The 134,753-nt window shown below is 41.6% G+C and overlaps 1 protein-coding gene across 1 annotated transcript; it reads right to left on the bottom strand.

The window, feature by feature from the left end:
• Nucleotides 1-13,100: 13,100 nt before the first annotated feature.
• LAMB4 (laminin subunit beta 4) lies at nt 13,101-122,620 on the bottom strand. The gene is given in 43 exon segments (XM_029234020.1): nt 13,101-13,240; nt 20,550-20,594; nt 20,597-20,699; nt 22,012-22,179; nt 24,731-24,869; nt 27,815-28,023; nt 29,833-29,836; nt 30,325-30,464; nt 33,466-33,560; nt 33,563-33,623; nt 34,603-34,768; nt 34,770-34,806; nt 37,667-37,827; nt 41,614-41,989; nt 47,045-47,165; nt 51,629-51,923; nt 52,707-52,836; nt 52,839-52,924; nt 54,363-54,515; nt 54,955-55,002; nt 55,004-55,134; nt 55,137-55,174; nt 56,604-56,747; nt 58,259-58,436; nt 64,039-64,162; nt 64,956-65,065; nt 65,330-65,335; nt 67,862-68,050; nt 78,540-78,710; nt 79,627-79,705; nt 82,056-82,164; nt 84,779-84,850; nt 84,853-84,945; nt 104,485-104,673; nt 105,979-106,099; nt 107,430-107,515; nt 107,518-107,643; nt 107,822-107,885; nt 109,197-109,385; nt 111,081-111,154; nt 113,697-113,832; nt 116,928-117,082; nt 122,587-122,620. Coding segments are annotated over 43 exon segments (5,295 nt in total).
• Between the last annotated feature and the right edge of the window lie 12,133 nt (nt 122,621-134,753).

The following is a 134,753-nucleotide window of genomic DNA, read 5'->3' as shown; positions in this document are numbered from 1 at the left end:
TTCAGCAAAATTTTAGCACACCGAATCTGACGACCCATAAAAAAGATCCTAGACCACGACCAAGTGGGATTCATCCCGAGTTCACAAGGATGCTTCAACATAGGCAAAATCAATGTGATACATCACATAAGCAAAAGAAAAGACAAAAACCACATGATCATCTCAATAGATGCAGAAAAAGTATTTGACAAAATGCAACATTGATTCATGAAAAAAAAAAAAAACAAAAAAAAAAAACAACTCTTACCAAAGTGGGTATAGAGGGAACATATCTCAACATAATAAATGCTATTTATCACAAACCCACAGCCAATATAATACTCAATGGGGAGAAGCTGACAGCCCTCCTGCTAAAATCTGGAACAAGACAAGGATGCCCACTCTCACCTCTCCTATTCAACATAGTATTGGAAGTCCTAGTCACAGCAATCAGAGAAGAAAAAGAAATAAAAGCTATCCAAACTGGAAGTGAAGAGGTAAAATTGTCATTATATGCAGATGACATGATTCTGTATATAGCAATCCTAAAACTCCACACAAAAACTACTAGAACCGATCACCGAATTCAGCAAGGTAGCAGAATACAGGATTAACACACAGAAATCATTTGCATTTCTTTACACCAACAATGAAGTATCAGAAAGGTAATGTTAAAAATACAATATCTTTCAAAATCACACCTCCCAAAATAAAATACTAAGGAATAAACCTGACCAAGGAGGTGAAAGACTTATACACTGAGAACTACAAAACATTAATAAAGGAAACTGAAGATGATTCAAAGAAATGGAAAGCTATCCCATGCTCTTGGATTGGAAGAATTAATATCGTTACAATGGCCATACTACCCAAAGCAATCTACAGATTTAATGTAATCCCTACCAAATCACCCATGACATTTTTCACAGAACTAGAACAAATAATCCTAAAATTTATATGGAAGCATAAAAGAACCAGAATTGCCAAAGCAATCCTGAAGAAAAAGAACAAAGCAGGAGGCATAACCCTCCTAGACTTCAGACAACACTACAAAGCCACAGTAACCAAAACAGTGTGGTACTGGCACAAAAACAGACATATGGATCAACAGGACAGAAAAGAGAGCCTATGAATAAACCCACACCCCTACAGTCAATTAATCTCCGACAAAGGAGGCAAGAATATACAATGGGAAAATAACAGTCTCTTCAGCAAGCGGTGTTGGGACAGTTGGACAGCTTCATGTAAATCAATGAAGTTAGAACACACCCTCTCACCGTACAAAACAAATGAAATCACGATGGCTTAAAGACTTAAGACATGACACCATAAAACTCTTAGAAGAAAACATAGGCAAAACATTCTCTGACATAAATCATACCAATGTTTTCTTAGGTCAGTCTCCCGAGGCTATAGAAATAAAAACAAAAATAAACAAATGGGACCTAATCAAACTTACAAGCTTTTGCACAGCAAAGGAAACCATAAACAAAACGAGAAGACAGCCAACAGATTGAGAGAAACTATATGGAAACAATGTGACCGACACGGCTTTAATTTCCAAAATACACAACAAGCTCATACAACTTAACAACAAAACAACCCAACTGAAAAATGGGCACAAGACCTAAATAGACATTTCTCCGAAGAAGACATACACAGGGCCAGTAGGCACGTGAAAAGATGCTCAAGGAACTTCCCTGGTGGCGCAGTGGTTAAGAATCCACCTGCCAACGCAGGGGACATGGGTTTGATCCCTGGTCCGGGAAGATCCCACATACCGCAGAGCAACTAAGCCCATGTGCCACAACTACTGAGTCTGCGCTCTAGAGCCTGTGAGCCATAACTACTGAGCCCATGTGCCACAACTACTGAAGCCCATGTGCCTAGAGCCTGTGCTCTGCAACAAGAGAAGCCACCACAATAAGAAGCCTGCACTGCAACAAAGAGTAGCCCCACTAGCCACAACTAGAGAAAGCCTGCACGCAGCAATGAAGACCCAACGCAGCCATCAATCAATCAATCAATCAATGTATTTAAAAAAAGACAAGATACTCAACATCACTCATTAGAGAAATGCAAATCAAAATTACAATGAGGTACCACCTCACACCAGTCAGAACGGCCATCATTAAAAACTCTACAAATAACAAATGCTGGAGAGGGTGTGGAGAAAGGGGAACCCTCCTACACTGCTGGTGGGAATGTAAGTTGGTACAGTCATTACGGAAAACAGTACAGAGATTCCTCAGAAAACTAAAAATAGAGTTGCCATATGATCCAGCAATCCCACCCCTGGGCATATATCCAGACAAAACCATAATTTGAAAAGATACATGCACCCCTATGCTCATACAACACTATTCACAATAGCCAAGACATGCAAACAACCTAAATGTCCATTGACAGAGGAAAAGATAAATAAGATATGGTACATATACACAGTGGAATACTACTCAGCCATAAAAAAGAATAAAATAATGCCATTTACAGCAACATAGATAGACATGATCATACTAAGTGAAGTAAATCAGAAAGAGAAAGCCAAATACTGTATGATATCACTTACATGTGCAATCTAACATATGACACAAATGAACCTATCTATGAAACAGAAACACGGACATAGGGAACAGACTGGTAGTTGCCAACAGAGAGGGGGTTGGGGGAGGGATAGATTGGGAGGTTGGGGTGAGCAGATATAAGTTTTTATATACAAAATGGATAAACAACAAGGTCCTACTGTATAGCACAGGGAACTACATTCAATATCCTATGATAAACCATAATGGAAAAAATAAAAGTATATATATGTATAACTCAATCACTTTGCTGTACAGCAGTAATTAACAATTATATATCAACTATACTTTAAGGAAAAAAAACGTGCACTAGTCTGGATATGCACTTTCACAGAAGTAATAATCTGGATGGCTGTTTAGTTATTACAGAGTCCTAGAAATTTTTATATCGTATAGAACTAATGCTCCCAAACAAGTAGTTCTTTTAGTAGTTAGGTTTATTTTCTTTTCCTACATGATCAAATGAATTTCTTAAATATATATTGTAATAAATTTTAGATAAAGCTTCATACCTAAAATTTGGCCTATCTTGTACTTATGTTACATTGTAGTCTTTTTTTTTTTAAACTACATGAAGAGTTTTGAGGACTGAAAATAATTCAGTTGAATGTGTTTAATAACTACAATGTATGCTCATGGAGTTGGATATTCTCTCAAAAGACATACTAGTTTGAAAAGAGTATACTTTTTTGTTCATACATTAAGGATAAAGTATTTCTATTTGGTTAGCTACTTTGACCTTTTTTTCCCAAGCAGAAAGAAAGACTTTCTGTGAAATATTAACGTTAAAAATATTTAACTTTTAAGACAAACCACTTATGTAAAGAAATGGGTTACTCAACTTTTAAGAAAATGGTTTTGCTGGACTTGATGGCCCATTAAGTAGAGCCTAAGACCGGTTAAAAGAGCAAGTGGTCTTGAAAGAGAGGGCGAGAGAAAGGGGTGTATTTCCTATCACACCTTCCTTGGCCTTTCTGCCGACTAGCTGTGTGACCCTGGCTAAATTAACGTCGGTGCTCTACACACAATGAGGGGATGGGACTAGGCAACTGTTTAGATCTCTTGCATTTGGGATTTCTTAAACCTCTTTCCTGAGCAAGAGGCAGGGTCAGGGAGCATGTTACGTGTGAGAGCTCCGGAGATGCCTGCATCTAGTGTCTAAGGGTTTGCCCAGCTGCATCTAGTACTTCTGATAGTCATTTTCTGTCTTTTCCCTTGAGAGGTAACCTCTGCCACTGGTGGATTTTATTATTTGGGTTTTTTGTTTGGTTTTTTACACTACTGGCAACGTTTTGTGGGCTAAATATTTCAGTCTTCACTGCAGGAAAGTAGCAGTACTATTAAGATTAGATTTTAATTCTTGGTGCCACGTTGGGATGACTAGAGAGAGCTCTGAAATGCAGTATCCTTTAACTATGACTACCTAGTGAATGTAAGATAAAATGCAACCAACCATCTAACCCTAGCCTCTGGTGCTTGTCATCAACAGGGCTATGGTTGCATGTGGAACTATGTCATATATCACTGTAAATCAAACACTTGAGTGTTTAAAAAAAAACAAAAAACACAAATTCCATGACAGTAAAGAAGACACTTTGTGTCTCTGTTCAAAAACCCTGTATGTTCTGATTAATGTTTAATATAGATCGTAGTAAGCTTGCTTGGTGTTAACAAAGTTCGTTCAGGTGGCAGGCTGAATCAGAGACATGTAGGTAGAGCAGGAGAAGCCTTCTGCCATGGCACCCAGAATTTGATGAGTAAAGTTAAAGATTATATGTAGGTTCGAATGAACTTACAAAACAGAAATAGACTCGCAGACACTGAAGACAAACTTCTGGTTACGAAAGGGCAAAGGCGGGCAGGGACAGATCAGCAATTTGGGATTAACACATACATGCTACTACACATAAAATAGGCCAACAACAAGGACCTACTATATAGCACAGGGAACTGTATTCAATATGCTGTAATAATCTGTAAGGGAAAAGAATCTGAAAAAGAATACATATATACATATAACTGAATCACTTGGCTGTATACCTGAAACTTTGTAAAATCAACTATACTTCAACTAAAAAAAAGATTATATGTACGTTCAAGTTATTCCCCAGAAGAGACAAAGCTAGGTGCTGACGGATGAGGTGTTAAGAGAAGGTCTGCTTTGGCTGCTTTATGTTGGAGAGGGAAAAACATATCCTCCTTCTGCCACTCTCACAAGAGAAGAAGCAGAGGGCTGAGGACACGGAACATGAAAGAAGAAACAGGGGACTCCTTGTGAGAAATTGTAAGCAGGCAGCTCGTTACTAAAAGCTTATAATGGAAAAAGGCAGTGAGAACTTCGATCCACGTTTCAAAACTGTTCCCTTTTCTGAAGCACGAGAATCAGGGCTGGGAAAGAACTTTTAGTTACAAGCATAAAGTGAGTCAAAAAAAAAAAAACCAAGAAAGTTCTACTCAAGCTTGCTTGGGGAGGGGTGTGGCATGTTTGTGAGGGGTGGGCGAGGTTGGGGGAAAGGGGTAGTGAGGGCAGCACGAGGGTTCCTGCACAGGAGGGTTTGATTAAACTGATTTGTTTAATGACTAAGGGTTACTGAGAAGCCTACCGATTCTAGTTGCATTTATATAAATTTTGCATATATCTTGACGTGTATACATAACTATATAAACCTTTATATATCTAATATTTATAAAAGTAGGTTTTCAAACGTGTCCTTTAGCGTCGTATGCTTAGTCACTTAAGCGCAGTCACTTTTTCTAGACAAAGGCTGACTGAGTGAAGAGGAAAGGCTGCGCTTCCCCCTGGCTCAGTGGGCTCTGCCTGGGAAGTGCGCTGTCACCTGTCGGTGAGGCCACGACCTTGGCTGGGGAGTGACTCACCCTCGTTTATGCTGTGTGACTTGGAAAACGTCAACGGTCCTGTAAACACACATACGTGGTGGGGGAAAAGCAAGCGCGAGCAAGGGCAAAGCTAAGACGCTAGATCTCAGAAGCAGAGGCGGCCACACAAGAGAGTGAAGAGCTTGGCCTGGGGGGAGTTCTTAGCGGGGGCGGAGTTTCCAGAGAGACAGAGAGAGAGGGGACAGGATTTGCAATAGCTGCTCCGGAGCGGTTAGTCACCCAGGGGGACAGAGATGCGGAAGAGGATTTCTTTTGTCTTACGTATTCTCCCCAAGTGGCATTGTTTCCTCCAAATATGGAAGAAGAGGCTTGAATGATTCTCGAATACGGGTTGAGAGAGTTGACCCATAGGGTAAGCTGGGTTCATATTACAGCGAAGAACGTCTAATTCAGCAGTGGTCCAGAGTATGCCCGACCTCCAACACGTTGGAGTCCATTTACAGAACTAATGCGTAAGTGAACAAATACTGAGCGTGTTCTGCATTGTGCCGAGTTCTAACAGGGACACTGATATGGCCGAAGACATTGTGTCTTCAGGGAACTTACCCTCTGGTTAGACGGGTAAGGTTTATCAGCCACTTGGCAACAGGAGAGAGAGCTTCAGAGAAAGGGCTTTGAAGCAGGCCAGAGAGAGGGGACTGCAGGGTAAAGTGAGCTTTCCCTTAAGGAAAGGGCAGGTTTGGAGGAGCGATAACAATTGGGGTTTCAAGGAGGACAGCACTACAAGAGCGACCGCGGAAGGGAAATACAGATGTACCACATACAACGGGATAGTAATTATGTCTTAAAGGATTTCAGTAACACGTCACTCTGCTCAAGCCCTTTCACTCGAATTGGCTCTGTGATCCTGGTGGGGAGGCCAGGTCTATTTACTGGCATGTTACAGCTGAAGGAAATGAGGACTTCAGATTCAGAGAGACTGTGAATCACCTGAGATCGTGGAGGGAACGAACCAGGATTTGCGCTTATCACCTGACCCTTGGTGCCCTGTCCCCCTAATACGGGGCAGAGAGGGGGCTGCTGTAGCAGTCTGGAGAGGGTTTAGAGTCCCCTTAGCACCGCAAAGATACTGATGAGAACGTTGGTTCAGCTGCTTTGACACAGCCCAAAATCATAGTGACATAAATAGGAGGGGTTTGCTTTTCTACCTTATACAAGTTCAGACTGGCAGGTAGTCCAGGGGAGTCAGGCGCAGACAGCTTTACTCCACAAGGTCACTGCACCTCTGCATATCGATGTGCCCCCGCGCCCCCTGCACCCGGAGGCGGAGCTACTTGGACACAGCAACCCAGTTCCTTGGTTCAGCTAATGGGAAGTACTAGGAAGACATTAGACTTGGGGAGGGGGAGCAAGACCGCAGGGTGTTTATGCCCCAAGACTCTCTGCAGGGTGGTCAGAGTTGGCTGCATCCCTCAACCAGCGATTACAGGTTGCTGTTTTTTTTTGGCCGTCCCCTCGGTTTGCAGTATCTTAGTTCCCCGACCAAGGATTGAACCCGGACCACCGTAGTGAAAGCACCAAGTCCTAAGCACTGCACCACCAGGGAAGTCCCTACAGGTCCTGTTGAATGCCCCTTCTACGCATTCCATCTTTAGTCTGCTGTTTTCACCCTCTCTCCACACCCCTGTCCAACGGTGGCAAGAGCCCCCCGCCTGGTGCTGGATCTGGGGTGCTGTCCTTTATGGCTTTCCTTCTCCCTGTCCACATCTTTGTCAACAGTTCCTTATTAAACTGTCCAGCTCATGCCCTTGTCTCCTGCCGGAACCCTCACCGGTACAGTCCTCCAGGGACCCGTACTGCTTTTACCTTGTTTCACCAGTGTTATCCCCCTCTACATGGTTACATCGGACTCACCATATTGTGGCCCAGCTGAAGGGCGAAAAAACAAATGGAAGGTGTATTCGTCTCCTATAGCTGCTGTAACTAATCACCGCAAACACAGGCCTTAAAACAACATGACTTTACCTTACAGTTCTGTGGGTTCAACGTCTGACACGGGTCTCCCGGGGCTGAAGTCAAGGTGTCCCATGGCTGTCCTCTCTGTCTGGAACCAGCGGAGGAGAATCCTTTTCCTTGCTTCTTCCAGCTTCAAAATCACCAGCGGCCGCCAAGCCCTTCCCAGCCTGGCGTCTCTCTCTGCCGCCTCCTTCCTCGTTTATAAACCTTTATAATTACATTGGGCCCACCTGGGTAGTCCAGGCTGCTCGCCCTGGTCAAGGTCAGCTGATTAGATCAGCACCATAATTCCACCTGTAATCCTAATTTCTCTTTACATGTAACAGAACCTCTTCTTACAGGTTACAGAGATGACAAAGACACCTTTTGGAGGCCATTATTCTGCCTACAACAGAGGGCAAACAGCTTCCCTTTTCTTTTTTTTTAATTGACGTACAGTTGATTTACAATGTTGTGTTAATTTCAGGTGTACAGCACAGTGATTCAGTTATACATATATGTATACATATACTCTTTTTCAGATTCTTTTCCATTATAGGTTATTACAAGACACTGGGTACAGTTCCCTGTGCTATACAGTAGGTCCTTGTTGTTTACCTATTTTCTATATAGTAGTTTGCATGTGTTAATCCTAAACTCCTGACTTATCCCTCCCCCTCCTCCCTTTTCCCCGTGGTAACCGTAAGTTTGTTTTCTGTGTCTGAGTCTATTTCTAAACAGGTTCCTTTTAAGGTTGTGCCCTTGTAGTTACACTCAACACTCCCACGACCATCCTGTTGGTCAGAATTTAGTCCCGTGGTCATACTGAACCGCAAGGGAGGTTGAGAAATATAGTCTAAGTAGGCAGCCGTGTGTCTGGTTAAACCACGGAGGAGTTCTATTTACAAAAGAAAGAAGAGGGATATCGAACAGCACTTTCTAGCCTGTGCCCCATCAGGCTCCTTTGCTCTTGCTGGGATCTACTTTCTGTTTCCCTTCACTTCATTTTGCCCCCTTGGGGCTTTGGCTAATTGCACTCACCTCCTGCCCCTGAGCCGCCCTTCACCTGGGACTGGTCTCTAATTTAGGAGAAGACATAGAATTGTTTCCTAAATGGACCACACCCGCTACCTCATCATCAGTTGTCCCCCGATATTCATAATTTCTCTAATGATCACCCCGACCTTCACAGTGAACTCAGGGGTGAGTTGCAAATGTTTCTAGCTGGTCTCTGGTAACAGGGTTTCCTCGCACTTACTGGCCCGCACACCTGCTGTGTGGCCTACCCAGCCCGAGGTCCACCATCTTGCTCTGCCTTCCACATGCAGTGTCTTAGGTCCTATCTGCCCACCTCCACTATCGAATCTTCCAGTCTCAGTCTCTACCAGCCTGGTCACTACTCCCAGGGACCTTGGCTCCTGGCCCCTACCCTTCCCTCAACCCCTGCTCTGGGATGTCAGAATTCTGTCTAACCTTCTCTGTGTTGGTCTCTCATGTCTAGGCAGACCTCCCAGTGCTGGGTAGTTGATGTAGTTTGCACTCAACTAAAATTTAGGAAACTATTAGAATAATTATAATAGAGGCAAAGGAAATGGATGCATGTTGATGCGTGTAATATTTATAGGAAGAATTAAAATTATCTTCTAATCACATTATTTGTTGACTATCATATATAGGTGCTTTACATACTCTAATTCATTTCATTCTTCTTCGTTTTTAGCTACTTACATCAAATTATCTTCCTTAGATGGGAGGCAGAGCCATGCCTTCTACCAGGAAAGTTGATGAAGCACCGTATAGGCAGAATACATGGATCTAAAATGAAGGGTGGAAATATGTGTGAGGCTGCTCACACTTACATCCAAATGACTCACAGGCAAAATGTTACTTCCTGCACCTATGCCTTTGGGCTCTTGTCTCTAAGGAAGTCTCTTGTCACCTGACAACACAACAGTTGTTCCACTGACTGGAATACATACCATTTCCCAGTTTTTCAGGCTTCTCATGCTAAAGGATAAACAAGACAAAATAATGGGGGGGGCAATTATAATTTTGACTGGGGTAATTGATCTCGATTTTTAAAGGGAAATAGAGCTGCTGGTGCACAGTGGCTAGAATCTGGACAGTCTGCTCTTGCCATGTCCCAGGGAAAAATATAAGAGCAATCTCCTCCATTTGTGCAGGACCTTCCAAAGCTCAGAATCCTCAGGAAAGAACGTTTGGGTCTCTCTACCTGGCAAAGAGATGCTTGCTGAAGACAGAATATAAAGATCAGAAATCCAGACTACAGCTTCTTGAGTAGTTACAGACGTCTGTGACCTCAATCTGTGTTTCTCAATATGTGATATTTTATAGGTACTTATAGTTTTATTATGAAATAGAAAATATACTTAACTTTTTAATCCCTTTCCCCACTGCTATTCTGTACTTAGCATATGTTGGTAGTGAACTTTACCATTTTGATTTATGAATTCAGTACATCAAGACAGACTTGTAACACAGGTAGAAAAGGAACAGAGTTCAGCTGGAGACACTGCCTGAGAGCTGGATGCACTGAGTGAGTGATGGGATCTTAGGTTGGCTCCCCTGAAGACCGGGGATATGCTTTCAGATGGCTGAGTGAATGCAACACTGTGTTTGGTGGAAACATTTGTTTTTGTTTTAGAAGAAAAGATGGAATGAAGAATGTATTATGATATTAGGAAGTCAAAAAGGTGGGCTAGAATGGAAATTTGTAATTCATTGATGCCTGGAAGCAAAATCCTTCCTACCTTGGAAGAGTCCAAATTAGGTGGAGGCAAAATTCCCCTCCCACTACCAGAGCCCAAGCGGGCAGACATTCTCTCTTCTCACTCCCTGGCAGCCAGGGCACATGAGAAGGCTCAGCCCACTGGGCACTTCTACTAGGGATGTTGAGTCATGAGAAAGTGACACAAGAGGGACTTCCCTGGTGGCTCAGTGGTTAAGAATCTGCCTGCCAATGCAGGGGACACGGGTTCGATCCCTGGCCCGGGAAGACCCCACATGCCACAGAGCAAGTAAGCCCATGTGCCACAACTACTGAGCATGCGCTCTGGAGCCCGCGAGCCACAACTACTGAGCCCCCGCACCACAACTACTGAAACCCGTGCGCCCTAGGACCCATGCTCCGCAATGAGAAGCCACCACAATAAGCCCACACACTGCAACGAAGAGTAGCTCGCGCTCGCAGCAGCTAGAGAAAGCCCGCATAGCAACGAAGATCCAACACAGCCAATAAATAAATTAATCAAAAAAAAGTGACACTAGCAGCAGGGACGGCTGGAAATTAACAGGATGGTGGAGAGTGTCTATCAGGGCCCGCGTGAGCATCCTTACCTGAGTGTCCCTGAGGTGTGATCTTGAATATATGCCCAGATGCATAATTGTCCCTGGTTACATTTTCGCCAGCCATTTCTTCAATTTTATGTGCTTTCAGATATCCTTCTTGTAAATTCCCTTCCTGCTTGATAAACTCTCCTTGGTTTTCCGTGTTTGTAATCAAGAGCTCCGACTGGGAAAACCATAATATTTAGTTGTTTTTTTATGTTTAGTTATTTGGATTCTTTTCATTTTACCATAAGTAGTGTGGCAATGAATTATCCCCAAAGCTCCTCCCCCCAGCCCCCCGTGTTTAAGATTTTTTTCTTCATGTACAGGTTTAACTGGTCTCAGGATAGATCATGCTATACATTGTCAAATTACTTCACAGTGAATAGGAGATACTGTTTTCACTGAATCTTTGTCTTGGTCACATCAAACTGATACAGCAAGTAATAGAAGTTAAGATGATTTATCTGACATAACCGAGGAATGAGATTTTCCACCTATGTACATTTTAAAAAAGATAACCAAAGCTTACTATTTTCAACACCAAATTTTAGAAACCATAATCCCTTTTTAGTTACAGTCTTTCCAAAGTACATCACATATTTCCAACCTCATCAAACTGCAATCCCTGGAGGCCCACAGAGATGATGGGTTTACCTTTGCCCTTGCACTTGATTCCCCAGATCACTGTGCTTTCCTCATGACTGGGGAATTTTCGGTCTCTCTGGAACTCAACAGCCTCCCCAGATAGAGGACAGAAACTCTTCCCTCTTTAACCCTTTCCTCACTCTCTGGCCTATTACTTGTAGAGTCTGCCCACTGTAAAGGTAGAACAACTGAACGTAGCTATTTCAAACAGATCACCATGCTTGCAAAACTAAGTCTATCATTTGTACCAAGTTGAAAGTCATCATCCTAGTGGGAAAGTTGGAGTGTGTTCCACTCTCTACATTGGCGTAAACAATCATGTTTGTGATAGTCGTGTTCTTCGTCTGGTTCATTCTGTGGGCTGTTCGTTGGTGGAAGTTTCCAAAAGTCCAAGTGCTGGATGCATGGAGGATTACAACCATGTATTTCAAGAGACACTTCTGGGGTGGTCCTTCCCGTAGAAAAGTTTCATCCTATTCTTCAGAATCACCAGGGAAACTGCGATTTTCCTTAGTAACCTACATCTAAAGAAATTCCATACTTATATGGAATCCTAAAGCTCCATTGTTGCATTTTTAAATCCATCTGTTATGATTCAGTCCTTAATGGAAATGGTTCCAGCTGCTTTTTCTCTTTTATACATCAGTGTTGATGTATATGATTTCTCATTCACAAATGTGAATTGAAACGCTCAAATTCCCTTAAAATAATCCCTCCAAAGGACAGTGTTCACAGTGTGCTCTGTCATACAACATACATGCAAGAAAAGTTAATATGAAATCATAGATCCATTCTGAAATGAAACAATCTGATCTTTTATACTAAACAATAGCAACATGATTGCTAGTCTTTTAAAAATGAGCAGTAGATCTTACAGCAAAAATGCTTGCAGACAGATTATGAAAAGTAGCTCAATATTTATCTTCTTGTATATTGTTCTAGTGCCATTTGGGAAAAACAGAATCCTTTGGTTGAGAGAATGAATATGTAGGAGAGTGGGTGTAAAAATGAGTTATATTTTGAACTGTATGCATTCTATTCAGAACAGAATAAGAGTTTTACAGACAAAGCAAATCCAGAGAGAAACTACAGAACAGTCTAGTATATCCCATCCATATTTATGCCATCCTAGTATTAGAAATATTGATTTAAATTTGTTTAAATTTATTTTATTGTGGTAAGAACATTTAATGAGATTTACACTCAACACTTAAGTGTACATTATCATTGACTATATGTATAACATAAGGCAGATCTCTAGAACTTACTCATCTTGCTTAACTGAAACTTTACTCCCATTGATGAGAACTCCCTACTCCCCCCACCCCAGCTGCTAGCAACTTATTTAACACTTAGGTTCACTGGACTGAAATGAGTTTGAATACATACTTATTTGTAGATTTGTACTTGTTATATGTACATATGTCTATATCTATTGTATGTCATATTTAGGCTATGAAAGGAAAGGAAGGCAAAAGGAAAGGTTTCTGAAACCAGAGATGATCCCTTTACTACTCCCTTTCTATTCCATATAAAGTGGCATTGCCTTGGCCAAGCTTCACTCCCCAGCTACACTGGGCAAGGAGAGGGCTCAGGGACAGAGGCAGAAGAGGCTGACCATTTGTGCGTCCCAACTTCAGCACTGCACCTCAGGTTTGCTCATGAGAAGCCAGAAACGAAGGCACAGGTGATTTTGCACTTTAACTCCGCCTAACTGTAGCAGGTAGCATATTTATTTTCTTGCTCAATAATTTCTTTTTTAATGGCAATGACTTGACCTTCCAACTGTTTCAGCTGATCAGCTTTTTCTTGTCTACTTAGTTTCAAAACTTGGATCTTTGTTTCTAAATCTTAAAGAAGAAAATGGAGTAAATGTTTAATTAGGTCCCATTTGTTTATTTTTATTTTCATTACTCTAGGAGGTGGATCAAAAGAGATCCTGCTGCGATTTATGTCAGAGTGTTCTGCCTATGTTTTCCTCTAAGAGTTTTATAGTATTCAGTCTTACATTTAGGTCTTTAATCCATTTTGAGTTTACTTTTGTGTATGGTGTTAGAGAATGTTCTAATTTCATTCTTTTACATGTAGCTGTCCAGTTTTCCCAGCACCACTTATTGAAGAGACTCTCTTTTCTCCATTGTATATTCTTGCCTCCTTTGCCACAAATTAGGTGACCATAGATGCGTGGGTTTATCTCTGGAGTTTCTATCCTGTTCCACTGATCTATATTTCTGGTTTTGTACCAGTACCATATTGTTTTGATTACTGTAGCTTTATAGTATAGTCTGAAGTCAGGGAACCTGATTCCTCCAGCTCCATTTCTCTTCCTCAAGATAGCTTTGGCTATTTGGGGTCTTCTGTGTGTCCATACAAATTAAAAATAGAGCTACCATATGATCCAGCAATCCCACTCCCAGGCATATATCCAGAGAAAACCATAATTTGAAAAGATACATGTACCCCAATATTCATTGCAGCACTATTTACAATAGCCAGGACATGGAAGCAACCTTAATGTCAATTGATGGACGAATAGATAAAGAAGATGTGGTACATATATATAATGGAATATTATTCAGCCGTAAAAAGAACAAAATAATGCCATTTGCAGCAACGTGGATGGACCTAGAGATTGTCATGCTGAGTCAAGTAAGTCAGACAGAGAAAGACAAATAACATATGACATTGCTTATATGTGGAACTAAAAAATGGTACAAATTAACTTATTTACAAAACAGAAATAGAGTCACAGATGTAGAAAACAAACTTACGGTTACCAAGGGGGGAAGGGGAGAAGGGATACACTGGGAGATTGGGATGGACATACACACAGTACTAGGTATAAAATAGATAACTAATAAGGACCTACTGTACAGCACAGGAAACTCTACTCAATACTTTGTAATGACTTACAAGGGAAAAGAACCTACAAAAGAATGGTATATGTATATGTGTAACTGATTCACTTTGCTATACAGCAGAAACTAACATAACATTGTAAATCAACTGTACTCCAATAAAAATTAATTAAAAAAAGAAAGTGGAGTAAATGATATCTATTTGATAGAATCCTCCTGGATACCCATGTTATACCAAACACAGGGATTTATATGTCAATTAAGGACATATTTAGTTTTCTGTTTTGATTCAATGGATAAAGCACTTATTTTCACCAGATTTCTCAAGGTTTTCACCTAAATCAGCAAATTGATATTTTTGTCTAAAGCTAGTTAGAATTCATTAGAAATGAAAAGACAGAGGACAAGCCTTGATTGGATTTGGTGAAGTGCTGTATTTTCAAAGGTTTGTTCTTCCTATATTCACTTTTTTTTAAACATCTTTATTGGAGTATAATTGCTTTACAATGGTGTGTTAGTTTCTGCTTTATAACAAAGTGAATCAGTTATACATACACATATGTTCCCATATCTCTTCCCTCTTGCATCTCCCTCCCTCCCACCCTCCCTATCCCACCCCTCTAGGTGGTCACAAAGCACCAAGCTGATCTCCCTGTGCCATGCGGCTGCTTCCCACTAGCTATCTATTTTACGTTTGGTAGTGTATATATGTCCATGCCACTCTCTCACTTTGTCACAGCTTACTCTTCCCCCTCCCCATATCCTCAAGTCCATTCTCTAGTAGGTCTGTGTCTTTATTCCCGTCTTGCCCCTAGGTTTTTTATGACCATTTCTTTTCTTAGATTCCATATATATGTGTTAGCATACAGTATTTGTTTTACTTTTTCTGACTTACTTCACTCTGTATGACAGACTCTGGGTCCATCCACCTCACTACAAATATCTCAATTTTGTTTCTTTTTTTGGCTGAAAAATATTCCATTGTATATATGTGCCACATCTTCTTTATCCATTCATCTGACGATGGACACTTAGGTTGCTTCCACGTCCTGGCTATTGTAAATAGAGCTGCAATGAACATTTTGGTACATGAGTCTTTTTGAATTATGGTTTTCTCAGGGTATATGCCCAGTAGTGGGACTGCTGGGTCGGATGGTACTTCTATTTTTAGTTTTTTAAAGAACCTCCATACTGTTCCCCATAGTGGCTGTATCAATTTACATTCCCACCGACAGTGCAAGAGCGTTCCCTTTTCTCCACACCCCCTCCAGCATTTATTGTTTCTAGATTTTTTGATGATGGCCATTCTGACTGGTGTGAGATGATACCTCATTGTAGTTTTGGTTTGCATTTCTCTAATGATTAATGATGTTGAGCATCCTTTCATGTGTTTGTTGGCAGTCTGTATATCTTCTTTGGAGAAATGTCTATTTAGATCTTCTGCCCATTTTTATATTGGGTTGTTTGTTATTTTGTTATTGAGCTGCTTGTAAATCTTGGAGATTAATCCTTTGTCAGTTGCTTCATTTGCAAATATTTTTTCCCATTCTGAGGGTTGCTTTTCATCTTGTTTGTGGTCTCCTTTGCTGTGCAAAAGCTTTGAAGTTTCATTAGGTCCCATTTGTTTATTTTTGTTTTTATTTCCATTTCTCTCGGAGGTGGATCAAAAAGGATCTTGCGGTGATTTATGTCATAGAGTGTTCTGCCTATGTTCTCCTCTAATAGTTTGATAGTGTCTGGCCTTACATTTAGGTCTTTAATCCATTTTGAGCTTATTTTTGTGTATGGTGTTAGGGAGTGTTCTAACTTCATACTTTTACACGTACCTGTCCAGTTTTCCCAGCACCACTTATTGAAGAGGCTGTCTTTTCTCCACTGTATATTCTTGCCTCCTTTATCAAAGATAAGGTGACCATATGTGCATGGGTTTATCTCTGGGCTTTCTATCCTGTAAGGGTTCATCACTTTAGGGCTTCCCAATCTTTCAGGAAACAGACTGAAGACATTTTTTTAAAAGACATGTTCATTTCTTCATTCTTCTCTGCTGATATGGAAGTCCCTGAACAATAAAAGCAAAGTGATGCTTTTCACTCTTATCCATCCATGCATCCATCTATGATTCCATCCATGCATCTATCCATGAATCCATCCATGCATACATCCATGTGTCCATCCATGCATCCATGCGTGCATGCATCCATGCATGCATGCATCCATGCATCCACTCACTTATCCATTCTTCATCCAACAAATACCTGAGAATTACAGTAAACCCTAACCAGGAGCCCACAGAGTAGTGGATGGAAGAGGCACAGAGAGCTATAGTTAAGAGTGTGAAGTGGCCTTTAGAAAAGAAACTGACCTTAGGTTGAAGTGGAACTTCTAAAGGAAGGAAGGTTAATGTTCCTCTTCACTTGGTCATATCACACCTGGATACTCAGTTGGTTTGGGGTAACTGTCAAACTAGCATGTAGCATGTGTTTAGAGAAACAAGCTAGATTGCTGGAGAAATATGAAATTGTCTTGTGAACAAAAGTTGAATTAACTTTTATGTTTACGTTTCATACAGAGAAAGAAGATTCAGGGCGTGTGCTATAGCTATTTTCAAGTATTTGTGGCCAGAAAAGCAGAGTAAATGTGTTTTTGGTCATCCTGAGGACACAGAATGAAACGAGCAGGTGAAAGCTCCATGAAGGAAGATTTTTGTCTGAATATAGAGAACTTTCTAGTAGTCACAGCAGTTCAAAGACTATGGAGCTGCTTTTGGAAGGTGGTGAGCATTCTATCGCCAGAAACTTTCAAATACGGGCCATTTGGGATTGAACAGGGGAGTCAGCATTGGAAGGGTATTTGTACGAAAAGAAAAATAGATCCTTGGGTTTCTACCGAGGAAGTTAACAAGATCGTGCTGGATACTTTTCATTTGCCCCACCAGATCCTTGACCCATCCTGCTCTGTGTCTTGGAAAGAAAGGCAGCCTCCACAGATGACATCACCTGGCTCCCTGGACCTCTGGCTTTCGTTCACACTTGGCCACTGGCCAGTCCTGAGAAGTGATCAGAGGGTGGCAAGAGCGAGCAGAATGCACCCTTGGTGAGCAGCAGGGTTCTGGCAGTCCTGCCCTCTCTCAAGTCCAGCTCCTGCAGGGTGGCCTCCTCCCTTCTGTCCTCGTGCTCACAGCGCTGCTTCCCAGCACGCACACTCCTCCTTCCCGTGGCTCATTCAGGTCCAGGGATGCTAATGGCTTCTCTGCTGGTCACCCAGGGCCTCCACACCCTTGGTTGATTCCCTTAATTCCTGTGTTTTTTTTTTTTTTTCTAGTTCCTTCCACCAAGAAATAGAGTCTATTTACCCTCTCTCCCCAAACCAGGTCCAGCTTTGCAAGTTGTTTTGACCAATAGAAAGTGGAAGAAATGATGTTGCTGGACCTCAATCAAGAGCCTCGCGCCTTCTGCCCATTCTTACGGAACCCTGTGACCACCAGGCTCTAAAGCAGCCTGGAATGAAAGACCCTGTGGAGAGAGGCCCAGCATCTCAGCCAAGCCTGGGCCCTGGCAGACCTGCCAGCTGACCCAAAAGACAATGCAGCTGCTTGAGTAACAGCCCAGGAGAGACCTGCACCACCCGGACAACCCACACACACACAGAGCACGCTTGTTGTTCTAAGCCATTACATTGGGGGAACAGTTTGTGATGATGCAGTAAATAGATAAGTGAGACAACTCTGCTTATAAACACACAATCCAGAATTACATCCAGGTGTGCTTTTTGTTTCTTGCTGGGATGCTGACTGACACAAAGCTCCACGGAGGGACCCTGGCTGCAGACTGGGGCCCACTCCCCACTCTCTCTGCTTTGACCTCGTCAAGTTAAGTCGGGACTCCTTTCTGGAATCCCATGGGCATCTCTTCCTAACCGATAGGAATAGAGCACAGACCTTGTGGTTCAGCCTCTTCTCAAGTGGCAGAGTTGGGAAGATGGCCAAACCACTGTCTTAGTTTCCTATCTTGTTGAGTTGTGAAAACAGCCTTATGGTGAGAAGAAAACAAAAGTACTAGAATGCATTACTTTTGACCTGAGAAGTCACCTGACTCAAACTTCTCTTCCAACCTGATTTTAAGAACTGTGAAAGTTTTAGTCTATGGGGAAAAGTGGAAACAATGTAGACCCTGACATAAAATATAAGACAGAAAAGGTCCTCCCGGTGTTTTTGTTCTCACAGGAAGGACCAAGGTCTGGGAATAATAGAAACTGATTTTTCATGGTATCGCCTATGGAGTGCAAGGTAAAAACATTTGTCTTTTTGAATCTTTCCTAGTATTTCCTTTTTAAAATTATTAAGAAGATACTGAAAGTGAAAAAAACTCACTACTTTTTACAACAATTCTGTAAATGTAAAAAGTAGTGTTTTCCTCTTCACGCTCCCTGCCCCCACAGATATCTAATGGTAACAGTTTGGTATGTATTTTTCCTGACTTTGGCCCACACTAATGTTGCATTCTCATTTTTTTCATTTCATAACAATGATATAAACAGTTGTAGGGCCAACGACTCATTTTATAATAAAGTAGCATTTGTAAGTGAGAGTTGGTTTTTTTGTTTTTTTTTTTTGGCCCCGTCCTGTGGCATGTGGGATCTTAGTTCCCCTACCAGGGATCGAACCCGTGCCCTCTGCATTGGGAGTGCAGAGTCTTAACTGCTGGACTGCCAGGCAAGTCCCTGGGCTATTTTAGTATTTTGACAGTTACTTATATTCGAAATGAATATGGTTAATTTTAAAGTTGTGGGAGACAATAAATACAACTAGAAGTAAAACTAGACCACTTATCATTCAATATTTCTTGATGATTTAGAGGTGGTTTGGGACATGATGATTGCCCAGAACAATCATGAATATCAGCTGTGGAAAAAACACTCTGATTACCTTTCTGATTGTATGTGTTCTATGTTTGCTATACTTTTAGTGCATCAAAATTTCTATTTTTTTCAAGAGTATGTTTCCTTTCTGGATTGCTACCTACAGACCCATGATAAATGACTTAGCACCCTAGAGTCTAGATCGTAACTCCAAAAAAGTAACTTGCAGGAGAGGAGAAAATGAGCATCACAGCTTAGGACAGGGTTTCCCAACCTCGGCACTATTGATACTTTGGGCAGAATAATTGTTCATTATCAGGGGGATGTCCTGTGCATTACAGGACATTTAGCAACATCCCTGGCCTCCGTCCACTAGAATGTTAGTTGCACCACTAGTTGTGACACGCAGAAATGTATTCAGACATTTTTATCCCCAGGGGAGGGGATAAAATCACCCCTGGTTGAGAAGTACCAAGTTAGGACAAGGGCATTTCAAAGTGACCATAGGCAATCTCAGTGTGTTCCAATTAATGCAGACAGAGCTCATCAATACTTGTTGACATAAAGTCAGGCACGAGGCATATTCCATTACAGTCACAAACCCACCTCCTACTTCTCTCTCCTCGGTGGATGCAGAAGTGGTTAAACTGTGTCAATGATAAATTGAAATTGGTATATGTTCTACCAGAAAGGTGGAGTATTATGATGTTACTGTCAAACTGGGGGAGTGGGTAAAAGGATAGAGAGAACTACCACATGGTCCAGGAATCCCGGATTTGTGTATATATCTGAGAAAACCAAATCTGTATCTCAAAGAGATATCTGTACCCCTGTGTTCACTGTAGCACTATTCACAATAGCCAAGACATGGAAACAACCTGAGCGTCTGTCAATGGATGACTGGATAAGGAAAGTGTGAGAGGCATATATACACACATGAGATATATACACATATATGTACAAATATAATTCATCAGTACAAACAAGGAAATCCTGCCATTTGCAACAACATGAACGAACCTAGAGGACATTACGCTAAATGAAAATAAGCCAGACAGAGAAAGACAAATCTGTATGATATCACTTATATATGCCATCTAAAAAATAAAAAAGTTGAACTCATAGAATGAGTAGAATGGTGGCTGCCAGGGGTTGGGGGATGGGGAAATGGGGGGAGATGTTGGTCAAAGAGTACAAACTTCCAGTTATAAGATGAATGGGTTCTGGGGATCAATCAGATTGTATTGTATATGTGAGTAGATCTGAAGCATTCTCACCACATACACACAAAAAGTAAACATGTGAGGTGGTGGACGTGTTAACTGTGGTAGTCATTTCACAATGTACACGTCCATCAAATCATCACGGGGTACACTTTAAATACATACAATTCTCTTTGTCAATTATACCTCAATAAAGCTGGGAACATCTAAAGAATAGATACCTGTTATTCTTCTTATCTTGTCCTCTGTATCTGCAGCCAGTTTGCTGCATCTCTTAGCTGTTTCATTTTCCCTAAGGTTTCCTTTGTCAGTCCTGGCGCGCTTGTCTTATGCTGAAGAATAGCTTATCGACATTGTAGCTCAACAAGCTCCTGTAACAAAGCAACACTCCCGTCATCAGAAAATATTTATAAAGCGTGCACACGTGCGTGATGTTTGCCTGATAATGTTCATAAAAGGGATAAGCGGCAACCATCATCCAGTCAGTGACGCTTGAGTCACTGATATTTCCGACAGGGCTTTTATTTGCATGGTTTGGGTCGTTTTTTTCAGGTTGAAAAGATGCTCAGCTTTAGTTAGTCACAAATAAAATGTTTCTGTTACAAAATATCAAGGCTTTTTTCACGTTAAGGCAACGATTTGTCCTGAACTATGTTAAGGTCAGAGATAACAGAGGACAGAACTGAGCCAGTTCTGCCCGTGACAAACGTTTGGTTCAGTTGGGTCGAACAGCTGCAAGTGCAAGGTGAAGGTCAGAGAGAGTGGTGAAGGTTCAGAAGCAGCAAGGACACAGTATTTGGTTGGCACAAAGGTGAAAGGGGCATGAGGAAGGAAGGGAGGCAGGGAGGCAGGAGGGTATGAAGGGCTCCTCGCGTTTAGAAGAGAAATCTTCAGGGTCAGCCTGAGTGGTTGACAACTTGGAACGTTACATAGATGAATAACCACCAGACCCAGGAATGCACTATGGAAGTGGTAAAGGGTGGGCAGGAATCACCTTTCTCAACCTCTGTTCTACAGAAAATGCCCTCAACTCCCAAGTCAGTGGAAAATGTACCCAGCACATTAGGAATTAAGAGCAAGAGAATACACCAGTTACAAGAACACTTCAACCTCTTTCTTTTGCTTAAGCTGCTATATTAATGTGACCAACCAAAGATTTCCTGCTAAGAAAATGAGTTGATAGCTTCTTTCAGCAACCGAAATGAACAGGCCATTTTCCACAACTGTTTCATGAACTCACTCTGATTTTTGTAACTTGATCTATTCTCTTTGGCAGATGACTTTCACTTCTTTGTTTTGTGATTTAATTAGAGTAAAGGGATCAATCAGATTGTATTGTATATGTGGGCAGATCTGAATACATACAGTATAGACCCATGACATAAATTGTGAATGGTTGGAAGTTTAGGAAAAATTTGCCTAAGATGTCACTAGTAATATGGGATGCGTAGATGGGGCTAAACACTCTTACATAATCTGGCCAAAAACCTGTCTTCTTTGGAGACAGCACTCGACTTACAGAAGCATCTCCATGCCCAGCGGGGTCCCTACAAACATGCACTGCTGAGCATGGGCCAGCACTAAAGGAAATGCTGACAAATGGCACAAAAATCTGGGGTGAAGGGATTATACTTCAAAGAAGCACGGTTGTCTGCTCTTAGTGGCAGGGGTAGGACCAGCGACCTCCTCAAGGCCCCCAGCCTGGCGCTGGGCCGATTCAGCCTGAGCTGCCACACGGACGGCCTCGTCTCTATTCCTTTGCAACTTGGTCTGCAGCCGGGCAAGTCCACCCTCCAGCGCTGACTGTTGCTTTGCTACATCCAGCTCAGTCTCCCGGGCCTGATTTTCAGCCTGTTGTTGATTGAAAGACCAGGAAGGAGACAGTCTCTCTATGTAACAAACAAGAAAATACATGATGTAATGAGCCCTCTGAAGACAAGCTAGGTGTAAAGGGAAAGGAAATCATTCCTTTGCTTTTTCTGTTCCTTAAAGAAATGTTATAAAAAATATTTCAGACAGACAAGAGGTTCTAGGAGAAGATGTGGCACATATCTGTGTACCCACCAGCTGGCTTAAGAATAAGTATTGCCAGTGAGCCGAGACCCTCGGTGTACCACCATCATCACCCCCTCCCCCACAAAGGTCACCACTACTCTGAATCTAATATTTCTCATTCCATATACTTCTACATGCTTTGAACTCTATCTTATTTGGTATTTCTAACAATATACAGTATTTTCTACTTTTAAACTTTATGCAAGTACATCATCCTGTGTATTTCTGCAGCTTGAATTTTTTAATTCAAAATTATCCTGGTACAGGTCACCTAAGTTAATTTGCATAACTCTTTTTATTCTTATTCTTTATTTTTTTAATTCTTTACTCACTTTTACCAATTGAAAGTGTTCCATTGTTTGAATATACAAAAATTTATTTTTCTATTTTCCGATGGATGCAGGTGGTTTCTAATTTTTTTCTCCCTTATAAACAATAACGAACACCTTATACTTGTTTCTTATTTCGGCGACTATATTTGTCACGTCTAGAAGTCTGACAGGTCATTTGTTATCTCTTGTCTCTTGTTCTTTGGTCAAACTTTCATGCCTTCTTTGATTTTTCTTACCAATAATGGTAATGCCCAAAGTCTCCTGCATTCTGACTCTGTTTACTGTTACAGATGGCCTCTTGCTTAAGGCAATTTGTTTCTTTATTGTGTGTTTTAAGGGAATCCTTTGAGGCTTGGTTTTAAGGTACACTCCTTTGGCAAGGATTTCTTATTGCCTCTGTCAGGCATCTGAGGGCCCTGACAACCCAGGACCACTTTAAATGACATTTCTAGCTTGGTTTACCAGGGCCACCCAGGTAGTACGAATTCTGGCCTCATCTCACCTGAGAGCCAGCTTGTTAATAATTCTTAGTGAAGACTCTCCCCCTCCATGTACAGGCTAATATCTTTACTGCCTCTTCCTCTCTCTGAAATAGTTTAACATTTCCTTGAGGGTTTGCCTTTTGGGGTCTCCTCTCTATGCAGGGGTCTCATCCCCTCCTTGCATGGGCTTCATTTTCTATTACTCATGGCAGCCAGGGAAACCAACAGCTTTAATACACCAGGGACTGACAGCTGCCCTCTGCCTGCCATCAGGTTCATGCTTCATTATCTGTCTCGATCATGTTTTCCGGTCATTATTGGCCTCTGAAGATTTCCTCCATTTTTTACCAGTTCAGCTGTGCATTTTAAAAATTGTTAAAATATCTAACATTTTCAGGTTTTTTTCTACTAGAGGGCTCCTTGATATACTGGTCCACCATGCTGTTAGAAATCGAAGCCCCTTCCTAGGCCCTCGGGCATAGGTGGGAGCTTTTCTAGAGCAGGAATCTTGAAGCTTTTTCTGGAAAGGGCCTGCTAGTAAATATTTTACACTTCGTGGTCCATAAAATCTCTGTTGCAACTATTCAACTCTGTGCCATTGTAGTGCAAAAGCATCCATGGACAATATGTGGCTGAATTCCAATAAAACGGTGTGACTTTTGATACAACAGTTGGTGGGTCCCTGTGGCCCTTGGGCTGTATTTTGCCAACCCCTGTTCTAGAGTAGATGCCTAGAAGGGGAAAACCTGGAAACCGTCTTTATTTTTTGCTCCTGTATATATGCAACCTCTTCATATCTGAGCTTTTTATTTCCAGGTGCATGACTTCCTGTGCTGGTGCTTTCTGCTTTTCTTTTCAGGATGCATGTACTTAGATATCTAAGACTCCGGGGAAGAACAGAGACTGAGAAGCTTGCAATCTGCTGGGAAGAGGATGTGCTGGAGAGAGATGCATCACAGACTCTCAGTCTAGGTCCTGTTCTGTCCTCCAGCTGCCAGGCTTCCTCTTCTGGATCTATCCCCTGGGTTAAACCGTGGCTTTATTCCTGCCAAACAGTGGATGGAACCCTTTCTTTCAGGTAAGATAGTCTTTCAGTCTTAGGAAACGCTCATGAGATTTCACGCATATTTTGTTATAAAAATCTGGCAACAATTAACTTAATTTCTTTGGTTGGTGAGCTTTCAGAAGTCCATTACTTTCCCTGGTATCAGAAGGGATAAATACTGCCCTCACATCTACCATTAATTAGCTGCGAGACGTTAGGTAAGTGACTTAACCTCCGCGAGTCTTAGTTTCTTCATCTACAAGCTGATGGCAACAACACCTGCTTTGTCCCCCAGGCTTGGCCAACAGTGAGATGAAATAATGCTGGGATAACTCTGTAGAACTCTGTTAATTAAACGCATGATACTATCATAATCTTATTTATCATCATAATAATTCCATCAGACAGGTAAGATGAGATATAAAAACTGTGCTGTCTTCACACTGAAAGTCTATTTCAGGTTAGTTTCAAGGAAGATAGAGAAATACCTGCAGTGCGTTCTTTTTTATTTTTGTTATCTGGGCAGTCAGCTGTGTGATGGTAGAATCTGCCCGTACTTGAGTGATTTGAACTTGTTGCAACTTATTCAACATTTTGTCGAGATTTAAAAGAACATTTGCTGCTTTTCTAAGATATTAACATATCAGATTAAATAAATATACAATTATTCATTTATTTCACCTTGAGAGTTCATTCGACTCAACAAAAACTTTACTGAATTATTCATAAAGTCAACTGAAATCACTCTTAAGCGAGGCAAAGTGCTGAAGTCTTCCTCTTGAGACATAGGTACATTTAGATGCCAGTAAAAGCACATACATATGCATGCATAGATACAGATTTTGCCAGGTATGGAAATCAGGGATACAGGTCTCGTTTCTTCTTAACTTGTCATAAGCAGAGAGGTTTGGGGGATAAAACTGCCAAGCTGGGAACAACAAAAAACTATCTTCGGCCAATTCCAGTTTTCTGATTTCTCAAACTTAAGTAACGCTCTTGAAATCCTGATTGGAGTAGGGGGCGGGGTAGTCAAGAGGCTCCAGAGGGAGCAAAAGAGAACGAAAGGCCCTGCGTTTTCAGGCTGTGTTTATTCAGGTTTATTTAAGCTTCGCTGACATTCCAGCTGCCCAGAGGCCCAGTCAGAGGTTACCATCACAAGCTTTCCAGGTGATAGTCTATTTTACAGAAGTGAGCACACCTCAAGTCAACATTCACCAGACACTTAGGTCTGTGGGCTCAGAGGCACCTTTGCAAGAAGGTACAAAGTCACGGAACTAGATCTTAGCAGAGGCATCATTAGAAATGCTTGTGTGAGAGCAAAAATAGCTAAATGGCAAAACAACCCCTTCCCCATCCAACCCAGCCTCTCCCCTTCCAGTGATGATCTTTCTCTCCGTTGAAGAGAAAAAAAAAACAAAACACACAACTTTTTTTTTTAAAGAGCAGTTTAAGTTCACAGCACAATTGAGAGGAAGGTGCAGGGATTTCCCACACACTCCCTGCCCTCACACATGCATAACCTGCCCAATTATCAACATCCTGCACCAGAGGGTCCATTTGTTACAAATGATGAACCTATACTGACACATCGTAAACACCCAAAGTCCACAGTTTACATTAGGGCTCACTCTTGGTGTTGTCCATTCTATGGGTCTGGACAAACATATAATGACATGTATTTATCATTATAGTATCAAACTGAGTATTTCCACTGTCCTAAAATTCCTGTGCTTGCCTATTCATCCTTCCCCTCAACCCCTGCAACCACTGATCTTTTTTTACTGTGTCTCCATAGTTTTGCCTTTTCCAGAATGTCCTATAGTTGGAATCATACAGTATACTGCTCTCCCTTTCTATACTTTTTTTTCTCTACAATTACAGTGAGGGTTCTGGAGGCTTTCCTTCTCATAACTCACCCCTCCCCCATATCTTTTTACTGAATTCTTTTTTTCCTTTAGATTTTCAATGTACTGCTCATTATAGTAAATTTAGAAAGTACCCCAATAAAAGAAGAAAGAAGAAAAAAATATCAGGGAGGGAAAATTTACCAGTAATCCTACCACCTGTTAAGATATTGGCACATGCTAGCATTTTTGTCCTACCAGTTTTTTTCTTTTCATGATTGAGATCCTCTTCTACGTATAATCTGTTATATTCTTTTTTTTTTAATGAAGATTTTTTTTAACATCTTTATTGGGGTATAATTGCTTTACAATGGTGTGTTAGTTTCTGCTTTATAACAAAGTGAATCAGTTATACATATACATATGTTCCCATATCTCTTCCCTCTTGCGTCTCCCTCCCTCCCACCCTCCCTATCCCACACCTCTAGGTGGTCACAAAGCACCGAGCTGATATCCCTGTGCTCTTTTTACAAGCATTAACATTACACTGTAAGAATCTCTGCATGTTCCTAAAAATCCTTCGTCAACATCATTTTTAATTGCTGCATGACTGTGTCCAGTTGCTTAATCTTCCTAGTTTGAAATATTAAAACCAGAAGGGGCTGGGCTTTCAGTGGAGTCTGATGCACTTCACTTGTAGAGGTGGATGATGAGACAGCGAAGGCAGCTCAGGTGTCAACTCTGCTTCTGGGGGTCCAAAAATGGTGATGGGTGTTGATGATGGTACCATCATCCACTGACCCTATGACCTGGATTCACAGCACCCCATGATCATAAAAACATCAAGGTGGCTTTTCCTCTTTGCTTGGCTAAGTCGACAAGGGCAAAAGGAAGCAAGAGTTGGTTGACTTTGTGTACCGTATGTATCATTCTACTCCTGTATTACTCCTGGGGCACTAGTGTTCATTTCTTCTCTGTCTCACCGTCATAGTTTTAATGTGATATACTTTCTTTAATCTAGATTTTCGAAGTACTGATATTGTAGTAAATACAGAAAGAAACAAAAGTAGGTATGCAAGACGTAGAGAATGGACTTGAGGACACAGGGAGGGGGAAGGGTAAGCTGGGACGAAGTGAGAGAGTGGCATGGACATATAGACACTACCAAATATAAAATAGATAGCTAGTGGGAAGCAGCCACATAGCACAGGGAGATCAGCTCGGTGCTTTGTGACCACCTAGAGGGGTGGGAGGGAGACATAAGAGGGAGGAGGTATGGGGATATACGTATATGTATAGCTGATTCACTTTGTAATACAGCAGAAACTAACGCACCATTGTAAAGCAATTATACTCCAATAAAGACTTTTTAAAAAATAAATAGGTATGCAAGAAAGGAAGAATACACAGACAGTCCCAGCACTTGTTAAGATATTGGCATATAATTAATACATGGCATTTATTGGTGTATATTGGTATAAGGAGATAACAAGACACTGGAAGGGCATTCAGAGACTAAGGAAAATGGGAAACAAGCATCTCTGCACAATGCCTCCCAGCTTCCCAGCTTTCTGGGGCACCTCCACAGACAGCTTAGCCCTCATTTTGGGCAACGAACTATCAGAGGGTAATTTCATTTGAACGTTATAGCTCCTTAGGCAAATATTTTTCAGATGGCCTTTTGGCAGATGGCCTGTTAAGAGAAGGAGGAGAATATTAATACTGTACTAAGCTGCTTTTGCCTTCACCAAAACCTTTCGGGCTCCATCTGCTGCTGTATGTAGCCTGTTCTCCTCTGTCCTGTAGTCCTCACAGAGTTGCAAAAGTTTCCGTATTTTGTCAAATTCATGGGTCAGATTTTGCGATGTTACTGGTAGGTGGATGTCAAGTACACGATTTGCAACCCTCCCTATGTCCTCTGGAGGCGCGTTATCCTCCTAAATAAGAAGATGGGTTTTGGGTAATTGTGTCTCCTTATCATTCTACCTTGTAAATATCACCACAATGAATTCTAAGTTAATTTGCATTTGATGATGTGTCCCTAGAATACAGGGATTATTGTATATGTCTCACAGCTGCTTCTTCGTCCTCAATGTTCCCTTCTCTCTTAGTTCCCCGACCAGGGATTGAACCCAGGCCCTGGCAGTGAAAGCACAGAGTCCTAACCACTGGACCGCCAGGGAAGTCCCAAAAGGAATATTTTACTTCCTATAATGTTTCTGAAAAAAATGTGATGAGAATTTTTCATGAATAAGTTAACACCATATTTTAAACAGAATCACGGAGTTGGCTCTTTCTAGAAATAGTAACTTTTGTTAAAAAAAAGTTCTAATAAAAAGTGAATTGAATTTAACCCCGTATTCAGTCATGAAACATTTCTTGGCATTTATTGTGAGGTTAAAAATTCATATTCAAGTGATTATAAATTCACTTTCAGGAGAAGTGATGCATAATTCTGTTAATAAGGAATTCAGACCGTAAGGAAAATATTAAGATGGTAAAAGAAGAGCTGAATAGTGTGGCCACCATAAATGTAATGATCATTTTATTTGGGCTTTATAGACAAGAAAAATAAAAGAACTGGGTGGGTGAAGGGCACTGCTTCCTGGTGACCAAGAGTCTTGGACCCTGACCAAGAAAGTTCTTCTTATGGAATAGGATTTTTCTTGATGTCTAGTCTAATTTTTATTGTAATAATCTGAGTTTTTTTCCTCTAATTCCTTAGGCTAATTAAAGTGACATTTTCATTAGAAACTTATTTAGTAGCAATGAGAACTAGTATAGGAGTAGGCTCTGTGACCGTTGCTGGAACTGAGGACGCTGTGGCAGCTCTGATTTCGTTTTAGTTTTGGCGTCTGAATTGACTTGTATCTGCAGAAAGAGCTACCGTGTTCCTCACACAGTTCCTGGATTTGTGTCTAGTTAATATCAGTCCGTCTAGCTCGCTCACTGAAAACTTGCTTTTGAACAAACAAAATGTCCAGTTGACTGATCCCACACCCAATCATTTTTACTGCTTATTTTGGTCATTTTTACTGATCATTTTTACTATTTTTTTCTAATTTTGAAAATCAGGACTAAAGCTGCTAATACAATTTCTAGAAACAGTGAGATGGAAAGAATACTTGGCCACAGGGGTCTCTTACAAATAAACAGGTTTAATAAAGTGATTGCAAAGATTGTAACCGACATCCCAACTGTCTATTAATTCATGTGGAGAATATTAAATTATTGAATTTGGAAGATGGCTATAGGAAAGAAAGCCTCCTCAGATCAATTCCACGTAGTGTTGTACCCAAACGACATTATTTACCGAGAGCGAGATTTCCCATCAATTTCCAGCTGTACTATTTGATTTTTATCTTTAACTAATAGTTCTCTGGAGTTTAAAACAAACCTCTCCGAAAATAAGGCACAATGAAGGACACTAATTTCAAAATTATAATTAATAATAATAATGAATCCAATAGTTCACCCTTTGGTCACAGAAAGCCAACATGAGTCTTGGAAAACAGTCAATAATAGTTATCTAAAATAACCAATATTTTAGACGCCACCTCACTTCAGTATTTGATATACTAACCAACAGCTGGCGTACCTTGATCTCACACACTCCATCAGCAGAGAAAGTTGTGGAATCTGACAGGGTCTTCATGTTAGATTTTCCTTGTTTTAAAAAAAATAACTTTAAAGACCAAGTTCACTTCTTTGGAATTCTAACTAAATTCTAGGATTTATTACTAAACTAATCTTACACAGAGAGCCATATTTTTTTTGATACAGAGTTAATATTTTGGAATTGTTTCCATGAAGAAATTTAAAATCAAGGAGTATATCATGTTTCTGATTTAGCCATGTCATTTTCAGTTAACGTAATTTGGAGTTGGTTGTGATGTTTGAGTATAAATTAAAAAAGGAAGAAAAAGGAGGAGGACGGGGAGAGAGAAGAAGAGGAAGAGTGTGGGAGGGACAGAAACTAGTCCTAATATTTTTTTTTTTAATTTTTTTTTGTGGTACGCGGGCCTCTCACTGCTGTGGCCTCTCCCGTTGCAGAGCACAGGCTCTGGACGCGCAGGCTCAGTGGCCATGGCTCACGGGTCCAGCCGCTCCACGGCATGTGGCATCCTCCCGGACCAGGGCATGAACCCACCCGTGTCCCCTGCATCGGCAGGCGGACTCTCAACCACTGCGCCACCAGGGAAGCCCCAGTCCTAATATTAAAAAAAAAATTACCTAACAAGAACATTTTCAGTTTCTTGATTAAAAGACTCATTTTTTCTTCTTCAGATACACTTTGGTTTTTCATATTCCTCAGTTTCTCACTTAGCTGTAAGGCATTGTTTTTGGAGACTTCTGCCAGTTTACTTATATTTTTGATCTGGAATAAGAAAAAAACAACAATGAGGCAAACATAACAATTAGGCACATTCTGTGACGTTTCCTTACTTAGCTGGACCAAATAGAGGTCACTAAAAATATAACAGAAGTCTACATGATTAAACAATAGATTCATGTTAAAGGACTCTTTTAAAAGTTGATATTATCTGTTTTCATTACCATGTTTTCTTAATAATGTGAACTTATCTCTTAAAACATTATTAGTGATCAAAATTGTTATTTGAAAACAATTATTGGTGTAGGACTAATGACTTTTCGTGATACAAATCGAAAACACAAATTCTGTTTTAATGACATGTCAGCATTCTATCATATCAGCGAATGTCACAGAACTTACAGTGATCATTATGTTTAGTAAGTTGAGAACATATTCTTTAATACAAGTTAAAATATTAAGTTTAAATAATAAGTTTAATATAAGTTAAAATACTCTTTTAAACATTCTTCTGATTCAGATAATGTACTTTCTTTGAGAGTAAAAAGAAAGCATTCTTCCTTTTAATAAACGAGTTTGAACTCAGAGCAGGCTACAAAGATAAAATTCCAGATACTGTGTACACTTGGTGGAGGAATGATAGAACTAAAATGTTTACAACCTAGAAGTGCAAATTCTTAACTGTGTGCTTTGAGAAAGGTCACGGACTTTTTCTTGGGATTCCAACAAATGAGAGAAAGAGAAAAAACAAAGAGAAATAGGACAATATCATCCGCAAGTTGAGCTGTATTCAGTGAATCAACTGTGACAGAAGCAAGGCTAATTAGGATCAAACATAGTTAAGGAAAAAAGAAAATCTCACTTTATTTCCCCACAAAAATAGGCAGCCTAATTTAAGCCACACAGATTTTGTGGAAAAGGATTTAATGGTAGTCATTGGCAAATGATGAAACAAAAAGAAATATTTACATGATTAAAAATATGTAATTTAAGTTTTTGGAGTTGTTCCTTAATTCTCTAGAACTTTTTAAACTTTAAAATGGATAACAGTTGCTAAGAAAGATCTTAAAACTTCTCATCACAAGAAACAAAATGTAACTATGTGTGGTGATGAATGTTAACTAAATTTATTGTGCTAATCATTTTGCAATACATACATATATCAAATCATTATGTTGTATACCTAAAACTAATACAACGTTCTATGTCAATTATATTTCAATAAAAAAATAAAAGGGAGAAGCAGTGAGTAAGAATGCATAGAAGTAAGATGAGAATTCCAGAAATAAATACTCTGGACAGGAAGCACCAAATTATACACATGAAATCTCAGTGTACATTAGTTGATGCCATATTCAGAAAGAAAGATTGCTAAATTACTTCACTCTTAAAACATCTCTCTGCAATCCATCCTCTGTCATGACTCCTGAGAATTCTCTCATAATCTCTTCTGGCATGTTTCCCCCTTCTAATCAAGAGGAAAATAGCACATCATTTTATCAACATGACAACCCCCATCCTTTTCCAGTTCTCCATTTATGTGCTGATTAAGCCAGATTCTGCTATTATACACTTCAGGGGTTATCTTTTAAAAGTAATAGCTTAACACGGGGCTTATTTAAATGGTGTGAGATTTCTGGTTTTTGAGAAGGGGCAATATAGTAGTTTAAAATTACATTAAACCATTAAGGATTGTTTTAACCACAGGGATGCAGGACCAGGATTTGCGTTTGTTCACTGCTGTATTCCCAGCATCTAGATAAATGCCCAGCACGCAGCAGGTACTCAATGAATATTTGTTAAAGCAATGAAGAATAACATACAAGTGAAAAACTAGGTGGCAATATAGAATTATGACTATGTAAAAAAAATTTTTCAACATTTAGGATGTGTGGGGATGTTCTCTAACTTAATCAGAGACTTGCTCTGGAACTTGGATCCGGAGCCTGTGGAGCAAGCACGTAGGACCAGCCGGGGTTCGGATGCATGGAGGCGAGGCTCACGGAGCAAACTGGTGCTCTGCGTGTGCGCATGTGCAGGAGTGTGTCTCATCGCTGTGGTTCTCACCCCATTCCCAAGGCTGGCTCTCTATTCTCCTCTCACTTCTGAGACCCAGATGTCTTCCTTTTTGGTGAGGGGTTGGTTTCTGTTGCTTGAAAACAACAATGCTAACTGATATAATATTTACCTTATATTGGTAAAAATTCAGCTCTTTTTTCTTCATCAAAGGCTCTATGTATACTGCCCCCCCAAAAAAAAGCAAACTAGGGAGCACTTCATCATATTGTTTTTTAAGCTGAACACAATGTATTCACAAAACACCTAAAATTGTATTCATCCTTTCCAGATAAATATAATGTATTCACCAAAAAACCCTAAAGAAAGATAGGTAATTAAAAATTATCCTCATTTATTAATATGACCAGAAAAGTAAATGAAACCATTTAAAATTATTAGAGATTCCATTATCAGGTACTTGAATATTAAAACCACTTTATCGTGTCTATCAACATAGGAAAGAGTTCAAGGCATTAAGAGTATATTCCCCTTAAAATATTTTCTAATATTAAATTAAATTCTAACATCAAAATTTGTCTATTTAGTAGAATTTCAAACATGCCCTTGAATTTATGAAAAATATTCTTTACTTTGACAGCTCTATAGTTTGAAACCTTCAAGGCTAGGAGTTTACACATTTCTGTGCAGTGTTTGCTATAAAGGAAACCTATCCACACAAGTCTGTATATGTCCTACAAACATATACTTTGAGGTTTTTCTCTTCTTTCTCACCATATACACGCATACACACTATACATATATATGAGAAAATATATGAGAAAATATATCAATATTCACAGCTACTTCTAAATCACCATTCATATCCACATCTATATTTTTATTCTATATTGTCAGGCACAAGAACACCTAACATCTAGAATCTACCCTTATTACTTAGAAGTTAAATGGAAATATAAAAAATTTCAAATAGTTTGCTTTTCTAATTGCTATTAATTTTACAAATAAAGCATGAGAAGACATCGTTTACCTGATTTTTCAACCCTTGAACTTGGCTGTTCAAATTGCGAATCACGAACTCTGCTTCCTGAGCTTTGTGGAGGGTGTTCCTCGAGAGGGTCAGGAGCCGGGACAGCTCGGGCCACCACAGGACAAGAGCACACAGGGCATGTTCCCTCCTCCATACACCTGACAGGAGAAAGTATCTATGTTAAAAAGCAACTTGTTGGGGCTTCCCTGGTGGTGCAGTGGTTAAGAATCCATCTGTCAGCAGTGCAGGGGACACAGGTTCGATCCCTGGTCCGGGAAGATCCCACATGCCACGGAGCAACTAAGCCCGTGTGCCACAACTACTGAGCCTGTGCTCTAGAGCCCGTGAGCCACAACTACTGAAGCCCGCGTGCCACAACTACTGAAGCTCGTGCACCTAGAGCCCGAGCTCTGCAACAAGAGAAGCCACGCAATGAGAAGCCCATGCACTGCAACGAAGAGTAGCCCCTGCTCGCCACGACTAGAGAAGGCCCGCATGCAACAATGAAGACCAAATGCAGCCCAAAATTTTTTAAAAATTAAAAAGAAAAAGCAGTTTGTTGGCAGAGCTTTTTCTGACATCCTCCAGGCTCACCAAGGCAAGACACTGCTCTATTCATATGTGTTTCTTCAATAGTTGCTCACACTTAGTACATGGATATGACTGATTAAGTATTTCCTAGTTAAGTGAATAAATATCTAACTTATTTGTTATCAGCATTTGGGCCAATCAATGTCGCTTTTACACTTATAGTTTTGGGGGAAATAGTCACATGTCTAGCATTTCCATGTTAATTTCATTTTTTTTAAAAAATAAAAAGTACCTTTTACTTATGAGGCAGGAGAAGTAAATGTCCATAATCTGTACCAGTTGAGAAAAAGTAAATAGCATAAGATAATAAAATCAAGCCACAATCTTTACTCTTTGATTTTTCTCAAACTTTGACTTAAGAAATAAAAAATAAAATATAAATATTTATATTATTTTCAGATTAAATATATATTATTTATAGATACTTTCTACACTTATAAAATATAAATAAAAAAATAAAATGTAAGACAGGGAAATACAATCGAAGAGGTCTGTATATCAAGTAGAAACCACAAACACTTTGACTATACTGTCATGAATATTTACCTTTTCATGCAATGTTTGAATATCTGGTATCTGGATCTGCTTTAATTTCTCCAATGACAAGTTTTCTTTTGAGGTTAGTGTATCTAAGATGGTAAGTAAGTCATTCCTGTTTTTTTCAGAGTTATCTATGATGGAAGTAGTTTCATTAGTTTTCTTTTCAGCAGATAGAGCTCTGGTAATACTTCTTGATGCTCTTTGAGGAATCTACATCAACACAAATTGAGGTAAGATAAATTTTGTGAAAACAAATGATATTATACATGGGTTATCGAGATAATCATTCCCCAATTTGACTAGACTGTCTTGGTCTCAATGATCAATACAAAAATTCAACATCCTCTCCCTTGAATTTGCACTTAACAGGGAAGTAAAGAGTAAGGAATTGGGCTTCCCCGGTGGCGCAGTGGTTGAGAGTCCACCTGCCGATGCAGGGGACACGGGTTCGTGTCCCGGTCCGGGAAGATCCCACATGCCATGGAGCGGCTGGGCCCGTGAGCCATGGCCGCTGAGCCTGTGCGTCCAGAGCCTGTGCTCCGCAACGGGCCACAGCAGTGAGAGGCCCACGTACCGCAAAAAAAATAAATAAATAAAATAAATAAAGAGTAAGGAATTTGTTCTCATTCCTAATCTGGAAGAAGGTGCCCACTGAAAGAACTGAAAATCTGTCAGCAGTCACCCAAGACAGGCAGAAGAAAGCAAAAGCGCCCCTATGCTGATTTTCTCAAACTTGCAGATGTCGCATCATAGATATACATGCAATAGCTACAGAGCACTGAGGCTTAAGTTTGCAGACATGCGTTTGATTGCTGGCTTCTCCCTTTACTGTCTGGGTATGGCCTCGAGCAAATCTGTTAAGTCTCTTAGATTGTGTTTCCTTATCTGTGAACTGGTGATGATCATTTGTGGAGATTAAGTGAGATGATATAAAGACCCTCTGTGAAGTGTTCCCCAAATGTAAGGTATTAACTCTGACCACCCATATGAATCTAATATGATGAAACAACTAAGTTCACCTCACTGTATAGAGCAGGAGTTGACAAAGTCATTCTACAAAAGGCCAGAGAATACATGTTTTAGGCTTACCTGCCATCACATTGCTGTCACAACTACTCAGCACTGCCACTGTAGAGTGACAGTAGCCACAGACACCACATAAATAAATAGGCGAGGTGGTGGTCCCCTAATGAAACTTCATTTACAAAAACAGGCTGTGGGTAGGATCTGCGGGCAGACTGTAGTTTGCTGACCTCTGATGTTGAGGCTGACGACAACAGCTAACGTGCTGAGTGCTTTCTATACACCTGGCCTTCTCATCAGTTCTCATCCTTGATCTCCACAAAACACTGTCAAGCTGGTTAGCACGACCACCACCGGTTTTACCAGTGAGAAAAGGAGGCTCTGATGATAGCAAGGTCTCACTGATAGTATGATGTGAAGCCAGGATTTGAAGCCAGGTAGTTGGACTCTAGAACCTGTGTTCTTAAACACTTCTCTGTATTTTCCATATTGTAATGAAAACACAAATCCCTGATAGTAATGTGGGATGTTTTAATGTAAATGAGAGTATCTTAGGGCTTTAAACTGTTCTAGGAACCAAAGGCCCAGGGTTCTGATCTTTACTCTTATGTAGTCATAATCCAGGCATGACAACCACACTTTATCTTTTCAACATTCCTGGTTTTTACACTAACGGACTCACTATATTGTGATTTTCATTTATTATGAACCGCCCCCCCCCATCTCACACACACACAAACGAACAAAAAGCCATGTTTCTATTGCTTGGAATGATTTTCTGCCTTGATTTATCTGGCAAATTTATCTTTATTCTGAGAGGCCTTTTCTAATAGACCCAGGAAGAACTCCATTCTCTCTACTCTGCTCCCGAAGTAGCTTGAAAATGTTCTGATAGAGTCTTTTCATTGTTTGGGCATTGTTTATACGTCTGTCTTCCCCCCACAAGACTGGGATGACTTAAGGGTGAGACTTACTGCCCGTCTCTGCTGTTCAGCACAGTGTCAGGCATCGACAAAAAGCCCAGTAATTGCTGTTGGACTGCAAGTTTGAGAGAATCAGCATGGGGCAGTTTTGCTTTCTTCTACCTGGCCTGGGTGACTGCTGACGGATTTTCAGTTCCTTCAGTGGGCACCTTCTTCCAGATTAGGAATCGGAACAAATTCCTTCCTCTTTATGTAGCATTATTGAGCGTCATCAACAGTGATTTCATCAAATTTAGGCCTTCCTCTAGGGTCATAATTGCCATCTGTTTTTTCTCTTTTAGCTCAAGATCAGATGACAAACAGGACCATAGACATAGGATGAGGAAAAGCAGACAATGTTTGTGCCTTGAGATAGGTTTCACGTATATTTTCCCTTATACCGCTCAACTAGATGGGTTTGGTGTGAATAAGTTCGGAGCTGCCTCTCCTGGTACTAACAAGCTGTCTGTCCATTTCCAAACATAACAAGGATCTCATGGGAGATCAGCAGATGAGCTAATGCAAGTTCTGCTTTAGAGTTCCATTTCTCCTCCAAGTTGATTTTGGCATAATTCCCGTTCATTTTTAAGAATTATGCAATATGAATTACAGGCTTCTAGTATGTTACACGTCTCCAAATTCCTACAAAGTTCTTAAGAGAAATTGTTTAGGTCCCTTTTGCCTCATATTCCTTTGCATTTGTGGTTGCTGGAAATGGAGTGGCTTATACTCAGGAAGGCACAGAAACATGGCTCTCTCATTTCCTTATGGCCATAATAGAATTTCCAAGCTGCTGATTAAACGAGACCCTAGCATGGTCTGGCATCACAATACTTTGGGTTTCAGTGTTTGTTTAGTATCGCAGATTGTTAGCATTATTTTGTGCAAATGCTATCCGTCTCTGCAATGTTTTAAAAAGTTGAAATACTCATGCACAAATAATACCTTTAATGGGTGTGTTTTCACGTTCTAAAGTGCTCAGGTGCTGTGGCAATAAGCACAGGGAGATTCACTAATGGAATGCACTATGGATTTTATCAACTCCTGTCCAGAAAGAGACATCTGAGGTGCATTTTCTCTCTTACCCATGATGCTTGCATTACGGGCACGGGAGTGCAAATCAATTTCTTCTTGAAGATCTTCAAGTAAGAGGTTCACTTTATTCCTCGTTCTTCCTCTTCTTTCTTTCAGATCTTGAAATTCATACACTGTTTTCCTCTGGTCACTTAGTTGAATGATTTCTTTCCTATAGGAGAAAATGAGAGTAAATGTAGCTAAGCTTATATTACATTCGACAGATTGTGAAAAAAACACAAGTAAAGAAATTGCCCTTGGACTTCCCTTGGTGGCACAATGGTTAAGAATCCGCCTGCCGGGCTTCCCTGGTGGCACAGTGGTTGAGAGTCCACCTGACGATGCAGGGGACATGGGTTCGTGCCCCGGTCCAGGAGGATCCCACGTGCCGCGGAGCGGCTGGGCCTGTGAGCCATGGCCGTTGAGCCTGCGCGTCTGGAGCCTGTGCTCCGCAAGGGGAGAGGCCACAGCAGTGAGAGGCCCGTGTACCGCAAAAAAAAAAAGAATCCGCCTGCCAACGCAGGGGACACTGGTTCGATCCTTGGTCTGGGAAGATCCCACATGCCACAGAGCAACTAAGCCTGTGCGCCACGACTACTGAGTCCATGCGCCACAACTATTGAGCCCACGTGCCACAACTGCTGAAGCCCTCACGCCTAGAGCCCGTACTCTGCAACAAGAGAAGCCACCACAATGAGAAGCCCACGCACCGCACCAAAGAGTAGCCACCGCTCGCCACAACTAGAGAAAGCCCACACGCAGCAACAAAGACCCAACACAGCCAAAAAATAAATAAAAATAAATAAATAAATAAAATAATAATAATGAAAAGATTGCCCTCATTATTAGGTATCCTCATACTTAGGATGGATCCCCCCCCCCAAATTTTCATTTGACAGTTTACGATTGTTTATGGCTTATCTCTTTCTTGTTAATTCCGCTTCCTGGAGTATTTCAGCACTCATTTAAAATGGTTTCGTAGCATAAAGGTTTTTGAATCTTTCAATTTCAGCTGTTTATACTGTCTCCCTTTACTTTGGTTTTCAAAAACACGTATTCAGACGTGGTTCATTTAAATCAGTCTAAGGGAGCCAACCTATATTAGGCTTTTAACAGAATCCCTCACACAGACAAGGATAAAAATCAGTACCTCATTTAGAATAAATCTGCTTCCAGCAAGGTTCCTTTTACTGTTACTTCTGTACAGTGTCTTAAACTTTGAATTTCCACAAGTGACAGCTTTCCTTGCTGGCGAGTGTACATTCGGGTGTGTTCTTTCTACATCACCTTTGATGGTGTCACCTTTGTCCCACTTCAGTTGGCTGGGTTCAGCAAACACAGTTGGTTCAGGTGAATAATTAGAATATCCCTCATGAAGGGGAACTGAGGTACAAATCTTGAAGAGTACAGTTCAGGGAAGCTACAATACAAATTTATGGGACTAATTTATCTTGGTATGACTGCAAAGTATTAACCAATGCTTCCTAGCATTTTCTGCTCTCACTCTCCCTTCTAATCTACAGACTTTTCCTTCAAGCTCCAACTGTCAGCACTGTAATTCTTCTGGCTAATAACAATAACAGTACATACTATTATTATAGCTGGTACTCTTAAAGCACTTACTATGTGCCAGACACCATGCAAAGTGGCTTGTCTTGAGTGATTCTCACAAGAATCCCATGAAATAGAGACTTTAACCCTGCTTTTGATGAACAAACTGAAGCTTGGAGAAGTTAAGTAACTTCTGAGGCCACACAGCAGCAGGTGGATTTGAACCACAGTAGTTTGACTTCTCAATCTATGCTTATGATATCTTGGCTTCTCTGTCCTCCCCTTCCCCTTTGATTTGTAATTTACCCAACAAACATTTATTACTTAACTAAACCAGGCCTGAAGAAAGGTACAGAGAAGGCAGCTTTGCCCAGAGGAGTCCCTCAGTGAGGCAATGGCTGAGCCAAAAAGACGTGGGAAGATGCAGAAGGAAACACATCCTCTCTCAGGAGGTCAGGGAAGGCTTCAGTGAGGGGGCGGTGTCTGGGTGCTTGTTGTAGAGAAATAGGAGTTTAGCAGGTGGACCAAGACGGGGCAGGCTTTCCTCATGGCTTCAGGCCTGGCCCCGGGACTCCGGCTCCTCTTGCTTTCTTCTCTCTGGTTCTGCTCGGGGCTCTTGCAATTACCTCTATCTACAGCATCTACTGTGGATTGGCTCCTTCTGCTTTCTCAGTTCCACTTCATCCGCCATGTCTTATAACCACAAACCAGTGGTCCATGAGCCACAACTCATTCTCAGACAAGTTTCTTTGGCCTCTACAGTGCTTTTTGAAAGCACTACTGGATTAACTGCCTCTATTTTAAAGTGGGGACGTTTCCATAAAAATCTGGATGTCTGACATTGTTTAAAAAATGAGGAGATCTGGAAACCTGGGGCCACAGTCTTTACCAGGGCATAGAAGTGCCTGTCCTCACCTGCCAACTTGACTTGGCTATGTGATATCTCTGGGCCCTATAGCTTCGGTTATGATGCAGGTGGCCCTTCCTCTGAACTATCCAGGTGAGTTGTATCATCCTCCTTGTGTAACTTTTAAGCAGTTGCCATATACTTCAGGATTTTTTGTCTGGTGATAACGAATGGCCTTATATTTATGCTTGTGGGTTTTTGTATGTTTGTTTGTTTTTGGCTGTACTGGGTCTTCGTTGCTGTGCTCAGGCTTTCTCTAGTTGCGGCGAGCCGGGTCTACCCTCTGTTGTGGTACGCGGGCTTCTCATTGCAGTGGCTTTTCTTGTTGCAGAGCGCAGGCTCTAGCTGCGCAGGCTTCAGTAGTTACAGCATGTGGGTTCAGTAGTTGCAGTGAACGGGCTTCAGTAGTTGTGGCTCGTGGGCTCTAGAGCGCAGGCTCAGTAGCTGTGGCACACGGGCTTAGTTGCTCCACGGCATGTGGGATCTTCCCGGACCAGGGCTTGAACACGTGTCCCCTGCATTGGCAGGTGGATTCTTAACCACTGCGCCACCAGGGAAGCCCTGACAGGCAGATTCTTAATGACTGCACCACCAGGAAAGTCCCTATGCTTGTGTTTTATGTAACATAAAACTCTGCAGCTTCAACTATTCTCTAATCCAGGAGCTTTTCTGGGGAAGGAGGGATATTTTTCTATAGAACTATAATCTTTTTGGTTTCTTAGTAGACTGTGTACTCTTAGAGGGGTGGAAACTATACCCAGCTCATCCTCGTTTTGCCCAGAGTAGGTCAGCAAACTTTTTCTCTAAAGGGCCAGAGAGTAAATATTTTAGGCCTTGGGGGCACCACAGTGGCCCTGTCGCAATCACTCAACTCTGTCATTGTAGAGAGAAAGCAGCCACAGAGGATGTAAATAACGGGTGTGGCTGTGTTCCAATAATACTTTATTTACAAAAAAATGTGATGGGTCAGATACTGCCTGCGGGCTACGGTTTCCTGACTCCTGGTCCAGAGCAATCACCATAATCTCTAGAAATATTTGATGAATGAAAAGAAGGACTCAATAATATATAATAAAAATGATATTGCATTTTGAAAGAATTACTGTACTCATTAAATGACTTCACAGTAATGTGCGGGCTTATAAACAACTGAAGAATTTGGGAACATTTAGCAAATTTCCCTGAGAGCATGGTCAAAACAAAATTTTTGTATTAGAAACTTCCCCACTTCCAATTTTGTCTTTCAGCTCTGCTGAGTTTGGGTTTCTCAATTAACCTCATGATTGCCTTTTTGTTATAATCAATGACATCTCGCAAAATCATGTCATTCTAACTAGGTAACAAAGAGACAACGATGATTCCCAGCCTGGTTATTAATGGAACGATGATTACTTCCCTAACATCAACAAAGGTTCATTTCTAAGTTGAAGGCTGCTAAAGTTCACAGGACTTAAGGTAAATCAGGAACTTGGCGATCTATTACTTGCACACTAACCTTACCGAACAGAGTCATGATAATCCTTGACTTTTAAGAATTCCCCAGATGAGAAAACAGGATGTCTCCAAATCCTTTCTATTTCAGACATGTTCTCTCTGAGGCCTTTGAAGTCGGCCTCACAGACAGGCAGGGTCTCTCTTTTATCTTCCATGTTAGCAGCCAGCCTAATTAACCCTTGCACCGCTTTGGAGAGGGAAGAAATGGTGTGGTCCCATGGATCAAAGCACAAGTGACACCGAAGACAAGCAGGGAATTTCTGGCTGTGACCCTGGGCGCAGCGATCACATCGTGGGCCGCTAACACCCTCTCGGCAGTGACACGTGCCCACGTCCTGGTCACAGATGTGCTTCTGGGAATCTTTCCCGTTGCAGTCACATGCTGAAAAGGATGGGAGAAGGAGCGGAGAATGTCAGTCACCTGGCCTTTGGCTCATGACCAGCTCAAGAATAAAGTCCTCCCCTCTCCCCTGAGAATCTTCCCAACTCTCATTTCTAAGGTGAATGTTAAAAAGCAGGATAGGGCTTCCCTGGTGGCGCAGTGGTTGAGAGTCCACCTGCCGATGCGGGGGACACGGGTTTGTGCCCCGGTCCGGGAAGATCCCACATGCCGCGGAGCGGCTGGGCCCGTGAGCCATGGCCGATGGGCCTGCGCGTCCGGAGCCTGTGCTCCGCAATGGGAGAGGCCACAACAGTGAGAGGCCCGCCTACCGCAAATAAATACATACATAAATAAATAAAAGCAGGATAATTTCAGAGATCTGTGCAATGGCCATTAAAACAGAGCATACCTTGTTTCATTCCACTGACCCATCAGCTCTCGGTTTTTTTTGTTTTTTGTTTTTGGACACTCCACTGTGGCTTGCGGGATTAGTTCCCCGACCAGGGATCAAACCCGTCCCCCCTGCAGTGGAAGCGTGGAGTCCTAACCACTGGACGGCCAGGGAATTCCCAGCTCTCGTTTTTTATATGGACATTATTAGGTGACACTTTTACTGCAAGTGTGAGTTGCTCCCATCTGGTTTCTTTACCTATGTGAGTGAAGAATATGGATCTAATGGAGGACACACTTGTGACGGCTGCTACTGCCCCCCACCCCCCACCCCAGGGTGGTTCGGGCGTGTCACAGATTCTCTAAGAAGGCCCATGATCACACTTTTTCTTGGTGAAACCCAGCCTGGGTGTGCTGTCTTCCATTACATAAGGAAAACTGTTCTGTTATCAAAAAAGGGGTGGGTGGGCGGATCGCTCTTTGGTATTTACCCAAAGAAGTTCAAAACATGCCCACATAAAAACCTGCACACGGGTGTTTTTAGCGACTTTATTCATAATTGCCAACTTAGAAGTAACCAAGATGTCTATCAGTAGGCGAATGGATAAAGAAACCATGGTATATCCAGGCAACTGGATATTATTCAGCACTAAAAAGAAATGAGTGTTGAGCCATAAAAAGACATGGAGGAACCTTAAATGCTTTTACTACTAAATGAAAGAAGCCAATCCGAAAAGGCTACATGTTGCATGATTCCTTTTCACATTCTGAAAAGGCAAAACTATGGAGACAATAAAAATATCAGTTGTTGCCAGGGGTTGGGTGGTGGATAAGGACGAAAAGGCAAAGCACAGAGGATTTTTAGGGTAGTGGAAATACTCTGCATGATACTATAATTATGGATACATGTCATTATTCATTTGTCTAAACCCATAGAATGGACAACACCAAGTGTCAACCCTAATGTAATATGAACTTCGGTGATTATGACGTATCAATATAGGTTCATGATTGTAACAAGTGTACCACTCTTCTGGGGATGTTGATAATGGGGGAGGCCATGGTGGGGTCTGGGGGTATATGGGAAATATCTGTATGTTCCTCTCACTTTTGCTGTGAACCTAAAATTGCTCTTTAAAAAAGTCTTTTAAAAAACAGAGAACATTAAATTCACTTTGTCTTAACTAAAAAAAAAAAAATTCTGATACTACATGCACTTCCAATGAATAGGTTTTTGATTAAGCCTGAGGATGAAGGATGGGAAGAGCTACTGAAGTTACAGCAATTTCCAAAAGGTCAGGGGATCACGAACCGATGCCATTGGCTTGACTGCAAGGAGCAAGGGATTTGAAAACGCCTTCGGCCAGCTTGCGTGAAGCTAATGCCGACTAGAAATAAAAGCTGCTGAACACACTGGGCTCCTCCAATAGACGCCACCTGTCTGGCACATTCCCTTTGGTCCAAAGGCCTCTGCAGAAACCCCTGCGGGAGCTCTGTGTGCTTCACCAGCTGGAGGCCAAGGCTCCCCCTTATTACCTGCTCGTCCCCAGGAGCACTCGTGGGATCTGTGGCCTGAGTGGACTGTTTGCAAAGTTTCCTCTGTGAAAGATGAAAACATTTTTATAAAGTAAGATTATTAAAATATTAAGAGGGGCACAGGAATAGAGGCTCTCTCTAAGACAGTTTTTCTAAGAGCCAACATTTCTCCCTGGTTTTTTTTTTTGTTTTTTTTGTGGTACGCGGGCCTCTCACTGCTGTGGCCTCTCCCGTCGCGGAGCCCAGGCTTCGGACGCGCAGGCTCAGCGGCCATGGCTCACGGGCCCAGCCGCTCCGCGGCATGTGGGATCCTCCCAGACCAGGGCACGAACCCGTGTCCCCTGCAACGGCAGGCGGACTCTCAACCACTGCACCACCAGGGAAGCCCTCTCCCTGGTTTTTAAAGTAGCAATTCCATTTGGAAAATTGAGTATTTGAATGGGGCAAAAATCCAAAGGCATTTTTTTTTTTAAGCCACAAAAGCACATTTATAAAGGAATGGAGAGGAGGAAAGAGTTACCGTATGTGGCTACATTGAGGTGACCACAATCATAAATCCATTACATCTGACATTTCTTCGGACTGATTTCTTTTGGAAACCGATTTCAAACAGAGATTCAAAGATCCCTCCTCCTAGAACCAACCCAGATTCTAAATCTGCACTGTCCGATATGGTAGCTACTAACCACATGTGCTATTTAAACGTAAATGGATTAAATGAAATAAACAATTGTTTGGCTCACATGCACGAGCCACAGTGCAAGTGCTCAGTGGCTACATATGGCTGGTGGCCCCCGAACTGGACAGTGCAGATGTAGAATGTTTCCATTTCTGCAGAAAGTATCGAACAGCCCTCCTCTAAATCCTGTAACTATTGCTGAGGCATGGAATGAAAGACACTAGAACACAAACTCCATAGGTTGGGGGCCTTGCCTTATTTGTTCACTACCTAGAGTACCCAGTAGACACTCTGTGAATATTTTTAAATAAATAAGTGAATCTGTGAGGGACCCCAAGTTATGAGAGCCACATTGAAAAAACATCCACTCTGCTGACTTCCTATGATCCATCTCCCAGCATGTACCTTAATCGAAAGTAGTTATTTTTGTCAGCATGTTTCCAAATAGCAGAAAATCGGCTACAAGTTACGATCTCAGAAATCTGTTCCATTTTAATGACTTTGAGGAATTTCAATATAGGCTAACATTCAATATAGCGTAAAGTTTTAATATAAGAGAAAAAAATTTATAGGGCTAAAACATTTCTTTTCAAAACTAGGATTAAAGTTTGTGGACTTTCAAATATAAGACACGACACCACAGAACTCCTAGAAAAGAACATAGGCAAAACATTCTCTGACATAAATCATACCAACGTTTTCTTAGGTCAGTCTCCCAAGGCAATAGAAATAAAAGCAAAAATAAATGAATGGGACCTAATCAAACTTACAAGCTTTTGCACAGCAAAGGAAACCATAAACAAAATGAAAAGATAACCCACAGACTGGGAGAAAATATCTGCAAATGATTTGACAGACAAGGGCTTCATTTCCAAAATATACAAACATCTCATACAACTCAATAACAAGAAACCAAACAATCCAATAAAAAAACAGGCATATATATATACAATACCAAATGTAAAACAGATAGCTAGGGGGAAGCAGCCGCATAGCACAGGGAGATCAGCTCGGTGCTTTGTGACCACCTAGAGGGGTGGGATAGGGAGGGTGGGAGGGAGGGAGACGCAAGAGGGAGGAGATATGGGAACATATGTATATGTATAACTGATTCACTTTGTTATAAAGCAGAAACTAACACACCATTGTAAACCAATTATACTCCAATAAAGATGTTAAAAAATATATATATATATTAGGATTGGGAAAAAATAAAGAAAATGCATAGATTTTTATGCATTTCTTGGAGCATTTTCATCAAATAAATTCTTGTGAAGGAAAAAAAAGAAAATGGGCAGAAGACCTAAATGGACATTTCTCCAAAGAAGACATACAGATGGCCAACAGGCACATGAAAAGATGCTCAACATCGCTAATTATTAGAGAAACACAAACCGAAACTACAATGAGGTACCACCTCACACTGGTCAGAATGGCCATCATTAAAAAGTCTACAAATAACAAATGCTGGAGAGGGTGTGGAAAAAAGGGAACCCTCCTACACTGTTGGTGGGAATGTAAGTTGGTGCAGCCACTGTGGAAAGCAGTATGGAGGTTCCTCAAAAAACTGAAAGTAGAGTTGCCATATGATCCAGCAATCCCACTCCTGGGCATATATCCAGACAAAACTGTAATTCAAAAAAGAGGGGACTTCCCTGGCAGTCCAGTGGTTAAGACTTTGCCTTCCAATGCAGGGGGTGCGGGTTTGATCCCTGGTCAGGGAGCTAAGATCCCACGTGCCTCGGGGCCAAAAATCCAAAACATAAAGCAGAAGCAATATTGTAAAAAATTCAATAAAGATTTTAAAAATGGTCCACATCAAAAAAATCTTTAAAAACAAAGAAACACACACCCTTATGTTCACAGCAGCACTATTCACAATAGCCAAGATACTGAAACAGCCTAAATGTCCATCGACAGATGAATGGATAAACAAGATGTAGTGTATATATACAATGGAACACTACCAGCCATAAAAGAGAATGAAATAATGCCATCTGCAGCAACATGGGCGGACCTAGAGGTTATCATACTACGCGAAGTAAGTCAAAAAGACAAATACCATCTGATATCACTTACATATGGAATCTAAAATATGACACAAATGAACTTATCTACAAAACAGACTCACAGACATAGAGAACAGACTTGTGGTTGCCAAGGGGTGGGGAAGGACGGATTGGGAGTTTGGGATTAGCAGATGCAAACCATTATATATAGGATGGATAAACAACAAAGTCCTACTGTATAGCAACAGGGAACTATATTCAATATCCTGTAACAGATCATAATGGAAAAGAAAAAAAACTAATTGGTTACACAGTTTTCATTTTATTAATATTTTGTGGAAAATTTATTTTAAAGTTTGTGATTTTTCGACCAAATAAAGGAATTTAAAACTCAGTTGGTTCATAGCAAGCCCGTGGTAGGACCAGGCTGACTGTACTCACGTTTTCAGAATTACCAATACTCATGAATGCATCGCCCCAGGAGATCCCCATAATAATTTTCCTCACACTCACTGCAGCGTTTCCCATCATAGCCTAATCTACACGGACACTGGCCTGTAAGCTCAGTCATGGGTGAGAAACTGACAAGCTCTATGATCTAAAAAAATAATGCATTTTAATACAAAACAGTTTTCCCTCCAGTGATTTAGAACATACAGCTGTGCAAAGGCAGAGGCAGGAGGATTCCCGCAGCCAGCAACCACCCCCGACAGCACCAAGGATCAGAAGTTAATGTTTTTTGGCTGAGGGCTCTTGAATATACCGCCTGCTTCCAGCTGTTCAGGGACAGGTGGCCCCAAATCAGGAAACAGCCACAGACGCAAATGAAAACGAAACACGTAATGGGAAATAGGCCACATTCACTCCCAGGTTCTGGGAGTTCTCCCCTAACAGAGGCAGACCCAAGACCTGGACTTAACCTCCATCAATTAATTTGGCAAATAATTGTTTCCATCATGGAATGTAAAGTGGAGTTTCTCCGAATTGGGCTAATGTTTTTCTCCACAAAACATTTTTTGTAAATGAAGCTTAATCATTCAATGACAGTTATTTAACTGTGTTTTGGGGAGAGGGCTGAACTTTCCTGCATCCTCCCAACTGCACTTTTTTTTTTTTTTTTGGCTGCGCTGCTTGTGGGATCTTAGTTCCCCGACCAGGGAGGGAACGAACCCATGCCCCCTGCAGTGTGGAAGTGAGGAGTCCTAACCACTGGATTACCAGGGAATTCCCCCAACTGGATTCTTGAAAAGCTTTTCTGAACACCAAGGAGACTGGAAAACTAACAGGAGAAAAATATAAAATCAAATCACTATTGTTGTGGTCCTAGGTTATACCTGACCGAAGCTGCTTACCCAACAACAACTCCAGAAGTAGCTGGATTCATAAAGTGACTGGGCCTACTAAGCTTCTACCCATTTTTGGAGGAACCACTGGCTTCTACTCAAATACAAGGAGTTATGGGAGCTTGTTGCGATATTGTCTTTGTTGGGCAATGCTGTCTTACACTGATGCAGAATCTGCTCCTGTAACTTGTTCCCATTGTTCTGAGTCCAGTATAAGGAAATTGCACAAAACAGGCAGCCTCCCTCTTCCCACTTACAGTCCATCTCCCAACTAGAGGTGGCCATCCTCAACTTGTATATGCTTCATTTCTTTAAGCCAAGCACCCCTAAGACTTCATCACAAAATACATGATTCTATCCATTATCCTTGTTGTCTTCCTTTGGACACATACTAGTCTGTCAATACAACGTTTAAAATATGATACTCAGAAATGAGAACAATGTTCCTGGAAGCCATCTGGCCACATAGAAGACAATAGGACAACGGCCGCCCTGGAGCTGGGCACGGCACACACAATCCCCTCTTTGGTAGCCCAGCCACACTACTGGCTCACTTGAAGCATGCAACCAAAATCCCTCAGATGTTTTTCTCACAAGCTAGCGCCAACTTATTACTCCCACCCTGTATTTATGCAATGGATTTAAAAAAACCCAATTGCAAAAGTTTATTTTTAACCCATGGACACGTCATCTTCTTGTTGCCAGCCAACAAGACAGGCTGTTAAAATATCTTGTCTCTTGTTTTGTCTTGATCACATTAACTTATAACTTTATAATATCTGCAAATTTGATAAGCATGTTTCCCCAGCTCCATCTAAACTGCTGATGAAAATATTGCACAGCACATTTGGATCTCTCTGTGAGAATGCACTAGGGACCACCTACTGGCTGACATAGAGACATTTATCAGTAGTTGTTTAAACAGCTGGAAATCTAAATGTCCACATGTCTCTTCTATACTCCAATGAAAGTGTTTCCTGATTGTAAAGAGCAAACTTTCCCAAGGAATCCCCTATGGACCAGATGACCCCAAATACCCTTGTCATAAGGGGGGTCTTTGGTTAAACCAACACCATCTGCTTTTCAGTTCTGTAGATTTCCCTTAGCCTCCATGACTGAACTGTTGTCTCTGTCAAGTCCTGCTACAAATATGCTTCCCCAAAGGTCTAAGAAGTATGCCAGACAGTGATGTCATGAGCATTAGGAGTTCCTCATGAATGAGGAAGCCATGCAGTGTGTAGAGATCTACCAATTTGTTCCATGGTTGGTGGCTGCAGGTGTGAGGAGTGAAGAGAAGCATATAAATGAGGCACGGTCCTCTAGTGCCCAGATCTTGGTTTCTAATACCATTCTCCAATAAAAGGAACCAGCCCTCCTTAAAGAAATGGCTGATTCTAGGATGGGGCAGGAAATACACAAGATGAGCTTAGAGCATCTTGCAGTGCAGAAAGGAAGTACTTAAAAACAAACAAACAAAAAATAATATGTCAAATGCACACAGAAGCCAACTGAAAGAGCTCCCCATGACCAAAGTTGGAAAAACTTGAATAACAAAATTAAGGAGTGCTGGATTATAACTCAAAACATAGTACAAATATCCTGAGTCCACTGATATTAAAAAATGATTGAGGGACTTCCCTGGTGGCACAGTGGTGATTAAAAAATGATTGAGGGACTTCCCTGGTGGTGCAGTGGTTAAGAATCCGCCTGCCAATGCAGGGGACATGGGTTCGATCCCTGGTCCAGGAAGATCCCACATGCCGTGGAGCAACTAAGCCCATGTGCCACAACTACTGAGCCTGCGCTCTAGAGCCCGCGAACCACAACTACTGAGCCCCTGCGCCACAACTACCAAGCCCCTGCGCCACAACTACCAAAGCCCACACGCCTACAGCCCGAGCTCCACAGCAAGAGAAGCCACTGCAAAGAGAAGCCCACGCACCACAAAGAAGAGTAGCCACCACTCACGGCAACTAGAGAAAGCCCACGTGCAGCAATGAAGACCCAAAGCAGCCAAAAATAAATAAGTTCATTAAAAAAAATGATTGAAAAAAATGAAGAAATGGGGGACAACAGACAAAACTCCAGCGCAGAAGAATTCCAAATAATTTATGGAGATACTCTGCCCTCAAAGAGACAGAGCATAACTGTCCATTCCTTAAATGTGGACAGTGTTTAGTGACTTCCCCCCAAGGAGTACAGTATGAAAAGGAGAAGGGTTGCTTTACAGTAGAGAAATGACACACACTGCTTCAGCCAGTTGATCAAGATTCAGGTCAACAGTGATCAGTCGTGTAAATGGCATGTACCCTTGATGTGATGAGAATAGCGCTTTACCTCTATGGTCTTCTTCTCAAAACCCAAAATCCAAGTCTCATCATGAGGAAAACATCAGATAAATTTGAATTGAGGGACATTTTACAAAATACTCCTCAAAACTGTTAAGGTCATCAAAAATAAGGAAAGTCTAAGAAACTGTCACAACCAAGAGGCACTTGAGGAATCATGATGACTAAATGTAATGTGGCGTACTGGATGAGGTCTTGGAACAGAAAAAAGATATTAGGTTAAAAAAAACTAAGGACATCTGAATAAATTATGGACACTAGTTACTGATAATGTATCAACACTGGTTCATTAAGGACAAATGTTCCACACTAATGTAAACATGAATAACAGAGGAAACTGGGTGTGGGGTACGTCTTCTCTATGTTCACAACTTTTCTGTAAACCTAAGCCTATTCTAATATAAACATTTATGAAGGGAAAAAAGGCCATTGTGTGCATTTGTGTGGGTATGGGTTGGAGCAGGGAGGGTTGGAGAGAGAAAGAAAAAGAGAAGGGAAAACACATTCAACATATAAGAACTACCTTCAAAAGTTGACTTGTACAAAATTTGGCCTTTGAATAAGTTGAACAGTGGAGCTGAAGTTGGAGGTGAGCCATACTTATTAGTCAGGAAGATTCCAGCTTCTGAAATGAGCATTTTGATTCCAATTAAACCCTAATCCCTGTATTGTGGATTGGACTCTAAAATTTCTTGTCATTGTTTTATCCTTCTTCCTGCCTCTCTACTAATGTAAAAGTGTTTCAAAGAATACATTTATCAAACCAAAAAAGCCTAATAATGACATTGTTTTCTCCATAAATAATGTTAATATTCTTTTAAAAAAATTTCATGCTCATTGTTTTGACTGAAAATCACATGTGCAGTTAAGTAGTGTTAACTCTATATTAAACAATAAAGATTTGCTCCTAGGCTGCATTCTTTAGAAACAATTGCTGCTGGTCTGGTAACTATAAGATAAATTAGATAAGAAGACATCTTATTTAACCATATGTAAAGCAATTGGTGAGCTGCAGGGAATAACAGCTTGATTTTTTTAAATGGAATTATGGATCCTGAAGGAACCCGTTAACTTTCATTCTGATTCATAATCAATTCCGATTAATGATGGATTTCTAGGGGCCTGCCTATGCTTATACATGTGAAACAGTGAAAGAGAGGGTGCTCTGGGTTTCATTCCTTGATAAATGCAGACTCTATCCCCATGTAAGTCCAATCCTATCTAAAAACACTGACTAACAGCAGTATGTAAAGAAAACATTCTTTACGTATTTAGAAAGCATGTCTCCCCATCACGTCTCACTTTGACACCACAGGAAACTGAAAGTCCCTTGCCTGGTCACAGTGTCTACTGAGTGAGGTCCAGGGCTCACGATCCCATGGCTGACATCGTCTGCCGGCGATGACATTCCAGCATCCATCAGCACGATGGTCACAGGCCTGGCCTGTGACGTTGGGCATACAAGGGCGTGTGCCGGTGTCAGCGTCACAGAGGCAAGCTCCTCCACCAGGGGGACACTCAGAGGGACTCACGCCGGAAGGATGACAGGAACACCCTGGGAGCACAGAGCCGTCGTTGGGGGGTAAATCCGTGATAACGCTGGCATCAACAACCCCTGCAAACAACTTTCTAGAGTGGAGGCATCGTTTCTTTAAAAGGCTCAAGGAATAAACATCCTACAATAGAACAGAATTTATCAAGGAATCTAAGTAGGTTGAACCCACTCAACTGGTTTTGATCTCCCCAAAATGCAATTTCCTATGGTTCTACCTACTACTACATTCCAAGAGCTCACAATTAGGATAAATGAAAGTCTCACTTTTTCCTCACGCCACTCACCAAAGTTCCACTTATGTCAACAATCCAGAAACAAACTGACTTGGGTGAACTGAAATAATTAAAATATCTCCTAAAAATGAGGAGTATATTCCTCCTCTTTATCATGGTATTAAACCCTTGTCCTCTTCTACATCAGTGATTCTCCTATTTATACATTAAAGTCACTTGATGAGCCGGTTACAAGGCAGATTCCTGGGCCCGGCTCCCAGAGGTTCAATTCTGTGGGTCTGAGGCACAGCCCAGGAATCTGCATATTGATACCACACTCCGCCATCCCCAGGCGGCTCTGGTACAGTGCATCGTAGTCCACACTCTGAGAAACAAGGCTCCGAACCCACTAAGGCACGTGTTGAAGAAAACAGTCACAAAAGGCAAACTGATAACACCAGTGAGTACTCTGCAGTTCACGTGCACTGCACCTGTTTCTGCTGCCGAGTTCAGGACATCAGCCCACCACCCCGGGGGCACTGGCACTACTGACCTAACTGAAATAAGTACGGGAGTTGCCACCACAGTTACGAGCTGCCACGTGCTGCCCCCGCCCCCCAGGGAGCTTTGCAGACTTCCTCCTACAGGTCTGATCGAGGGTCAAAGTAACCTGGCCTGCAGAGCTGGCAGCTGGGGCCTTGAGTGTTGTGCAGACATTTAAGGTCCTCCCCCGTGACTGGGCTGCAGGACTCTGGATCAGTTACATCAACGTGCTGTTGCAGGCACAAGGTCCACAGGCGGCTCCCGAAATTCTTGGATTTCCATAGAAACCAGCAGAGCATTCTCCACACTGCACACCAGAAAGAAGGGGAGAGGAAAAGGGAATGAGATGAGGGGTGTGTGTGCGTGTGTATGTGCTTGGGGAGGGATACGGAGAGTGATGTGGATAATTGGACTCCTCCGGGGTTAATGAGAGGTCACACATTTGGGAGAATAAGGGAAAGTGCTCTAACTTAAAACAAAACATTCATTTAAATTTATTATCCATTCAGAGAATAAAAAGATTATTTGGATTTTAAAAGTCCTTGGTGAAGGATGGACTCTTTCTTAAAATACTACAGATTTGTGAGTGCAGGATTCCTGGGTCATCATATAACCAGGATCACCCAAAAATGCCTCCAGACCCAAAGCTAACCTCAGCCCCTGTTTTCTGAGGCGGGGGGGCACCCCAACCCTCATCTGGTCCTAGAGGTGAAACAGCAGCAGCCTGAGATAATGTGCCTGGAAGTGAAGAGGGGTGAGTAATTGTCTTGATGTGTGGGCCCTCCAGGATATTTTTGTACTAACCTTTATTAAGACACCTTGAGGGTGTCTCCATTAAGGATGATGGAGAAACCATTCCCATCTCTCCTACACTCTACACTCTTTCAATCACGGGGCAACTGCCATTGTTTAGGTGCCCAAATCACGGGTCCAACTTCCATGTTTTGGTTCATTCCATTTAGAAATGGTCTCATAGCCCAACTGTGGTCTCAGTTATTAACAATTGACCAACCAAGCCAGAGTGCACATGGAGAAGAGGCTATAAGAATTAACTAGAGACTCGTGTAACCTTAGAGGTAACAAATAAGAAAAAAAATGGCCATGTATTTTATCATGATGTTAATTATCATTGAAGAAAATAATAATGCCATATTTTCTATTATGATTCAATCAAGTAGACTTTATAATTTTTTTCCTTGTTTGCACTACATGTTTACACTCATGCTTAAACTCTTCAAAATAAAATTTTTGATTGAGGGACAGACACAAATATTGAATTAATTTAGGCAGTATCTGTATAATGCCCAAACTAGTGCTTCAAAACATCTGAAAAAATCACTTATATCTGTGAAATACCAGTCAAATTGATTACTTGGAATTATATAAAGAAAGCATTTGACTGATTAATTCTAAGTTATATGTTTATATATACATATATAATTTAATCACATATGTATCTTAATGAACCATTATTTTATTTTAAAAAATTAATTTGATCTGAACTCATTTGGTCAGTTTTCTAGAATATTATTTAAAAACAATTATAGCTCAGTGAAATGATTTTTTGTCATTGGTTTTGAATCATTCAAATTCTTTATTCAGTAAAGTAGCAATTTACCAAATTGTGTCCTCTTACCATTAACTTATATCCTGTACCACTCATTTGTCCAAGGCAGATAAACTATGAACATGTTATCATTTTTTAGATAGCAATGTAGGATAAGAAAAAAACATCATGAACTATACTGCATACCTGCTTAACCTTGAAGACAATTGCAGATTGCATCTGAGCTCCAAGGACTCTGATAACAGGAATGGGCAAAATACTGATTGCTTGAGGGAACATCTGGACACGGGCAAGGACAGCAGGACTGTCCTGAAGAAGGATTTCCATAGTAACCATCGATGCATCTGTCAAGGCAACTTTTTACTAAAATGTTACCAGGAACAGCTCACATTAGCCAATGTGGATTTGCTGTGCTTTAGGACAGTGCAACTCTCAAAATTCAATATTTTTAGAAGATGCTCATTTGCTCTATAAAAGGGTTTTTTTGCTTCATATTGGAAGTTCCATGGCTTAGTCATTAAACTCAATATAAAAGTACCTAATTTACATGCACATTTTAGGAATATAAAAAGGTGCCAGGCAAATGCCTGTTATTGATTTACTTAGACACTGCTTGGCTCATAACAAGATTTTGAAGGACGATAAACTGACGCTCTATCTTCCTCGCCCATAGTCATCACTCTACACTTAAATACTGTTGATTCTCTACTCAATGGTCCTTCAGATAATGTTGTGAAGTCAGAGCAAAAGAACAAAAAATAGGAGTGCATATGAATTCCATACCTTTCACAGTTTCTCCCAGTTGTAAAACCTCCACAACTGAAGCATGACAGTGAACCCATTACAAAGGCAGGGGCGGCAGTTAGGAAATCCAAAAGAGCTCTCCAGGCACCGATCACAATAGCAGCCAGCTACCTCTCCGTGGCAGGGGCACCGTCCTGTTACTTGGTCACAGGTCGTCCTGTTACAGTGTTCTCTGAGCCTTGAGGGTGGCAGTGACATGCTGGATAAAGCAAAGAGAAGCCTGTTGGGGTCGGAGTGGGGGCAATGGTGTGCTGGTGAAAGAGTCACAGTTCTGATTTCACAATCTCTAATTTACCGTCTCAACCCTACCAAGGTGAATAAACTGAGTCTATACAGTGCTTAGAATAGAGCCTGGCATGTACAGAGAACCAGGTAAAAATATTTGTTAAATAAGAATCCACGGATTCAATCAACAGAATGTTGTGGACAACTGGTTTTTTTTGAGGTATAACTGACATTCGACATTATATTAGTTTCAAGTGTACCACATAATGATTCAATATTTGTATATATTGCAAAATGGTCACCACTGTAAGTCTAGTTAACATCCACCACCATAGTTACAATTTTTTTTCTTCTGATAAGAACTTTTAAAATCTATTCTCTTAGCAACTTTCAAATATACAATATTATTAACTATAATAGCCATGCTGTACATTACATCCCCATGACTTATTTATTCTATAACTGGAAGTTTGTACCTTTTGACCCCCTTCACTCATTTCGCTCACCACCCCCCTTGCTGCTGGCAAACACCAGTCTATTGGTGCTCTATACCTATGGGCTTGTTTTTTTGTTTTTTGTTCATTTTAGATTCCACATATAAGTGAGATTATCCAGTATTTGTCTTTCTCTGACTTATTCACTTAGCATACTGCACTCAAGGCTTATCCATGTTGTCGCAACTGGCAATATCCTCTTTGTTTTTATGGCTAAACAGTACTCCATTGCATGTATATACCACATTTTCTGTAATCATTCATCTGGTGGTAGAAACTTAGATTGTTTCCGTATCTTGGCTATTGTAAATAATGCTGCAATGAACATGATAGTGCAAATATCTTTTCGTGTTAGTGTTTTCATTTTCTTCAGATAAATACCCAGAAGCAAAACTGCTGGATCATATGGTAGTTCTTTTACATTTTTTGAGGAACCTCCATACTGTTTTCCATAGTGGCTGCACCAATTTACATTCCCACCAACAGTGTAGGAGGGTCCTCTTTTCTTCACATCCCAATCTCATTGTTTTAGCCTTTCCAGCCACCGGGCTTATACACGAGATGTTAAAGCTGGGTTTACAAGCCAACTCCGTGGTGTCCTCACATCCTCCCTGGACTACCATCTACCTGATACAAACTGAAAACTCCCTGAAACATGGACCATGTTTTTTTTATCATCACTCATGTTTCCTAATAGAGCTCTGTACACAGTCAGTGCCCACTGAATGGAAGAATAAAGTACAGCAGAAAAACTTTCAGTATATTTTATCTACTCAGACAAGACAATCTGAATAATGAAGCCAAATTCCTAATCCCTCCCCTTTTCAACTCCCCACATTGATTTTCCTGCCTTTAAAACTCCAAGGTTGAAAACACGTGTGTTTCTCCCATCTGGCTTTTGCTACATACAGTGACAGCCGTGATGCCCCAAACTGTAGCTTCCTGTTGAGCACGTGTCACAGCAGCGGCCGGTCACACGAGGCTTACACTGGCACTGGCCTTCCAGTCAGCTGCAGTTGGGTCCCACTGAGCCCTGTGGGTGACAGTTGCAGGCTGCAGGGGACAAAACAAGTTAGAGGCAAAGGAAGTGACAGAGAAGCACTCCACCCTATTAGTAGCACTAGTTTATGTCTTTCTCATTAGTTACCTCTAATCCTTAACTCCCTCATCTGTTAACTGGGGATAATATATGATATACCTCCTGGGGATATAAGGATTGAAGACAATCATGCTTGTGAAGTACTTAGAATAGTGTTTGGCACCTGTAAGTGCTCAATAAACAACACTTAACAAACATCACTTAGCAATGAACATTACTTAACAAGTTATTGAAAGGCTTAAAATAAATTGCTTCAATCATTAATTGTTCCAATGTAATTATTTCTTCCATTCCTGATAATCTGTGTTGGTGCTGGATTATACCTTTCATTTCCCTTGTTCCATATCTTTCATGAGATTGCAGGCATCCCAAAAGCCAGAGTCCTGCATGGAGAAAGCATCTGTCTGGAACTTGGGAAGCCCAGACTCTCACAGTAGCTGTCACGCTATAGCAGTGATTCTCAACTAGGGGGAGATTTTGCCCCCCAGGGGACATACGACAAAGTTTGGGGACATTTTTGGATGTCACAACTGAGGGGAGGGTGCTACTGGTATCAGGTGGTTAGAGGGTAGGGATGGTGCTAAACATCCTACCATGCACAGGACAGCAACCTCTCCCCAATGAACTATTACCCAGCCCTAAATTTTAAAAGTGCTGAGGGTGAGAAACCCACTCAGCGAAATGGGCAAGTTACCTAATGTTTTGAACCCAACAGTCTCATTTATTAAATGAAGGTTTAGGGATGAAAGAAGTTGTTTAAAGTTCATTCCAGGATTCCAAAGAAATATTTTAGCACCATTGTTCCAGGAATCTGGCATCCCCAAGCGACTGCCAGGCTCCTCTTTTATACACTTCTTGTACCGCGAGCTATGATTCCAACACATGGACAGACTGCTCTGTGTACCTAATCATCGGGCAGCTGGTATCTACATCGGCTGGTAGGAGTAGATACTAAAATATATTAAATCATTTCACTCATGTTCCTAAAAGCCTTTGCACAGATAGCGGCGATTCGGTGGAGCCCATTAAACAGATACTCAGGGACTTCCCTGGTGGCGCAGTGGTTAAGAATCCACCTGCCAATGCAGGGACACGGGTTCGACCCCTGGTCCGGGAAGATCCCACATGCCGCAGAGCAACTAAGCCTGTGCGCCACAACTACTGAGCCCACGTGTTGCAACTACTGAAGCCCACACGCCCTAGAACCCATGCACCACAACTACTGAGCCTGCAAGCCACAACTACTGAAGCCCACAGGCCTAGAGCCCGTGCTCCGCAACAACAGAAGCCACCACAATGAGAAGCCCACGCACCGCAACGAAGAGTAGCCCCCGCTCGCTGCAACTAGAGAAAGCCCGCTCGCAGCAACGAAGACCCAACACAGCTAAATACATAAATACATACATACATACGTGCATACTAAGGCAATTTCTATTTAAATAAAAAATACCTAACAGACACTCACCCATGGCCCCGTTGTGCAGCCTGGCAGACAAACTGGCTATAAGCCTTTCACATGCTCCAGGGAGCACCTGAGGTCCCATTACCGAGGCAATTTCAACACAGTTGTGCAGGTGATATTCATCTAAATCCTGCTTGCTGCAGAAATTCTCCAATGAGTTGATTTGGGGAATAAGATGAACCTTTTGAAATAATGAGAAAAGAAGACTTACGTTCAAAACTGTCCCCTATTCAAGATTCCAGTTATTAAAAAAAAAAAAAAATTAGATCTGTGAGAATCATGGTTGAAAAGAGACTCAATTCCATCCTTTCAATTGCATATGACTAAAGATTTTAAGATTTTCAATTTAGTTAAGAAATCTTTAAATATTTACATTTATTGACTTATGGCAAAGAAAATAAGGTTTTATCTTTTTATTACTATATTTTTTACTTGTTAATCAATTTGTCTTAGATTTGAAAGAGTTTTAACTAGGCTACTTGTGACAGATTAAGAAATTATGGCTTACACATAGCACAGGGAGATCAGCTTGGTGCTTTGTGACCCCCTACAGGGGTGGGATAGGGAGGGTGGGAGGGAGACGCAAGAGGGAGGAGATATGGGGATATATGTGTATGTATAGATGATTCACTTTGTTATAAAGCAGAAACTAACACCATTGTAAAGCAATTATACTCCAATAAAGAAAGAAATTATGGCTTAGACGTTACATTCTGTAGTATTACTGTGGAACTCTAAAACTCTCCTTTAGAAAGTTTTATCTTTTTCAGTTACATATGAACAGTGCTGTTCTACATCAAACTCTCTGCCTCCTGGAGGTTCACAGTACAGATTAACGTATTAAACCTCTGAGAAATACTGCAAGAAAGACACTGTTGTTACTGAAGTATAGCTGATTTACAATGTGTTAGTTTCAGGTGTACAGCCCAGTGATTCAGTTTCCATTCTGCTACCCCCCAACCTCTCAGCTCAGTGGTTCTCGATATGAGAGGTACTCACCCCCAGGGAGCATTTTAGAAATTCCAAAGGGTGTTTTTGGTTGTCATGGCTACTAGGTGAGGTGTGTTACTGGCATTTAGTGGGTGGGGATCAGACATGCTAGACATTCTCACAACAAGGAAAATCATCGCATGCCTCCGACAGCTTTTGAATATTTCACTGAACATCCATGAAGGAGGATTCCGTGCTTACGATGATGAGTTGAAAACCTTACTCTGTGTTTTTAAAACACGATAAACATGTTTACAACACACCTGCTTGCATGGCTATCTCGTATGTAGTGAATCTATGTGTTTGAGCATCTCTGTACTTCAGTATGACTCCCGGTGTGTTCATGTTGGTACACGTATGTATTGAAGTACATATTATTTCCTCATAAATTACTTCCCTTTTATTGTGTTTGCACATAACATTGATATTATTTGGAAGTTATGTGTGCAGGTAGGCTCTAATGCCTGTGAATTTCATTGCAGGGTAGGAAAGAGGGTTACAAACTAATCAATATTTGTAATAAAAAGGAAAGGCTGGGGCCGCTAGACTTCTGAGATGGCCCACAGTCCGTGGAGTGTTTCTCTCCCAGGGCCGCTCTCACTTTCCAAGACGACTCCATGCCCTGGGGCTGCTCTTGCCTTTTGAGATGGACTGCCTCCTGTCTATGGAATGTGTACCACTCTAAATAAATCTACTTCTAACCAATCACTTTGTCTCTCACTACATTCTTTCCGCAAAGAGACATGAAGAGCCTGAGCTGCAGCAAGTCCTGAGACCAGGCGTGTGATCTCAATTACAAGAGAGTGGGTTCAAGGGGGGAGGAAAAAAAAAAAAAAGGAAGGTTGTGTCAGATGACATTGAGAGCCACTGTCCGAGCCACACCAAATGACCTGTCACAGTTTCCAGTATCTGTCACACTGTGTTGTCATTTCCTGTGTAACTGCCTGCATCTCCCCTTTAGAGCATCAGCCCTGGCGGGGCAGGGAAGGTGTTGGTCTCGTTTACCCTGTGCCTGCCCAAGTGGTTAATTTACAGTAAATGCTTACTAAAAATTGTGCAGTAGGGCTTCCCTGGTGGCGCAGTGGTTAGAGTCCGCCTGCCGATGCAGGGGACACGGGTTCGTGACCCGGTCTGGGAAGATCCCACATGCCGCGGAGCGGCTGGGCCGGTGAGCCATGGCCGCTGAGCCTGCGTGTCCAGAGCCTGCGCTCCGCAACGGGAGAGGCCACAACAGTGAGAGGCCCGTGTACCACAAAAAAAAAAAAAAAAAATTGTGCAGTAAAGTAGTATACATACATTCCTAGTATTGTATCTTTGATACTAAAATGACTCTGCATTCTCCAAACACAAACCGAGCAGGGTGACATCTAGAAGGAAGCCAGATGGGCTAGGCTTGGTGGTGAGGGCAGGCAATCAAGGACAAATTGTTTACAGTTCTTGGTCTCAGCCGGTTTAGAGTTGGCCATTCCTGGCACCAAGACGACAGAGCAGATGACAAGAGTCCCTGTCTATCAGCGACAGGATTTTGTAATGCCATGGCTCACTTCTCCTAGAAACTTTTAGGGGCTTTATGTTTACCAAGTGTCATCCAACCCATGGTTTAAAAGAAGAATGGCAGTTTTATGTTCTAGAATGCATAATTTATATTTGACTCTCAGCACATTTTTATGGGCACACATATCATGTAATCAGGGCGACTGAAAAAAACCTCAACCATCTCACTATGCCTGCCAAACAAAAGATACTTGTGCAGAAGGCTGAACAAAGCTTTCCTCTGGTCTTCTTGGTAATGCATCTCAGTCTCAGATGCAAATGTTAATCTGGCTGCAGAGAAGAATGAACTTTGAAAGGGTCAGTTCCAAACAATCGAGTATCTTCCCAAAGCAGCAAAACTGCTTTAGGCTGGAATCATAAAATGTGTAACGACTTTCTCCTACTGCCATCCTGGGTCAGGGACTCTAGGGTTCACTGCAGGTGCCCTGCCTGGATCCTGCCATCCACCAGCTGCTGTGGCACTGGCTGCTAAAAGCTCACAGCTGTCCCCTTCTCCAGAAAATTGGACCTAGCCAAGTGAGTGCGCTCTCTGGGGGGTTGGGGAGTGGGGTAGGGAGCCTGTAGCCGATGATGATGTGGGCACACAAGGCCCCGCCCCTTCGCCTCCAGGTGGAACCAACCCTGTGGTGCAATTCATGCTCCAGGGCCCCCTGGCGACCACATCCTTGCCGGGCTCCTTCCCCCGCAAGCATGCCCTCAATAACCCAGGCCAACCTGAGTCCCTGCTTGTAGGAAATCTGACCTCAACTGCGGAGCTAGGGCCTCTTCTGGGATTTTGGACAGTTTGCCAAGATCGGGTTGCTCTCTTAATTTCTATTTTGGTTTCAGGGTTTTCATGGCTATATATAAGGAGAACGGTTGCTTGATAATTGACCAAATGGACATATTTTAAGTTCATTTCAAATTATCCATTTATATTCTGCAGCAAACATCATTGCAATGATTTTGTTTACACGCCTGTCTTCTGTGTCAGGCTGAGGACGCCTTGAGGGCAAGAACCAGATTTTACCCCCAATCCCCAGGAACCAGCACAGTGCCTGGCCCACATACCCTCAGAGAAGGGGTGATGAATGGACAATTTGGATGGATGCATCTAACACAGCATCCAGTGATTATCTTTGGAATTTACAAAGTTTAGAAATATTTAGGACATGGATTTAAAAAGAGGAGTACTTGGCTCTCATAAATTTGAGTTTCATGACTGTTATGATACAATAATAACATCCCTTGGTGATTAGGAATCCTTATTTTCTTCCTTTCCCTTTCTTTACTCTGCCTGGGTTTAGCTTTTTTTCCTGAATTAAACCTGTTGGATTTGAGTCTCTTTCTTTGTAACTCACATGTTGGTCACGAGCACGGTTCTATTTAAAGCTCCTCGGTAGAGAATATGAATTATATGGATAGGGAAATCATGATAGTTTACATTTCCCATTCAAGAGTTGGTTTCTACTTTCCACTTCAATTCTATTGAATTTCAGAGAAACAATGAATAATTTTTTAGTATGTATAATGTAATATTTTAGGGCAATATTTGGGACATATTTTTATGATATTCAAATTTAACTGGGTACCCTGTATCTTCCTTTCCTCCCTCCCTCCCTCTCTTTCCTTCCTTCCTTTCCTATATCTTGCAACCTCACCTTTGGTAAAATAATCTTAAAATAATGGCTTATTTATTGAATAAAATCTAAGATATACCTGCCTCATACTAAATTCTATAGTAGATGATGAAATTAAAACGTTCTAGGGTATAAATTAAAAAGGTTCAATAGTTAAAAATTGAACTTAAAAGACACAATACACAAAATGTGGATATAGTTCATTAAATCAGGGGTTGACAAACTTCCTACAAAAGGCCAGAGAATAAATATTTTGAGCTTTGCGGTCATAAGGTCTCTTGTAAATAGGTGTCTTTGTAGCTTGAAAGCAGTGTAGATAATATGTAAATGTATGGGCGTGGCTGTGTTCCAATAAAACTTCATAGGGCCGTAGTTTGCTAATTAAATCACAATATTAGAAGATTGTTACAAATGTTTAAAAATGTAATTTTAACAAAGCAATTCCATTTTATCCACAAAAGTACTTTCGAAAAGTCCCACACAATTCTCTACAATTCTGCTAAAGGTGGAATGAAATTGGCACTTTCATAAATTATTGATGATCCTGAAAATTAACTGACATATAAATTAATTAATACCTTCCAGAAATTAATATGACACATTATTTCAAGAACCATAAAACCCTGGGTAAAGTAGGACTGTATTTTCAAATGTTTAAAAAATATACCAACTACGCAGAGTAGAAAAAATAGAAGCAACTTAAATGACCACAAGTAGGGGAATAGATAAGTACATGAAGTAAATTTATTCAATGTCCAAACTCTGCCCAGGGACAGGCCTGGGCCTGAAGTTGTGCACAGAGTGAGAGTTTGGAAGGAATGCCTGTGGCCCAAATTTGTGAGCCACAACTACTGAAGCCCACGTGCCTAGAGCCCGTGCTCTGCAACAAGAGAAGCCACCGCAATGAGAAGCCCACGCACCGCAACGAAGAGTAGCCCCCACTCGCCGCAACTAGAGAAAGCCCACGCACAGCAACAAAGACCCAACACAGGCAAAAATAAATGAATTTTAAAAAAAGAAGCCACTTAAGGAAATACTATGCATGCTTCCTAAGAATGGTGAGAATACATAATCATAAGAAAACACTTATGATATAATAGGAAGTGAAAAAAAGCCATGTACAATCTTGTCTAAGCACTCTGATTACAATGATATGAAAACATAATATGCAAAAAATGGGAACTTGTAAGCTGATAATAATTAATGATTGGTGGAATTTCTCCCCAGACTTTCTGCAGTGCCAGTGCACAGCAGTGGCTCCAGTCAGGGATGCATGAATCAGGCCTTCTGGCTCTGATTTCTCACTCCTCATTCTCTAGCTCTGTGACTCTGTGCCTCAGTTCTGTCGTCTGTAAAATGGGAATAATGACAGTACTTAACTCATAGAGTAGTCGTGAAGTCTAACTAACAGAATATGGAAAACACTTCAAACCATGGCTGGCACATACTATTCTGGACGATTTGCCATTGTTATTAGATGACCTTTACATAGAGTAGGTGATTTTTATAATGAAACAAATACTTTTCTATTTCTCATGAAACACTTCAAAGTACAAGCCTACTTTTAGAATTAGAATGGAGCTCATTTCAGAAGGAAGCACACCCAAGAGTCTGTTATACTTATAGAATCAATTCAATGTGTGAATGAGCCTGGAATTCTCCTTCCAAAGGCTGGGGAAAATAGACATCTATGGAATATTGTACATCTGGTTCTAAACAGATGGGTGTGGGAAGCAGCATGATTCTGTATTAAGAGAAATAAAGCAAAAATTCAGTGACAAAAGTACAGTTATATAAGCTAAGTGGCCATCATATTTGGTGTGTTTCACATGTGCCGTGAAGTGGGTGCCACTGTGGGATGGAGACCGGGTTGAGGTCCAGACCAGCTCAGGTGCGTTGGGTGGACAGTCAGTTCACACTGAGATTCTCTGTGGCTCTTCCGTAGGGTTGTGCCAAATAGCAAAGCTTTGGAAACTGGCCGTGATTTGTCATGACTGCTCTGGGAAAAGGATGGAGCAAAGGTCCTTCATCCCATCTATCACGCTAATATCAAAAGGGTCTCTGTTTTATTCAGCCACAAATCTCCAATGCAAAATTAGTGGCCTCAAAACTAGACTCTCAGCTGTTGAGATAACTCAAGCTGAATACTGTCCTCTTATTCTCGTAGCATTTCATTTTCTCACATCTCCAGGCATCTGGGGAATGGGAAACAAACATTCAAGATCTAGGGTCAGGATATCTGGGCTGGAGCCCTGGTACTTCTACACATTAGCTATAAGACTTGGGCAAGTCCTCAGAGTGTTCTCGTTCTCAATTTCCTCCTCATCTGATGAAGACAAAACCTACCTCCTTGAGTTGTTAGCGAGATTCAACGCGGTATGAACGTAAAGCAGAGCGTAGCACATAGTAAACACTTAATAGACATTATGTCTCCTTTGATACATCTCTACTCTCACTTAGTTCCTGGATACAAATTCCTGATAGATGAACAACATTCTAAGAAACGTTCAACGTTCGAGGACACGCCCCCCGCATACCTGGAAGCTGCTGCTAAAGGCTGAGGCTTTGGCTGTGGGGTCTCGCGTGCACTGTGATCGCTCCCTCCGGCCAGGTTAACCACCATCTGGACAGTCCAGTCATCTGCAGACTAGAAAGGCATCACGTAAGAACACGTCCCTGCGAGGATGCATGCACCAACATATTCCTAATGGAGAGTGCATGGGATAAATTTGCAACCCACGGCCTGCTCAGAAAACAGAATTTTGGAGTTGAGAGAAGAGGTTCGTTCTCAGGCTCAACTCTCTGGTGTTTGAATTGTGATCCAGATAGAAAGAATGTTGTTTCTGGCCACAGATGTAATTCCTGGGTCTAGAGAAAAACCCTGGCACTCCTGACAGGTCTAATCTTTAACCTCTGTCTCCCAAAGAGTCGATTAAATCATCATGTTCCTGACTTCCTAACACCATACACAAAAATAAAATCAAAATGGATTAAAGACCTAAATGTAAGGCTAGACACTATAAAACTCTTAGAGGAAAACATAGGAAAAAACACTCTTTGACATAAATCACAGCAAGATCTTTGTGAGCCACCTCCTAGAGTCATGGAAATAAAATAAAAAATGAACAAATGAGACCTAATGAAACTTACAAGCTTTTGCACAGCAAAGGAAACCGTAAACAAGATGAAAAGACAATCCTCAGAATGAGAGAAAACACTTGCAAATGAAGCAACTGACAAAGGATTAATCTCCAAAATGTATAAGCAGATCATGTAGCTCCATATCAAAAAAACAAACAACCCAATCCAAAACTGGGCAGAAGACCTAAATAGACATTTCTCCAAAGAAGATATACAGATTGCCAACAAACACATGAAAGGATGCTCAACGTCACTAATCATTAGAGAAATGCAAATCAAATCTTCAATGAGGTATCACCTCACACCAGTCAGAATGGCCATCATCGAAAAATCTACAAACAATAAATGCTGGAGAGGGTATGGAGAAAAGGGAACACTCTTGCATTGTTGGTGGGAATGTGAATTGATACAGCCACTGTGGAGAATGGTATGGAGGTTCCTTAAAAAACTACAAATAGAACTACCATACGACCCAGCAATCCCATTACTGGGCATATACCCTGAGAAAACCATAATTCAGAAAGAGCCATGAACCACAAGGTTCACTGCAGCTCTATTTACAATAGGCAGGACATGGAAGCAACCTAAATACCCATCAACAGATGAATGGATAAAGAAGATGTGGCACATATATACAATAGAATATTACTCAGCCATAAAAAAGAATGAAATTGAGTTATTTGTAATGAGGTGGATGGACCTAGAGTCTGTCATACAGAGTGAAGTAAGTCAGAAAGAGAAAAACAAATACCGTATGCCAATGCACATATATGGAACCTAAAAACACGGTACTGATGAACCTAGTAGCAGGGTAGGAATAAGGACACAGATGTAGAGAATGGACTTGAGGACACAGGGAGGGGGAAGGGTAAGCTGGGACGAAGTGAGAGAGTGGCATGGACATATATACACTACCAAATGTCAAATAGACAGCTAGTGGGAAGCAGCCGCATAGCACAGGGAGATCAGCTCGGTGCTTTGTGACCACCTAGAGGGGTGGGATAAGGAGGGTGGGAGGGAGGCTCAAGAGGGAGGGAATATGGGGATATATGTATACTTATAGCTGATTCACTTTGTTGTACAACAGAAATTAACACAACTTTGTAAAGCAATTATACTCCAATAAAGATATTTAAAAAAAAATCATGTTCCTGGATCACAGAAACAAAAAAATCCTTCACAAAAAGATGTATTTCTTTCATATTAGTGCATATACATTATTATGTAAGTTTATATTATTTATTATATTATTAGATCTATTTATACATATCTGTATAAATACATACATATATACAGAGACACACACATATATATAGACAGCGAGCGAGCGAGCGAGCGAGAGAGAGCGAGCGCATATGCTAATTACCTAAACTCTGGAAGCCTTACAATTAGGAAAAGCTTTTTAAAGCTATCAGAGATGTGTTCTCTCTATACAAAAATTAAATATATTTATGTGTATATACACATATGTAAAAAAAAAAAATGACTTTGTCATACTCACCAGGTCAAAGTCCCCTGAAGTCCTTTGCCTTTCACGTGTAAGTGAGAAATTGAGAACAATGTCATGTTAAGAGTTTCAAAGCAGATCATCAGCTCTGGTCATACCATAGAAAGTGAGCCCTTCCAGAACATGGTCCCTAGAGAGACTTTGGGGGCTCTGAGGCCACCCCCAGCCATATAAAATATTTTCCAGGGCAGATGGTCTGTGGGGTTTCCGATCATCAAAGAAAAGGTTATACAAAGAAAGGGTTAGGAGCCCCTGCTCTAGGTCAAGTGTTTTTCTAATTTGGTTTCTCTTCCTCTTAGATATTTCTCAAAGGGTGGGGGAAGGCTAGAAAGGTAGCAGGCAAGAAGTGCAGGCTACCTTTAGCTTTTCTCTTGTTTCCTGGTAAAATCCAAGTGCAAATAAATGCCTGTACTTCATCCCTATGAGTCTGAATCTCTACACAGGTTTATTACATTTTTAGGAAAAAACAGTCCCAGGAGGGCAGGATTTGCATTATTTTAGTTATTTATTGTCCTTATACAAACATTCCATCACCACTTCCCTAGAACTAGTATCTTAAATCTATAGCCCCAGCTTTAGCTTCTCTCCACAGAATAAGGCGTGTGTGCGTATGGCTGTGTTGCTTTAATATCTTTAGGAAACCCTTTGGTTTATAATGCTCTCCAGATGTTCGACTTTTTGCAAATCCTGTTAAGATGAACATAGGCAAGATTGGAATGGAAACACTTAGCTCGAGAATGTATTTCAGTCAGCTCGGAACCACCACCGTGGAAGTGGAGTAAAGGGTAGCTGAGCCTCATAGCGAATGGCAACAGCAAAATCCATGGGAATGGGGATGTTCCCCACAGCAAATCTCAAGCCGGGCCCAGCGAGAACCCTGGCAAATCCAGGTCCCATCCACGTAACAGGCACCCCAGGAACTAGCCCTCGGAGAACGACAGAAACAGCAGGCAGCTGGCCAGAGAGGAATAAACACAACTTTGCCTAGAGTGAAAGGCTGGGAAGAGTTCACGGGGAAAAAAACCAAAAACAAAACCCACGGGTTTCTTTTTTTTTCCCCACGGGTTTCTTGATGTGTATATGATCCATCTGAGTCCCGAATAAATTATTCCAACCAGGATACAGTCCAGCATACAGCGGAGAAAAACGTGCTCAATCTGCGGCTTTGGAACATATGTTACTGTATAGAATAATCACTTGGAAAGCACTGTCACTGGCCAGTACATTATGTACTCCACGTGTCATGTACTGAGTGATTCCACATTGGTGACCTTGGCTTTTCTCAGACCCGACTGTGGAGTTCTGGCTAAAATACGGAGGGCAAGAAAATATTCCCATGCCTACACTTCATGGATTTTGCCTAATTGTGCATGACAATGATAAAACCCACGCAGATTTTTTTTTTTAGATGTTTCTTCCATGCAAATATGAGAAATGATCTTCTCCCATCTGCTTGGGGGCACATAAGTACAAAACTGCTCACACACTTGATTGATTAGCAGCCCTGCCGGTCTCAAGGCTGGATGTCAGCCTGGGGCCATCTGGACCCTATAGATAATACTTCCTTGATGACTTTTGCATCTGCCTCTCGACACTTCCAGCCTCCACCGGAATGCTGCCTCTTGTTACTTTCTGCCTGTATTGCTGCAACAGTCTCTTGGCTGTTCTCTCCGTGATCTCGCTAGTCCAATACATACCGCACACTGCTGCCAACAAGCATTTCAAATGCTTTCTCACTGCCAAGAGCATCATGCCCAAATTACTTAGCCTGGAGTTCAAGTTGCTCTGTGATCTGCCACAAACTGCTCTTCATTTGACAAATGTTCATTTAGTAACAATTCAACCCCCACCTCTGAATCAGAAATGCATATATGAATAGGACAGATTCCCAGCCACAGAAGGGTTTAGAATCTTGCGTGGGAGACAGGTAAATAAGAAATGAGACGGAGATATATGTAAACTCGTCTCTATGCAACATTTTGATGAAAAAAATGTTTCATTAAAAACATTCGCATTTAATGAAAGACGATGGCAGGCTCAGGGTAATCGATCAGCAACTTAGAGTCAAGTGTGAGAATCAGAAGGGCTCCCTGGCAGCATTTAAAGAAACTCATCTCCTTTAGTGAGAGGGCAGGAAGAGCTCAAGACCAGCCACAAGACTTAATTGGAAAGAGCTGCGGAACTTCAGGGAAGGCTGAGTTCTCAGCCTGGGTAAGTCACCTATGCCCAAGTCAGCCCCTCCCTTCACAGGGAAGCAGGGGGATCTTGAGGCATGGGTGATGCACATGAGAATCGTGAACCTTGAGGCTCTCCTGAGCACTCTTGGACTATAGAAGTAATCCACTCACACTTATTCGAACATAGAGCCCCCCCCCATCCTCGCCCACCTCTATCCCTGCCACATTTGAAGACAAGGCAGAAATCTCAAATGATGCAGGTACCTTAAAAGAAAACGTGTGCATTCCTGAGGATCTGCCCCTCCTCACCACTTGCCTGATAATTAGGGTCAAGTTGCAGCATGATCTGATGGGAAAGGGCTGCATCTCCGAGAAGGACCTGGTTAACACGAACAAGTAGCAACTGGGAGAGGATGGCTGGGCATGGATCGTGAGGGGTGCCAGATCAAGGGGACAGAATATGAAATCAGGTAAGGAGAGTTTGTTGGTTTGGGGTCACCGGTGATAAAGGATTTAGCAGCCTGGCAAGGGCCCCGGAGCCCTGCGAGATGCTTGGCGAAAGCTGTGGTCCAGAGTAATGAAGCAGAGCTGTCAGAACTGCTGTAGCAGGCTGGGGAGGATGGGTTATAAGGCTCAAAGAACTAGGCATGCTTGAATGGGTGTAAGACGCAAGGCTGGAAAACCCATCAGCTGACTATATTCCTTGTCCATTTTCAAGACAGTGAGGAATGAACTGGTGAGGGGCCACCAGCATCACTGAGTAGCAGAGGATAGGGTACCCCCTGTAGGCTGCTGGCCTAAACCATTACAAAATTGAGCTCCTCAGTATCAGTGTGGTGGACAGGATCGCAGACTATCAAGGGTTGGGGAGCATTTAACTCTCAAGAGCAAGATGGGTATAATTATAATGGTCAGCGAGGTTGGAATAGGAGACAAGGGGGCCTGACCTACAGGAATCTTCTGTGGAGACAACTAATAGAACATGATGCTCCTAGTCGACAAAATATTGCCTAACATGTGTACTCCAAAGTGATCAAGTATGAACTGGCAGAAGGCTGAGTTCAGCCACCTCAACAGAAAGACATAATCCTTTCCCAAATTTATAGAGCTGAGCAAATTCTCAGACCCAGACCCCAGTGAATGAATGAGAGGCTGGGTCCCAATGAGGAAAGACTCTTCAACACCACATCAAGTGTTAATTCTCTCACTTATCTCTCAAAGAGATCTATGTTTATTTACTAGCCTATTGGGGAAGCAGAAATGCCTAGATCTTTCGAGGGCTAATGGATACAGGATCTGAGTTGATACTGAGAACCATGTACCCAAAGTGCCATCATGGTCCCCCTGTTAGAACAGGGCATAAGAGGGTCAGGTAGTAAATGGAGATCTGACTTAGGTTCTTTTCACAGTCAGTTCTCTGGGTTTACTGAACCATTGATTGTTTCCTCTAATTCTTGTATATGTATTGGAATAGACCTGCTTAGCAGTTGGCATTGATGTTAGTGCTCCTATAGTAGGAAAGGCCGAGTAAAACCTTGTGAAATGCCCACCCTCCATTGCCCTCCCCACCAGCACCAAGCCAAGATAGTAAATAAAAAGCAATATTGCAAATCAGAGGCATTCTCAAAGTGCCACTCTCAAGACTTGGTGGTGGGTCTCATATCATATCCCCATTACAAATTTTATACTAATATAACTAAGTTGTAGCCCCACTTGGCAGCTGTCCTGCTGGAAGGAGTATCATGACCAGAGCCGGTTACCACCACCCTGGTGCATGATACGCAGCTATTGAAATGCAAAATATGTCTTCTTCCATCTCCATGAGGAAGAAGAAACAGAAGCAATCTGTATTCGCTTGGGATGGGCGGTTGTGTATATTTAGTCTTGCCCCAAGGCTATTATAATTCTCCTGCTCTCTGTAACAGTATAGCCCCAAAGAATCTGGACCATCCAGATGTTCTACAAAATATGACACTGACTCCCTATACTGAAGGATAGTGAATTGGATCCCTTGGTCTAAGGCGATGTCATGTGGTGTCCCACAGTGAGAATCGGACACCCTATGGCCTTGGTCAGCACCACTCTCTGACAGCTCAAAGAGTGTCTAATTCACCAATGTCGTAAAACACAACTTCCTCAGCCCAAGGGATCCACTTTACAGTAAAAGAAGTGTATCAGTGGTCATGTGGCTTTGGGATCCACTGTTCCTACACAAACCATGGCATCCAGAAGATGCTGACCTGAGATGGCAGTGGGATGGGGCCCCTAAAAGATGCATTAGTTTCACGAGCTTGGAAAGGAAACCCTGTGAGATGGGGCAGTTTTCTTCTAGATGTTATTTACTCCTTAAACCAATGGTCTTTATGTGATGCTGTGTCCCCAGCAGGGAAAAAGCATGGCTTTGGGAACCAAGTAGGAGTAGCCAAGCTCATTGTCACTCCCAGTGACCATGAATTTCTTATGTTTGCAGTTAAAATTGGCACTGCATGCTATAGAGATAAATAGTATAATTCAGGTTAATAATTTAAATTTTTAATATTTCTTTACTTAGGATGACATTAAATAGCACATAAAAATATTTTGACAAGTTGAGAGAGACTATGGAAGAAAGTAAAAAGCTTTACACTTTACTATCTTCAAGGGCCCTTTCCCTAATTTCTGAATAAGGGGCCCTGCATTTTAATTTTTCTTTTGCCCTGGCCCTGCACATGGGTCTGAGCATGCCAGGAGTGAACTTGAGTCTGTGCTGTTAGTGTACTGCCTGGTCCCCTTTACTGGGCCACTCTATCTCGCCACCAGCTCCTGGGATTGTTGGTTGCTATGTCTCACCACTGCTCCCTTCTCTTGAGAATTGCCCTTGGCTGATGTGAGCCACCTCACCTGGGAGGTGATCTGCATCTGCCCTGGCAGCCTACAGCCATGTCTGCCTGACATGAGAAGACAGCCCTGGGGCCTCAATGGGGGACAACTCTGTGGTGCAATTTCTGCTTCACAGCTTCCCCAGGGGATCAGGCAAGGCTAGACTCAGGCAAGGCCTAGCTGCCATCCTTGCCTCACTCTCCCCGCTCCCCAGCCTACTGCCCTCCTCCCTGGAGGTTTCTCCTGATGAGTGCTTCCTTAGTAAAACACATGCACCCAGATCTCTGTTGTAATCTCTGATCGTAGAGAATCCAACCTAAGACAGTGACTCACTGCGCGTGCGCGCACGCACACACACACACACACACACACACATTTATATAAAACTGAAATAAAAGTTTCACAAAAAAATGCTCTTGTTTTATATTCTTCTGTTGTACTAAACTGATCCAGTCAATTGATTTCATGACCTACTTCCTAATAGGCATGACCTGTAGTTTGAAAATTACTGACCTACGGGACTCCAGAGATAGAAACAATTAATTATGTCCAGATGTCAGGGTAGGGAATGTCAGAGAAAGATAAATCTGAATTGGGTCTTAAGGGATGACTAGAAGTTTTGCAAGTCAGTAATACAGAGGTGGTCATTTCAGGCAAGAGTCAGGAGAGGAGGCCGTGGATGCTTTGAGCAGTGTTTCTCAAAGTGCTACCAGGGACCACTCGTATCACTTGGGGCGCTCGGCAAACATGCAGATTTCTTTTCTCCCTCCAAATGATCCAAAATGTGTGGATTTTTTTTTTTAAATCATTGTGCCAAACACCTCAAATATTTAAATCCAAATGAAGATCACAAAATGTACCCATGTTTTCCTAAGTCTTTGATGGTTCCAATTTGAACCTCATTGCTCTAGAGCAACACTGCCTAATTGAACTTTCTACAATAATAAAAATGTTCTATATTTGCACTATCCAATACAATAGTCCCGTGTATTAGAGTTACCTGAAAAAACTTGACTAGCCTCACATTCCCTAGATGCCTAGAGTCAGAGAAGGCTTCATGGGCATGTGGCATGGGAACAGAAACAAGTAGAATAAAGAGCAAAGCCTCTGTGACTTGGTGTACATGGGCCTGGAAGGAAGAACGCCATCTATGAAGCCTTCTCTTATCCTCTCAGTTGGAGGTGTTTCTCCTTAAGTGGAATCTGTATCACATTATGTACACCTCTTTATGATACGTACCCCACCCTGCCATGCATTCATTGTTTGTATACGTGGCTCATTTCCCCCACCACAATCTTAAGGGCAGGCTCTATGTCTAGGTATTTCCATTTTCATTCAATCAATCATTTCATCCACTCGAGAAAGTCTCTTATGAATAAGGAACTGTTTCAGCTGCTGGGTTTATGAACAAGACAGCTAACGTCTGCTTTCCTTTGCTTTCCCAACATGCCCCTTCATGCATATGCACACAGGAGTGCTCAGTAAAGACCCCGGCATAACAAATGAACAAACAAACAAACAGGCCTAAAGTGGCCCTGACTTCAAGTGAATACTAGTTGGCTAGCTACAAGGTCTTCAGGTCTCCTCTGGCCTTCTGAAGCCATCAGAGGGAGGGCCCTGTGGAGGCGGCATCACCCTGGCACTCACGCCGGCAATGACCAACTACATCCATCTCAGATTCAAGGGCACGGTCACACACCACCCCCAGGGACATTAGCATGTCCTCTCTCCAACTTGGAAGACAGCCATTCCTCAATACTGTATCTCTCCTTTCTAACATGATAAGAAAGTGTAAATTCAGAGTCTGACTCTTCAACTCTCCAAAATCTTATTTTCCAGAAATTTTCATTTTGTAGAGAAATAAAGCTATTGAAGTTTTCCCCAGAGCCTCGAATTACTTTCAGCTGGCTTCTTCCTTTCCTTCATTCTATTCTTCAGGATAATAGGGCTTACACTGGCTGATCACTTACATGGGCCACGCATGGTTCTAAGTGCATTACCCGGGTCATTTGCTTGTAGTACAACAGACAACGACCCTGAAGAAATGATTTACCTTACTCTGCTCATCTGCTCAAATGCTTTGCTTCTGATTTCTCTTCAGTATTATGCTTCCTTTGTCAGTTACGAAATCATCTCCTTGTTGCTGGAAATACACATCACATGTAGGCAGAGCTGTTGCTAGTACCTTAAAAAGAAACGACTGTTTAAGTAACCAACAAAAGTTCCAATTTTACCAGAGTTCAAGAGTTTCAGACTATACCATACTTTAAAAGGTAATCATGATTCTCACTTAATAGCTTCAGGAAGAACACATAAAGGCAGCTTATAATTTTTTGTTTCTCTATGAAAAGGGGAAATTTTTAGTGGTCCTAAAACTATGTGTTGGGTTTTCTTTTTAAGGGCTGCTCAACTAGTGCAATTCTAAACTCTGAAAACACTTCTTCTTTTCTACTGGTTTTGTGGTGTTTCGAAAATTAACAATATGCATGATATACAGATTCAAAGATTATTAGATGTTGTAATTTTAACACTCTCCAGACCAATTTCTTTTAGTTCTCATGGTTTGCAGAATCTGGTCTTAAACGTTCCCATGAGAGATTATACCGGGATAGCAAGATTCCACCAACCAAACTATTAAAACAGCAGACTAGCATTCATGCAACTCCAGTTTCCTGAAAATCCTGGGTTTTATGTGACTCTGTTTTATATCATCTCCTTAGTCATTCAGCTGCCGACCCAGGTAGAATCTCCAATTGCTCATCTCCAAATTCTCACTATACCCTAGACATCGATGTTTGCTTGATGTTTCATTGTTGGTTTTACAGTCAAGGTTTTTAACTTCACAGGTGCCCTGGTTGTTCATCGTGAGCAGGCAGCCTTGAGGTCAGCTGTAGTCAACTTCAGGAACCCTCATACTCTGTGGTCACTATTCAGACTCTCAGCCATGCTCTCCGACCAGTTCCTCAACCTCTGTGATGAGCTCCCTTTGGACAGGCCACACTGGATTACGTTTATTTGTCCTCTTCATTTTTTTCCTCTCACCTATTGTGTTCATCTTGTAACACAAAATTATAAGCTATTTTACCACTTTTATACAGAAAACATATTATGGAATTAACTTTATATTATACTACATTAAATGCCGTAGCATGTTAAATTCAATCAATACTAACTTTTGTGACCACAGTTAGTTTCTATAACAAGCCAGTGTTTCCCAAACTGTGTACAAATCACCTGGGGATCTTGCTAACATGTAGGTTGGATTCAATAGGTCTGGGTGGGGCCTGAGAGTCTCCAAGTCTAATGAATCCACAAGTGATGACACTATTGTTGGTCTACACACCACATTTTGAGTAGCAAGGATATTGCCATAGACAGAAGGTTTGTATCCCACTCCCCCTCTCCCAAATTCATATGTTGAAATAGAATCCGCAGTTGATGGTATTAGGAAGTGGGGTTTGGGGGAGGTGATTAGGAGTAGTACCCTTATAAAACAGGCCCCAGAGAGCTCCCTTGTCATGTGAGGACTCAGCCATCTAACAACCTGGAAGTGGGTCTCAGACATGGAATCTGCAGGCACCTTGACCTTAGACTTCCCAGTCTGCAGAACTGTGAGAAATAAGTTTATGTTGTTTATAAGCTACCCAGTCTATGGTATTTTTAGCAGCCCAGACAGACTAAGAAAGATTAGATAGATAGGTAGGTAAATGATAGGTGAACAGATAGCTGATAGATAGATGATGGATAATAGGTAAACAAGTGATTGAGAGATGATAGATAGATAGGTAGATGTAGATACAAATGTACATATCTTTCTGAAGACCCACCAACAAAGTTAACTGTCATTCTTCTTAGCTCTCCTATTTGAGTATTAAAACAATTATTTGAAAGCTGGGGTCTTGGATTCATGTCCTTTCATGTCTCCATCCCCATCCTCTCTCTTCTCCCTGAACCTTGCCCCTTCTCCATCCCTGTCTGGACTACTGCACCCTGAGTCCCTCCACCCCAGGCTCCACTTCTGCTGGATGGTGTCCGTAAGGGCACAGAGGACAATCTTCATCACGTCATGCCTTTGCTCAGAAGGTTTCAACGAGTTCTCATTGCCCCAAGAAGAAAATTTAGCCTCTTTAATAGGAGAATCTAATTTTCTCTTCCAGTACCTCTTTCCTATATAAACTTTCTGTTCTACCTGCAAATACACCTGCGTTGTTTCTCCTCTGAGCTGTTACTTAGAACTTTTCTGGTTGGACTGTCTTCTCCCCTCATCCACCAATGGAAACGCTCACGGCTTTCTAGTCTCAGGCAAATGATTCTACCCGCGTGTTAAGCCCATTCGTAAAGGATCAGTCGTGGCTCCAAAATCCGAATGCACTTACGGACTCTCCTTGTTGTATGGCACTGCTCCCATCCTGAGCTCTCTATAAAAAGTATCCGCTGTGGTTAAAACCTTCTAGAGGGCAGAGATGCTAACTAACGCCTTTGTACGCCAGTCTTAGCCTGCAGCTCAGCATTATGCACCCGGCTATAAACTGGGGTTCCTGTGACCCCCTCCTTGAGTTCGATCATTTGCTAGAATGGCTCACAGAACTCAGGGAAGCACTTACTTATATTTACTGGTTATATAATAAAGGATATGATGAAGGAGACAGATAAACACTCAGATGAAGATGTACATAGGACTGGAAGGATCCCAGACATAGGAGCTTCTGTCCCTTTGTGGCTGGGAGGCACCACCCTCCCAGCACACAGATATGGTCACCAACCTCGAAACTCTCTGAACCCAGTACTTTCGGGAATTGGATGGAGTCTTCAACCCACGCGCATGATGGATCATTACCTCAGTCTCCCTCACCTCTCCCCTTCCTGGAGGCTGGTGGGTGGAGGCAAAAGTTTCAAGCTTCTAATCGTGGCTTGGTCTTTCTGGTGACCAGCCACCATCCTGAAGCCATCCAGGAGCCCAACCAGAGTCACCTCATCAGAACAAATGACACTCTTATCACCCAGGAAAGTCCAAAGGATTTGGGAGCTCTGTGTCAGGAGCCAGGGGCCAAGATCACTATGTATATACATATATTTTTTTTCCTATTATTTCATGATAGTTTTAGCCTAAATATAAATATCAATATTCTTTTCCCAAAGCTTTTTCTTTTTTTCAGTTACCATCATAAACCTGCAATACTAAAAGCAATGAAGAAGAATCTAGACATAGGATTGCTTTATCTTGACTCCACCCACCGCAGTTGTGAGTCTAGTTCGGGACAGTGCAAGCCTCCTTTTCTTGCCCTAATCTCAGTCAGTAAAAGAGCAAATTCCGGGCTTCCCTGGTGGCGCAGTGGTTGAGAGTCCGCCTGCCGATGCAGGGGACATGGGTTCGTGCCCCGGTCCGGGAAGATCCCACATGCCGCGGAGCGGCTGGGCCCGTGAGCCATGGCCGCTGAGCCTGTGCTCCGCAATGGGAGAGGCCACAACAGTGAGAGGCCCGTGTACCCCAAAAAAAAAAAAAAAAAAAAGCTAATTCCAAGCCTCTTAAGGGGTATTTTCATCCCTCCCACCAGTCGTGTCCAGATAAGGAAGAGACCTCAGGAAAAGACTTAGTCACTGGAACCTGGAATGAGTTCCCAATTTTCTATCCAAATCCTGTCTCCAGAATCAACTTTCACATGCCTTCTCCCCTTGAAGTCGTTCGCCTCACATCGCCTTTTCCTTTGTCACATTCCTGCTTGTGGCTGGACTCAAAGGCATAAGAGTGTCATGGGAGGCTAACCTGTATTTTCTCTGATGGGTTCAGATGCCTGGGTTTGCCCCCCTCATAAGACTTTGGGATAAATATTTTTAGGGAGCATCTCCCGCAGGACTGCTGACTTGTAGGGAATGAAGCAGACCAAGCGACATTTCCAATCACACACTCCTATGAACAGCACTGAGGACTGCTAATCCGAGATGAGCTTCAGGAGGCCAGCGAGCACATCTTACACTTAGCTCAGTACCGTATTCATTCATTCATTAGCAGAGAGCCATGGCTTCCTACTATGCACCAATCATAGTGCTTGTCACTAGAGCAACAGAGGCGATGGGGTACACATCCTCCCTTCCCTCTCACGGTTTACAGTGTTGTCAGGGAGACAGACCAGGAAATGCTCAATAAACACATTCTATCTGATGGGTACCTTGAAAGAGCAAAACTCAAGTCCATTTCATCACAACTTAATGCAATTCACACTTGGCTCTGTGCCAGAACAGGGATACAAAGATGAACAAAATGCAGACTCTGCCCTCAAGACTTTATAGAATCTGCAGTTCCATGACAGAATCCACTCTGCTGTGTTTGTGGGCAAAACCACTCTCTTCCGGGTAACTTACCCACGATCTCAAGGGTGTGTGTATTTACCCACACCGCTTCAAATGAAGTCTGTAAAGAGAGTCCATGAAATACGAACCAAAGGAGCCAGTCCCTGGAGTGGTGTGGCTTCTGCTGCCTCGTAGACGTAGAAATTCAAAGGAGCAAAGAAATAGCTGGGCGCTGGCTCAGTGCAGCTGCGACCTGGGACATGCGGACGACAATCACACTGCCCATCCTCGGGTGAGCACCTGAGGGAAAACAAACCCACCTCCTAAAAAAAAACATGGAGGAGGGACAGGTGTAAGATAAGGGCCTTGGGGGTGTTGGGCTAAATGCCCCTTGGGTTTGGGCCCATTCTTTGAAACCATCAATCAACCATCCCGGGGAGGATGTGGAGAAACAACGGATCTACAGGTCTGGTTTTTTTGTTTATTTGTTTGTTTTTTAAACTTTTTATTTTATATTGGAGTAGAGTTGATTAACAATGATGTGTTGGTTTCAGGTGTACAGCAAAGTGATTCAGTTATGCACATACATGTATCTATTCTTTTTCAAATTCTTTTCCGATTTAGGTTGTTACGTAATATTGAGCAGAGTTCCCGGTGCTGTACAGTAGGTCCTTGCTGGTTATCCATTTTAAACACAGCCGTGTGTCCATGTCAGTCCCAAGCTCCCTAAGTATCCGTACCCCTGACCGCACCACCACCACCTCCCCCCGCTAGTAACCATAAGCTTGTTCTCTCCATTCTACAGGTCTAGTCTTGACAAGCAAATCCAGATCAATGAAACCTTGGTTGCCACTTCTCTCCTCAGAGGCTCTCTGATTCTGCTCTAAAAACTGGGCAAAGGAGACTGCAGGACCTTCTCTTTACAGGCTGACAAAAGGTTGGACTTTTAGGCAGGTCAGATCACACATTTGCAGGCATCTTTCATACCACCTCGGGATGACAGTTCTACTGCCTGGGTATCTCACCCGTGGAAATATCTGAAGTGAAAGAAATCAGTCGGGCTATCCTTAATGTCTCAAGATCGTAGCTTTTCAATGCCCTTTGCTTGTCATAGAATGAACTCCTTCACCTATGACTATAAGCATGTCCACGTGAAATGTGCTTTTGTTTATTTGATGGAAATGGGAGTGAGGAATATTGCCACAAAACTTCGTCATTCATTTTACTGACTTATACATTGGAATGAGCACTTCAAATATCACAGTCACAGGGAGAACATCCGTGGAGGTGATTTTCCAGTCCCCAGTATCCAACCTACAAAGAGAAAATGCTCAGTGGATTCCAGCCTTCAAGACATCTGCTGCTCTGAAGTGTAATATTAAAAGCACTACCGTTCCATCGATGCATAGCAAACAGCCATGTAGCCTGAACAATCACACAGTAGCTTGCTTGCCTACGCACTTGGTAATGATCTTCTAAAAACACACACCTCCCATTTCTAGGACTTGAAATGAAGGGGACGGGGGTTTGTCTATGTATTGCTTTGAATGGAAATGCGATGGATAATCAAAAAGGACCTACCATATAGCACAGGGAACTCTACTTAGTATTCTGCAATAACCTAAATGAGAAAAGAATCGGAAAAAGAATAGATATATGTATATGTGTAACTGAATCACTTTGCTGTACACCTGAAACTAACACAACATTGTAAATTAACTATACTCCAATAAAAAAAAGAGAAAGAAATGCAGTGGAAATCTCACAGTTCCTCTGACAGCGTCAATATTAGCTTCAAGCTGGGTTGTCTAAGGTCAGCCAGGAGAAATTCTTTGACTAGCCTACTTGCAACTGCTTTCAGTCCCTTACCATAAAATCCCTAGGGATTTTTACTTACACACTATGGCAACGTTTGGGGCTAAAAAAAATCATTCAGGCTGATTTTGACATCTTATACGAATATCACAGTTTAGTAGAATCACTTGCTTATAAATAATTGTTTTGGCTAACATACTCTCCCTGTGTGAGAGACTCAACTCTATTCAAGACTTTTGTCATCATTGCAACATCTTGACCTTTATTTGATATAAACAGCTGGTGAGATATAAACAGCTACTTCTTAAGTCTGACATTCACTGTAAAATACTCAGAAAAAGACTTCCGCCTCAAATCTCCATTTAACAAACTCAGACAGAATTAACATCTTAGTAGGCACGGAACTCTCATTTGAAATTGGTTAAGTATCTGTATGCTTTTAGTTGTCATCTTGGAAAAATTTTATGTCCAGTTTACTCAAAAAGATTTATTTTAAATATCAAAAGTTGACATAATTTGTTACAAAACGCAGCAAAGGGCCTTTGATATTTTTCCCAAAACCAAACTTGAGTTTAGGCAAAAACAATGTGAACTGAGCTGCTTTTTCCAGGATGGGGTTGTGAAAACCCCCTCTAGGCAGGGTACGCTGTCATGTTGGCCCCCCAGTGGACCATCCAGGGCACCATTGACAGATGTGCGGTACCAAGCAGATGCCTCGGCTCAGCCATGATGGACAAGTTCCCCCATCACCAGCCCCTGCTCAGTTATTTTCCTTTTGCAGACACAATTAAGTACACAGTGGCAGTTCACAAGCCAACGAAAAAAGGCAGCCCGTGTCTAAAGTTTGTCTGGAATGATCTGACCTGGTGTCTCCGTTGATCTGTTCACCAGCTCTGCACTCTTTTTTTGTGTTGTCCACTCACGGTCATGGAGCTCGGCATGGAGCACCTTCCAACGTGAAACTTCTAGATTACTTGTCCCGTCATACACAGAGTTCCCTCTACATATTTACTTCCTTGCTTTCTTTCCCCACCTCCTCTGCCCCATCCCCCATGTGTTTTCAGTAAAGCAACTTACAATATTAGCACAAAACTATGTCGTAACAGACATATGTTTCTTATTTATCAGCTACATTTCTTCAGACACATCAAGGTCACTGTTCTTTTATTAGGTTAAATTTTTGTTTTTTCTTTCTAAAATGTCATGGCGGGCTGCCAAGATCAGAGGACAAAGAAAAGAGCTGGGTTTTTAACTCCCTAAATGCGTGACACATTTCTTATGGAGTGAAAAATGCTTTATTTTGCTAATTTGAGACATACATGCTCATGTGGGTAGTGGAGTCTGTCAAAAATCCAAGGGTTTATTTCCCACAGGAATCTACAATACATTTAAACCTAAGGGTTGTTGTTGTTTTTTTTAATGAGCGCATCCAAAATATTTTTAGGCATGGAGTGGTAAAGGTGGGAAAGAGACTGTGTATAAGAGACAGAAGAAAAGGCCCCACGATCTGGTGGGTTTAACAAGGGGGCCAGATAATTGCTCTTATATTCTACTGCTTGGTACTTCCAAGAGAACAGAGGATAAAACTATTGCTGTCGGTGCCTGGGTTGATTCAGTCCCAACTGGTAAAAGTCACGGTGCTGGTAAATGTTTAACAACTAGCTCTCTGCAGAAAGATGGGGGTTTATTTCCAGTGTTCGCTGATTCCTGTAGTGTAAATACTTTTACCACGGGAGTACCGAAATACAATAGGACAAGGAAAGCAATCAACAGGACCAAGTCTCTTCTAGGCAATGCCAGTAGAAGACTGCATCACTCCCTAAAGGCGAAATCAGAGACAAATACGTATAGTGCATTCTTCACAGTGTGGTCCAGTAGCAAGAGACTGACACAGGCATTGGCCTGTTTCCACATCACAGGTCAAGAGTGGCATAATCCTTAGGGGGTTACAGTCACAGGCTGAAAGCACAGCATACACAATTATTCTCATTTTGATTTCTCCACGCTGGTAAATGTCCTTAACAGCTTACACTGAGCAAAACACGTGGCCACGAGAACACAGAGCAGCCTGCCCTGCCAAGTTCACTGTCTGCCTGGCTGCACCATTACTGGACTGCGTTTAACCCCGCACAGGAAATGCAGTGCCAGACACTTTTGCAGCCCTCATGTGGTTCTACTGGATGGCAATTAGGAGGAGACAAGAGGTCATGCATGCTGCAGAGCTGGGCACAATTCTGAATGATGCTGGCTGGGTCGGGTGACTAGGGGAAGGGTTTCTAAGTGTCACCGTTATTACCGACAGCTCCCTCTCCGGCAGAGGCACCTATGATAACCCCCTTTCTCTCCTCTCTCTTTCTTAGCACCTCGTTACTTTTTTTTTTCCATTCCCTCTCTCCTCTTTCTCTTCCACCCACTGGCAATGCTAATCCCGCTTATGTTGTAAAGGCTAAGAAATTGTGCAACCAGAGCAAGATGTGTATTTCCCGTGCAGGAAAAGCCAATGTGCATGGAAACAGCCCAAATGTCCGTCCACTGACGAGTAGATGAATTGTGGTATACCCATACAATGGAATATTATTCAGCAATAAAAAGAAATGAAGTACTGATATCTGCTACAACATGGATGAACCTTGAAAACATGATGGTAAGCAAAAGAAGCCAGACACAAAAGACCACATATTGTATGACTCCACTTGTATGAAATGTCCAAGATAGGCAAATCTATAGAAACAGAAAGGATATTAGTGCTTGCCTGGGGCTGGGGGGATAGGGAGGTGGCGGCTAAAGCATGGGGTTTCCTTTCTTTTCTTTTTTATGATAAAATACGTATAACAGAAAATTTACCATCTTCACCATTTTTAAGTGTACAGGTCAACAACGTTAAGTACACTCACACTGCTGTGCAGTCAATCTCCAGAACTCTCTTCCTCTTGCAAAACTGAAACTCTGTCCCCATTAAATACCACCTCTCCCCATTCTTCCTCCCTCCCCCCAGCCCTTGGCCACCACCATTCTACATACTGTTAATATGGATTTGAGGGCTTCCCTGGTGGCGCAGCGGTTGAGAGTCCACCTGCCGATGCAGGGGACACGGGTTCGTGCCCCAGTACGGGAAGATCCCACATGTCGCGGAGCGGCTGGGCCCGTGAGCCATGGCCGCTGAGCCTGCGCGTCTGGAGCCTGTGCTCCACAACGGGAGAGGCCACAACAGTGAGGCCCGCGTACCGCAAAAAAAACAAAAAAACAAAAACAAAAAAAAATATGGATTTGACTACTCTGGATACTTCATATTAGTGGAATCATACAATACTTTTCCTTTGGGGTCTGGCTTATTTCACTTAGCATAATGTTTTCAAGGTCCATCCATATTATAGACTGGATCAGGATTTCCTTCCTTTTTTAAGGCTGAATGATATTCCACTGTGTTTACCTACCACACTTTGTTTATCCATCCATTCACTGATGGACACTTGGGGTGCTTCCACCTTTTGACTGTTGTGAATAATGCTTCTTCACATTTCTTTTTGGGGTAACGAAAATATTCTAAAATTGACTGTAGTGATGGTTATACACTCTGAATATACTAAAAAATCACTGAACTGTACACTTCAAAAAGTGAACTGTGTGTGAATTATGTGTAACTAAAGCTCTTACAAAAGAAAAAAACAAAGCAAAACAAAAAACCAACGTTTGGTCCATTTGCCGGAGGGCATAAGGTTATTAGTGAACCAGGGGAAATGCCAGGAGTACTGAAATGTATAATAGGAAATTACATAATTCATTATGCTGAAATTTAATTTTGCATCAAGTCCAAAAAGAAGAGGTTTTTTTTTTTTTTTTTAACAGAATGATTCATCTTGTTGCTTTCTAAACATGCAAATAATCCAGTTCCTTATATGGGCAAAACCACAGAGCATGACACTATGACCAAAGGGAAATAATTAACCCAGATGCTCTGTGGAATTAGCACCTCTGTGAGACCCCAGGCAGCCCTGAGTTTCTGTGATCCTAGAGCCAATGACCTCCCCATTTGGCCCCAGAAAACTCTGAGGTTATTTCTATTTTCCCACAGCCACTTCCCTTGCTTCTTTCTTTCCTTTTCTTTGACAGAGAACATAAGACAATACTAAAAGCAGTGTGAGAGGGAAAAAATAATTTAAAAAAATAAAAAGAAACCCCCCACTTGAAAATTGCCTAAGAAGTCATCAACCTATGCAAAAATGCATAATGTAATTTAACAAATTTGTAGAGTAGACTCCTAGTGGAGGATTTTTTTTTTTAAGTTTTCATAACTTGGCATTAAATTTCTTGGCATTTCCCCCTGTGTTTGCTCCAGCAGCGAAAATGTGAGCACCCCCTGTTGGTTCTTCATGATAAACTCAGCAAACCACCTAAAAAAGTTCTCCAGTAACTTACTAAAATTTGTGGGAGGTTTGGTACACTTAAAAAAAAAAAAAAAATCCAGAGGCTGGTAGGACTCAGGTACTTACAATGACCAAATTTTAGACGTGACAGAGGCAGCTCCAAGCCTTAAATACATTCAGGTTGGCGGCCCAGGCCCTGTTGACTTAACGCTGACAGCCCAGGGGGTCGGTGACAGTCAGTCCGTAGTGGTTGGTCTTGCATCGGTCGCACTCGGCTCCTTACACAGGCACTGGCCGGCCAAAGACCCCAAGTCAGGATCAGAGCAGCTCACACAAAGGCCACCCGAAATGGTCCCATCAGTGTCACATTTACAAGCTGGGGAGACAGACATGCATTATCTTAGTTAACTGCAAATTGTGGGAACCTTGAAATATAAGCGTACCATTTTACCTTCACTATAACTATTTTAGTTTGTTTAAATCAATAAATATGTTTAAATAATTAGACCACAGAGCAAGGGTTGCTCAGAAATATCTCCCACATCTCTGGACTTGGAAAATATTGAATAATTCTGGGGAGACATATATATATATAAAGTGACTGTCAAGGAAGAGGACCAGAAACAGTGTGCTATTATGAAAACAGCATGTTAAGAATAGATTGATGAAATAAAACAAGCAACCCTAAAATATGTATGGACCACAAACAACCTCAAATATCCAAAGCAATCTTAAGAAGAAAAAAGCTGGAGCCATCATGCTTCTTCATTTCAAACCATGTTACAGAGCTACATTAATCAAAGGAGTATGGTACTGGCATAAAAACGTACATAACTCAGTGGAATAGAGAACCCAGAGATAAACCCACACATGTATGGTCAATTAATTTATGACAAAGGAACCAAGAGTATAAAATGGAGAAAGGACAGTCTCTTCTATAAATGGTGCTGGGAAAACTGGACAGCCACATGCAAAAGACTGAAACTGAACCATTATCTTACACCATATACAAAAATTAACTCAAAATGGTTAAAGACTTGATTGTAAGATCTGAAACTATACAATTCCTAGAAGAAAACATATGCAGTAAACTACGTGACATTGGTCCTGGCAATGATTTTTAGATTTGACACCAAATGCAAAGGCAACAAAAGCAAAACTAAGTGGGACTGAACTAAAAAGCTTCTGCACAGCAAAGGAAACCATCAACAAAATGAAAAGGCAACGGACCAAATATGAAAAATTATTTGCAAATCATATATCTGGAAAGAGATTAGTATCCAAAATATATAAAAAGTTCATACAATTCAATAGCAAGACTCCAGCGTGGCTAACAGCGCGGACCCCAGAGACGGACATGAGACGCTAAGGCTGCTGCTGCTGCCACCAAGAAGCCTGTGTGCGAGCACAGGTCACTCTCCACACCTTGCTTCAGGGGAGCCTGTGCAGCCCGCCACCGCCAGGGTCCCGGGATCCAGGGACAACTTCCCCGGGAGAATGCATGGCGCGCCTCAGGCCGGTGCAACGTCATGCCAGCCTCTGCCGCCGCAGGCTCGCCCTGTATTCCGTACCCCTCCCTCCCTGCGTACTGAGTGAGACAAAGTCCCCGAATCAGCGGTTCCTTTAACCCCGTCTTGGCTGAGCGAAGAACAGACGCCTCAGGCGACCTACACACAGAGGCGGCGCCAAATCCAAAGCTGAACCCTGGGAGCTGTGCGAACAAAGAAGAGAAAGGGAAATCTCTCCCAGAAGCCTCAGGAGCAGCGGATTAAAGCTCCACCATCAACTTGATGGGCCCTGCATCTGTGGAATACCTGAATAGACAACGAATCATCCCAAATTGAGGAGGTGGACTTTCAGAGCAAGATTTATTATTTTTTCCCTTTTTCCTCTTTCTGTGAGTGTGTATGTGTATGCTTCTGTGTGAGATTTTGTCTGTATAGCTTTGCTTTTACCATTTGTCCTAGGGTTCTATCCATCCAGGGGTTTTTTGTTTTGTTTGTTAACTTTTCTAAAAAAATATTTCTTAATAATTATTTTTTTATTTTAATAACTTTCTTTTATTTTACCTTACTTTATTTTCTTTTCTTTTATCCTCTTTCTTTCTACTTATTCTCCTTCTTATTCTGAACCGTGTGGATGAAAGGCTCTTGGTGCTGCAGCCAGGAGTCAGTGCTGTGTCTGAGGTGGGAGAGCCAACGTCAGGACACTGGTCCACAAGAGACCTCCCAGCTCCACATAATATCAAACGGCGAAAATCTCCCAGAGATCTCCATCTCAACACCAACACCCAGCTTCACTCAACAACCAGCAAGCTACAGTGCTGGACACCCTATGCCAAACAACTAGCAAGACAGGAACACAACTCCACCTGATAGCAGAGAGGCTGCCTAAAATCATAATAAGGCCACAGACACCCCAAAACACACCACCAGATGTGGACCTGTACACCAGAAAGACAAGATCCAGCCTCATCCACCAGAACACAGACACTAGTCCCCTCCACCAGGAAGCCTACACAACCCACTGAACCAACTTTAGCCACTGGGGACAGACACCAAAAACAATGGGAACTACAAACCTGCAGCCTGCAAAAAGGAGACCCCAAACACAGTAAGATAAGCAAAATGAGAAGACAGAGAAACACATAGCAGATGAAGAAGCAAGATAAAAACCCACCAGACCTAACAAATGAAGAGGAAATAGGCAGTCTAGCTGAAAAAGAATTCAGAATAATGATAGTAAAGATGATCCAAAATCTTGGAAATAGAATAGAGGAAATGCAAGAAACATTTAACAAGGAACTAGAAGAACTAAAGATGAAACAAGCAATGATGAACAACACAATAAATGAAATTAAAAATACTCTAGATGGGATCAATAGCAGAATAACTGAGGCAGAAGAACGGATAAGTGACCTGGAAGATAAAATAGTGGAAATAACTACTGCAGAGCAGAATAAAGAAAAAAGAATGAAAAGAATTGAGGACAGTCTCAGAGACCTCTGGGACAACATTAAACGCACCAACATTCGAATTATAAGGGTTCCAGAAGAAGAGGAGGAAAAGAAAGGGACTGAGAAAATATTTGAAGAGATTATAGTTGAAAACTTCCCTAATATGGGAAAGGAAATAGTTAATCAAGTCCAAGAAGCACAGAGAGTCCCATACAGGATAAATCCAAGGAGAAAGACGCCAAGACACATGTTAATCAAACTGTCAAAAATTAAATACAAAGAAAACATATTAAAAGCAGCAAGGGAAAAACAACAAATAACACACAAGGGAATCCCCATAAGGTTAACAGCTGATCTTTCAGCACAAACTCTGCAAGCCAGAAGGGACTGGCAGGACATATTTAAAGTGCTGAAGGAGAAATACCTACAACCAAGATTACTCTACCCAGCACGGTTATCAATCAGATTTGATGGAGAAATTAAAACCTTTACAGACAAGCAAAAGCTGAGAGAGTTCAGCACCACCAAACCAGCTTTAAAACAAATGCTAAAGTACCTTCTCTAGGCAAGAAACATAAGAGAAGGAAAAGACCTATAATAACAAACCCAAAACAATTAGAAATATGGGAATAGGAACATACATATCGATAATTACCTTAAATGTAAATGGATTAAATGCCCCCACCAAAAGACACAGACTGGCTGAATGGATACAAAAACAAGACCCATATATATGCTGTCTACAAGAACCCACTTCAGACCTAGAGACACATACAGACCGAAAGTGAGAGAATGGAAAAAGATATTCCATGAAAATGGAAACCAAAACAAAGCTGGAGTAGCAATTCTCATATCAGACAAAATAGACTTTAAACTAAAGATTATTAGAAGAGACAAAGAAGGACACTACATAATGATCAAGGGATCAATCCAAGAAGAAGATATAACAATTGTAAATATTTATGCATCCAACAAAGGAGCACCTCAGTACATAAGGCAACTAATAACAGCCATAAAAGGGGAAATCAACAGTAACACATTCATAGTAGGGGACTTAAACACCCCACTTTCACCAATGGACAGATCAGCCAAAATGAAAATAAAGAAGGAAACACAAGCTTTAAATGATACATTAAACAAGACGGACTTAATTGATATTTATAGGACATTCCATCTAAAAACAACAGAATCCACATTTTTCTCAAGTGCTCATGGAACATTCTCCAGGATAGATCATATCTTGGGTCACAAGTCAAGCCTTGGTAAATTTAAGAAAACTGAAATTATATCAAGTATCTTTTCTGACCACAACACTATGAGACTAGATATCAATTACAGTAAAAGATCTGTAAAAAATACAAACACATGGAGGCTAAACAATACACTACTTAAAAACAAAGTTATCACTGAAGAAATCAAAGAGGAAATAAAAAAATACCTAGAAACAAATTACAATGGAGACATGATGACCCAAAACCTATGGGATGCAGCAAAAGCAGTTCTAAGAGGGAAGTTTATAGCAATATAATCCTACCTCAAGAAACAGGAAACATCTCGAATAAACAACCTAACCTTGCACCTAAAGCAATTAGAGAACGAAGAACAGAAAAAACCCCAAAGTTAGCAGAAGGAAAGAAATCATAAAGATCAGATCAGAAATAAATGAAAAAGAAATGAAGGAAATGATAGCAAAGATAAATAAAACTAAAAGCTGGTTCTTTGAGAAATAAACAAAATTGATAAAACATTAGCCAGACTCATCAAGAAAAAAAGGGAGAAGACTCAAATCAATAGAATTAGAAATGAGAAAGGAGAAGTAACAACTGACACTGCAGAAATACAAAGGATCATGAGAGATTACTACAAGCAACTCTATGCCAATATAAAATGGACAACCTGGAAGAAATGGACAAATTCTTAGAAATGCACAACCTGCCAAGACTGAATCAGGAAGAAATAGAAAATATGAACAGACCAATCACAAGCACTGAAATTGAAACTGTGATTAAAAATCTTCCAACAGGCTTCCCTGGTGGTGCAGTGGTTGAGAGTCCGCCTGCTGATGCAGGGGACATGGGTTTGTGCCCCGGTCCGGGAAGATCCCACATGCCCCAGAGCAGCTGGGCCCATGAGCCATGGCTGTTAGGCCTGCGCGTCAGGAGCCTGTGCTCCGCAGCGGGAGAGGCCACGGCAGTGAGAGGTCCACGTACTGCAAAAAAAAAAAAAAAAAATCTTCCAACAAACAAAAGCCCAGGACCAGATGGCTTCATAGGCGGATTCTATCAAACATTTAGAGAAGAGATAACACCTATCCTTCTCAAACTCTTCTAAAATATAGCAGAGGGAGGAAAACTCCCAAACTCATTCTACGAGGCCACCATCACCATGATACCACAACCACACAAGGATGTCACAAAGAAAGAAAACTACAGGCCAATATCACTGATGAACATAGATGCAAAAATCCTCAACAAAATACTAGCAAACAGAATCCAACAGCACATGAAATGGATCATACACCATGATCAAGTGTGGTTTATTCCAGGTATGCAAGAATTCTTCATTATACACAAATCAATCAATGTGATACACCATATTAACAAATTGAAGGAGAAAAACCCTATGATCATCCCAATAGATGCAGAGAAAGCTTTTGAGAAAATGCAACACCCATTTATGATAAAAACCTCCAGAAAGTAGGCACAGAGGGAACTTTCCTCAACATAATAAAGGCCATATATGACAAACCCACAGCCAACATTGTCCTCAATGGTGAAAAACTGAAAGCATTTCCACTAAGATCAGGAGCAAGACAAGGTTGCCCACTCTCACCACTCTTTTCTTTTTTTTTTTTGTGGTACGCGGGCCTCTCACTGTTGTGGCCTCTCCTGCCGCGGAGCACAGGCTCCAGACGCGCAGGCTCAGTGGCTATGGCTCACGGGCCCAGCTGCTCCGCGGCATGTGGGATCTTCCCGGACCGGGGCACGAACCCGTGTCCCCTGCATCGGCAGGTGGACTCTCAACCACTGTGCCACCAGGAAAGCCCCATGATTCACTTTGTTATAAAGCAGAAACTAACACACCATTGTAAAGCAATTATACTCCAATAAAGATGTTAAATAAATAAATAGCAAAACCCCACAAACAACCCACTTGAAAAAATGGGCAGAGGATCTGAACAGATATTTTTCCAAAGATGACATACAGATGGCCAACAGGTACATGAAAAGAGGTTCAACATCACTCATCATCAGGGAAATGCAAATCAAAACCACAAGGATATACCACCTCACACCTGTTAGAATGGCTGTTATCAAAAAGACAAGAAATAACAAGTGTTGTCAAAGATGTAGGAAAAAGGGAACGCTTTGGCACTGGTGGTGGGAATGTAAACTGGTGCAGCCACTTTGGAAAACAGCATGGAGGTTTCTCAAAAAATTAAAAATAGAACTACCATATGATCCAGCAATTTCACTTCTGGGTATTTATCAGAAGGGAATGAAAATACTGATTCAAAAAGGCACATGCACCCCAATGTTCACCTCAGCCCTATTTACAATAGCCAGGACATGGAAGCAACCTAAGTGTCCATCAACAGGTGAATGGATAAAGAAATGTGGTATATATACAATGGAATATTATTCAGCCTAAAAGGAGCAAAATCTTACCTTTTGCAACAACATGGATGAAACTTGAGGGCATTATGCTACATGAAATAAATCAGACAGAGAAAGACAAATATTGATACCGTATGATCTCACTTATATGTAGAATCTTAAGAAACCCTCCAAACCAAACTCATAAATGCAGAGAAAAGATTGCTGGTTTCCAGGGGTGGGGATGGGTGAAATGGGTCAACGGGGTCAAAAGGTACAAACTTCCAGTTATAAAATAAGTCACGGATGTAATATACAGCATGGTGATTACAGTTAATAACACTGTATTGTTTATTTGAAAGTTGCTAAGAAAATAGCTCTTAAAAGTTCTCATCACAAGGGAAAAAACTGTAACTATGTGTGATGATGGATGTTAACTAGATTACCGTGGTGATTGTTTTGCAATACATACAAATATGAATCATGTGGAATTCCCTGGTGGCACAGTGGTTAAGAATCCACAGCCAATGCCCTGGTCTGGGAAGACTCCACATACCGCGGAACAACAAAGCCAGTGTGCCACAACTATTGAGCCTGCTCTCTAGAGCCACCAACTACTAAGCCCACGTGCCACAACTACTGAAGCCCGTGCGCCTAGAGCCCATGTTCCATAACAAAGAGAAGCCACCACAATGAGAAGCCCGCACATCGCAACGAAGAGTAGACCCTGCTCACCACAACTAGAGAAAGCCCGCGCGCAGGAGCAAAGACCCAACGCAGCCGAAAATAAATTTATTTTAAAAATTAAAAGAGAAAAAATATGAATCATGTGAGACACCTGTAACTAATATAATGTGATATGTCAATTATATCTCAGTTTAAAAATTAGATTATTTGGGGGGTGATGAAAATGTTATGGAGCTAAGTCCATGTGGTGGGTGCAAAACACTGTGCCGGTGAATTGCTGTTCACTTTAAATGGTTATTTTTACGTTATGTGAATTTCACCTCAATTTTTAAAAGGCTCTAAAAGGTGAAAATAAGGTCAAGAGATAAGAGTGGGATGCTGTAATGAAATATATATCATATATATTTGATCTCATTCACTATAAAGGCATCAAGGGACATGACATAGAGGGAAAAACATCACATAAAATGTCGACCAAATCTCTGAAACATGGTTAATAAAGTAAATCTGTCCTTCCCCAGCACAGAAAAATATGTTGCAAGGGTAAGTGCTATCATTCTTTTTGATTCGTCTTGGAAGGAGCACCTACAAGAAGGAAAAAGGAATAAGAAATGTTCAAATCTTTATTTTTGGAAATCTGTTGGTGGGGCAAAAGCTTGGATGAAGAGATTCTGGAAAATGAGATAAACAGTCATCTGTAGCAAAGGTGTAACAAAAAGTAACCACCTTCCCCACTCTTTTTTTTCCAGTAGAAACTCAAACAACTAAAAGAAGGAACGTCATATGAAAAAGGATGCTGATAGTACAAACAACTCCAGAGGGTAGAAGTTAGAAAAGGTAGAGCTTGACTGAGTATAAGGAAGGAATCTCTAACAGTTAAGGCTTCCCAATAGAGCAGTGACCCTCTCATCATTGGAGGCGTCCAGGCAGGGGCTGGCACAGCACTAGTTGTGGCTTTGGTATACAGGACAAGTGCATTGGTAGACATTAGATGACCATCAAGGTCTCTTGTATCTTTTTGGTGCTGTGTTTCCAAGGGATTCCACTTTTAAGGAAAGAAATAAAGATGAAAAAAATGAATATCCTGATTCTAAGAAACAATTATGTAAGATTTATACATGTTTGCTTTGGACTAATAAAAACAAAACCCTCAAGTCTAAAGCAATGTTTACATAACCACCAGTTAGGTTATTAGTGAGTTTAGTGGAAAAAATCCAGTCTGGAAACACTGAAGCAAACAGTTGTCGGACAGAATCTTTTAATTTTCTTTCTTTATATATTTATTTTTGCTGCGTTAGGTCTTCACTGTTGCGCGCGTGCTTTCTCTAGTTGCGCTGAGCGGGGGCTAGTCTTCATTGCAGTGTGCGTGGTTCTCACTGCGGTGGCTTCTCATCGCAGAGCATGGGCTGTAGGCATGCAGGCTTCAGTAATTGTGGCACGTGGGCTCAGTAGTTGTGGCTCGCTGGTTCTAGAGTGCAGGCTCAGTAGTTGTGGCGCACGAGCTTAGCTGCTCTGTGGCATGTGGGATCTTCCCGGACCAGGGCTCGAACCCATGTCCTCTGCATTGGCAGGTGGATTCTTAACCACTGAGCCACCAGGGAAGTCCTCTTTTGGTTTTCAATTGTTTGTTATTGGATTGTGACTGGTGACAAAAATCTTACTGTGGAAAACCAACATTGGGTTCTGTTAAGTTTGGGAAAAAAGCCCACAATTTTCTTCTAATCAAAGCCAGTTGCTTCTAGGAAGGAGCAACAAACTGAGTTTATTTTATAAGTAGTCGAAAGGGAAAAAGCTCAGCTTTATTTGGGAGACACTCCAAAGGGTCAGCAGTGAGTTCCAGAGTATAATTTAATTATACACAGAAATGTTCTTTGGGACATTTACTTTGAAATAACCCTATGTACGGTCTTTAGAGTAGAAATCCAATAAAATCTCTTGGTGTCACGCAATTTAATTCCAGCAAACTTATACTATCAGTGGTGGAGTCTACCAAATATTTGTTTTTTCTGTGTCACATTTGACTGTGTCTTAAATCATAGAAGACTTAAAATTTGTCATCTCTTAGGCCTGGAATCTGATCATGTAAACATTTAGGCTCAAACTAGGATAACTTAGAGAAAATTTATATGAGAACACTGGTCAGTCTTAAAACACGTCATTTGTAAACACACACACACACACACACACACACACACACACACACACATAAACATGTGTTTAGGTAAACTGGGAGAAACTGGGAAGTCTCATAATGGTCATTTTTACAAGCTCCTCATTTGCCTTTCCTCAAGAAATTCCTTACTTACAAAGGATGGTTTCTTAATTTCATATCAGAGGTACTAGTTTTCTTTCCTTGTTTTCCTCCGAAAGCACCATCAAGTTAATACTAAGTGGTTCTTAACGAACAAGACTCTGGTTGATGCGTGTGAAATATTTGGTTTAGTTATTTCCAATCTCTTTCCAGACTCCTAAATTATCTGTTTCAAAACTGTATTTCCCTCGGACTTCTCTGGTGGTGCAGTGGTTAAGAATCCGCCTGCCAGTGCGAGGACACAGGTTCGAGCCTTGATCTAGTCTAGAAAGATCCCACATGCCGCGGAGCAACTAAGCCCGTGCACCACAACTACTGAGCCTGTGCTCTAGAGCCCACGTGCCTAGAGCCCATGCTCTGCAACAACAGAAGCCACCGCAATGAGAAACCCAGGCACCGCAACTAGAGAAAGGCCGCACGCAGCAACGAAGAACCAACACAGCCAAAAATAAATTAATTTTAAAAAACCCTATTTTCCTGATTCCATCTAAGAGAGAAATTTCATCTTCTTTTACAAATGCAGAGCTTTATAAACATTAATAAAGGTTGTATACGTATATGTGTGTGTGAGAGAGAGAGACAGAGTAAGAAACAGAGACACAGAGAGAGACAGAGGGAGTTTGATCACAGATTCTGGTTAAAAAAAATATGACGATTAGGACACTGATTTAAAGAAATATATTTTCTGAGGATCCTGTATTATTTCAAACAGGTCATGTAAGGTAAACTTTTATACAATCAGCTACCTACTGAGTGATCTGAGCAAAAAAACCATTTATGCTTATTCCACATCATGAATATTTAACATTTGAAATCTAGGACACTGCACGTATTTGGGAGTCCGCTGATTTACTTTTGCTCAAGACTTCAATTTATGTATTATGATTATATAAAGTTTGAAATTGGAGTCTCATAGCAAGTTCCGCCTGCCACCAATATAAAATAACATTATACTGATGATACAGCCTAAGAAGCAGGATTTCTGGGTATCGGGAGAGGCCATCTACCATGGGTCCTGGGCATCTGAACAGTGCTGCTGAGTGTGTTAACAATGCAAGGCCTTGATGGCTCTTTGCTCAGGCCATTTCTCCACGTTGTGTTTGTAGTAAGCTACCTTGAGGGATGAGGTAACATTTTCCCCCAGAAAAAGAACGGGCTTGCTTCCACTTGCTATAAAAGCAATGAATTCTCCAAACTCAGTGTTCCTGGGCTGTGACGTAAGCTCATTAGCTGTGCAGGATCCAGATGGTATCCTCTGAGTTGCCCCATGGGCCTTGGGGACATGGGAACTCACACAGATACAAACATCTCGTTGCTTACTGTGCCATCAGCAATAAAGTCCTTTGTCTTTGATCCAGGAGTTTCACGTCTTCTGCCAGCATCCATGAAACAATAACAAGCTAACCTGTTAGTTTGCCAGTAGGGTTAAGATCTCGGACCCAGTAACTCACACTGGGCATTTGAAGTCAGGTTGGAGTATCTTTCTAAGCAACAATCTACAGCACTACTGGGGTGAGAGTGAGGCAAGCGGGGTGCCCAGGGCACACAATTTAAGGAGGCACTTGCTGTCAGCCGTGTACTCACATGACTCAGAGTGACAGTGTCCTTAAATTTGGGGACCTAGGTGTTTTCTTGCCTCTCCCTAGTCTCAGTCCTGTAGGGAAAGGCAAATTAATGATGAGATACTATTTCGTTAGCAAAAATTAAGCGTGGAGGAGCTTCAGGATGGCGGAAGAGTAAGACACGGAGATCACCTTCCTCCCCACAGATACACCAGAAATACATCTACACGTGGAATAACTCCTACTGAACACCTACTGAACGCTGGCAGAAAACCACAGACCTCCCAAAAGGCAAGAAACCCCCCCATGTACCTGGGTAGGGCAAAAGAAAAAAGAATAAACAGAGACAAAAGAATAGGGACAGGACCTGCATCAGTGGGAGGGAGCTGTGAAGGAGGAAAGGTTTCCACACACTAGGAAGCCCCTTCGCGGGCGGAGACTGCGGGTGGCGGAGGGGGAAAGCTTCGGAGCCGCGGAGGAGAGCACAGCAACAGAGGTGCGGAGGGCAAAGCGGAGAGATCCCCGCACAGAGGATCAGGGCCGACTGGCACTCACCAGCCCGAGGGGCTTGTCTGCTCACCCGCCGGGCGAGCGGGGCTGGGAGCTGAGGCTCGGGCTTCGGTCGGAGCGCAGGGAGAGGACTGGGGTTGGCGACGGGAACACAGCCTGCAGGGGATTAGTGCGCCACGGCTGGCCGGGAGGGAGTTCGGGGAAAAGTCTGGACCTACCGAAGAGGCAAGAGACATTTTCTTCCCTCTTTGTTTCCTGGTGCACGAGGACAGGGGATTAAGAGCGCTGCTTAAAGGAGCTCCAGAGATGGGCGTGAGCCGCGGCTAAAAGCACGGACCCCAGAGACGGGCAGGAGACGCTAAGGCTGCTGCTGCCCCTCTTTGTTTCCTGGTGCGCGAGGACAGGGGATTAAGAGCGCTGCTTAAAGGAGCTCCAGAGATGGGCGCGAGCCGCGGCTAAAAGCACGGACCCCAGAGATGTGCATGAGACGCTAAGGCTGCTGCTGCCGCCACCAAGAAGCCTGTGTGCGAGCACAGGTCACTATACACACCTCCCCTCCCGGGGAGCCTGTGGAGCCCGCCACTGCCAGGGGACCGGGATACAGGGACAACTTCCCCAGGAGAATGCACGGTGCGCCTCAGGCTGCTGCAACGTCATGCCGGCCTCTGCCGCCGAAGGCCCGCCCCGCATTCCGTGCCCCTCCCTCCCCCCCGGCCTAAGTGAGCCAGAGCCCCGGAATCAGCGGCTCCTTTAACCCTGTCCTGTCTGAGCGGGGAACAGACACCCTCCGGCGACCTACACGCAGCGGCGGGGCCAGATCCAAAGCTGAACCCCGGGAGCTGTGTGAACAAAGAAGAGAAAGGGAAATCTCTCCCAGCAGCTTCAGGAGCAACGGATAAAATCTCCACTATCAACTTGATGTACCCTGCACCTGTGGAATACATGAATAGACAACGAATCATCCCCAATTGAGGAGGTGAACTTTGGGAGCAAAGCAATATATATATTTTTTGCCCTTTTTCTCTTTTTGTGAGTGTGTATGTGTATCCTTCTGTGTGTGATTTTGTCTGTATAGCTTTGCTTTTACCATTTGAGCTACGGTTTAGTCTGTCCATTTTGGTTTTTTTTTACTTCTAAAATTGTTTTTCTTAAAAATTATTTTTTATTTTAATAACTTTATTTTACTTTATTTCATCTTATTTTATCTTCTCTTTCTTTCTCTCTCTCTCGCTCTTCCTTTCTTTCTATTTTTTCTCCCTTTTATTCTGAGCCATGTGGATGACAGGCTATTGCCAGGTGTCAGGGCTGTGCTTCTCAGGTGGGAGAGCCCAGTTCAGGACACTGGTCCACAAGAGACCTCCCAGCTCCACGTAATATCAAACGGCGAAAATCTCCCAGAGATCTCCATCTCAAGGCCAAGACCCAGCTTCACTCAACGACCAGAAAACTACAGTGCAGGACACTATGCCAAACAACTAGCAAGACAGGAACACAACCCCACCCAATAGCAGAGAGGCTGCCTAAAATCATAATAAGGCCAGACACCCCAAAACACACCACCAGATGTGGACCTGCCCACCAGAAAGACAAGATCAGTCTCATCCACCAAAACACAGGCACTAGTCCCCTCCAATAGGAAGCCTACACAACCCACTGAACCAAGCTTAGCCACTGGGGACAGACACCAAAAACAACGGGAACTATGAACCTGCAGCCTGTGAAAAGGAGACCCCAAACACAGTAAGATAAGCAAAATGAGAAGACAGAAAAACACAGAGCAAATGAACGAGCAAGGCAAACACCCACCAGACCTAACAAATGAAGAGGAAATAGGCAGTCTACGTGAAAAAGAATTCAGAATAATGATAGTAAAGATGATCCAAAATCTCGGAAATAGAGAAAATACAAGAAACATTTAACAAGGACCTAGAAGAAATAAAGAGCAAACAAACAGTGAGGAACAACACAACACATGAAATTAAAAATTCTCTAGAAGGGATCAATAGCATAATAACTGAGGCAGAAGAACGGAGAAGTGACCTGCAAGATAAAATAGTGGAAATAACTTCTGCAGAGAAGAATAAAGAGAAAAGAATGAAAAGAACTGAGGACAGTCTCAGAGACCTCTGGGACAACATTAAATGCACTAACATTTGAATTACAGGGGTCCCAGAAGAAGAAGAGAAAAAGAAAGGGACTGAGAAAATATTTGAAGAGATTAAAGTTGAAAACTTCCCTAATACGGGAAAGGAAATAGTCAATCAAGTCTAGGAAGTGCAGAGTCCCATACAGGATAAATCAAAGGAGAAACATGCCAAGGCACATATTAATCAAACTCTCAAAAATTAAATACAAAGAACAAATATTAAAAGCAGCAAGGGAAAAACAACTAATAACATACAAGGGAATCCCCATAAGGTTAACAGCTGATCTTTCAGCACAAACTCTGCAAGCCAGAAGGGAGTGGCAAGACATATTTAAAGCGATGGAAGGGAGAAACCTACAACCAAGATTACTCTACCCAGCAAGGATCTCATTCAGATTTGACAGAGAAATTAAAACCTTTACAGACAAGCAAAAGCTAAGAGAATTCAGCACCACCAAACCAGCTTTACAACAAATGCTAAAGCAACTTCTCTAGACAGGAAACACAAGAGAAGGAAAAGACCTACAATAACAAACCCAAAACAATTAAGAAAATGGGAATAGGGACATACATGTCGATAATTACCTTAAATATAAATGGATTAAATGCTCCAACCAAAAGACATAGACTGGCTGAATGGATACAAAAACAAGACCCGTATATATGCTGGCTACAAGAGACCCACTTCAGACCTAGGGACACATACAGACTGAAAGTGAGGGGATGGAAAAACATATTCCATGAAAATGGAAATCAAAAGCAAGATGGAGTAGCAATCCTCATATCAGACAAAAATGACTTTAAAATAAAGACTATTACAGGAGACAAAGAAGGACAGTACATAATGATCAAGGGATCAATCCAAGAAGAAGATATAACAATTGTAAATATTTATGCATCCAACACAGGAGCACCTCAATACATAAGGCAAATACTAACAGCCATAAAAGGGGAAATCAACAGTAACACAATCACAGTAGGGGACTTTAACACCCAAATTTCACCAATGGACAGATGAGCCAAAATGAAAATAAAGAGGGAAACACAAGCTTTAAACGATACATTAAACAAGATGGACTTAATTGATATTTATAGGACATTCCATCCAAAAACAATAGAATATATATTCTTCTCAAGTGCTCATGGAACATTCTCCAGGATAGATCATATCTTGGGTCACAAATCAAGCCTTGGTAAATTTAAGAAAACTGAAATTGTATCAAGTATCTTTTCTGACCACAACACTATGAGACTAGATATCAATTACAGGAAAATATCTGAAAAAATACAAACACATGGAGGCTAAACAATACACTACTAAATAACCAAGAGATCACTGAAGAAGTCAAACAGGAAATCAGAAAATACCTAGAAACAAATGACAATGAAAACACGACGACCCAAAACCTATGGGATGCAGCAAAAGCAGTTCTAAGAGCGAAGCTCATAGCAATACAATCCTACCTTAAGAAACAAGAAACATCTCAAACAACCTAACCTTACACCTAAAGCAATGAGGGAAAGAAGAACAAAAAAACCTCACAGTTAGCAGAAGGAAAGAAATCATAAAAATCAGATCAGAAATAAATGAAAAAGAAATGAAGGAAACGATAGCAAAGATCAATAAAACTAAAAGCTGGTTCTTTGAGAAGATAAACAAAATTGATAAACCATTAGCCAGACTCATCAAGAAAAAAAGGGAGAAGACTCAAATCAACAGAATTAGAAATGAGAAAGGAGAAGTAACAACTGACACTGCAGAAATACAAAGGATCATGAGAGATTACTACAAGCAACTCTATGTCAACAAAATGGACAACCTGGAAGAAATGGAGAAATTCTTAGAAATGCACAACCTTCTGAGTCTGAACCAGGAAGGAATAGAAAATATGAACAGACCAATCACAAGCACTGAAATGAAACTGTGATTTAAAATCTTGCAACAAACAAAAGCCCAGGACCAGATGTCTTCACAGGCAAATTCTATCAAACATTTAGAGAAGAGCTAACACCTATTCTTCTCAAACGCTTCCAAAATATACCAGAGGGAGGGACACTCCCAAACTCATTCTATGAGGCCACCATCACCCTGATACCAAAACAAGAGAAAGATGTCAGTGAGAAAGAAAACTACAGGCCAATAACACTGATAAACATAGATGCAAAAATCCTCAACAAAATACTAGCAAACAGAATCCAACAGCACATGAAATGGATCATACACCATGATCAAGTGTGGTTTATTCCAGGTATGCAAGGATTCTTCATTATACACAAATCAATCAGTGTGATACATCATATTAACAAACTGAAGGAAAAAAACCATATGATCATCCCAATAGATGCAGAGAAAGCTTATGAGAAAATGCAACACCCATTTATGATAAAAACCTCCAGAAAGTAGGCATAGAGGGAACTTTTCTCAACATAATAAAGGCCATATATGACAAACCCACAGCCAACATCATCCTCAATGGTGAAAAACTGAAAGCATTTCCACTAAGATCAGGAACAAGACAAGGTTGCCCACTCTCACCACTCTTATTCAACATAGTTTTGGAAGTTTTAGCCACAGCAATCAGAGAAGAAAAGGAAATAAAAGCAATCCAAATTGGAAAAGAAGAAGTAAACCTGTCACTTTGCAGATGACATGATACTATACATAGAGAATCCTAAAGATGCTACCAGAAGACTACTAGAGCTAATCAATGAATTTGGTAATGTAGCAGGATACAAAATTTATGCACAGAAATCTCTAGCATTCCTATACACTAATGATGAAAAATCTGAAAGTGAAATTAAGAAAACACTCCCATTTACCACTGCAACAAAAGGAATAAAATATCTAGGAATAAACCTACTTAAGGAGACAAAAGACCTTTATGCAGAAAATTATAAGACAACGATGAAAGAAATTAAAGATGATACAAATAGATGGAGAGATATACCATGTTCTTGGATTGGAAGAATCAACACTGTGAAAATGACTCTACTACCCAAAACAATCTACAGATTCAATGCAATGCCTATCAAACTACCAGTGGCATTTTCCACAGAACAAGAACAAAAATTTCACAATTTGTATGGAAACACAAAAGACCCCGAGTAGCCAAAGCAATCTCGAGAAAGAAAAATGGAGCTGGAGGAATCAGGCTCCCTGACTTCACACTATACTACAAAGCTACAGTAATCAAGACAGCATGGTACGGGCACAAAAGCAGAAATATAGATCAATGTAACAGGATAGTAAGCCCAGAGATAACCCCACGCACATATGGTCACCTTATCTTTGATAAAGGAGGCAAGAATATACAGTGGAGAAAAGATGGCCTCTTCAATAAGTGGTGCTGGGAAAACTGGACAGTTACATGTCAAAGTATGAAATTAGAACACTCCCTAACACCATACTCAAAAATAAACTCAAAATGGATTAAAGACCTAAATGTAAGGCCAGACACTATCAAACTCTTAGGGGAAAACATAGGCAGAACACTCTATGACATAAATCAACAGCAAGATCCTTTTTGACCCACCTCCTAGAGAAACAGAAATAAAAACAAAAATAAACAAATGGGACCTAATGAAACTTAAAAGCTTTTGCACAGCAAAGGAAACCATAAACAATACGAAAAGGCAACCCTCAGAATGGGAGAAAATATTTGCAAATGAAGCAACTGACAAAGGATTAATCTCCAAAATTTACAAGCAGCTCATTCAGCTCAATATCAAAAAACAAACAACCCAATCCAAAAATGGGCAGAAGACCTAAATAGACATTTCTCCAAAGAAGATATACAGATTGCCAACACATGAAAGAATGCTCAACATCATCAATCATTAGAGAAATGCAAATCAAAACAATGAGCTATCATCTCACACCGGTCAGAATGGCCATCATCAAAAAATCTACAAACAACAAATGCTGGAGAGGGTGTGGAGAAAAGGGAACCCTCTTGCACTGTCGGTGAGAGTGTAAATTGATACAGCCACTATGGGGAACAGTATGGAGGTTCCTTAAAAAACTAAAAATAGAACTACTGGGCTTCCCTGGTGGCGCAGTGGTTAAGAGTCCGCTTGCAGATGCAGGGGACACGGGTTCGTGCCCCGGTCCAGGAAGATCCCGCATGCCGTGGAGCGGCTGGGCCCGAGGGCCACGGCTGCTGGGCCTGCGCGTCCGGAGCCTGTGCTCCGCAACGGTAGAGGCCACAGCAGTGAGAGGCCCGCTTTCCGCAAAAATAAAATAAAATAAAATAAAAATAGAACTACCATACGACCCAGCAATCCCACTACTGGGCATATACCCTGAGAAAACCATAATTCAAAAAGAGTCATGTACCAAAATGTTCATTGCAGCACTATTTACAATAGCCAGGACATGGAAGCAACCTAAGTGTCCATCAACGGATGAATGGATAAAGAAGATGTGGCACATATATACAATGGAATATTACTCAGCCATAAAAAGAAACGAAATTGAGTTATTTGTAGTGAGGTGGATGGACTCAGAGTCTGTCATACAGAGTGAACTAAGTCAGGAAGAGAAAAACAAATACCGTATGCTAACACATATATATGGAATCCATGAAAAAAAAAAGGTCATGAAAAACCTAGGGGCAAGACAGGAATAAAGACACAGATGTACTAGAGAATGGACTTGAGGATATTGGGAGGGGGAAGGGTAAGCTGTGACAAAGTGAGAGAGTGGCATGAACATGTATACACTACCAAAGATAAAACAGATAGCTAGTGGGAAGCAGCTGCATAGCACAGGGAGATCAGCCTGGTGCTTTGTGACCACCTAGAGGGGTGGGATAGCGAGGGTGAGAGGGAGGGAGATGCAGGAGGGAAGAGATATGGGAACGTATGTATATGTATAACTGATTCACCTTGTCATAAAGCAGAAACTAACACACCATTGTAAAGCAATTATACTCCAATAAAGATGTTAAAAAAAAAATTAAGTGTGACAAAACCCACATTACCAAGAGTTAAAGTGTGACAAAAGCCAGTGTTGGCCAGGAAGTAGAGTAACAGGAACTCTCATACACTGTTGGTGTGGCTGTTAATTGTTATACCAACTTAAGGGACAGTTTACTATTATCTAATCAACTTGGAAAGGTTAACAGTCTATGGCCCAGTCATTCCACTCCTAGGTATGACTCTTAGGGACAGTCTCTGTGCATGTGCACAAGGCCACATGTACAAGAATGTTTACTGAAGCATCGAAAGAAAAATGGACAAATAGATTTTGTTACATATATAGGAAGGAAGAATTCTATATAGAAATTAAAATGGGAGAACTAGGGGCTACATGATATGGACAAATCTCAAAAATACAATGTTGAATGAAATACTCAAGGGTACATACAGCATATCATCTATCTCAAGTTTGAAAACATGTCAACATGTATTGTTTGTGGATGAAGACATGTGAAAGCCTAAAAACAAGCATGGTAATGATGATTGCCAAATATATGAGAGTTTATCCCTAGGAAGGAGGGTAGACAAAGGGGACAGGTGTGCAGCTGGGACATCCCATCCACAATGCTGTAGTGTTCTAGTAATGGCCTGAAGGTGAGAGGGTAAGATATTACATTTTCACAAAGCTAGTGGTGGCTCTATTTTATATATATATATATATATATATATATATATATATATAATTCTGTATTATTTTGTCTATGAGTGAAATATTCCCTCTGAAAAAGTTGACATTAAAGATAAAAGGAAAGATTTTTAAAGGTTGAAAAAAGAAAAATGAAACGAGATAATAGCTTAGCAAATTTGAATCATCTACAGCCAAATGCTGTAGCCAGTTTCTCTAGTTACTTCCTTGAGCTGACACTGCAGGTACATGTGGCCTCTTCTGAAACCATCGCCCCATCCTGGTTGAATTCAGAACAGTTTCCCGAATCATCAGTATAAGCCCCGGCCGCAAGACCACCAGGGCGGACCTGGATTACCTGGCCCAACTTGTTCAGAGAGAGAAAAGCTCTCAGAGCCGAAGCGATTTTGCAGTTCCCACCCCCAAGAGGGCAGTTAGGAGACTCCGCTGAACCCAGGGTGGGCTGACAGCCCCAGGGACACCAACTTCATCGGTGTCTGCTCAGATGAGGGGAGAGGATGGGTCAGAGGCTGGGGACTCACGAATGCACGCGTACGGATCCGAGATGGCCTTGAGGGGGTCCCTGTAGAAAAGGGGTCTGAAGCGATCGCAGTGCTGGCCCTCGGTGTTGTGCCGGCAGCCGTCACACACGTACCCTCTGCGACTCCCACTCGCCAGGTACACGGTCTTGTCGAAGTGACAGCGGTCAGGGTGTCCGTTACAGCGACAAGCTGAGAACCGAGTGGAGTTACGAGAGATTCGCCAAGGTCTCAGGGATGAGCATCCTCAGGATGGTGGCTCCACGCTCCATCACCCATTCTCCCCTCCTCCGCTTTCTTCAGCCACCCCGCCTTCTTTCACCAAATATACAAAGGCTTAAAATAGGTGCTTTCAAGGATCTTTCTAGTACTCCGATTCTGCTCATACACTCTCTGTAAAATGTGTTCCCGAAATGTTTAATAGTTAGTTTTTTTTTTTTTTAAATCAAGCGAACAAATCTAACTCATTTGGGTGACCTAGAAGCCCTAGCATGCAGTATTTTTGTTGTCCTTCCGTAAAGAATACTTTTACTGACTCGGGCTTTGTAAATCGGAATTTTTTACATCATATACTCTGCAGTATGGTACTACTGGATTCTCCAGATCGGATGCTAGAGCTGGGCCCAGCCAGCCTCTGCTTCTCTAAGGCAGAATTGATGGAAGGGGAGCTGCAGGCTGTTTTCCTCCCATCAGGGGCTCTGCCAGAGTGTCAGAAGGAAAGGCAGTCTGTTTAGAGGGATTTGTGCGTCTTTGTGGTAATGTCTATGCTGTTCATCCCGTTGGGTTTTTCCCTGTAAAGAGCATCATCTCTGACTACGTTTTGCTGGGTCTTATCCACTGTGACACTCACGGATGGGGCTTTTCCATAAAAGCTCATCTGACAACCTCTCCTTCGAATCCTGTTTTCCCCATATTTGGGAAAAGAAACTGGATAACAGATTTATTTGGAAGTTCATCAAAATTCGGAGGTAGCAAACACATGACAAAACGCCCTCCTATCTTAGCCTCAATATTTTATAAAAAATACAACAGCCTGTCCAACTCCATTCTGGACCTCATTTCTCATCTTAGCTGACATACGGTTCAAGGTCACCTTCACTGAGTGTGTGATAATTCAGGAAAACAGTGGGGGTCTTTGTACCCATCCTAGGGGTCACCACATTCCTGGAGTGGCACCGTCCTCACAGATATTACCATTTCATGGCTATGCCCCCCCTCTGCAAAGGGGCCACACAACATGCATGTTGTCTCGTTCTTCAAATTAATGTGAATTTTTGGTGTGAAGGTTTGAGAAGCTGGTGATTCTTCTATGTGAGATACTGGGAGACATGAGGCTATCACACATTTGGAGCTGTAAGCCACAGGGGTTCACCACCTGTGCTGCCTGCAGCTCCACAGACACAAACTAAATGTTCTCCAAGAGAAGGAAAAGCAGAGATCGTGTAAGGAGCTCATATAAGGAAACTCGGTGTATGCTGAGAGCGGAGGTCCACCCACCTCGGCAAGTGCTGTCCAGGGGGCCCACGGCTAGCCTCCAGGGAACGTCCTGGAAGAAGTCCTTGCACCTCTCACAGTTCGGGCCATCTGTACTGCGCTGACAGATGCACCGACCATGAACCTGCATGTGTGAGGAACACAAACGGTGTGAACACAGGGCTTATCTTAGAGCTTTGAGGACGCTGGGGTTCTTTAAATGGAAAATGACGTACCAGGCCACGGGGTCCCTCTGGGTCTTAGTTTCCCATCTGTTAGTTACAATACCAGCCTTGACTATCTTTTATTATTTGCTTAACTAGCTTTTAAATTAAAAAAAATTTAAGATGTTTAGTGAACACCTAAATGTTTTTGCATTTCTGAATTCTAATTTCAGGGAACACAGAACGCACATTTTGCAGCCTTTGGCAAAATGAGGGCCAGGATGGGGAGTATGTGTGTACACGTGCGCGTGCACGTGCGTGTGCGTGTATGGGGTGATTTAGGAGCATCAAGGAAAAGAGGGAACTAGAAACCAGAAAGCAACTAGAGAAAGGTATGTGATTCTATTGTTTTTTTCACAAAATGCCCTCCGTGTCCACGTTCCCAGGGAAAAGTTCCAATTCCAGTGAAACACAGAGGTGTCTAGGTGGGAAGATGCAATAGCCTCAATCCAGCCTTGTCTGTTATGACCAATAGTTCAAAACTATTGAGTTAGACACACCCCCAGGACCCTGCAAAAAATACCATTCTTCGGGGCTTCCCTGGTGGCGCAGTGGTTGAGAGTCTGCCTGCCGAGTCAGGGGACACGGGTTCGTGCCCCAGTCCGGGAAGATCCCACATGCTGCGGAGCAGCTGGGCCCATGAGCCATGGCCGCTGAGCCTGCACGTCCGGAGCCTGTGCTCCGCAACAGGAGAGGCCACAACAGTGAGAGGCCCGCGTACGGCAAAAAAAAAAAAAAAAAAATACCATTCTTCTACTACATTACTCTTTTACGATTAGTCCCAGGAATGGAGAAGATCTGCACTGCTTAAGATAGAGTAATTTGTAGTATAAGTGTTACTTGGGGTGACCATCTTCAGAGCATCAGATGTCACTCAGACACCTTGGCACTGAGCACAGGCTCTCACATGATAGACCTTCAATATGTCTTTGTGAGACAACGCATGTGAACTTACGGGTCATCCCTAGCAAATCTCCATTCCCTAAAAAACCAATAAACAAAAGACAGCAAAACGGACTGTCTTGAAATCATAAATTATAAATTCTGCCCATTAGCTGAACGATGCCCACATGTGGCAGAATCCACAAGAACCTCTGTCCAGAGAACAGAAGACCCCCAGAATGGCCTGACGGGCCAGGTTGAATGAAACAACATTGTTGATCCCCACATACAGAGTCTGATCTACATTCAGCACCAAGACAGTGAAGGGAAGATGGGAGAGCCAGCCACGCTTTCAGGTTTGCAACTCACCATTCCGGGAGGGCTGAAAACTTCTCCGCTCAGCTTCTGTGTTGGGCCACATTAGCTAGCGTGGCCACTGCAAAAACAGCTTCCTGAGCCACCATCTCATACAGAGCATAGTAGTATTTATCAAGGGAATCATTTTGCGTCCTTCCAAGCAAAGTATCCCCGAGGATATGGAGTTTGGTAAAGCTCATCCTCAGGTTTGTTAATGTCACAAGGTCTAGAGAAAGGAAAATAATGAAATTAACGAATCGAAGTGCATTTAGGTTGGATGGGTTCAATGCACCCTGCTTGACTGACATCCCCTTAATGTCCCCTAGATATGCAATAACAAGAAATTCCCCTAACGTGAAATTCTAGAAAAGGAGTTGGTGTGAAAAATATAAAGCAATTCATACCCTGGACGTAGGGGCTGTAAGGGTTTTCTATTTCAAAGCTGGGACCCAAAACTTTTTAAACAACCTGTAAAACAAATGTAGGTAAATTTAGAGTATTTTACCCCAAAAACATAATTATTAAATATACTCTTAAAGAAGAGATTCTGACCTTACAAGAAGGCTGAGCCATTGCTTCCCACCTGGTGTAAAATGCAGATTATCATTTGGGTTTGAGACAAGCTGGGACCTGGGACCGTTTGCTGCAGTGCTTGCACCTGAACACACCTCTCCTCCAGCAACAAAATACAGAGAAACTGCATGGGACTAAAAATAACTGCGCCCGAAAGATACAAAGAGACCAAAGAACCCAACTGCCACTTTTGAAGAACCTGGAGCAAAAACAGGGTGTCAGGAGCAAAAGCAGGGTATTGTGCGTGCCCCCTGCACGCAACACTACCTAAAAGGTGGGCAAAACACCTAAGCCACCCCTCTGGCCCGACCCCTGGACACAGCCTACCCTCGCCCCGGATGAGAAACAAGCTTGTCCCCCCCTCGGGGAGTGAGCAAGCAGGGGAAACTGTTGTTTGTTCTCGTTCCCCCCTGCTGCAGCAGGGGCCCCAATAAAGTCTTGCCTGAATTTCTTGTCTGGCCTCTAGTCAATTTTTATTGATTGGGGAAGGCCAAGAACCCTGGTCCATAACAGGTTCTCATATGAATAAAAATACCAAGAATGAAAATGAAGGAAGGTTGTTAAACAGTCATTCTGGCTCTTTACGCACAAGTGGTCCATGTAGATGGAAGTGCTGATACCACTGGTGAAAGGGCTCCTCTGCCGGGTTGGGATGGAGTGATGGGGTCACTATTCATCAAGTCATCGTCAATTTAGATCTGGCAGGGGATTCTGGACCTGCCTTCTGCCACTCTTCCTTCTAGTCTAGCTGATAAGGTCATATCTCCCAAGCACACTCCTACCCCCTGACCCTCTGCCCATCACCAGCTTTGCTCTGAGGAAGTTCCTGGCAGATTCCACGTGGGTGGGGACTTACAGAGCAGGGAGCTGAGACAACTAATCCAGGGCTGCCGCCAGCCTCTGTAGTTCCTTTACAAGGGTTAGAAAAAGATGTTGCTTCCTCTGGTGCCCAGGCTGCATTTTAGCCCTTGCTTACCTTCAGCACAGCACTCCTCTACAGGATGATTTCTTATAAGGTATTTATAATTTATCTGAATATAAGATGAATTCAGGACTCATTTCAATCCAGACACATTCATTCTGAAACAACCAGCAGCTCAAGTTCAATTTCAGTAAACACTACCTAAATTGTTTGCATCTCAATTAACCACATTAACAAAAACAGGTTTCATTTATGGCAAAGAAATCCAAGGAAGGAAATGCTACCTCACCACCAGTGGAGGGTTCAATATCTGAATATTTGGAGTCACAAAGAAGGTCTCCCACTCCGTGGGCCTGGCCAGATGTGATGTTGGGGAAGGAAGTAGCACAGTCTTTGGCAAAATATTTGAACACTCTCCAGGTGTGTCCATAGTCTGTGGAGCATTCAATTCACATTGCAGCAGGCCAAAAAGTCTAGGAGAAAAATGAGTTAAACTTGTCATACATCACAAAAGTTGATTTTATTACCCACTCCAGATTGAATGTTTCCATTTTCAAATTCCATTTTTTAAAACTTTATTTGTATCTTTAAAAATCTATTCTACCAGGCTTCCCTGGTGGCGCAGTGGTTAAGAATCCGCCTGCCAATGCGGTGAACACGGGTTCGAGCCCTGGTCCGGGAAGATCCCATACGCCATGGGGCAACTAAGCCTGTGCGCCACAACTACTGAGCCTGCGCTCTAGATCCCGCGAGCCACAACTAGGGAGCCTGCGACCCACAACTACTGAAGCCCGCGCGCCTAGAGCCCGTGCTCTGCAACAAAAGAAGCCACCACAGTGAGAAGCCCGCGCACCGCAATGAAGAGTAGCCCCCACTCACCACAATCAGAGAAAGCCCGCGCACAGCAACGAAGACCCAACACAGCCAAAAATAAATAAGTAAATAAAATACATTTACAAAACAAACAAACAAAAAAATCTATTCTACCATGAAAACACCGAAATCTCTTTCTAACAGGCGGGCGAGTATTTATGAGCACATGCTTTGCCCCAGAATCGAATTCCACTTTTAAATTGTTTATGGTTCTGTGAATTATTAATTGAAGCAAGATAGCATACTCATTTTTAAAAAAGGCAGTGTAGCAGATATTTTACAGCAATTTGCATGTGGTTTTTCTTTGCCTAGAATGCTTTTCCTCTGGCAAACTCCTACACATACTTCAAAATCCACCATGAAGTTTACCAACTCCCCAGAGCCATCTTAGCCATGTCAATGAACCCCCCAGCATTCTAATCATACATCTATTTCTGCACTTGTCACTTGGCATTATAATTTCAAATTTATATATGTATGTGTGTGTGTATATATAATATATATATTATATATATGTTTGTATACATGACTAGACTGTGAGCTCTTTGAAGGCAAAGACTGGGTTCTTTTTAAAATTTTTAAAACATTTAGTTTTATGTTCCTTTGTTGGTTTTTTTTTTTGCGGTACGCGGGCCTCTCACTGTTGTGGCCTCTCCCGTTGCGGAGCACAGGCTCCGGACGCGCAGGCTCAGCGGCCATGGCTCACGGGCTCTGCGGCATGTGGGATCTCCCCGGACCGGGGCACGAACCCGCCTCTCCTGCATTAGCAGGCGGACTCTCAACCACTGCTCCACCAGGGAAGCCCCTTATGTTCCTTTTTTATTACCAAAACCTAGCTCCAGGCTTGACATCAAAATTAGAATTTTGATGAATGATTAAAGAATGACAATAGTACAGGATTTTCTCTGGCATCTACCTAATCTCAGTAAAGAGCCTTTAAATTTTCTTCCTCTTTTGATCACAATTTTTCCCTAAATAATTTCCAGTTCCTGCCCTCTTATGTCAAAAATTATCTTTCTAGTTCTTGTAATCTCTATCAACCCAGGGCTTGGAGGTTTCCTTTTTGCTGTATCTTCCAAGATTTTATTTTATTTTTATGCTTAATCTAAATAAATTATTAATGAGCAGAGGGGTTTTTTTTTTGTTTTCCATTCAAGAACAAAAACCCAGAAGACAAAGCTTCAGTTGGATTTAAACAGCTTTTTGTTCTCTGTAGGGAAGCAAGGAAGCAAAATTGTAGGTATACCAAGCATTTGGTAAATAGATAAGGGGACAGCAAGCCTACACATCTGTACCTTAAATGTCAGAATAAGTTGATTGAACTGAAATAATGCCTCTAGATCCAGTCTGATGCTGACATGATCAAGACCTAAAGGAAAAACGAGAAAGAAGAAAATCAGTGATTTTGAGAGACCCCTGTTTATCACGTTAATCCCTCATTGTGGCTTGTCTGTAACGAAACCCTTTGAAATCTCATGGTTGGTGATCAACACTCTTGCCTAGTCTGCTGCAGTGGTTTCCCAAGTCAGCCATGCCCAGGAGAAGGTCCACGTACAGGTAATACCCGTTTTCCCCTGACTGTGCCCACATCCACCTTTTGGTGGCAATGCACACGGCCACTGTGTGGCAGCATCACGTACCACCAAGGGAGTTCCCAGACATTCCCCAGAGGTGGAAAGAGAAGGATCATTTCCTTGACCTCAAGTCTTGACTCAACATAAGCTAGCAGGCACAGCATGGCAAACACCCTTTCCTTCCAACAGCTGCAAAAAAGCATGTGAACTATTTGTATTGTCACTTAGCAGAAAACCCAGCGTGGATTATTTCCCTGGGACTGAGGGTCTGTGGGTTCCTCTGTGGCCACCAATCATGTCCTTGTTCAATGGATGACATAGAAAGACAACCTCATATTATGCTTGCCCTAAATGAGCTTATATATTATGACGATTCCCACACTCCCTTCTCATGGTCTAGGATCTCCTAAGGGAGATATATTTAGGTGTCCAAAGAGAACACATGGATTGTAGCCCAAAGCATCCTGGCCAGGACTTTGCACTGAGATAGCTGCCATCCAGCTCTAGCACGGACACAGAGGATCAACCCCAATCCAGACGTGATAGAAGCCGCTCTCGAGCGGAACTGTCCGATGGGAATATGACTCCCATGTGTCATTTAAAACTTTTTAGCAGCCACATTTTAAAGTAAAAAGAAGGAGAAATTATTTATCTTTATTAATAATAAATATAATAAATAATACTTTATTATATTTATTATAAATTATTTATAATACATATATATAATATATTGAATATTACTTATATATGTCATACATGATATAATGTATTATTTATCATTTATGTCATATATGATATATATAATATACTTAATCCAATATATGAAAAATATTCTCATTTCAATATATAGTCAACATTTTAAAAATTAGTAGTGCTTTATTACACATATATTTTTCTCGAAATTAAGTCCTAGAAATCCAGGATGTTTTTACATTCACAGTACATCTCAGTTTGGTTTTGCCATGTTCTGCATGCTCAGGAGCCACGTGTGGAGCCACAGTATTGGACAGTCTAGTTCCAGAGAACAGTGGCTGCACTGTGGTGAATTGGGGAGCAGCTTAGCATTCTAGGCTGAATGGCTTGGGGAAGGATTTGCTGCCGAGACAGCAGCCACACTCCAGGCTCTGTGTCAAGGGCTCCTAGCTCTTTCTGGAAAGGACATCTCTTGTCCCCTGTCTAAAGTTCTTGGTTGAGAACCCATCTTCTGTGTAGTCAGCTTTGACCGAAGGGCATTCCTTCTGTAAGGAGACGTGGAACGAATGCTGGACGTGTGGGTCAAAGCAGCTGTGAAGCAAAAATGGCCGCATCCGTCAGTGTGGCAAAACCCACCAACATTCACTAAGGAGAGTCCAATGACAGACCAATCATTAGGATCCAAAATGAACCAGCATTTAATAGACACCAATCATGTCCCTGTCCAATAGGTGACATAAAAAAATAGCCTCATATGATGCTTGCCCTAAATGATCTTACCTATTATTATTCCCACACTCCCCTCTCATGGTCTAGGATCCCCGAAGGGAAATATGTTTAGGCATCTGAACAGAATAGAGGAATTGTAGCCCAAGGTGCAACATACAGAGATGTGGCAATGGAATCCTCTTCTGGGTTAAGGGCTCCAGACCAGTGTTGAAGAGGGCCCATCATTTAATATAGGCCAACCAGCTGCATTAAACACATAAGGCCCAAGGCTGGGGTGGGAAACAAGAAATCCCCAATCAGGTCCAAACTTACAGTGGTGTCTAGGAAATAAGGACGGTCAGGGCCGGTGTGAGGTTCAGTATCACAGTTATTCATGAACAGGGAAGGGCATCAATCCAGGAAAGAAAGACTGCAGTGAGTAGCCAACTCTCCTCTCAGTTCGATTTTTATATTAAAATCTTTGGCTTACAGTAAGAAATAAAATGTCCGTTCTCTTTTTCCCTTCAGGAGTTGAAAAAGGAAAAAGCACATGGTATTAACTCTCAGACTTCCCCTGGGTTATTATTTCTGTTTACAGCAGTGTGTTTTATATATGGCTTAATTTACCAACACCTCATAACTTTTTTTTTTTTTTTAACAAAGAACAAGAGGATGCAGAGCTACGTTCTTTCCCACCACAGAAAAAGTGAAACATTCTGAGTTATGTGCTTAAAAAATACTTCGATTTCTCAAGAGGAAAATAATCTTTCTTAAAATAAAAATTAAATTTTGTTTTTTTAGAGGGTTTTACATTCTCAGTGGATACAATTCCATTTCAGTATAACTCCTTGCTGTGATAGTGCCAAAATCATAGAGTGAAAGGTGCCTTACAAAAAATTTGAAGGAATAAAAAATTGGAATGGAACTTAATCATACTGTTTTCTGATTGCCACCATTTTTCTTCTCCATCTGGTTCAAAACTTGGGATTACATTCTCAGTGGTGTGGCTGTTGGGTTGGGCGTGCGGATCATATGGAAATCTGGAGTCACAGATGAGGCATTTTTGTTCCCCCTGGAAAACACATCATTAAAATTAAAAATAAAGAATCATCATTACTTATTGTTGATACGAATTTAAAAACAAGCTGTACTTACTATATTTTTCATTCAGTCTGGCTAAAAATAGAAAGTAGAGGAAGTAACAAGACATCAATTTTTCCATCAATAGGCATTTAACTACAAAAATAAACAAAATTAAGATGTGACCTAGAAATTTTATAAATTTATACACTTGGGACAAAAATGCAGATTTATGTAGAACTAATAATTTTTCTCATACAAGGGGCAGAGGAACTGGAGGTTATTTTAAACTATAGAAAAATAATTAGGATATACTATTGAGTTGGAATGACTCTCTTTAGCCAAAAAAAAAAAGAATAATTAGGGACTCCCCTGCTGGCACAAGGGTTAAGAACCCGCCTGCCAATGCAGGGGACATGGGTTCGAGCCCTGGTCCGGGAAGATCCCACATGCTGCGGAGCAACTAAACCTGTGTCCCACAACTACTGAGCCTGCTCTCTAGAGCCTGCAAACCACAACTACTGAGCCCGCATGCCACAACTACTGAAGCCCTCGTGCCTAGAGCCTGAGCTCTGCAACAAGAGAAGCCACCACAATGAGAAGCCCGCACACCGCAATGAAGACTAGCCCCTGCTCACCGCAACTAGAGAAAGCCCATGTGCAGCAATGAAGGCCCAACGCAGCCAACAATAAACTAAAACAAATAAAATTCAAATAGCTATATAAAAAAAGAATTAGGAAGAAATTAGTGAAATAATTGGCCATTAGTTTATCTGCAACCATCATCCTTTCCCTCTCAGACATTATTTTTGGCATAAAAGCTTCCAGGGCCAAAATCTTTGCGTCACACATGTGGATTTTATAAAAGATTTTCATTAAACTCACAATAGAGAGACCCACCCTCTTGTCTTGCAGACTAGAAGGTTTCAGTTAATTGGAACTAGTTTTGCTTGGGATGGATTTTCAAAGGTTATAACAGTCAAGATTGGCCTTTGAGTTTGCTTAATTAAATGCATCCACTTGTAGCTCTACTTACTTAAAACTCCTGGGGAAATCTCCCAAGATTTCCAAAGGACTGCCAATGGTCTGCACAGATGTTCCTGGCTAATATTTGCGGGACTCTGGAGGATCATTTTTGCAAAGCTTCCAGGAAGCAGGAGCTATTTCTTCCATTTCCGTATTGGAAATTGCCCACAACAGCAAATGTGCTGGTAGGTATTCAGCGAGTGTTTGATTTTATGTTTGATCATGGCTTACAAGGGCCTACACGATCTGACCTGGCCCACCTCTTTTGTTGAACAAATGCATGATGATTTTAATGACTATGTCAGCTAGAGTCTGTCAAAGTAAACCAGCCTTTCAAGAGATCTATAAAATCTTTTTAGAAGCATGGGCCACCATAAGCCTTATACTTGAAGAAAACCAAAATGCCCTTTGGAAATTAAGGACTCATACAAGCAACATCAGTTCTGCCTAGAGGAAGGTTTGCCCCAGATCTGTCCTAAAAGAGCAGCAGGAACCCTGTGATTCCACTAAAAGGTGTCAAGACTTCATTTCAGTAATACTATGAAAATTATTGGGGAAAATGTCTAACTTCAAGGGCCATTTTGATTGTGGGTCATTTTTTTTTTTCTGTAAACGTTTTCGAAGCACAATCTTTGATGGAAATGGCTACAGAGGATGCTTAGTTGTGGCAACTAGATATGGGAGGTCCAACTTGGGTAGCACTGAGTCGATGTTGACTTGAAGATTCGGAAGAGAATGTTTCACCTGATAGCTCTTTGCTAGACAATGGATGAAAAAAAGGTATCTTCCATGCCAGGCAAATGTTTACGTAACTAGTACTTGTAGTCCCACCTGTAATACTTTGTCAGCCAGAAGCTATCTTGAGGTTTTTATTCCAGTTTGAAGATGAAGATTTCTGTGATTACCTAGACCAAAGAAGCTCTGCAGTTTGATTTATTTCTATTTTTGGTGTAACTTTGCAATCCAGGAACATCAATTTCTAATTATCATCAGAGTATAGTGGCTCATGACAACTTAAGCAAATGCCAATGGTGGAAGGACAAGAGGGGTGATGCCAGTGTTGGAAAGTTTCTAGTATTACAGTTGGGAGCTACTTCTTTGTCCAGAGGACCTGGACTTCTGGAAGTTACCTGAAGGGCCTTCCATCCCACCTGACCTAAAACTGAGCAAAACTATAGTGTCATTTCCTTGCACATGTAGAGGATTTGCTTTCTTACACAAGTACTTCCCAAACTTAGGCCAGGGCTCAACATTCAGGTATTGTCTCCACTTATTTAGAATCATCTTCTTTTTACTAGAAACAAATGAGAATACAAAGCCTTTCCCAGAGCCTCCGGGAGTTGCCTTAAACGAACAATACATGGAAAAGCCTGGGCCATGAACATTAGGCTTACATCCAACTTCCTTCCTGAACATCCTCTCAGTTAAGGGGTTGACGTGATTGCCTTGGGCTTTTCAGCAGGTATGATACTCAGATGACCTTGGATGCTTGTTTCAGAGCCCAGGGAAGAAAAAAAAAGCAACTGGTCCTTTAATAAAATGGGTCTTTAAGAAAAAAAAGGCACAAAAATATGTTCACATCAGGATTTGATAGTCTCTAGACAAGACAATTTCCAAGTAGCATGGAACTGTAGACAATTCCAAGTCGGCCCCAGCTCCATCTCCACCTGAAGCAGGGCAGTGAGAACTCACGTTCAGCATAATAGCCTTGCGGCCCTGAGGGATCTTCCATCTTCACCCAACTAGTCAATTAAGTCCACTCCATGAGAGTCACTAAGGCAGCCAAGCAAAACAGTATACTGTACAGTATTCCCTTCAAAGACTGAATCAAAAAAGCGTTTTCTGTCTAACTCTAAAGGTAACAAGAAATAGATGAAGCCCATTTTCCTTTTTCCCTGATCAGGGGAGTTTTCCCGGATGTTGAATTGAATCACTTGTATCTCTGATGTTTCGGAAAGCGTGCTGTCTCCTTTTTACTGTTGTCTCGACTGCCCTAGATGTACTTGGAAAAATCTGCAGCACTGACTAAATTATGTCCCAACAAGTAAAGAATCAACCCACCTCAAGGTAACTGAGGATGCAGTATTTCTGGGTCCCGCCCAGCCCACAGGTAGAAGCAGAGAGCTGCGCGCTGCAACCCACCAGGAGATTGCTGGTGGGGGGGCGACAAGCACCTCTGTTGCATTCATCTTGAGCTTCCATGTAACTGAGCAACCCTTGATCATGACAGAAACAGGACAGAGGAGGCAATCTAAGGGTAGCAGAAGGCTTAGAGAAGCAACTGGTTAAGTGGGAGAGTTAACAGTCTGTGCATTTTTAATACTAGTTCTGTGATTATTAAGATCCTGGTGGTGGATACTGTTGGCGCCCTCAGCCTGATGGAAATCTCTTAGCCTGGGAGGTTATGCCACCTGTGCTCATGTCCCCACCGGGCCCAGCCGGTAGCCAGTGACTGATGGATACATATTTCCCAGCCATTGCCTCAGGCTGGGCTCTACTCTGTGGTGCAATTTATGCTCAGAAGCTCTCCTGGGAGGAGGTTGAAGCCAGACTCCTGCTGGGACCCCATCCTGCCTCCACCCCCCTCACTCTCCCTCCTCAGAGCACTCCCTCAATAAATCACTTGCACACAAATCCTTGTCTCAGGCTCTGCTTCTGGGAGACCTGATCTGAGACAGCCTCCATTCGCTGGGAATTCTCTATGTGTTATTTTAGGGCAAATAACAAAGACGAATGCATAGACACGAGGAAGGAGAATCCTCATCCCGCCTCTTATACCTGTTGTCCAAACATGGAGAAAATCAACTGGAGAATTTAAGAATTCCTTGGGAAATAACTTTCTCTTAAAATATATAAATTTAACTGACCCCTTTATAACCTGAATTGCTGGGTTCAGATACACCATGGACCAAATCATACCCCTCTGGGATAAAGGATGGGACAGGTGGGAGTTTCAGCCTGTATAGTACACTTAGCCATTGGTATCTGCCGTCCAACAGATCTGTCATGAAGGTTTCAGTCACAGGTGAGCCAGAGCATTAAAGGGCAGCCCTATCTCAACTGTCACCTCAGTTCTTTACTTTTCACGTGTAGCCTCTGAAATAGTATCTTTAAAGCTTGGTTTAAAAATGATTTTTAAAGTTCTGTTTGTTTTAAAATGTTAAATTCTGAGTTAAGATAACTTAAATCTTTATATGTGAATGCGGGGTGGGTATGGTAATCCAAACTATTTCTTGCCTGCGTGGATTGTCTGCAGGGTTTACTCCGTTATGTTAAAGTCACACACTTAAATTGACAGCAAGCTCATGATCCATAAAAAGAAAAATTGGTAAATTGGACCTCATCAAAATTAAAAACTTTGTGAAGAGGTAAAAAGGCAAGCTACAGACTGGGAGAATATAATTACAAATCACGTATCTGACAAAGCACTTGATCTAGAATATATAAAGGGCTCTCAAAACTCAACATTAAAAAACCAATCCAAGTAGAAAATGGCAAGCAGCATGAATAGACATTTCACTGTAGGAGACAGACAGAGAGCCAGTAAGCACCTGAGAAGATGTTTAACATCATTAGCCATTAGGGAGACGCAAATCAAAACCACAATAGCACTACATACCTAACAGAATGGCTAAATAAAAAACAGTAATAACTCCAGCTGCTGGAGAGGATGGGGAAAACTGGATTACTCATACACTGCTGGTAGGAATGTAAAATGGAACAGCCACTCTGGGAAGACGTACGGTAGTTTCTTATAAAGCTAAGAATGCGCTTATCATACAACCTAGTAATTACACTCTTAGGTAATTATCCCAGAGAGATTAAAATATCTATTCATAAAAAATCTGTATAGCATCTTTATAATGACCCCAAACCGGCAACAACCCAGATGTCCTTCAGTGGGTGAATGGTTAGGTAAAGTGTGGTCTATCCATACCATGGGATACTACTCAGCAGTAAAAGGGAGGGAGTCGTTGATACATGCGACACTATGGATGGATCTTCAAGGAATGATGCTGAGTAAACAACACCAATCTCAAAAGGTTATATACTACATAATTCCTTTTCTTGAATGACACAATTCTAGAGCTGGAAAACAGATTCATGGTGGCCATGGGTGAGGGAGGGGGAGAGGTGGGTGTGGATATAAAAGAGTATTACTAGGGATCCTGGAAGTGATGGAACTGTTCTGTATCTTAACTGTGGTATGGTCTCATGAATCTATACACGTGATAAAATTGCATAGAATTAAATACACACACACACAAACAAGGGCATGTAAAATTGCAGAAATCTGAATACGGTTAATGGATTATTTCAATGTCAGTTTCCTGGCTGTAATATTGTATTGTAGTTACACAAGATGCTACCATTGGGGAAAATTGGGTGAAATGGGATCTCTCTGTATTTTTTCTTTCTTTCTTTTTTTTTTTTTTTTTTTTTTTTGCAGTACGCGGGCCTCTCACTGTTGTGGCCTCTCCTATTGCGGAGCACAGGCTCCGGATGCGCAGGCTCAGCGGCCATGGCTCATGGGCCCAGCCGCTCCGCGGCATGTGGGATCTTCCCGGACCGGGGCACGAACCCGTGTCCCCTGCATCGGCAGGCGGACTCTCACCCACTGCGCCACCAGGGAAGCTCTCTGTATTATTTCTTACAACTGCATGGGAACTTGCAATTATCTCAAAACAAAAAATTAAAAAAAAAAACACCCCAAACAACTCCCTCTCCCTTCAAAATCACCCCATCAGCCTCTGGATGGTGAATCATGTAAATCCCACACTCTAAAATAATACACACAGGACAGGTTCCAGCTGCTCCTATATACTTTTCCCGAGACATGAAAATTTATGCCAAGCCCTGATTTCAGCAGACAGGGGTGGGAGGGATGGGCCTAAAAGGAAAAATAATTACCATACTGTGGAATAAGCTTGGCTTCTCCTCAGTTTTTTCAACGATAAAATTATAAAGAATCTTCTATCATGGACTTGTTTTGAATGGATTTAATGGATTGCTTTCCTTCAAGCTGTCCTCCAAAAATACAGCCTACTGAAAAATAATGTTCTTTCCCTTGTGTACACATTACCCACATCTATTCTGCTAATATGGTCATTTTGTGATTATTATTAGGTGTTAAACATATATATAGATCACGTTTCTATAGCTAAGAATATGATCCATAATGTCTCCTTCCCCACAGATTACCAAAAGTCAGTTTGAATGGGGAATTTTCCACCTTCCATCTCATTGCAAAGATTATTATACTAAAACAGAGCATAATATTTCTTTCTCTTTGAGATGTGGTTAGGCCCCTCACACACTTTATTTCACTATATAATAGATGATCCTAGCTTGGTTAACCTGGATGTTTCTTTTTATTCACCCAACAATCCAAATCCCCATCTCCTTTTATTTCCTAGAATTGGCATCTAGGATAAATAACTAACCTAAAGTTTGGACTTCAATAGACAGAGGCTTTTTCAAAAAGGGCAGGTATAAAATCTCTGCTAATGCTACGTGTGGATTAGCTAAGATTCCCCTTCCAGGGCTTTGTTCTTTTAGACAGGTTCCATCCTGAATTCTTTTATTGGAATTGTTGCCTTAGAGATTGAATATGTTTTTAGAACCTGACTTGGCCAAACATGTTTTAATCAAACATGTACTTTTCAGAAATAAAAGTATTCCAGGACTTTGGGAAATTGAACTATTATTCATGTAATATTCTACCACCAAATATGAACTTCTGGTCTAAAATACTTGGCAGAAAGTGGTGAAAAACCTTAAGTAGTTAAACCTTCATGCCTGAACATAGACAGACGTAGCAATATCCTTCCTGGATTAAAGCTTTCAACTGCTGAGTTATTACATGAGCAATAGGTTGGAATTGATTTCGAGAATAATGTTTCTGTCTTTAGAAAATCAATGTATTGCTCAAAAATGACATAAAACTTGATGACAGGATCTTAATAAAAATGAATTTAGGAAAGCTGGTCATTTAAAGAAAATATACAGTAAATTTTCGGTAAAGTCAGAGTCATTTATAGATACAACCATTATTATATGATCTCTCAGTAATTTTGGATATTGTTATAATTTTCTTAAACACATGTGATGTTTTCATCTAGTTTAGACTTCACTTCAGAGTTTAGAGGCTATAAACACACACATCCATTTATGTTCTCACACACATTATTTACTATGAGTGAGCAAACGTGCAAAGGATGCACATTGGATAAGATTTGCACTTTGTATACAGTTCCCCAAACCTGGGGCCAATTTTATGATCTTTTCTCCTTATCTTCCTTAGTTAGAATACAAGACAGAGGGTTTAAATAGGCTTCAGTATTTATATAAATGCCTGTGGTCGAACTATAAACCAGAAAATGCCCATGCAGATGAGGTGGGGCTAACCTGGTTGGTAGTTTGACCACAGGCTACCCTAGAGATTTGGGTTAGAGCAGGTAAAGCTTAGGTTTAGAAACCCAGGATCTGTTGCAGGGAGACCTTTTCCGCCCAAGCTAATTTAGTTTTGAAGGTTTTCCCTCCAGAGAGAAGGGTCTCCTGATTGAGGCCTCTCTGAGGTTCTGTGGCGTGGTTTAGAACTTTGGCAAGGTGTAAGTTATCCTATGGAGAGGCCGGGAAAAGATGCCATGACTGGTTGCTTCCGATTTTGAATACTGTTTTAGTCCCAAAGAGAACATCCTAAGAAGATATAGATGGGGACTTCCCTGGCCGTCCTGTGGTCAGGACTCCGCGCTTCCACTTCAGGAGGTGTGGGTTCGATCCCCAATCAGGGAACTAAGATCCCACATGCTGCACAGTGTGGCCAAAACAAACAAACAAAACAAAAAACAAAGCAGATGTAGACAAGACCAACTCTTCCCTGACTCTTTGAGACCAGATCTAAGCTTCCTAGTCCTGGGGGGGGGGAGCGCAGTCCAGTGAGTCTCCACTTCCATTGGCTGGCTTGTGGCTTGCCTCTGAGGCAGAAATTTTTCAACAAAGAACAAATGAGACTTTACCATCAAGAGCTGTTCTTCTTTGTTCCATGACCAGCCAAGCTAACTGAGAATTTGCCTCAGGGTTTGGGAGTTGCCAAATTAAAAGAGGAGATTCTTAAAGTCTACTGCCCTGAAGAAATTCAGCAGGAATATTTCAAGAGAAGATTCTAAGCAATTTAGTTAGTAGTCACTCAAAGCAGGGCTGTTATAGATACAGAAAAGCAGGATCAAAGAGAGTAATTGTTGGAAACATCTTCTCTATGACTAATATAAATGATTCTCAGCTTATTAAAGACAGCCCAGTATGCAGAATTTGGCCTTTTAGTTCTGAGTTGCAGCTTACTCAGAAGAGGGAATTTTGCCTATAAATTCTTTATGAGACCTCATCACTGGGATAAGTGCTATATTCAAAGCAGAGCCATTTTAAAAAATTAAAATGCATTGTATGTGTAAATTAAGAATCTGAAAGTACTTTGCTTTTTTTAGTATCTTATTTACCTGCTGCTGCTAATACTCCATTAAAGAGTGACAGAAATAGCTATGGGTGGATAATGGCCATGTTTGACTGAAACTTTCTAGTTGTTGACACAATTATACAACAGAAGAGTCATGCAAATATGTGTTAGCATAGAAAAAAGAGGTGGATATGTTTAAAACCTATCTCCACTAAATATTTTAGAACAATTCAATACAAGCAGAAAATGGATTTTGGTAATACTCACCAAGGTGCAAAATATAGGTCAGTTGAAACTGCATTCCTTGCAAGGATTCTTCAATATACACAAATTAATCAATGTGATACACCATATTAACAAATTGAAGGAGAAAAACCATATGATCATCTCAAAAGATGCAGAGAAAGCTTTCAACAAAAATCGACACCCATTTATGATAAAAACCCACCAGAAAGTAGGCATAGAGAGAACTTTCCTCAACAAAATAATGGCCATATATGACAAACCCACAGCCAACATCGCCCTCAATGGTGAAAAACTGGAACCATTTCCACTAAGATCAGGAACAAGACAAGGTTGCCCACTCTCACCACTATTATTCAGCATAGTTTTGGAAGTTTCAGCCACAGCAATCAGAGAAGAAGAAGAAATAAAAGGAATCCAAATCAGAAAAGAAGAAGTAAGCTGTCACTGTTTACTATACATAGAGAATCCTAAAGATGCTACCAGAAAACTACTAGAGCTAATCAATGGATTTGGTAAAGCAGCAGGATACAAAATTAATGCACAGAAATCTCTAGCATTCCGATACACTAATGATGAAAAATCTGAAAGTGAAATTGAGAAAACACTCCCATTTACCACTGCAACAAAAAGAATAAAATACCTAGGAATAAACCTACCTAAGGAGACAGAAGACCTGTATGCAGAAAATTATAAGACACTGATGAAAGAAATTAAAGATGATACAAACAGTTCGAGAGATATACCATGTTCTTGGATTGAAAGAATCAACATTGTGAAAATGACTCTAGTACTCAAAGCAATCTACAGATTCAATGCAAGCCCTATCAAACTACCACTGGCATTTTTCTCAGAATGAAAACAAAAATTTTCACAATTTGTATAAAAACAAAAAAGACCCCGAATAGCCAAAGCAATCTTGAGAACGAAAAATGGAGCTGGAGGATTCAGGCTCCCTGACTTCACACTATGCTACAAACCTACAGTAATCAAGACGGTATGGTACTGGCACAAAAACAGAAATATAGATCAATAGAACAGGATACAAAGCCCAGAGATAAACCCATGCACATATGGTCACCTTATCTTTGATAAAAGAGGCAAGAATATACAATGGAGAAAAGACAGCCTCTTCAGTAAGTGGTGCTGGGAAAACTGGACAGCTACATGTAAAAGTATGAAATTACAATACTCCCTAACACCATACACAAAAATAAGCTCAAAATGGATTAAAGACCTAAATGTAAGGCCAGAAACTATCAAACTCTTAGAGAAAAACATAGGCAGAACACTCTATGACATAAATCACAGCAAGATCCCTTTTGACCCACCTCCTAGAGAAATGGAAATAAAAACAAAAATAAACAAATGGGACCTAATGAAACTTAAAAGCTTTTGCACAGCAAAGGAAACCATAAACAAGAGTTTATGGTTTCCTTTGCTGACAACCCTCTGACAATCCTCAGAATGGCAGAAAATATTTGCAAATGAAGCAACTGACAAAGGATTAATCTCCAAAATTTACAAGCAGCTCATGCAGCTCAATATCAAAAAACAAACAACCCAATACAAAAATGGGCAGAAGACCTAAATAGACATTTCTCCAAGGAAGATATACAGATTGCCAACAAACTCATGAAAGAATGCTCAACATCATTAATCATTAGAGAAATGCAAATCAAAACTACAATGAGATATCCTCAGACCGGTCAGAATGGCCATAATCAAAAAATCTACAAACAATAAATGCTGGAGAGGGTGTCAAGAAAAGGGAACCCTCTTGCTCTGTTGGTGGGAATGTAAATTGATACAGCCACTATGGAGAACAGTATGGAGGGTCCTTAAAAAACTAAAAATAGAACTACCATCCGACCCAGCAATCCCACTACTGGGCATATACCCTGAGAAAACCATAATTCAAAAAGAGTCATTTACTACAATGTTTATTGCAGCTCTACTTACAATAGCCAGGATATGGAAGCAACCTAAGTGTCCATCGACACATGAATGGATAAAGAAGATGTGGCACATATATACAATGGAATATTGCTCACCCATTATAAAGAATAAAATAATGCCATTTGCAGCAACATGGATGGACCTACAGATTGTCATACAGAGTGAAGTAAGTCAGAGAAAGTGAAATATCATATGATATCCCTTATATGCAGAATCTAAAAAGAAATGATACAAATGAACTTATTTACAAAACAGAAACAGACTCACAGACTTACAGAATGAACTTATGGTTACCAGGGTGAAGGATTGGGGGGGAAGGGATAGTCAGGGAGTTTGGGATTGACATGTACACACTGCTATATTCAAAACGGACAACCAACAAGGACCTACTGTATAGCACAGGGAACTCTGCTCAATGTTATGTGGCAGCCTGGATGGGAGGGGAGTTTGGGGGAGAATGTATACATGTGTATGTATGGCTAAGTCCCTTTGCCTTGCACCTGAAACTATCACAACGTCGTTAATCGACTATACTCCAATATAAAATAAAAAGTTAAAAAAAAAAAAGAAATTGCATTCTTTCGTCAGGAAATGATTAAATTCAATTCTGCTAGGTTTTAAAAAAGGAGGAGGTTAAAGTCAGTCACTGATAAAATCAGTAACTGTCAACAATTTTAAGTGACTGATGCCTTTTTTTGGTACTTACTCTTCTATAGTCTTTCTTTCTCCTCTCTTTTTAAAATTGTAGTTCATTTACAATGTTGTTTTAGTTTCAAGTGTGTCTGATGGCTCTTATACTTTTGACACAAAATACCCACAGTGCCCAATTCCTTAAAAAATGAGCGTATACAAGTTTTACAAATATTTGTTTTCTATTTTTTGAAGAAACAGAAGGCGATAGTTAATCTATTTTGTCCATTTTTATTTAGAAAACAATTTTAATTATATGATTAACATGTACTCATTTAAAAAACAGAAATATCAGAAAACAAAATGAAGGAATTATTATCCGTTGAACTACCACCCAGAGAAAAGTGGTTAATATCTTGCTATATGTTCTTCCATGCTATTTTCCTTGCATATAAATATTTTCCTTGCATATAAATATTTTCCAAAAATGATATCATACTGTATGCTTGTTTCAGTCTATACAGCCCAGGCATCTTTCTGTACCAACAAAAACATTTTTACATCAGGGAAATTCCACCCAGTGAAGGCCATTAGGACCACGTGGGGGCTTCCACAAATCCAACCTGTGTCCCCCTTTGTAGATCCAGCTATTACTCTCTAGGTAGAGGGCCTCCCCCAAGTCACTGTTGTAAGGGACCTTGATATAAATGGCAGTATACACACCCCTCAGTGGTTTAGGAGGAGAGGAGGTGAGATGCTCTCCTGCACCAGTATTTATTCATTTTTTTAAATTAAAATTTTTCTTTTTAATTTTTATTTTATATTGGAGTACAGTTAACAATGTTGTATTAGTTTCAGGTGTACAGCACAGTGGCAGCAGTATTTTAAACGAGTGGATCGTATTCCTGTGAATGCCAGGACCAGAATCTATTTAATGAAGGCCCTGTTGGTTGATGTGGACATCCTTTCTTATATTTTCCTGTTATAAATATTTTTGCTAAATATTTGTTCATATCCTTAATTATTCCCCAGGATATATTAAGGGGAGAGGAAATATTGGATCAAAGAGCATACGTATGCTTGTGTGTATATAAAATTTTGATTTTACTGTCAACAGCCGTATGGAAAGTTTGTCCCAATTTACACTCTCACCAACAGCCTATGGGAACAATCATTTAAAACTCTGTCAATTTAAAAGCAAAAAAATTATACCTCATCATTATTATTTTAGTGTTTTTGTTTGAAGAGCAGTGAATGTAAAATATTTTTCATGTACTTACAGATGAGAATTTTTTTCCAGTATGGTTTATTACAGTATATTGAATATAGCTCCCTGCGTTATGAGTTTTTTTTTTTTACATTCTCACCTCCAGGGTTTTTCCTAGTGAGTTTTTGGTTTCTCCTACTAACCCCACATTCTCAATCCCTCTTCTTTCATTCCCTGCCCTCTAGCATCAGTACACCATTTCCTGCTTTCTGAACCCTCTTCTCATGCTGTTTCCTTTGCCTTGAATGCCACCCTCCTAAACTTCAATGCCAGCTTCTTTGTCTTTTTAGGGTGTTTTGAAAAGCCTGATGTAGGCAAATTTCCCATTCTGTCATCCAAGCTCTTTGCATAGCTTGGGGTTTATTTTGCATCTCAAATGTCATAAGGAAATCACTCACTGAGAAATGGTCCCCCCTGCAGCATCCCCATCTGGAAATGAGCTCTATCTGTTATAAAAGTCCACAATTTAGGACTAATGACTTTACACAAAACCTTGCAAAGTCCTATAGGAGAATCCAGGATGGAGCCTTAGGAAGGTCCGTCACCAAAAATTGCCCGAACCTGAGCACTTTTTCTAGGTGGTGCTTTCTTGTTGCCTTTTCCTCAGTCAGAGCATGCGGCTTCGGTCAATTACCCAGCTACACTTTAGATAACATGAAATTTCCAATCCTGATGTCCTCCTGGATTCAGAACTCCTGCCTGCATGCTCTTTCTGTTCAGAAACGCAGAATCATTAACCATGTGATTATCCTTTTCAGAAGAACAGGCAGTACAAGCGAAATTTGAAAATATTATCCTCTATAACCAAAGAAACCAAGTTCAGTGAGATTATAACCCGTGTAAATAGCCTACTATTCAGGGCTTGAAATGATCTAGGCTCTGAATGGCTGAAGGCAATTAAAGTGCTGCACAGAAAATATAATGGCATTCCTGTTTCTTCCCCAATGGGGAATCCACTCACAGGGCAGATTCCAAACTGAAAGACTGCTTCCATCTACAGACCATGAGATAAAATCTCCCTCCTTTGGAAAGATGGGAGGGAGGCAGATTGCAGAATTCTACGGACTCAGATTGAGAGAGAAAGGAGGCAGAACTGTAGTGGCGATGGCAGGAGGAAAAGAAAGCATGAAATAATACCTTTTGTAGAGCATCTGGGAGGAACAAAGTTGCCTTCGTATCACAGTTCATCACATTTCTGCGATGAAAATGAACCTCTGGGAATTTTCTCAGTCCAAGGGTTATCTTCAAGCAATGATCAAGTCATGAGACGAAGAAATGCACTTCCCAGCATAAATCAGCTGGGTTCAAGAATGACTTGCCCAAATGAAGAGGAGGAGCTAGAAGATCCAGACTGGACCAGAATAGGTGCCCTATTAATAACTGCTTACGGATTATCACCAGTTACTCAGTGAGGAAATAAATGACAGAGTCACAGGGCTTACCCATCATTCCCCTGCCTGCTGAGTGCCTCCACTTAGATCAGTGGGGCACAGCCCTGGCTACACCTTAGCAACACCTGGAGACATTACTTTTTAATGACTTCTCTTAAAGATACTTATTTATTTTATAATAAAATACCCATAAGGTAAAATTTACCGTCTCAACCATTTTAAAGTTTACAGTTCAGTAGTCCTAAGAAGATCTAAATAGATATTTCTCCAAAGACGACATACAGATGGCCAAAAAGCACATAAAAAGATGCTCAACATCGCTCATTCATAGAGAAATGCAAATCAAAAGTAACGAGGTTATCACCTAGTACCTGACAGAATAACCATCATCAAAAAGTCTATAAACAATAAATGCTGGAGAGGGTGTGGAGAAAAGGGACCCCTCCTACACTGTTGGTGGGAATGTAAATTGATACAGCCACTATGGAGAACGGTATGGAGGTTCCTTAAAAAACTAAAAATAGAGCTACCATATGATCCAGCAGTCCCACTCCTGGACATATATCTGGAGAAAGCCATAATTCGCAAATATATATGCACCCCAACGTTCACTGCAGCACTAGTTACAATAGCCAAGACATAGAAGCAACCTAAGTGTCCACTGACAGATGAATGGATAAAGGAGATGTGGCACATATATACAAGGGAATATTCCTCAGCCATAAAAAAGAATGAAATAATGCCATTTGCGGCAACATGAATGGACCTAGAGATCATCATACTAAGTGAAATAAGTCAGATAAAGATAAAAATCATATGATATCAGCTATACGTGGAATCTAAAGAAAAAATGATACAAATGAACTTATCCACAAAACAGAAACAGACTTTGAAAACAAACTTATGATTAACAAAGGGGAAACGGGGTGGCGGGGGGAGGGTTAAATTAGGAGTTTAGAATTAACATGTACATACCGCTATACATAAAATAGATTATCAACAAGGACCTACAGGGAACTCTACTCAATATTCTGTGATAACCTATATGGGAAAAGAATCTGAAAAAGAATGGATATATGCATATGTACAACTGAATCACTAAGTTGTACACCTGAAACTAACACAACACTGTAACTCAACTATACTCCAATATAAAATAAAAATTAAATTAAAAAAATCAGAATTATCTGGGGGGGAATCTTGGCATCCGTTTTTTGTTTTTGTTTTATTTTGTTTTTTTACAAGATTCCAGGTGATTCCAATATGCAGCAAAGTTTGGGACCCTCCCACCCAGCATTACCATGGGCCAATTTGCTTTAGACTAGAAACTTGAGGGTCATACTTGATTCTTCCATGTCTCACCCTTCAAATCTAAACTGATCTTATCTCCTTAAACGGTGCTCCTCAAAGTGTGGTCCATGGATTTAATAAGGCGACCAATTCATCCCGGTTGGCCTGGGCTTTTAACATTGTAAGTCCCCAAATCCAGGGAATCCCCCTGAGTCCTGGGCCAACCCGGATGTTGGTCACCTACTGGATCAGCTGCGTCAGCATCACCTGGGGACTTGTTGCAAATGCGAATTATCAGGCCCCAGCCCAGGATCTACTGACTCAGAAATTCTAGAGACAGAACCCAGCACTCTTGGCTTTTACAAGGCCTGCAGGAGAGTCTTATGTGTGCTCAGGCATGAGAACCACTGTCCTACGTAACTCCCAGGTCCACGCAGTGAAGATCAGAACTGCTTGTGCTCCTGGGGTTGGCAGCTAACACTGAATGGGAATCTCAGTGGAGAGTGTGTTCGTAGCTATCTGTGTGGTCTGGGCAGGTCCTGGCTGCGGTGTTGGGGTGAGCAGAGCTGTCTTACCTGGATCTGGCCCTGTCTGAATGTGCATGGTCTTCTCAGAGCCTGCTCAGTGAAGGGCTTCTTTTTCTAGCCCCTCAATATCACGAAATGATTTTCCCATTAGAACAGAAGCTTTGTAAGCCGCTCTTGGCAGCAAAGAGCTCCCTGTAGGAGGCCCCTTTTGTCTTGCCACTAACCTTAAACCAGGCACCCCCCATGTTCTACTCATCTCCGGCCCAAGCACACCTTTCAAATCTTTGGGTCACACAATACCTTACCTCATCTGTTGGGTTTTTCCATAGATCAAAGAAGTAGAAATGAAGAATAATTAACAGATGACCAGATCTCTTCCCTAGCTTGTGAACTGTGTGAACAAGATAGCATCTAGAGAAAGATCACAAGAAATCAACAAGCCTGCACACAGTACGGGATGACTCTGACCCCCTATCTCCATGGTTAACTGAGATTACTTCCCTTTTTCCCTTAAAAAATTTTCACGGTCAAGTGGAATCTTTAGAGGCGGTTTTGGGGGGACACTAAGTCCACCATCTCCCCGGATTGCCAGCATTCTCATTAAAAGCAACTTCCCTTTCTACCAACATTTGCAAGTATTGATTTTTGAGCGGCAAGCAGCCTGACCTGATTCAGTAACAGCTTCTTATATTTTTAACACGCTTCTAGGGAGAAAACAGAAGTTTTCTTTCTTATATGAGGTCTCTCCTACGAAACGTCTTGTTTCTCTAAGTGGAGGTACCTTATCTCCATACCTCTTATTACCTCTTTTAAAGCATAAAGTGTATTTGTTTTTTTTTTTTGGTGGCACCTTTGCTGAGATAATACACATACCATAAAACTCACCCTTGAAGTGCTTTTTAAAGTATATTCACAGGGTTGTGCAACCATCACCAACCATCTACCTTTAAACATTGCAGGACCCCCAAAAGAAATCCCATACCCTTGGGCAGTCATCCCCTGTCTCTTCCTGCAGCCCCTGGGAACTACGAATCTCTGACTACTAATCTCTCTTTCTGTACATATGCCTATTCTGCATCCTTCAAATAAATAAAATCATACAATTTGTGGTCCTTTGTGACTGGTTTCTTTCAATTAGCATGATATGTTCAAGGCCTATCCACGTTGTAGCATGAATCAGTATTGCATTCTTTTATGCTGAATAATATTCCATTATATGGATATACCATATTCTGTTTATCAGTTTGTAGACATTTGGGTTTTTTTCTACTTCTTGGCTACCATGAATAACGCTGCTATGAACACTTACCTACAAATTTTTGTATGGATGTGTATTTTCATTTCTCTTGGGTAGATACCTGGTAATGGACACTTTTTTTTTTAAATTATGACCTTATCTAAACATTCCTAATAGACTGTAAGCCCTTGAAGGCAAACATTCATCTTTCAACCTCTCGAAGTACTTAGAAAAATATCAAAAACATTTGTTGACTTGAATTCATTGCAGCTTGCATCTCTTGGGTTAAAATACGTCAGTCTCTGACCTTGGCACTAAGTGACACATGGCATTTCTAGCTTTTAATTTACTGGCTATTCCACCAACTTCAGCTCCTCTGCCCTCACTTGAAGGCCTCAGCTGTGCCCTGGAGGTGCCCCTCCTGCTGGGGCTGCATTAGCCTTGGTTTCAAGATCTTTGTGTAAATTGCCAATCCTGGATGTTCCCTGGCGCTGAGCTTTTTCCTCCCTCTTCCTCCACAACCTCATTCTGTGGCTTCTAGCTCCTGATTTTCTCCATATATATATATTGTTTTCCAGAGCCCCAGTGTGAAACTGGGGCTGTCTTTTAATCTGACGATTTAAATAGTGTAACAGGAAGCACGTGGAAGGTAAAAAGGCTATAGATGTAATTACTCAGCAGTAGTGCTACCTGTTTTTATGTCATAGCTGGAAGACAGTCCTTGTCTTCATTTAGAACTGATCTTACAAGTGTACTTTGTGAAACAATCCTGAACCACATCCTGTGAAGGATTTAGAGCTTACAGGTCAGAAGAACTGGCCTGGGGCCTGAAGCATTCACCCTGTGGGGTTGTTCTCCAGGGCCCAGTGGAATGATGCGTGGAAATGGGCTGGGGTTTCTGGCTTCCTTTCCTCCACCCAGATAATGGGAGTGGCCCCAAAGGACCACCAACACTGGGGTTTAAAATCCTTCAGCTATCTCAGAAATCCCTGAGGCAGAGGTGAGTTAGTTCTGGTTAATTCAGGCTACTGAATATATTCTCCCTGAAATGAGCCAATAAAATGTGATAAAGGGATCATCCCTGATTCTCTTACTTCTCTGTGTCATCTATCAAGTGGACCCTGGACTTCCCGTTACCAACTGATTCCTTGTATTTCCCCCTCACTCAAGTTTACCTCCCAAAATTGAATCTCCTTACTTCTCAGTGAACATGGATGATGGCTGATCCTGTAATTACACTGAAATGCTTAGGCCCATAGCAGCTTGCCTGCTTCTCGTGTGTGCAGTGGTTCTCACCACATTGGGTTTGTCCCGCAGAGAACATCTGGCAAGGTCTGCAGACATTTCCTTTGGTCACAGTAGGGGAGGGGGCTGCTACTGACATCTAGTGGGTAGAGGCCAGAGATGCTGCTAAATGAATATCCCAGAATGCACTGGGCGCCACCCCCAACTTCCCCTAAGAAAGAACTATCAGCCTCAGACACCAATAGCGCTGAGCTCTGAACCCCTGTAGTTGTCCCTAGTCAGAGCCCATCACCCCACCTTTGTTTCCTTAAGTGACTCAGCCCTGGTCTTACTCCCAGTTTCCTGTTTCCCATTTTAGGTGACTGGCCTCAAACTAGAAGAGCCTTATAGTAAGTCCGGCAGCTGTTAGAAATTCTGTTATTTGCAATCACCTATGCAGTCATTATAAACCCCCAGCTTCACATACAGCCCAGTTCCAGGCACTGTGGTCATCTCGTCCATACCTTCCTTCATCAAGCTACACATCTAATTGGTGCTGCTTTTCTGGTCGGTTTAATCAGTGCTGATATTTACGAAGCCTCATGGTGGCTGAGTGAAATATTTTCTCTTGCTAAATTCATCGGTGAGTTTAAGTGATCTATGTACAAGTAATCAGGATGAATCAACATAATGTTACCCCTTCTTTGGATGAAAAGCATGTCAGTATATTTACAAAGGAACTCGATGCATCCTGGTAATTGTTTCATGAAAGCTGCTAGATGATGCCGGTCTTAAAATGAGGAAGTACTGCGATAAACAGCAAAACACATGAAACTGACAATAACTAATTTTCTGGGTTGTTGATTGGTTGTCATTTACTGATTGTTCACTAACTTTACCTCATATGCCTTCCCTTGAAGGTTGTGCTCAGGCCCACGTCTTGTCCAAGAGTTTCCTCTTTTTTGTCAAAATAGTTTGGATAAAAATAGATGAAGACACTGAAGGGCTTATCACGTCAAACTGCCCAGACTTAGGACCCACAGGTGCAAACAGTGTTCGGTAAGCAGCCTCTCCATAGAAAGGCCTGCATTCCACTCCTGTTTCTACTACTGTTCGTTTCTTTTGCAAATGGTACAGTAATATCCAACACAGGGGATAACTGCAATAAATTTATGATATATAATACTGTTATAATATTTTAACATTTATGTTAGTCCTTAATTCCTTGTCTGGCTCACCTCAGATGGGTTATTTCATACATTTAAAAATGACAGTTCTCATAGAAGTCTTATGCTTAACTTCCCCTTATTTGTGTAACACTTTTTTTCACATTACATCAGGAATCATTACCTATTTCAACTGTATTGCCTAAATGGCATCACCATGAGGAGTGCAACGCTCTCAAGCTGACTTTTCTTTCAATGACAGCAGACACCATGTTTTCCTTAAAACTTATCATTTACACATACCTAGGATATTAACATATTTTGAAGGATAGTTCGACAGAATTTGAATTTTTCCTAAATTGTCACAAGTTAGATCGCCATGATAAAATAAATATTCCCCAAATACACAATTTAAAATTGTGCAGTTCAACACTACATCGTTTGAAGCTTTCTTCAAGGAACAGAAAAGCTCAGATCATTGGCTGTACCCCGCTCAGCACTGGGCATCAGCCACTCCACTGGATACTGCATTATGTATACGTGTCTTACATATAAATGTTATCGGATTCATTATCGTTCTGAAAAAGGAATGATTATCCTCTATGCTGGTCCCCCACCTACCCAACAACTTCTAAACTTGCTGCTGCCTTCCCTTAATCCAAAAAATGCCAACCTGCTAGTGAGACCCAAGGTGAGACTTACCGGTTTGAGAGTGTGCGTTGAGAGGCACAGGTAGCACACAGGGCGTGTAGAGCCCCAGCTGAAAGTGAGAGTCAATTTAAATAGAAAGTGCTTTTCCCAAGGCACCTGAGGAAAAAAAGATGCGAGGTATTCCGAAACCTGCCAAAAAAGGTGATTTGCGAAGCTACTTGCCTTAGGTTTTCGAACACACCCACACACCCCGTATACAGAGGGAAACAGAAATCGATTTTATGGCAAATGTTCATCTTCATTTAGGTGCCAAACTTCGGAAAGCAATGACTAGGAGTTGGTACCAGGGCTACAGCAACAAACTGCAACATTCCTGCCCAATTTATAACTAAGTTCTTAGGTTACTTGTAGCTGCTGTGAAATTGAGGAAGATTCACCAAGAATCAGAGGCTTACATATGCTCACAAAAGCAACTGAGTTGCCACGCCCTCTAGAGGAATAAATTGTTTGTTTGGGGGTGAGGGGATGCTCTAAATTTACTTGGATGCAAGGTAGGGGCCTATTCAAATAATTTTTATTTACTACTTGCAATAATAATGGTTTACAGAGTAAACTGTGAACCTGGAAGAGAGCGGTTGATAAACACAGATGTTTTCACCATTCACTAACTTGTGGTGTCTTTTACTTAAGCATCCAACTTTGCCTTCAGAAACCAAGATTCTGGTGGCCTGGAGAAAAGCAGCTGTGTCTGATGAAACTTACAAAGAAAGAGTGACACAATCCACGGAATATTTTGGCTCCTAGAATTTGAGGAGTAAAGTTATCCTCTACAAATAAGACATTAAGACA

The sequence above is a fragment of the Monodon monoceros genome, unplaced genomic scaffold (genome assembly GCF_005190385.1).
Source record: "Monodon monoceros isolate NGI ecotype Baffin Bay Population unplaced genomic scaffold, NGI_Narwhal_1 Super_Scaffold_2, whole genome shotgun sequence".
NCBI lineage: Eukaryota > Metazoa > Chordata > Mammalia > Artiodactyla > Monodontidae > Monodon > Monodon monoceros.
Note: the sequence above shows the minus strand (reverse complement) of the source record. Positions and strands in the feature narration are given on the sequence as shown.